This window comes from Salarias fasciatus, chromosome 17 (genome assembly GCF_902148845.1).
Source record: "Salarias fasciatus chromosome 17, fSalaFa1.1, whole genome shotgun sequence".
Lineage (NCBI taxonomy): Eukaryota > Metazoa > Chordata > Actinopteri > Blenniiformes > Blenniidae > Salarias > Salarias fasciatus.
This window is the reverse complement of record NC_043761.1, coordinates 4,243,442-4,365,337: the sequence shown is the minus strand read 5'-3', so window position 1 is coordinate 4,365,337 and position 121,896 is coordinate 4,243,442. Positions and strand designations below refer to the sequence as shown.

Sequence of the window (121,896 nt, the reverse complement as noted above, 5' to 3'; positions counted from 1 at the left end):
GAAAAGCTGCAAATCCTGCACAGTGGCACAAACGTGCGGTTTTCTGGTTATCTCTGGCTCTCGTGCAGCTCCACATTGCAATAAAAATGTCACATTTTTCCACTTGGCATGTGTTTTGCTTTTCATTCCACCTTTCAAGTCAGTAGCCGCGCTGGTGAGTAAGTGGAAAGGGGCTTCTGACGGTTTATTTTAGCCTTAATCAGATGAGACTGTTGAAACACGCGGTGCCAAATTACGCACGGCGACCTACAGTCTTTAAGTTCTCCTTCACAATAATTCAGCGCAACAAAAAAAAAAGAAAAAAAAAAAGCGTCCTGTGTGGGACTGCACAGCTTTTTCTATCTTCTATGAACCACTAACCAAGTCTTAGAGAGATCAAAATTCAATCCCGTTCTGAGAAAAAAAAAAAAGAAAAAAAAAGAGGAGAGAAATGACGTTATTTGAATGTGTGCCCAAAATCCTTAATGAATAACTTAGGACGAGTAGGAGGCAAATGCTGCCCCAGCTGTTTCCTGTTGAAAATGTCTGTGTAATGTAGATAAATGTGAGGGATTTTCTCTCTAAATCCGTCTCCTGTTCGCTAAATCTCACTTCTCCAAAACGAGCCTGCGCAATGGAACAAAGTCGGAATATTGAGATGTGACATTGCCCGCATCTCATCCTCTTTCTCCCCGTTTTTAATGACTTCAAACAAGTTGATTTTCGCCGGGCTTTGTCTTGCGGAGACCCGTGGGGATGTCTGGCGCTCTTTCCTTTCAGTGGCATTTATGTGATGTCTTCAAGGTAACTTACCTGATTTGCTTCGACACTTTACATTCTCACCTTGCTTCTTCACTTGCTCACCTCTCGCGCAGAGCATCCTCTGCCTACTTTAAACTGAAATGATAACGATATTAATTTAAAAAAATGTGGAATCTCAACCTTGCAATTTGACTTCGCAGCTCTTAAATGCATGAGAAATGTGCAATTATTTTCATTTTTGCTCATTTTCATCCGGTTTTGGGAGCAGCTGCGCTGCAATGTGTTGCTTGATTTCTTTCCATTTTACAGATATTGTGCATTTTTTTGAGCTGATTTCTTTTTTTTCTTTTTTCTTCTCGATATCTTTGAATCGTGCATGAGTTTGACTGCACGGATGAATGAAAGGGGTGGATTTCATCCTCTGTGCGCTCCGCGCTCCTTTTCTCCAGAAAACCCGATTGCAGCTCTGCAACTTTCCGAGTAATTCCTGCTGAGTCTGCATTATTACGTTTCTAAATATCTAACCTGATGCTGCCGGGCTTTGAGAGGCAGGAGTGCTTACCATGAAACACAGATGGTGCGTCGCAGCTGTGTTGCGGTCGGATGATGTTTTGCGTTTATTCTCTTTATTGTGCGTATTTGGCCCCCTCAGCTTCCTCTCCTGGCACTGACGGGGCAGCTTTTTCCCCCATCTCATTTTCTGGATCGGAGAGATGCCCCTGTTTTGCGTATGTGCGTGAGCGTATGTGTGCCTTTGCTTCTTTTATCCTACTTTTATAGATTTTGATGCGTAAAAGCGCGCGGACGGCTGGGATTTGGGCACAGATGGCACGTCTTACGGGTCGTTAATGACGGATGTGCTTGACGATTATTTATTTTAAGAGATTTGATCGGTGTGTATTCATGTGCAGGGATGACACGGAGAGGGCGTTCAAAGTGTGTTTCCAATCTTGGACGCGCACCGCGCGGGTGCGCACAGACGTGCCGGAGCATCCGGGCTGGTTTGCCTCCTCTTGTTGGCACCAAGTGTAAATTTGGATTAAAAAAAAATCTCTGTGAAATTTTCATCTATATATTTTCCATTTCTACAGCAAAACATGCGCAGGCTGAGATTCGGGTCTAAAATGAAAATGTTTTGCGCATTTCTTGACTTTAATTGCTTAAAAAGTGTTTGAACTAAACTCCCCCACTGATGACATTGTGTGAAATTGTGAAAAGTGTCTCTCTGTCTCCCTTCTGTGTGTGTATGTGTGTCTGCGTGCGTGTGCGTGTTTGTGTGTGTGTGTGTGTGTGTGTGTGCAGAGTGCGATGTGCTGTATCTCCTGTAGCCACACCCTCTCACTACTGCTGTGCGTCCTCACCCTGACTCCGACGGCAACAGGGGCGGGCCCTGAGACCCTGTGCGGGGCGGAGCTGGTCGACACGCTGCAGTTTGTCTGTGGAGAGAGAGGCTTTTATTTCAGTAAGTGCACCTTTTTATTTATTCATAAAGGTTGGCTGTGGAAGTCCCAGAGCTCTCCACCTCCAGCGAGCTCATAAATAAAAAAGCAGCCGGTTTGACATCTCGTCTTGACTTTCCCTGCATTAATTCACTCCCTCCTCCACTCTTACATCTCCTCTTCAGCTTCATTCTGAAGACGTTTCAGCCGAAATTTGGAATAATGAAAGTAACTAAGTGGCAGGTTGCAGGAGAGTTAAAGACTCTTTACGTGGAATTTGGCCACGAAGTTGCAGAAAAAAGGAGAGGTAGAAAGCAAATGTTGCAATGAAGTTTTTTCTCCTTTTTTTTCCACTAGAGAAAGGGAAAGCTACCCAAAAAAAAAAACCCTCAACCAAAGAATCCAGGATTTAAATCTCCAATTTTTCCATTAAGGGGTATAACCCAGCCCAGAACAGCACAGGATATATGGAGCGAGCGAGGTTAGGTGCAGTGTTTTCCAGGACATGTATCCTGATCTCTCTGTCAGACAGCAGCAGCGTGACTATACATTAGCAGCACATCTGGCAGAGATCCTGCACAGCTCCGCTTTTTTTTCCCATATTATTCACCTTCCACTGGCTCAGATCCATCAATTAGGACAATTTGCATTAAACCATCTGCTTTTTCAGAGTCCCACAATAATGAATTCTGCTCCCGTGCAGCTTTGACATAACAATCCGTTATTGATGGTTTGGTTGGGTCCCAAAGTTTGGGGAGATTTTTCCACATGTGGTCGACTTTGTCAGCTGCCAGTTAAAAAAAAAAAAAAAAAAAAAAAGATATAAGATTTCTGTGGGAGATCAGCATCTTTAATGCCTTTTCAGTCGTCCCTCTTTTCCAGTTGTTGATTGATTCTTGCCCTCACCTGAACCTGAAACTTGGCGGAAACGCACCTTCACGGGGTGCCGTTGACTGACTGGCTGAAGCCCCCGAGGCGGATCCGCGTTCGAATCCCGGCCTCACAAACAGAGCTCAGCCGTGCAAACTGAAGGCCTGTAGAGATGGTGCAGCTAGCGTTCTGTTGTCTCGACATGCAAATGATCCGACCACACGGGAAAAGATGACAGCCGAGTCCAGAGTGAGGGTGACGCCTGGGCAGAAACGACACGTTTTAATACCCAGAAGAGTAATGAAACTAAAACAGACAGAATTTCCAAAGTGGCTGAGGATCTCTGCATGCACAGGAAGAACACGCAAAAGAAACATTTTGAAGCCAAACTATTGCAGTATTGATCGTCACAAATCAACCTCAAATAATTATCTTTGCATTGAAGGAGAAAGCTACCAGGAGAAATATGCATATGCATATGAAGAACATGCAAACTCCTTCAAGTCTGAAATCAAGCGCTTGCAGTTCGGTGCTAACCGCTGTGTTCCCCTGCAGCCTAGCTTTCCAGTCAACCCTCCAGTTTGATGTTTGCTGTTGGGGTTCATCCTCTGCAGACAACAAGCGTCCAAAACCTCATGGCAATCGGCTCGCTGCCTGTTTTCATTTGGACCGAAGTGAAGAAGCAACACCAGCTTGCAGTTACCGTACGCCTCCCGTTTTTAATATCCACCAGCGGCTCTTCCAGCGCTCACCAGCTGGTCAAGCTACCGACAATGGGATCCTTTCACAAAAGAGCTCGGCGTGCGCTCCAGAGTCGTGCACGTGAGGCATTAACGGCCGGCCTCAGAGGAGGTCGGGCGGGCTGGGAAGTGAGCAGCGGCACCTCGCCGCTGCCAGAGAAGAACTCTCTCCAGTTTGGTTCTGGTTGGTAGGAGATGTGATAAAAAGAGGATTGACTGCAGGTCTGTGCTTCTTGTGTGTGTTGGACCATTCGTGCGTTGACCCTGAATGATGGATCTCCTCCAGAGCTGCAGCTGAGCTCTGAGGTGCTGAACTGGACCAGAAGCCCGTTGACGAGCAGCACACTGAGAGTCACATGATCTGGTTCTGGACCATCAATCCGGGATGGATCCAACATGGAGGACTGCAGCCTTCACCTGTATTTTTCTAAAAGCTGACTCACACTGCAGAACCGACTGTGTGTTACCAGAACTCGGGTGCAGTGATGCACTTGAACCACGCCAGGCCAAATTATTAAATGCATTACGTAACAAACCGCTTCGGCATGAGAGCTGCAGGAAATGTCTCTGAACGGGACTTCGCCGTGTCGCCGTGCACCTTGCTGCTGCAGCGTTCCGTCCCCCCCACCCCACCCTCTCCATCCCCTCCCACTTTTCCAGGAGCAGTCATCCTGAGCATCGGAGCCTCCGTGCACCGTATGCCAGAAAGTAGCTGGAGCTTCCCCAAAGCTACTGCGAAGCGGCGAGTCCTGTTGGTCCAGATGCTGCTGGCAGCGCCGGCGTGCTGTGAAGTGGTCGTGACAGGCGGCGCCGCTGCCAGCTTTCTGCCGGTTAGGACTCCTTTCTGCTCGGCGGATTCCCTCCGCCGCCGCCTTCCTCTTGCATAAATGAGCGCTTGAGCTGGGAAAGTGTGGAAAATCACGGCCTGCGTGATCAAACATTACATTACATTACGTTGTAGGAGATAAATGCCTGGAGCTCGTCTCTTTCTGGGGCCGTCGGCTCTTTTGGCTTCTGAGTAAACAGCTGCTTGGATTTTGACCTGAAGCCGAGCTCCCTGGTTAGCGTCTAACGGTAGCTTGAAGCTGTTGAAGCTCACTGACGTGCGAATGTGACAAAGGGGGATTTCACTACATTAGAATAAACGTCTCGGAGAACAGGACGTCGACGCCAACGCAGCTCATGAATCCTCCAGCAGGACGAACCTCTTAAACGGGAACAGACCTTTTTGCGGTGGGTGGGTGGGTGTATTTGTCTTCACCGCATTACCTTACACTGAGCTGTCACCCGACTACACAGCTCCCATCTATCACGGCTGAAAAAGAGGCGGATTTCACCAACACTCCTTCTTTTTTCCTTTTTTCTGAGAAGACGATGAGGTTGGAGCAGCAGGGTGCTGCGCATTGGAAAGTCTTTTTTTCGTGAAAAGTATCTGGAGAATCCATTTGGGTTTGAGCCGTCTGCAGGACCCGGTGGCCAAAGGAAGCACGCTCCTTTCCCTGAACTCTTCCCCTCCGGTCGGGCTGTGTTGAACTTGGCAGGCGTCTGATTGATAATGTGTCCGGAGACGATGTTGCAACGACAGTGTGCTCGCCAATCCACCTTAAGCATGCCACCGGTAACGCTGCACATTTCCCACCCTGACAGAAACACTAAACACCAGTTGGTGGAAATTCTCTCACTCTCTCCTTTTTTTTTTTTTTTTTTTTAATGAAACAGATTGCGGTCCATGAAACAGAAAGAGAGAGGAGAAAAAAAAATCCACAACCGTAGTCAGTTTTTCCAATTATTAGCCTGACCTAGAAATCCTCAGTTGTCTTTGTAATGCTTTAGCAGGCAGCACTGCGGGCTCATTTCACTGGGATGCTCGTTCCATGAATCAGATCTGTTATGGGAGTTTTTCTGGCTGAAGTGTGAGCACTAAGTAGCTCCATGTCCTCAGTCACTATTAGTTCAAGCTGAAACCTTGAGTTATTCTACAGCAGGAGCGTCACACTCGTTTTGGTTCAGGGGCCACAAACCCAACACGAAGACGGCACGGTAACCCTGCAATGACCGCACTTCCTCATCTTTTCCTTTGGTTTCAGTGCTGAGAAGTGCTGTCTGCCCTGTTTTTGTTAAACATATTGGGGAAGAAAACTTGTGACCAGAAGGTTCAAACCCCACTGCAGACTGGTCGTTGCTGTGAGCATGCAGGCTTCTTGACCTCCAATGTTTTGAGTGAAGACCTTAAACTTAGTTTAAAGCGGTGCTCCAAGTCTCTAAATGGTCGTTTTTGAGAAATGCTTCCAGTTTTCTACTGACTCCCATCTCAAATTCTCTGAAATGCGGAGAACTTGCAGGTGCGCGATCCTGTTAAAATCAGTAGTTCATCTGTACATAATTTGAAAAGATTAGCAAGAACAGAAGAGGATTCCAAAGTATTTATGCTGATCTTGAATTCAGTGCAGCTTTTCAAACAAACTATATTTGCTAACATGAACAACACCATCATCTGCATATATGGAGACATTTCTGACTTATGAAACACACTGACTGAGGCTACATGAAGGACAAGACATAACAACTGTATTTTTTTTACTCATGGAGCAGGTTGTTTTATGGCCCACAAGCCTGATGTTTCACATCCCTGCTTCATCCACTCTAGCTTTATTTCACAGCCAACACAAGTTTGAAGCTAAAAATAGAAAATTCCAAATCGTCCTTAAAGTCAAAGTGGGTGCTGTTACTCTGTTCACTGAAGGCTGTCAGCTGGGAAAGGCTGTCTGAACATTGGAACAGCTTCTGAATTGGTTTCTATTGGTTAGAAAACAAAAGTCACCGACCACATCAGACAGGCCAAAGTGCTTCATATCAACAATCATTAACAAATGCAGAATAAGAGAGTGAAGACTCAATAAAAACAATGATAGATTAGAATTTGAACTATTCAAACATGCAGTTGCAGAATTGTAAATAACGCCTACTTTTTTTAAAATCATATTTTAACATTTTAAATTACATTAAGAGGAAATCATAAGGGAGAAGAAGGACTCTTTGAAATACCTGACAGTCTCCTCAGTCCAGCATTTGAAGGGTCATTATGTTCCCGTTGTACCTCTGTTGCACACTAGGTGGCAGTGCTGAGTCATGTTGTTCTACCAGCTGGTTGGTGGAAGTTGTTTATCATGACACTGTGTGATAACAAGAGCTCCAGCTCAATACACCATCTTGTGGAGCAAACTGGTACTGCAACATTTTAACAGGCTAGGACCAGTTGATTTTGACTTGATGACTTTTGGAGATACACCAGGATCACATCACAAAATTCAGTTTCAGACAACTTCAGTTTTGACTGACTGTGCAGATTATTACAGATCATGAAAGTAATGATTATTTTCACAATACACTGAAACAATTCCTGTTGTTTTGAATGATATACTCAAGTGAATGTTTTAATGGGTCAGCATGAGGTTTGGAGTCTTGTGAGAATTTCTGCAAAAATCGGTGATGAATGGAGATAAGCCACAAGTTTGCTGTTAATTAAGGCTATTGTGGTAAAAATGAAAAGCAATGTTTTAGCTCATTGAGCTGAGCAGATGGGAAGGAACAGGGCTGAAAGTTTGAATTTGTGCTTTGCCTTCGGTTCTCGTCAGTTTGATTCAGAGCGGCTTGAGCCGTGTTGGGAGGGAGTACGTGTAAACAGCGCGTCACACACACATGCACAGCCGGGCGCTGTCCCTCAGCAGCAGGGGATTATGTGGATTACAGGATGATGATCAGGACGGCCGCCCCCCCCCCCCCCCCCCCCCCCCCTTTCCCTCCTCCTCCTCTCCGAGTCACACACCGGACCTCGACACGCAGCAGCAGGAGCTACCATCTGAAGAAAGACCTCCTGTGTCTCCACCAACAAGGTGTCATTTTCCCATTAACCCAGAAAAGCTCAGAGAATCACTCCCGAGCGGAACAAAGAGGCGTCTCATGGAGCAGGTTCCACCTGAACATTAGATGAAGTCCAGAGTCGAGGGATTTGAGGACATTCGAGGGGCTAAACAGTGCTTTACCTTTATCACTTTAATCCAGTCACATAATATAAGTCCTCCACCAAGAAAAACAAGGCTATACCTCGTAACATTAGCGCAGAGATCACTGAGATTTATAGCCGATATCCTTCCTGGCCTTTTTCCTTGTTCACCTTAGCGCTTCTCATAAATTGCTTTTCATTTTGCGCTCCAGTCGTGGCCAAAGAGTCCTACACGCCGTTGATCACTTGTACTCTCTCCACTGCCAGTGTCTCAACAGAGGTAGACACAGTGACGCAAAGGTAACCCAGCGTAACCTCAGTCAGTGTTACGATAATATTTGTCCCAGTGGAGAACGGGAGGAACAGTCTAATAAATGCGGCTCATGAGTATCACTTTCACCCACTTTATTAACCTCAGACTGTCCAGTTTACCTCCGTCAGGTGAATTTATGACCTGGAAGGCCATTCATGAAGTGAGTACGGGGGGATTGATGATGTGTGGGATTTGACGGTTCATTCACGGTCTGGAGCTCCAGATCCAACTGTGAGCAAGAATTTACGACACAAGTTCGCACAAGTTCCCTCTTGACAAAATATGGACGAGACCCACTTTCGGAGACTCTGATCACCTCTAGTTTGTGTGGGTGAAGCAATCCTCCACCCGCCCATCCATCGTTTTTACCTGTTCAAGTCCAACGTAGGGTCATTGGGAACACAGACTCTGGAAAATAAATTTGCACTGTTTATCACATTCACCCATTTATCCTCATAACAATGGTGACAGCTTCTATCTTTTTAGCACTATATTCAGAGTCTTTTTCAAGAACTCTTGGACATTTTGGACAGGAGGAGATAGGATATCAATCCCTCAACTCTTTGATTTGACAGCTCGCCCATGACTCGATCAACTTAAGCAGTGGGAGAAAGTCGGCGTTTCTACTGAGAACATACAGAAATGCCTTGACCCGGTCAGGACCTGAACCACTGCACCCCAGTGTCGTCTTCCAATACATTTATTGGTTTATATGTCGGTGTCCTTGATCAAATCACCGAACTCCAAAAGTCTTCCAGTAGAGACCATGAAACGGTGGAAGTGTTCATTCATGAGTTTCCGCCGTGAACTCCACATTCACTCTGTTCTCTCAATAATAGCATTTAAAGAACTCCCCACATCTGTTAAATTTAATCGGACACACTTGTATATAATAATTCCCAGAAGATGTCTAAACACCTGCGGGTCTGGCAGTAGAGTTTGGCTTCCTGGTAAGGTCACCAGTTCAATTCCCACCTCAGCTCAACCAGATCTGATGGCAGGAAACTGAAGTTGGGGTAGATTCTAAAGGCTGGCAGGAACATGGTGTGGTAGAGTTTCTGCCATCTGTGTGCAAATGGACTAATTTGACTGCAATTGCAGAGTAAAAAGGTGAAAATGAGCCATAGAAGTGCAATCTAATCTACCATTCGACACTCTCGCCAAAGAAACCTGTCCTCGGCCAATTCCATTTTGTCCTTCTGTATCCAAAATGATTTGAGCAACTCTCTTAATTCATGTGGTGGTGCGTTTGGATGAAGTTCCAGTGTCACAGCGCAGGAACACTTCACTCCTGCCATAAACTCTTTGTGGTACCAGTGATAAAGATGTAGTTTCCAGTACTTCAGGCAGCCCTCACAGTCCCTGCCCAGCTGTAAACTGTCTGACACTTCGCAGGAAGAGCGGCACGCCGGCTCCAAGAATCCACTGCTTTTTATTGACCATGACTAGGCTGTAAAACTCAGATGCTTTCTGTGCCACTCTGGAATGGGGGAATCCAGCCATCTCTCTCGGTACTGCTCCTTAGAGGAATGAACACTATGCGAGCTGAGCCTTTCAAATACCAAACCGGCGATGTTTCATTGAGCCGTGCGGTGACATCAGATGAGGAACACAGTGAGAGTGAAATTCCTCTGAAGACATAATTACGACAGCAGAGTTACTGTCAGGAAAGATGCAAACAGGCTCACATCCACTTCAAATCATCCCAAACAGCTTTCTTAAAGGTGTATTATGTAATATTTCTGTTCCTTGTAAATCCATCCAGACTTAAATGATTACGAAAAAACAAGTCCTGGTGTGATCTCAAAGATAATTTTTTTCATGTGCTGCTGGTGAATCTGTCAAAGTAAGCAAGTTTTTCCTATCTGCCTCCATCAGTTTAGGTTTTTAATACAAGCTTTGACCACGTGGTGGCACAATGAGTCACTTAAAGAAGTATTGGTAGGAATCCTTAACACATAATAGTTAACCCAGTCATAAAACAATCAACCAAAACAAGAAGCAAAGGATCCAAAACAGTCAAAGAACTGACAGTAAAGTAACCGACCAGGGTTAGGGTTCGTAATCAAAGTGGAAAGGAAAACTAGGGATGAAATGCGTAACCCTGATGAACTCCATGATTAAGATACTTTTCTAGTTCATAATTAACAATAATATTATTTTTTTTAATTCCAATAATACTGTATGTTATGTCAGCACACGGGAGCTCAATAGTATTACAATTTCTTTTAACCTTTACATACTTATTCAGATCTGAACTGATGTGTTTTGACTTTCGTAAGCAGAAAAAATACCCCATATTCTACATTGACATGTCATTACTTTTCCCAAAGTGACATTAAATCAGCGATGTAGTGCATGTTTACACCACAAGATGGTGCATTGAGTTACTCAGCGGAGCAACCACAGGATTAACCAAATAAAAACTTTTAACATCTGGGAGAGGGAAGGCGATTCAACACTGCCACCCAATGGACAACAGAGGCATGACGTTAAATGAACCTGGTGGCGCTTTGGGTTTTACAATGTCTGTGTGTGGGAAAGGAAGTAGGACTTTTCCCAGTTCCTCGAGAATACATCCTAAACTGTAAAGCTTGTCAAGCAAATTTACAGGCCTCCCTTAAGTGAGGACCCCAAGCTGATTGTTTACAGACAATGGGGACAAAAATGCAAAATTCTCCTTAAGTGAAGACATTTTTTGAAGTCAGGCTGAGGATTGAGTAAAGGGTTGACGTGCCTGAATTAGACTGGTCCAAGTCTGCAGGAAATTAATGTGCTTCGATGAAATGTCCTGAAAACGCATTGTTAGCATGTTTCAGCGTTAAATCAAAGCGTTGAATGAATTAACAGGTTTTGAAATAAGAGTATTATTCCTTTCTGCACCTGCTGCCACTGGAGTAAGGAGTACAGAAATCACAAATGACCAAAACCAACAAAGTTACCAAACTTTACTTTTGAACTGGTGTGGCTGGAAACTGCAGATGTACGTTTGATGTTTCCAATCATCCATCCATCCATCCATCTTCCACCGCTGATCCGGGACCGGGTCGCGGGGGCAGCAGTTGAAGCAGAGATGCCCAGACTTTCCTGCCCCCAGATTGATGTTTAAAAAAAAAAAAAGAAAAAAGGCTTTAAGCTTTTTCATGCCATGCAAGTACTCCACGGACTCAAACCGTGGACTTTGCCACTGTGAGCCAAGCGAACCCCTTCCCTCTCCATGGAGAACAGGTGCCCCAAACGACCCAAACAAAAGGTAGCTAGGAAGGATTTCGAACCTATAAACTTCAGCTTTCAGTTGAAAACACTTTCAACTTGCCTGCTTTTTCGTGGATAACTTTGACATGTCACAGACACTCGAAACACTGACGCACAGCCTTTAAATCTCCTCCTGCTCCATCGTGTGCGATCCCCGCGCCCCCCTCCCAGAGTCCTCTGCAAACGGCAGAGTTATTGACGCTCTCTTGTTTAACAACAAGTGGCATGAAACAAGTCTTTGTTTACGGGGGATTACGGCAGTTATCCTCGGCAGCGGAGCGTTTAAAAGCAAAGCTTTCAGAGCTGATTATTCCCTGCGTGTTCCTCTCCGACCTGCCGAGCTGATTATCCCACATGTTGCAGGCAGCGCCGGATGATTCCTCTCTCGGTTCCAGCTGTTTGAGCAGCGGGGTGGCAAACTATTTCCAGAATTATAGCGGATGTTAATTTGCAAGGCTTTATTGGGAGGGATTGGCAAAAACAGGCTGAGCTCCGAGCGGGTGCGGATCCTTTTTTTGGCTTCCAGCGGCCGTTATATAATCGGTGCGCAGCAGCTGGACGTCATGTTTCTCGGGTCTCGACATCTTTGACGTCAGGAATGAAGGTACCAGCTGAAAACACTCGGACAGAACAAGTTTGTTCAGACCAGAACACAGAAAAGATGTTGACAGGAACACACAGAAGTACAAAAGATAATTTTTTGATTAATAAAACCAGAGCTCCCCCTGGTAGGTCCATTCTTAATGAGGGCCACGAGAAATATTGCAAGAACAAATATGTGTAAAAGGCGACTAAGAAAAATAACATAGTTACCTCAACACACAAAGACATTAACATCATCGACATAGAAATATTTTGATAAGAATGCCCCAAATGGCATGTTTACTTATTAAAACATGTGGCACCAGCTAAGCTGGGTGACAATGCAAATTTATGATCAACATTCGCACTGTCACACTGGCGTCTGACTGAATTTATGTATATTTCCCATTAAGGATTGTAGCTTAGGATATAATTTTTCATAGCTCATACAGCTCAGCTGAAGTTATTACAGTTTTTGTTTGCGGCCGAGTAAACTTTTTTAGTTTTCACTGTACTAAGATTTGTAATTAATACAGATTTTACATTTGTAGCTGAAATTATGCTATGTTTTGTTTATCTAACTTTTGACACTATGCTAATGCTAATAGCCTAAACTTTGATTACTTGTAGTATGGTAAAGTGTTGTTGCTAAGTTTTATGGCACATAGTATTCTTAAGTTTTTAGCTAATGGCATAGCATCCTTTGTATTCTGTTCTTTAGAAAAAAATTCTGTAGTAAAGTGATTAACTTTTGTAGTTAGTACTCTCTTTGACAGTTTGCTGTAAGTTTTATAGTTAGGATCCAGCTTATGTATTTACCTTTTGGAGTGTGCTACTTAATTTCCTTTACTGTATACTAAATTAAACGGCTTTCAAAATGAACGCATTCAGTGTGAAAAGGTTAATAGCTTATGCTACACTTGCAGTGTTTGAAGGAATACTCCGAAGATTTTTGACCCACGCCCTATCCCTATCATTGACAAAGTTAGACAAGCTCATAAATACCTTTTTTGTGTCTCTGCATCCAGTGGCTGGTTTCCTGCTGTTAGCATCGTAGTTAGCTTAGCTCAATTGCTGGAAGTAAATAGGAAACAGAGCCGGGCTGACAAAAGTGGACAAAATACTTCTTACAGTGGTCCAGGGGATGGCATATTAGCACGTGAAGTAAATCCGAATGGTTATAAAACATTTTAAAAGACTTGTTTTCTTTTCAATCCGTTAAAATAATGTTTGATACACACAGACCTGCGCATGCGTAGTGCTCCGCAGAAGGATATAGCTACTGGAGCACAGCAGTAGAAGCCGTAGACTCAGCCATCGATGCTAACAGCTGGGAACCAGCCACTAGACACAGAGAAACAAAAAAGGTATTTATGAGCTTTTCTAACTTTGTCAATGATAGGGATAGGGCGTGGGTCAAAAATCTTCGGAGTATTCCTTTAAGTGCACCATAAGCAAGATTTTGCAGGTATTTTAAATTTTGCAATTTTTGTAGCTCAAAGTATTCTAAAAAATTGGCTAACAGGTTGTGTTTTGCACATCCTGCATATCATACATAATTATCACACAAAAAAACCCCCAAAAAAACCAATTTTTTTCTTAATCTGTCCTGATGTTTTATTTCACATTCCTATTTAGAAGGTTTCCAGATAAAACTGCTTCCCATGTTCGCTGAATTATGTATTGGATCCATGTATTTTTAGCGCCGGGGTTGTCGCCTCCTCCGGTCCACGCCTCGGTGTCCGGGGTCCGAGGAGAAGGCTCGGCGCTAATGCGACCTGTCAGCGGCTGCATGGCGGAGCCGTTAGCGGTGAGAGGAAAAGACATTTCCTCTGTGCAGATGCCACATTGCGTTATTATTATTTCACTTGGTGACAGCGAAAAGCCCATCAGGGCCGCTTTGTTCCTGGAGTGCAGCGAGACTGTAAATGCAGAGTCCGGTTTTGATAAAAAGCCACTTGCCGGGATTGCGATTTTGGGAAAGAGAAACCATGTTATGGTGTTTGGTGCAGTCAAACAAAACTGATCCGAAAATTCTCAGAGTTCGTAAACATTTTGACTGAAATGGTAGAATAACTGATTTATTGAAGTGTTTTCTCCACATTTCAAACTTCTTTAGCAATGTAGTTGAGCCTAAGTGGTTTTTTTTTACCACTCACACAATTGACATGACGGATTTAGCGTGTTTGCCTTCATAAATTTGGAATATTGTGCATTTGTTCCAGATGGTGTCAAATATTTAGCATGTCACTAGTTGTTATAGCTCACAGAATAATTAATAAACTTTTACATATTGTTTGCAAATTCACGATCGATCTTTTTTAACGTCCAGTGTTATGTACATCATACTAACTTTTGTAGTCTTTTGCGATTGTAGCTTAAAATGTGCAAATTTCAAAGCATGACTTCTTTAAGCGATATATTGCTAGGTTGCACAGCGTACATATTAACATCTAGAGCACACTGCTCAATATGTGGATTTGATTTTGTGCCTGTGTAGTACAATAGCATTTATTTGTAATTTCTTCAAGCAACATTTTGTAACTTACAGCATTCTGACTTTTTTTAAATTTATTGTATGCTAACTTTGGGGGCTTTACAGAGTGCTAACTTCTGTTGCCAACAAGACAGAAAATTGGATTTTACATCATGATAAAGTTCGTAGTTGACAATAAGCTACTAGAAGCACTATGCTACAAGTATGCATACATTTAGAGTTTACAGTGTGTACATTTTTGTCGATCGCCCATTGCTAACTTTGATTAGTTAAGACATGGTAACTTTTTCAGCACATGGGTAAATACCCACAGCACCTGTCACCTAGCTTACTCGTGCTCTGTGTTTCAGGTAAACCGGGCTATGGCGCCAATGCGCGGCGGTCCCGCGGCATTGTGGACGAGTGCTGCTTCCAAAGCTGCGAGCTGCGGCGCCTGGAGATGTACTGTGCACCTGCCAAGACTAGCAAGCCAGCTCGCTCTGTGCGCGCACAGCGCCACACAGACGTGCCAAGAGCACCAAAGGTTAGTACCGCAGGGCACAGAGTGGACAGAGGCTCAGAGCGTAGGACAGCACAGCAGCCAGACAAGACAAAAAACAAGAAGGTGAGCACGGCGCCCAACAGACGCACTCAAAGTATCCTCTAAAATCTGTTCCACAGCTCAGAAACACGTTAAGAAATGTTTTAAACTAGCAGGAACTGTAGCCTATCCTTTGGAAACGATGTTAGCCGACTGCTTCATGGCTCTGGGAACTTGGAAAGTTATCAATTGGGAAAATCCCCATTTCCGACTGATTCTAAAACAGTTCAATCCTGAAAATGACCAACACTGATTTGGTTTAAATTACCTTCAAAATTGCCCAAGTGGGAATAATCGGATCAGTGTGATAAGATCTGACATGTTTACATTTCAGAAATACAGTTATTGCACCTGTTGTCTATACATGTTCAAGTCCTTCATCAGATATCTATCAAATTTCAAACTTGTGTAGATTTTATTTAAAAAAAAACAAACAAAAAAAAAACTTATTGAACACAGTGATCCATATGGTCATTGTTAGCAGTCCTAATGTTAGCGACAGTGCGTGTTATGGTTTTAGCATCAGTTCTCCCCATGTGGCATCTTGTAACAAATATTGATCCTTGCATTAGCTGTCTTAATGTGGGAGGCAGTAAGAAACAAATTCTTAACGTTAGCTCTCCTAATGTGGAAGATAGTGGATAGTTCATAGCGAGTTGTTAAGCCATTATACTGTTTACAGGAATAACCTGATCAGATTTGTTGATGTCAGATGTGTGTGAACAGACTCAGATTCAGAGAATATTGTCCCACTTCTATCATCTAAAGTTCTGAAAATGTCAGGACTGCATTTTTCACTCACGTCTTCATCATGGAAATCCAAACTTTCCCAAATTCCCAGTAGCTTTTGAAAGCATCATCAGCCAAGAAACAGCTTTGGTTGCATTAATTTTCATTGTAGCATGCATTAGCATTTTCTGACGAAGCGAGGCTAGCAGTTTCCTCATGTTTTTTAGCATTATTCCAAACTGCGCGGATAATGTAGTGTTAACTTCCTGCATAATCCAAACTGTTCATGTATGCTATCATTTTGCCAAATAACGAGTTCAAAGTGTTTAAGTGGCCTCGTTTTTCTCCTACAGAGACCTTTACCTGGACATAGTCACTCATCCTTCAAGGTACGCATGCTAACTGCAGCTCGTTTCGTTCTGCTCTTACTCTGGTGCTATAAATTATTTTAAAAGTGAGGTGTCTAAAAAAAACACATTAGCTTTTTAACCTTTCCTGAAAAAGGAAACGCATCAGCGACAGAAGGAGCTGAGTGGTTTTTGTGGTAGCACCTTTCTCACATTTACTTCGAAAGTCAGGAGAGGAGCCGACTTCAACATTTAGGACAGAAATGTTGGGAGGAGATGATATTTTTAGAGCGACACACTCATGATTTAATACAAAAAGTGTCTTTACCTCAGCAGCAGTGACAAAAGCAGAAAAATAATAAAGTTAAATAGAAAACATTATTTTAGCAAAAGGTCAGTTAAAAGGTGTAAATATGTGGGTTTGGATAGTTTCTTTTAAAACTGACAGATCAAATTTCCTGTTGACAAAATATACAAAACTTTAATTCTATAATCATCTGAGATATTGGATGTCATCAGATTAAACTTTGAACTGAAATTTGAAATTTGACTCAAGACTGAAGAAACCAGGGAATAATTTATGGTTGCAGAATGAATGTTAAAGTACCGTTTTTTTAAACGTCTCTTCATGGTAATTACAGCATTGTACAGAGCATTGGGACAAACAGAAGGAAGGAAGCTTCTGTTTCTTACTTTGAGCAATTAAAAAAACGTTTTGTTGTTCTTCTTCTTGTGTTGCAGGAGGTGCATCAGAAAAACTCAAGTCGAGGCAGCACGGGGGGCAAAAACTACCGAATGTAGGAAAGCAGCCAATGGACAAATGCCTGTCGACTGGGGCAGGGAGAAGGGAGTGGCCTTACCTGGTGGCCCCATGGAATGGTTCACTGTAAAAACCGAGCAGGGCGGACACTAGCGGCGTCAGATAGAAGCTTCAGAGAGCTAGACGCCGTTCTTTTCTACACTGCACCATTCCATATGGGGAGGGATTCTTCGTTAACAGACTAGATTAGCTGCTGAGACACGAACAAGAGCTTATTATTACCTCCAAGCGTGAGCTGCAGCGTCCCCACTCCCACCCAAACTCACCCACCCCCACCCCCACCCCTGGGACCGACCCGTCCTTCCACTCTAAGACAGAGTGGACACTTTCACTCAGCTTCATTTATCAGTCAGCACCCCGGTTCAAAGCCCAGGTTTCACCCTCAGTCTCTTCTCTCACGCCATGCATTACTGTGGATATTCTCATCTCGTCAAGGACAGAGACAACATCATCCTTAGTAGGTTATTGTAGTGGTTATACCTTCGAACTCCTCCCGCGCCCAGTTTGCTAGAAGGTTTGAGGCTGACCGCAAATTCGAACCAGAAAACCCTGAGGATTTGACTGACAGGCTGAACACTTCTAAAATAGCAGATGGAGCCTCTTTAGAGGGATCTGGACGAGAATGGGCAAAGTAGAGCAGGTACAGCAAAACCAAAAGGGGCTTCTCATCATTTCCTTGATAAATTAAATACAGGTCAGATTGAACCTTTATAGGAACATACCTGAAATCTGGAACCCTGTGAGGTTGAGTTCAAGAGTCTTTAAAAACACTGCCAGACACCTTTTATATGCCTGTTAGGTATATACTTTAATTAGCACTACTACCCTGGAACAATTGTATTAGGCCATTCCTGAGACAAGTACACCAAGGTTATAAGATGTTCTGCAAAAGTGCAAACATAACCACATGTTCCGGAGGCACCAACACTCACACTCTAGTGTTCCAAACATACTCGATGAGGATGTCAGCTCAGGGTTGGCAGCTGACATCAACACCAAATTGTCCAATTGCGAAACAAAGTCCAACCTATCTGTCGGGGCAGGCCCGGCACAGAAGAACATGGAATAAAAGCTCTGTCCCATCAACGATCAGGATCAGGGGTGAAATACTGCGTATCTTTCCCTGTAAAGGTCCAGCGCTGAGCATTACATCTGGCTATACTTAATAAATGCAAATAATCTAAAGTCAGTCGTTTTGGCATTCTTTATACCAAGCATAGAATCAAAGAACCGGGTGGAGTCGGCCGGACTGAAGTCCTGGGCTCCAACATGCCATAAAATGACTGATTAGTATTAAAAAAAAAAAAAAAAAAAAAAAAAAAAAATCACAAAGATGTCTATAATTCAGTTTCAAGAACAGAACTGTTCAAGATCAAGGACTTTATACATCAGTCGGGTCCACCGCCAGGAAGTAAAAAAAAGCCTAATCATCAATTTTACAAATTCATGATATAATAGGAAAGATCATCTTTCTTAACCTGAATTTCATCAATATACGAATGTTTGTTTTGTAAAACTAAGAAGAACCAGGAACTGACCCTATAAAGGGTTAAGTCTCTGTTTGGCGATCCGAAATGGGTCACTGAGGGAATTCAAAGTGCATTTGGCAAGTGTTCTTCTGTAGCCCGTTCACATGTCGATACCTGGGTAAAGCCCGCTTCTTCCACTAACCAGCGATCAGCTCTTCATTTCCAGTAACTTCCTGTGATCAAGGTCACCAAAGTTCAGTCACTGAAAGTCACAGATGGCTCTGAAAAAACCTAAAAGTCAATGTTTGTTTGGTTTTCTTTTTTTCAGTCTGTCAGTCACAAAGCTTGGAGAACAGAAGCTTAATCATTGATTGGCCTTTGATTATTTGTTTGCTTCCGGAGAGCGTTGCGTCATCTGCAGGGAAGATTACCAGAAAGTCCAGCAGAGGCAAAAACACACAGATTCAATGATTTGGTAAATACCCCGCCCCACCCCCACCCCCCCCGTCCCCTCCCAAAAAAAATTGACACACATACACCAAATCACCTGCAAAGCACCCACAATGTAAATGAGAGTTGTGCAACTATGAGCAAGGGTTATACACACACACACACAGACACACAGACACACAGACACACACACACACACACGCACACACACAGAAGTTTCATTAAAAGCCGATTCGGAGAAGTCCTCACATGAGGACTGGCGACTGTTTGTCTCCGGGCCTTCGTCTCTGGCTCCGCCTCCTCCGCCTGTGTATAATCAACCAGTACTCCCATTATGTTAACCTATGCATTACTATCATCCAATGTACATGATGGTTTCATATAACAGAACTGTATTAAGAAATCCTATCCACTGTATAATGGTGCTATTTTGTAGTTTGTTACATGCAAGAGACGGCTCAGACAGACTGATGGCAGGGCTTACGTTGGAGGTCTTCCCTTTTGCACAGCCTTGTGGCCACCATTTGAATAGTGTTTTTATTTCTAAGCTGTCTCAATAAGATAGGGAGTAAATGTATCTGTGTGAAATCTGTGAATGCGAGAAAAAAGATTTAAAAAAAAAAACCAAGAACAAAAAAGAAAACGATGTGGTCCCAAGAAGGCAAAAAAAGGCTATTTTTTCTACTGTTTTTAAATTATTTTCTCAATATAACCCCTTATGCCAAATAACTTGACGAAAGTACTGTGAACTGTGATTCTACCGGTCGTGTTGTTGAAAGTCCAGAGGTGTGCGCCTGCACATCAATGCAAACCACGACGTATTGCAGTGACGTTAAAGCGAGATCACGCAACTTTTAACCGAAGAGCGCCACCTGTGGTCACATACAGTAACTACAGGTAAATTCTATTTCATCTGTGATGAGAAAAGAAGAAATTGGAAAAAATTCTTAAAATATTCTCATTATTAATTGAAATCCTCCTTTAAATTGGTTATCTGCTAACCTGACCGTCTGAACACGGTCCTGCTGCGAGAGATCACACATCTAACACTTGAAGTGACCTTCTGAAACCCGTCATTTCCCATCCAAAAACCACATGTGTGTTAATGTGTGAGCTTTACAGGAGCTTCTGTTTCTAAATTAACACAAAGACTTCACACTGCAGTAAACTAGCCACTTTAAAATCGTCAGAAGCTGAAACATCATCTTGACGTTTGACCAAAACATTCTTTTCTTTCAAAAGTTGCGTGGTTTCCCTTTAGGAAAAAGCCAGAAGTTTGATTTCACTTTGTCCGAACCATTAGTTAGCAGCCCTTAAAAAAAAAAAGTACTTTCGCAGAAAAATGTAAGTGTCCTCTTCCTGTGGTTCAGTGGTTATCAAAGTGAGGCTGGCGGCCTCCTGCGGGGGGCGCCACAGAGCTCCAGTGGGGTTAGGGTGAGGTTTTTTCCCCCAGCGTGAATATTTCATTTCAAGTTGTGAGAAGTAATAAAGATTTTTTTTTTTTAAATAACTAAGTAGATGTGAAACGGTTAATTTAATTTTTGCTTTTGAAAGTTTGGGGAATTTGATTTAGGTATCAATACAATCGTCCCAGATTCAATATAAAGACCTTCAATCCCAAGATCAGATTTTATACAACTTTCTCACTTTAAATACCATTTTCTTGACAAATTGGAATAAATGAATGTTTCTTGTAGTTCTTGTTTTTAACTGATGATTGGTTCTCGTCTATGCAGATGATACAATGCTGTTGACCAATCACAGCTTTTTCTGTCTGGCTCCCATTAAAGAGTCTAGAAAAGGTTTCCAAACTGTGGCTCGCTCGCAACTGCATGATAAAAACATAACCAAAGCGCTGTTTTCATGCAATCAGAGCCTATTTGCCCAAAAACCACAACTTGGAAAGTGAAGGACTCTGTTGATGCTTCCATACTTTGGAAACCACTGCTCCACAACATCCAAATGTTTTAAAATGGAAATTCTGTCTGTTCTCCACGAGTTCGTGTGTCGGTCAGCCTGGCAACTGGACCGGAGGAGAGAGGACGGATGAAGGAACGACGAGCAGACCTTCAGTTGTACAAACCAAAGACTTTGTGATGAGAATGAAGCCTCAGTTCATCGAACGCTGTCCGCCGCCATCCCTGTCTCGGCTGCTCTGCAGCTACAATCTGACTCTTGGTACCTGGAATCCGCCCGTCGACACAAACCACGCCGCGGTCCTTCAGTGATGCAGACGGCTGCAAACCCAGGATCCTCCGTTTGTCAGCCGTTTGAAAGAATCTCAAAATCTCAGAAAGTTGGGAGTGTGTGAGTCACTCTTTGAAGTGTTTCATAAGAAAATGTTCTGAAACTCACTGTCCAAGAAACTGTTTGATTACAGCGCTGTTGTTTATGGTGCTCAATTGCCTTCTGTATTACGAGGATAAAAAAAGAATAATACTGACAAACTGTTCACCATTCCTGCTGAATAAACCACTTGTCAACATCACAGAAGTGACTGGAGCTTTCTTTTCCTGTGAAAGCTTTACTCTGCCGCTTCCACAGCGTCGCTCGGCTAACCTCTGCACACACACCTCCTTTATGAGGAACCCTGTGGACTCACACACACACACAAACAGCTGATGACAACCACCAACGAGTTGGTTGCTCTTAAAGGCGTTTTTGGGCTGAAGTGCAAATCCTCAGAGGGTCTGTGCTGTTTCAAACCTGTGATCCGCGGGCCAAAACTGGACCAGGAAGGAGTTTTAATGGTTAAATAAATGCAATTCTTGAACACCCCACTTGAGGTTTCATTGTTTTTGGAAGATTAGCAGACGTAACAAGGTGCAGCAGAGAAAGAGCTCTCTTATGCTAGTGGTGGGTTTTCATGAAGCCTTTGAGAATGTGTGATAATCCCTTTTTAATTCTTGTTCTGTTGCTACCTGCTGTCCTGGGGCCTGACCCGGTAAGGTTACTGACACATAGGCTGATATTTCTGACAGAATTCTGTCACTTTTGTAGTTTAGTTTTATTAAAGTTGTGACAATGTTGCAAAGGTGGAAAATTCTTAAGGATATTTGTTTTTAAAACAGTAAGTCAGAAGAGAAAGACTTTAAGAAAGAGTGGACAGTGTCGAGATTAGAGCCCTATCTGAGGAAGACTTCCAGGGTCCGTTAACATGAAGTTTTCAGGTGAAAAGGCATTTTGGGAGTTGGTTGACACGATTCTCAGACCACACGAAAGTTTTTGAAAATGAAGTCAAGGTGAAACGTTTCCGTCTCTGTGCGAACGGGCAAAAACGCAGCTTTCTGGAAACACTCGGGCTCCGTTTCCTTGCGCATGGTAGAAACGCTGCTACTGGTCATGAGCACCACAGCCGTTGTAAAAAGTAGACGGACAAGAAGGGCAATGTTTTGCTCCAGAGTGTCATGACTCCCAGCCCAGATTCTCCTGGTCATGGTCCTGGTTCCAGTCCAGATTCTCCTGGACTTGGTAGCTTTAGAGTTGATAACCACCGTAGTAACAATCCAACCTGGTGTTCTGTACATATGAGTGTCTGTGTTCTCCTATAGTTAATGTTGAGAGTGTATGGTTCCCTGCAGAGAGAGAGAGAGAGAGTGTGTGTGTGTGTGTGTGTGTGTGTGTGTGTGTGTGTGTGTGTGTGTGTGTGTGTGTGTGTGTGTGTGTGTGTGTGTGTGTGTGTGTGTGTGTGTGTGTGTGTGTGTGTGTGTGTGTGTGTGTGTGTGTGTGTGTGTGTGTAGCCAGGTTTACACTTGCACGATTCTGTGGCACGCGTTGCCACGAATCGAGTCGCAAACCACCCGTAAAGTGGCGTGAAATGTGCGTAAACCCGTCGGGACTGCGTGCCATGTCGGCACCAGAATTTTGAAATGTTCAAAATTTCGGCCACGACAAAATATCACGACCGGGCCGTGAACTGTGCGCCAACTGTCCGTGAACGCCTCGTGAACTCGTCGGGACAATGCGGGAGGATGCGTGCCAGTCGTGGCATGGCATGCACTGCAACGAATAGTTCACGACGAGTTCACGAGTAGTTCATGACCTGTTTGCGAATTTGTGCGCGCCGCAGCAGGCCGTGCCTTCCCATGGCACGAGCAGTTCACGGCTCGTTCACGCACTTCACGAGCAGTTCACAACAACATCACGCACATCACGAGCACATTACGAATGCGTCGTGCCAGTTCACGACACTGACGGGCGCATTCGTGAACTGTGCGTGAACTACTCGTGAACAGTGCGGGAGCCTGCCGGTTCGTGACTCCAGATTGGCGCGCCTTGCCACGACAGCATCGTGGCACAAAGTCGTGCAAGTGTAAACCTGGCGTGTGTGTGTGTGTGTGTGTGTGTGTGTGTGTGTGTGTGTGTGTGTGTGTGGTTTCATGACAAAAACAGCAGCTCCCACTAGTGGCCCATCATGAAAAATACATCATTTTCAGCATTCCTGCTGTTTCTGTGTAAATGGACATCATTTTCAAAATGCTTCTTTTTTTATGTGAAACACGTTGACAGGATGTAAAACAAACTGTTTCTTTATGTTCATCCCAATCAGAAGAAAGTCCCTGAATCATCATCTTCTTCTTCTTCTTCTTCTTCTTCTTCTTCTGTCAAACACTCCAAATCATTGGAAGGTGGTGAAGTCTGGACCATTTCAAGCGCTCGTATCCGTTTCCATAACAGAACATCACTTTGTGACCATTTCCAGAGTGGGGCTGTCTTTTCTTATCCTGAGACAGCGGGAGCGTTTGGAGTTAGCAGCGTTTCGAGCTCGTCGGCCCAGTTGGACAGCCTTGTCGTCGGACAGCCTTGTCGTCGGACAGCCTTGTCGTCGGACGCAGGGTTTTGCTCCCTGAGCTGCGTGCTCAGCTCTTTGCGGCGATGCTGCAGTGACAGCACCGACTTCGGACCCCATCACTGTCAGCACTTTTTAAACAGATGTATATGGGGCAGCAATAAAAAAAAAAAAAGGAGTCTCTCTGGCTCAGCAGAGCCCAGCGATGAAAAGCATGAAAGTGTGGAGGTCCCGGTCACCCCGTCCATCCTGGATGTTATTTCATCCCGTCTCTGTGAACCAACACAGAATCACTGATCTCGCCCTAATAGGCCAATCGCAGCGTGCAAGCTTGCAAGATTTACAGTTCAAATAAATCAAGCGCGATCGTGTGCAAAGAGGTTTGCTCTGTGGCTCATCACCAAGCCATAACAAGCACTTTGAGCGAGAGCACGGACGCAGCATTTCATCCAGTTGTAATTATTCCGCAGCACAAACATCGGGACGTCTTCGGGACGCTCTGTTCAGTCTCTTACGCGCGCTAATTTTGGATTACGCTGTGCACAACACAGAAGGATGTTTGGATGACCTCGGGAACCCGGATGGTTCTGGAAGCAGCTCAACGCCTTCACATTGATCCGCGGGATGCAGTGCATCTGAGGACACCCGTTCTGGAGCGAGCGCTGAAACACAATCCCCCCACACTCTTCAACTCCTCATCTTAAACACACAATTGTCTTTTCAATGACCTTGTGGTCGTTTTTTTTTTTTTTACTACACTCACCAATTTCACTACTTTTTCTGCCTGGTTGTGAGGCCTCGTCGCTCTCCAACCGTTGGTTTCGTTTCCAGGATTTCGCTCCGTGCTGGTTGTTGTCGGCTCAGCGTTTTTGTTGTTTCCAATCCCAGAACGTTCGTTCACATCCAGCGTTGAGTTCACCGTGACAAATTTACAAGTAGCACTGTGAGAGAGGAAGCCAGATGTGAAACGGTCCAACAAGTGCACAGTATTAGCAGCTAGATTAAAGCCCGTGTAAGAAGGGGTGGGTGTGAAGACGGCGTCTAAGCCCTTGGATTTGGAGATTCTCCCTCTTTCTCGATTTCAGTCGACAGTGGAAATTCACTGAGGCTTGATTGTAGCGGGAGAGTGTGTTGGCTCAGCTGTGTGCTTTAAGAACCCATGATGTCAGAGCCTTATTTTCCTTGGAGAGACTCTCATCAGCTGCATTGTTCCAGGAAACCATGGTCTGCTCTCTGGGCAGCAAAAAAAAAAACCCTGCCCAGAGCGCGACCCCCCCCCCCCACTTCACCCGACACCCTCCGCGTCCCTGAACGCAGCACGCCGGCCTCTGCCGAAGCCTCCTGCACAGACCATCACATTTCCTTGGAATCAAAGCGATGGCGTTCGTCTTTCTCTCTCTCCCCCTCTTCGTTTTTCTTTTGTTTTTCATTGGAAGACGAGCGTCGGTGATGAAAGGCAGCGCGTTAATACAGGAGGAGGAAACGACGCGTCGGACCGTGGAGGGCTGTAAAAACGACTGACAGGTGATGCAAGCAGCTGATGAAAAAAACACGGCGGGTTGACGGGCCCAATCGAATCTCCACGCCGCTGTGAACCCTCGCAGACCCATCAAAAAGTGCAAGTCAGCAGCAGGCCGTCCAGTCGGAGGAACAAAGTGTACTGGCATCGCCTGAAGGCTCGACAAGCTCTGTTGTGGAAACATAAAGATTTGGTAAATAATGTTCATGGATACCCACCAAAACACATCTGTTCCTCATAAGATTATTTGGCTCGGTGGCTAATGTTCTTTGTTAGAAAATTATGGTAATGATTTCTTAGAAATTCACAGTTACCAGATAAATCGCTCCACCGCGGCGGAGGGCCTGTTGAATCCCGTCAGCCGGAGGAGGCCGAGGATCAGGTGGACTCGCCGTGACTCAGAGGCCATCCGCCGGCCCGGGAGGGGGGAGGGCGGGGGCTTTATCACCGAGCGGGAGAAAGGTTACAACAACAGCGCGCCGGGCTCGCCAGTTCGAGCCGCGCTCCTGCTGGAACGGCCGTGCCCCTGCGGACGACTTGGGTTCTTCGGTAGAAGCCATCGCCCTCCAACAATAATACTTCCAGAATAAAGGCTGACCGCTCCAAGTAAAATCACTTCAGCTGAGTTCAATAACTTTTTATTCATGCTCCGGCTCTCCGTCGCCTGCTCCCCGGCTCCTGTGATGCTAATAAGGTGAGGATCTGGAGCGTTTCGACCTCAGTGTGAGTGTCAATCATCCATCCTTCTGCAGTGCTTCAGCCTGCAGGGTCCACCTGGACTGGTGTGCGGTCCTTCACCGGACAAACACACACATTCAACACCGACGGGCAACGTCTGGGCAGAGATGCTGCTGCTGGAATAAACAGCTGTTCTACTCAGGCTCAGGAGATGGACAATAAGAACATTCTCCTCCACAGTGTCATGACTCCCAGTCCAGATTCTCCTGGACTTGATGGGTTTAAAGTTGACACTCACCATAATTACCAACTTGGTTCTCTGTCCGTAGGAACGTCTGTGTTCTCCATTGTTAATGTTTAGTGTCTTGTTCTCTGCAGCATGTGTTCGCAGTTTTATTTCAAAAAGCAAACAGCATGACCAACTAGTGGACCGACATGTTGGCTGAATAGTTTTCTGCGTTTCTTCTGTTTCCATGGAAACAAACATTGCTTTCAAAATGTTGCCATGTAAACGTGAAACTTTTCTGAAACTGAAATGATGCGTTTTCATGGTGTCGTGTAAAAGAGACCTAAATGTTGAGGAGTTCGGGTATTTATTAAAGTATTATGTTTTTCAGTTTTTTATGGTAATGTGCGACGGACAGACAATGAATGGATGGATGGGTATGTGTCGTAACAGAATAAAGAGTCAAGTGATGTGTGCATCAATTAAAACCACTTAAAGCACTCTGAAATCCACGAAAGGCACCAAGCAGACACCATTACTCATTCAGTCCCTGCATCACTGACTGATGTTGGATCTTTTTTTTCTTCAATTCATTCTAATGGAGTTAAAAAGATTAATGAATTATTTAACCAACAATAATGAAGTATTCAAGTAGCCTATCGGGAAATGTGACGCTGTTGATAAACCCTTTTGGTTTCTTAATCCCTCCTGTGAATCTGTTCGGGTATGAATGGGTCTTATTCAGCGGACGTCTTCCATTCAGCGTGTCCGTCTTTATCTGGTTCATTGTGAATTCAGAGAAAATGACCTCTGCGGGCGTCCGTCTAATCTGCTCTCAGCCTCACTGACCAAGTCCATTTAAGATGAAGAGGTCTTCATGACCCCACTGCCCTCTGAAGAACCTTCAGGAATCCAGGAAATACATCTCGCCACCTTCTCTCAATTCAATGATCTTTTCTTTCCTTTTCACTGGAACTGGTTCACTTTTTCTGTCACCTTTAAACTTCGGCTGACCTTCACGATAGAAACATCTCTGCAGGAGGTTTGAGTCTTTGTACCGCTGAGACGTGAGCGTTGTAAGCAGGACTCGCCGCGCTGCGTATATAAAGAGGCCGGGACGACGGGCGTGAGGTGACCGACCACCGTCATGATCTCCGTCTACGTCGTCCTCTTCGCCCTGCCGCTCCTCTTCGGTCTGAGCAGCCACTCGGCCGTCGCCGCTCAGATGGACGACGGCCTCTCCGAGGAAGACGGGCTGATCCCGAGGGACGAGCCCGTCATCGAGCCCCCGCTGGTCCCGCCGCCGCCGCCGTACCGACGGAGCCTCGTCAGGGGCGACGACGGGAACCCAAAGATCGTCATGGTCTCGGTAAGTTCCTTAATAACGACACATCGACTAAATGGTTTGGCTTCTTTTTCATGAGATCAGATAAAACGCCAAGTTTTTTTTACTTGTTTTCCCAGATTCTTGTTTCTGACTAAAGATGAAATACTGGCAGATATTTCAGAGGTGATCCCTCCCGGTGACACCTCAGTCACGATTTCTTTCTTCAAACAACTCGAGCTAATCGCAGTTCAGCAGAGCGCTTCATCTCCTCTCTGTGAAGGAACACTTGACCCTTTCGATTGGCCACCGTTCTCCCGTCTACTGTTAAGTCAATATTTCATACACGTCTATTAAATTATTTTACAGCAGCGCTGGAAAACCGGGAAATCCTATTAGCTGAAAAGGTCAAATGATCACAAGCCCATAAAGATTTATTGGAATCACAGTGGGAAGAATGATGATATAACGGAGCTCCCTCAAACGTTTATCTGGAGACGGCGTCCTCCTGTGTGCCGTGAACACGGCGGTTATCTCTGCGCTAATGAGGAACAGGCGGCCGCGGCGCACACAACAAAGAGTCCTGGGTGAACCGGCGTGGTGGAAGAAAAAGGGCCACTGTTAGAGAGTTAAAGAACGGAGGAAACGTTCCTTCCATTTGGGGTTCCTGCGGTTTGGAGCAGCTGCCGAAGGCAGATCCAGCACCTGCGCTGCGAGCGCACAGATAATCTGTTAAAGCTGCTGCTGCACCTCCACCAGCCAGGGTTCACAACCCGGACTGGGGGGGGCGGGCACGGCCCCATAAGACCACAATATGTCACTTTCCGATCAGTTCTCATGGCGACAGATCAATATCTTTCTATTTATTGATGTTTTTATTTCACAGAAGTTACATCAGTCAACCTTTTTATTCTACAGGTGATGCTCACTTGCATGTGTGAATATACATGCCTGATCTTTAAATAGAATATGAATCTTTTTCAATTTTCATATGTATTGGAACTTTAACAGGTGATTGTGTACATTTTTTAACAAACGTATTATTTTATTTTTGTTAATTATAACACTAGTTAATTTTAATTGTTTTTATTTTATGCACATTATGTTATTACTCTTAGTGTTTGTAATATTCAATCTAATAATTAGTATATTAGATTTATAAATGAGAAAAATATAAAAGGAAATATAAAAATAAATATTTATCTGTTTGAAATCATTTTAATATACTACTTCCACTATCTTTTAAAACTTTTTTTTTTTAATCAAAATGCAAAAATGTGAGAAAAAGTGTTGCAGCCTGTCTACTATCCCCACGAAGGCGGCCCACAGTGGGCCTCGCTCCTCACTTTGAGAACCACTGGACTGAGGAACTGTTTCTGCCCTGAAAGATGCTTCGCGTTTTGTTTCAGGACACGAGGCTGAAGGGCCACAGCCTCCGAGGACCCAACCCCGGCTTCAGCCGGACCCTCCCTCAGCGCCTGGACCAAAGCTTGAGCCACACGGCCCCCGAGTACAGTCTGAAGATCGATCAGAGAGACACAGACCTGGACAGTACGTATCTGGAGATCGACAGGCTTTTCAACTAAATAAAATCAGTACATTTTTAATTCAAGCCATTTTACCTGCTTTAGTCATAATTTAGTTTTTTGACAATATAACATTTGTCTGTTTTAGTGAATAAAGCCACTTCTAGCCATTTTAATAGTTTCTTGGCTTAAAATTGCTTCGAGAATTTCAATCGTTCCATCTTCTTTGTCAGCTTTACCTTCTTTCCAGCAGTAAACTCCTTTTTTTCCCACCTCTTTCAGTGCTGCGATGTATGATCGGAAGAGTGTATCGACCCTGCTGGGAGGCGTGAGGGAGGCTGCCCGTCGGTAAAGATTCAACCCCCAGTGTTTAACAGTCTAACTTGTAAAAGCCACGAGACAACCCTGTAAAAAAAAGTGAGTTTAATAAACATAAAAAGCTGCATCATGCTTACAGTGTTGACATTCATTTGTCGGGAAGAAGATCCAAAATAAAGTGCCATAAAGAAAAACGGATTTCCTCGTGATCTGTGCTGCCGGTTAAAAATACCACTAAAAGTGAAAGTGGCAAACAAAAAAAAGAAAAAAGTTGATTGAATGTTAGAAACAAAAATAAATCAACTGATGGTTTTTTAAATTTCCAAAGGGAAAGAAATCTAAAAAGCCAGATAAATCATAACCTGATGGGTCATATAAGAGAGAAATGGAAAAGTGATTCAAGATTTTAAACATTGCCAATAAATCCTAAATTCAAAAACCAACTGGAATCATGAACAACAAACATACAGACTTATTCCTTCATTCAGCAATTTTCCTTTTGTGCCCCCAGCAAACGATCTTCATACACAAATAGTATATTTCCTTGCTTATAAAAAATGTAGTTATTTTAAAGTTCACTTTATGATAAATGTCTCTTGTCAAAGGTGAGCTAACTCTGAAGCTAATGTTAGCAGCGAGCTGGCACCCACGCTGTAGTCCACTCATTGTTTTTAGGATGAAGTTAGCTCGCTCTTCCTATTTGGCAAACATAGAATATTTCAAAACAAAACTTTAGAATTTATGTTGATTATTGAACAGGAACTAACATGTAGCCTAAACTAAATTTCAGTGTTAATGTTCATAGCTGGTTAGCCAATTTGACTTCCAATAGACTTGGCCTTAGATAAAAATTTATTGGATTTTCACTAACCAGTTTACCTCAATTAATATTCAAATTCTTCTTAAAAGTGAAAAAAAAAAAACCTAAATATAAAGCTAATTTGAAGAAATATTTCATGAAATACTTCAGTATTGGCTTAAAAATGTTTGTATTGTCAAAGACATAGAAAATTAAGACACTTCACCAAAGTTCTGAAATTCTCTTGCCTCTACTACTGGCCTAACAGCTATGACTTAAAATCATGACTTGGTTGTTAGCTGGCAGTAAAGGAAGGCAAAAAGCCAAAAGTCTATACCTAAAACTATTTTCTAAATTAAGAAGAAGAAATTTTGTGCAGTACTTGTCTCTTTGGTCCTCTCCACTATCACGCTAGGTCTTTACCACAATTTATGTTGGGAAATTACTGGACATCAGGCGAATTCTGAGGGTTAGATGGGGTAAGTCTTCAGACCCTGAAGAAGCTGGTGAGTTTTCCTTGTCCAGCTATCAGCTTCTTCTTGCCGACAGTCTTTCCAGGCACCTTGAGGACCTGCTTCTTCGGCCGAGGCTCGCTCTCGGAGTCCAGCTGCTTCCTCTTGCTGCCCTGGGTCTTCTTGTTGCCCTGGCCGGCGCCTCTGCCCGGGTCATTTCCACTCCTCTGCTGGAGGGCGGCCCCTCGCTGCACCTCCTCGTCGGGACTCCCGGAGGAAGGCTCGGCTGTAAAGAGTCGGAAACAAAGCAGAAGCCGGCGTGACGAGTCGGAAAGCGGTGACGGGGTTTCTGACGTCCGCCGCCGTTCGAGTGTTTGTTCTGCCGAGCCGAAACTGGAGTCGTGTAAACCTGCTGGAGCCGAGCCCGCCGAACAGAACGCAGGAGGGAGGGGTGGGGGGGAATGGGCAAAAAGTCTGTGTGAGCGAGAGCTTTTTACGGCACATGTGGGGCCGAGCAGGTTTTATAGAACGGGGATCCGTTTAATGGCTGATGGTAAGCGGTGGTCCCAGGGCGGGTCTGACAGGAGTTCAGGGCTGGGCCGTGGAGGAGGCCTCCTACAGGACCAGGCCGTGGAGGCCCCCTCCAGGCCTGTTAGCTGTTCTCCACATGCTCGGGAACTACACCTCCAGGGACTGAACGTACCTGACATTGCTTCGTCCACGTCGGGGGTGCTGGGTCGGCGCGCCGGATGCACACAGGTGGGGGCCTGGCTGGTACTGGGGAAGTCCAGCACCCTGCTGAGAGGCGGATCCTGGTCCACGTACGTGCAGGCGAACTGGGATCGGATGACTCGTTCCTTGGTCTGGAACACACGGAAAGTCTCTGACGGCAGCCGATTGAACTGTGATGAATTTGGTTTCTTGTGTCATTTTAGAAATACGAAAATAGCAAATAATTCACAAAAAAACCTCTTTCGGCATGTATGGAGCGCTCCAGAAAAACTGAAAACCTAAGGGCAACACTGATATAAAAGAGAAAAACCTCTCCAATCTAAATGTTTGGGGATCTGTTGTCATTCATTAGGGGGCTAACGGGGGCTAAACTCGATGCTACTTTGAGATTTTCCGGTTTTAACTGCGAGACGCTCAAGTCCTCATTAAAAAGTCGAGTCGGTTTGAACCGAGCGATACTGAAGGCTGAAATCCCGACCCCGGGGCGCGCAGATCCTCAGCTTTTCATCTACGCCAGTTTAGGATTATCAAAATCCATGGATTTCAGCCTTTAGGCCGGCGAGGAGGAATGCAGGGAGGAGGGAGGGAGGAGGGGCGGGGGGGAAAAAGAAATGGAAAGGAAGAAGAACGGAGCAGAGCTGAAGGGTCTGTGAATCCCCTTTAGCTCTTCAAAAAGACCCCAAAACAACAGAAGTCCAGAACGAGGACGGAGGAGATGGACAGAGAACAGATGTTCTTTATTTGGACGCGTCCCAAAGATGTGAAACTGAACCTGTTGGCTTCCCCGCGTGCCAGCTGACATCAGCTGCGATGAAGCCACCGATGAGTCCGCCGTCAACTGGTTCAGCAGACAGCGCAAAGCCCCCCTCCCCCCCCCCCCCCGCGCCGACTTCAAAGCAGCTTCCGGGTTCAGGAGGCGGCGAGCTGCCCGGGGACCGTTACGACGCGCTCGGAACCACATCTGCTGGCGCCATCAGCGGCCCGCCCACCACGGCGCTCTCGGCGCACGACGCTTCAGGAGAGCAGCTCGCACAGCTGATCGCAAGATCCCGTCACGGCTGCCGAGCCGACGGTGACCCCGCCGCTTTTAAACGACGACTCGGTTTGATACGTCAAATTCTTTAACCACGAAATTAGGAAAACATTTCACATATTTTGTAGGTTGTTATGTATATTTTGAGATTTCAGTAAATTTTGCTGACTTAATCATTTTAACTAACTGACCCCTGAAGCCCTTTAAAAAGATCCATTGAATTTATTTCATTATTTTTTTAGATAGTTTAGAAAATGTAGATTTCACCATTTACCTGGTTTTGCCTTTTATTTTTTTAGCCTGTAAAATAAAATTTCATTTTTTTTAAATGCGATTTTGGTCATTTCTGCTGACTTGCCCATGTTATCCATTTATTAAATATATCTCTTTATTGAATTTATCTTTATTATTTTAGCTTGTTTAGACAAGTTAGTTGACTTAGCTACCATATTTTGTTTCTATAAGTAATTTTTTTTCAAATTTGTCAATTTTGAGCGAAGAATCATTTCGTCATCGGAGAAGGTTTGTCAGTTTTTTTCTAGGTGTGACGCACAATACTGAGCTCTGCTGCTCATCCCATAAATCCATGTTCCTTACAAATAAGGCTCCAATACAAAAAAAAAAAACAACTTCCTGTTTCATTTAACCATTATTACAGAGAATTAATTACATTTACAGACATAAAACTAAAGAAATATGAAATTCAAGTCGCACGCTGATGAACTGTGTGATGGAGATTCTCACGCCAAACAGCCCATTCCGTTTTTTACACTGTGTCAGCACATGGGCCAGGACAGTGGGAAAAGCTAGCAGCAAGAACTGGGTTAATGGTTTGAATCCCCCACAAGCCACCCTGTGTGTGTGCCCTGGACTCAAACGGCAGCTCCGAACGCAGCTGTGCAAACGGCGGCCGGTGGAAGTCGGTGAACACGTGAGCTTCAGCTAAGCAAATAAATAGCAGAATACCGGCGAGAAATTACAGGATGTAAAGACATTATTCTCAGTGTTTGCACATCTGATTCGATTCCGAGTCGGCGATGGTTTTGGGAGGGGCCCGTGTTACCTTGGGTCTGAGCAGGGCCGCTCGGCTTTGGACCCGGTTCCTCAGCGGCTCTGGAGAACTTCCAGTAGACACTTCGGGGGATCTGAGGGGAGAGCACCACCACGAGAAGCAGAGGTCACTTGAGATGAGATGCTTTTTGGAACGTCTAACATGATAAGTCGAAGACTGAGTGCATGAGGAGATTCTTGGACGTCTCATCAGCCGGACAAATGTGAATTCTGACTTTGAGGACAATTTGTCAAAGGAAAACTGCTCCTGTGAGGAGGTGGGGCTGTTGTCATGCAGCGACATCTGGTGGTTCCAGATCCTGCCACTCCTAAATATTTGATGTATAAATTATTTAACCAGGGTAACAACTGAAAAACGGACTTTTAACTTAAAATCACCGACTCATGACTTGAAGTCAACTTTTATCGCCTGTACCAACTCCATAAACATGTCAAGCGAGGTAGCAGTTGGGTTAGCTGCCCAAAAACATGTAAAAACTCCCATCAGCCTCAGCTGGACCTTCTTTCATTGGTATTAAGCCACGGGAAGAGGCTACAGAAAGACGGCTAGCTGTGGTTGCTCAGAAAAACCTGATGTGGCGTCTCGATCGATTCAAACACACCGATCTCTCCGATCTGTGGGATCAACTGAGGTCGCAGGTTTTCTCTGCTCCAGTCAGGACGGGCTTGTCCTCAAAGAGCACCGAGACGGAGTCCAGGCTGGGAACCACCGCCGTGGCGATTAAATTGGTGAGAAACCACCATCATAAAGCTCCTGGAGCTCGGCGTTCAGTCTTAATTATTCCAGGAGAAAGAAGTAAAGTTTTCCGAAGAAGGTGGAATTCCGTACATGATTTTTTTTCAGTTCTGGGGATCTGCCTGTGAGAATATTTCTCACTCAATTTGATGGATTATCGCCACTAAAAGCCAGTGTTGTCCTCATTAAATTAATTCTCCTAACTTTGGTGAGGGCAACACCAGAAAAACCTCCCCTCAGCCTCAGCTGCACCTTGCTTCACGGCTGTTCAGCCAAAGCAAGCATGAGACCATTAACGGCATTCAGTCTGGAGTTTGGCAGTGTCAGTTACGATAATCTGTGAGATTAACTCAAACCCGCTTTAAGAGCATGGGCGAGTTCCTTCAGTGAAATCCAGTCTTTCTCTGTTGAAACCGATATTAGCGGAAGGGAAGTTACAGTAGTTTAAAACCCAAAGTCGAGCAAAAGCCAACTTTTGCCTCAGATGTGCTCACTGACTGCTGGCAACAGCAGAAACGCTGAAGGTGATGTGATGTAGTGAGCATGTTGGGCCACTAGCAGGTGCCGCAATTTGTTTTTATCATGAAACCGCGTGCAGAGAACCATTCACTGTAAACATGAACCAAAAAAAGTTATGTTTTCCCACAACGCCATATAGACAGACGTGTAAACGAGGACTGCGGAATAAAATCTACAGCTCTGGGATTTTAATCAATAGGAGACCCTTTCGCCCTTGTAACATTAACTGCAATAATATTGTTGCCATTGATGCAGAAAACCCAGCTGGAACTGAAATCAAAGATCACTGAGCTCGAGGGACATTCACGCTGAAATAATATTTGGATTTATGGCATCAAGGAGGGAGCAGAGGGAACCTCAATGGCCCGCTTCGTGGAGGATTTCATGAAGACAGAACTGGGTGAGAGCATCGGAATCTGATTCTATACCCCGATGACTAAAATGCCTGTGTTCCTAGAGTCGGGGACCGTCGCCTACGAAAAGGCAGATCAAGCCGCCGAGGATCTCCGAGAGAGGGGCTTCCCGATAACACCGAGACGCACCGCTACTGGGCTGCCGCTGGGACATGGCGAGGAGCAGCCGGCATGGTGGTGAGTCCAGCGAGGATCGTTAAGCCATGAATTATTTAGCTTTCTTCATTTCAAAGACAACTATGCAAGAAAATGTGACTACCAGAATCCCCCTTTAATCATTTATTTTAAAAAAAAGTGTTTTCTTTGGATTAAATGTTAGAGTATCCACTGATAATCCTTTAGGAGTGTAGTATAATTGCAGTACCGCGAGGGCGCAGCATTTCCTTCTGTCTCTGTTCTGAGCTGAAAATGATTCTCGACCGCTCCCGGTATGTTTGACCAATCAGAAGAGCCCCTGAGGCTCTATCCTGATTGGTCGAGGGGCTGCGCTTCAAAGCTCTGCTTCTCCTGAACGCGCATGAGGAAGTCCAGGCCCGCATATTTACCTGCCTCGTCGGACATAACATCATCAAAACACCACGGAGGACACTGTTTCTGCTGTCATTCTTAAGAAAAAGGCTTTGACCCCAGTTCTATTAAAATCTGCGGGATTAACAAAGGGTTCAGGTTCAACTGAGGATGGATCGGACTGGAAACCAGTGCTTCAGATGAGCAGATGAAGGTGATAATGAAGATCCTAATCAAAGCAAAGCCGTTCTGTGAAATGAGGAGTCAGTTCAAACATTTCCAGCTGATCAATAGCAGACAGTCCCCAGTCCCCCCAAACCCCCCCGCCCCCAATCAGTTGGAATCAGAGTGGCCGTGGTGTGTCTTCCGTTGGATCTGAACTCACCTGAAGAGCGTGAGGACACAGGAGGCCTCCGCTCCGCCCAGAACGGGCTGGTCCTCACACAGCAGGTCCGCCTTGTTGGGCCACGGAGGCCTGACGGCTTCTTCATCCAGCAGCGCAATCAGCACCTTCACGGTGTCCCGGCCTCCGAACGCGGTGGCGTGATTGACCGCGTAAGCTTTTGGCTGCGGGTGAGAAAACACGACTACAGTCGGGGCTCTGTCGGCGCGGTAATTCTGATCGACGGTTTGAAGTTTGGGCGAGACCGAACAAACTCCAGAGATCATGCGTTACCCTGGCAGGACTGATCCCCGTCGCGCTCCCGTTAGCCGCCTGCTTCTGGATCTGGTGGAGCTGGCAGATCCTCTCCGTCAGCTCCGCCGCCGTCTCTCCGGCCGCGGCGTACACTTGGTCGGCGCCGCCGCGTCCCTTCACCAGCACCGCCCTGATGGCGGCAACCAGCCGGGCTCCGCAGACACTGACAATCAGACACAACACGCTGGAGACAAAGCTGCATTTGTGTTTCATTGAGACTTCTTCTTTCTGCAGAAGACATGCGGCGTCTCATCTGGACAGCCAATGTTTGCCAACATGAACAACTTTCCCCTCAAAGTGAAAAACCCAGAAAGGCAGAGGCCTTAGTCTGAATGTCTGCTGCAGGACCACTCCAGCTTCACTTTCAATTAATGGGACACTGACTTTCAGGGCTCGCAGTAATTGTTTTACTATTAACATCCAGTCGGTGCATTGCTGCTCTGCCAACGTTAACAGTCCCGAAGCTGAAAAATATGTTCCAAATCCATGTTAAAGTCACTCTGGGCACCGTCACGGCGCTCACCGACGGCCCGTCAGCTGAGAAACTCCAGAGTTTCACCACTTTACAGTTCGGGGGGATTTTCGCCTGTATTTGTCTGCGCTGCTTGTCCAAGAATCATAGCTGCGTTTCGCTTACATTGGTTTGTAGCAGTCAAAAAATAGCAAGGCAGCGCTATTAGGACGTCAGCAGCAAGGCACTCTAAAGTGCTTCAAGGTAACTACTGTGTGAACAGTGACAAATGCAGAATAAAAACAAAGATATATTTATATATCAGGGCTGTCAGCAAATCGCATTAATTACGATTAATTGTCAGGAGACTATTTCTCTCATCACGATTAATCAAAGAAATAGGGTTAAGACATTTTTTCCAGTTTGAAAACGGTATTTGATGTTGACATTGTATTAAATTGGCCTACATAGCACTTTACGTTGCAAAGAAACTCTAAAATGGTAAAAAAGTGGAAATTCTACAGAATTCACGGAGATTGGTTGAATTTAAATTGATTGCAGAATTGCAACTTCCTGTTTGGACTGATGACTGCTTTACATTATGGGCTTAAAACGTCCTCGAGCAAACAGCGCCTTGGTCCATATCTACAGCTGGGCTCTCCAGTGAAAGTCAGTTTAGCGGTCCTCTTCATCTGCGTGCAGCAAGGTGGAGGCAGCAGCGGCGGCGGTCTGACCATGACCCGGCTCTGATGTGAGCGATCGCGGCTCAGTAACAGAATCATTTGGGAAAACAGCTGTAAGCCGAACAAGGGGCCCTGAACTGGCCGCAGAAGGTGTTTGCATGAGGAAATACAGTCCTCTGCTGAGAGCGGAAAAGCACTGCCTGTTGAAAGACGCGTGTTGGCCCGGTCTGCCGCCGTCTCATCAGACGGGAGCTCTCTCATCGGCCCGCACGAACTGAGAACCCTCAGAACAGCAGCGCACTACTGCACAAACACCACAGTGTGTTGTTATGGCTAACGTCGCCACTGGGACCGCTACAAAGGCCTCACATGACTGAGCGGCTAAATCATTTCTGATAACCACTTCTGTAGTGCTGCCAAATGCGTCATCATTCAAACGGCTTCGGGGGAGTGATCTGGGGGTTTGATGAAAGTGAGCGCTGCTAAAAAAACTTCCCCAGCGAGGCTTTGATGTTGCAGCGGCCAACATGCTTTAGCAATCCAAATGTTATCATGAGAAAGCCGAGATGGGAGTCATTACTGGAATAACACCGAGCTGCAGATACGGCAGGTGGGTTTAAGGATGACAGGTGGGCTGAGGGACGGCAGGTGGGTTTGAGGACAACGGGTAGGCCGAAGGATGACAGGTAGGCCAGAGGACAAGCGTAGGATGGAGGACAACAGGTGGGTTTGACAAAGACTTTTAGGCCAGAGGACAACAGGTGAGTTTGAGGACGACAGGTAGGCGGAAGGACGAAAGGCGGGTGAGAAGATGACAGGTAGGTTTGAGGAGACAGGTAGGCCGGAGGACAACGGGTTTAATTTGAGGAAGACAGGTGGGTTTGAGGACAACAGGTGGGTTTGAGGACGGCAGTTGTTTCTTCAGATGTCCCATGCTGACATCCACACAGAGCTGCAGCTCCTTCAGCCCGCCGCGTCGACCTGAACTCACCGCTTGAGTTTGCTCAGCAGGAAGACAGGAAGCAGGATTGAACCTGAACTCCAGCAGCGCAGAAAAATAAATTTCCACTCCATCATAAATCATGAGATTCCCCGGATTTGACCGTGGCTGCTGCCAGACACTCGGCTTTTCCTGGAATCTGTGTGTTCCCCGTTCATCAGCTCGGTAGGACTTCTCCATAAACACCAATAAAACAACAAGACGCTGCAGTGGAGCTGCTCAGTGTAACTGAACAGGACTAGATTTAAAGCAAACACACAATGTCTCTGTTCTAAATACCAGTGCTCTTTCTCTTGTTTACATCAGCGGTGACTGGGATCTCAATTCTGTGCATCTGCAGCATTTCAGGATGACTTTCTTGCTTTTGGTCATACAAAACGCTCACTCCACCATCATCTGCATACAGGGAGAACATTCTTTCATGCAGCGGATTCTTAGTGGACCTTTGCTAAGAATGAAAACAGTTTAAAGGAAACTTTACATCAAACTGATGTCTGTGTGAACACAGCAACAACTCGTGCCCTGAAATTCAAACCGTAGCATTTTTAGTGCTTCTTATTTACGTGTTTAAGGTGAACACAAACCTGGAGGGTTTCCAGTCGATTAGTGTTGTACAAACCGGAAAAATGATTCATAATCACATTTGGACCAAGGATCGGACATCCACTGCTGCTCGCATGTGTAGTTCAGGTTGATTGTAGACAGATGGGAGGATTAATAAAAAAAAGAAGCTTTCTTTTCTTTTTTCATCTAAATATATCTGCATTCCCTCCAACAGTGTGAGAGGCCTATCTGGACCGCCAAAGGGTACCGACAACTGAATCGGTCATGGATTTCATGTTTTAAGCAAATATTTCAGGTAAGCTAAATGAGTTTGATGGCCTTGATGACCACTGATTTTATTGATTATATGTTAAATATGACATTTTTTAATAATTATGTTTATGCATATACACATTTACATAATTTATTTGTAATAATTTAATCTACTTGATTTTTGTTGAGAACCAGAGTCTCTAAAAGTTGTAATTTCTGCTCCGACACAGAACTGAACATGTCATTGACTCTCAGCAGGGTTTGTCAGTGAGCGCTTGTCGACGTACCTCGGGTCGGGGATCTCCCCCAGTATTTCCTCCAGGCTGTCTAGAAACTGGACGAACTCCGACAGGCCTTTCAGGTACTTCCTGAGCGGGTCGGACTCGGCCGGAGCGTAGCCCCGCCCCCCGAGCTGGACGGCTCGCACGAAGGATGTCACGGCCTGCAAGAGAGCGTCAGAGGCGACGCCAACTCCTGAGTCACGGCTTCGGGTTTCCGTCGACGCGAAGAGTGAAGCGCACGAGGAGGTTTTCTCACCAGGAACAGAGCCGTGCTGTCGTCCCGGGCGGCGTGCCTGATGTCAGCGAATGCCTGCCGGCCAAGAGAGCGATCGGGGACGTCCAGCGTCAGCGCCAAGGCCATGTCGTTCTTGGAGTTTACGAGCAAACTCAAATAGGAGCAGAAAACCCTCCGCACGGCCGTTTTCACCTGAAAATAAACGGATTAAATATGCTTTCAATTACCACTCTGAAAACAAGGCCATGAATCAATACGTCAGCGTTTTGACGCGTACGTTTACTGCCAGAATTAGCAAAAGTGCTCACATTCTTGACTGAAGTAGAAGTACAGACATAAACCGTGACAAAGTGGAAATAGACTTCGCTTTTTCTTCTTCTTTTTTTTTTTTTTTAAGTCAACAACTTCTCTCTATATGTACCATACATTTGATTGTGAAATAAACCAAATTTTACTTTGTGGGTTCCAGAGACAGATTCTGGGCCCAATTGAATTAAATTTTTGAATTTACGGTAAAAACTTTTTGAACAGAAATGTTGCCGAATAGATTTTTTCCTTTTTGTATTGGCCTTGTTCTTTATAATACTGTTAAAAATTGAAGGAGCCAAAGTGAAGCTGATGACTTGTTGCATTTCTTTCTTCCTTGCTGCACATTTTATGTGCATTTTTAGACGTATTTTAAAAAGACTGATGGAACTTTTTCGTGTACTACGTGAACTTTAACCACACGAGATGATTTGAAATCCATCTAAAGACATTTGACCAAAACAGCTTGAATTTACTGACATTTGAAATACTAAACTGAGATCAGTTTGTCTGTATTTGGATCATTACTAAACTTTGCACAAAAATGAATTAGAATTGCAGGATTTTTACCCCTGTCAAACATCAAATCCATTAATTTTCATCTATTTAAGTTTTGAATGGATTTGATTGTAAGTAGAATTTAACTGTCCGAAGCTGGCAGCTGCCATGCAAGGCGCTCTATCTCTTCAAAGCTCATTGGGGTTCAGCGTCTTGCTCAAGGATCCTCAGGATCGAACCTTGCATTCAGTCGGCTGAGCCGAATCCACTGTACTTCGTGGAAAAGAAAAAAAGTCAAAACCTTTTTCTGAAAAGCTGAAATTCCATGAACTTCGTTTGAAGGTGGATTTCGTAGCTTTGCATTTCGACGAAATTAATGTTTTGGGTTTTTTTCTACCAGGAACGAGTTTGGCATCAAATTTCCCGCCTCAGCCTCTAAATCCTGTTTCGGTAAACGTCCCACGTGTCTCACCGAAGCGAGACTTGGGTCCTGGGACGTGCGCAGGTCGAGTGCATCAGCTACGCGGAGCGGACAGTAGCTCGACTGTCTGAGCGAAAACCGCTAAAAACAGCAGCTGGCAGCCACCGCCAAACCCCACGGACGGTGACTTCATCGCCGTAACGCCGTAATGCGGTGGCAGGAATTCACTATAAACACATAAATCTGCATGTGACAGCGCACAAAGAGAGCAGGAGAGAGCGAGAGACGCAGGCTGCTTTACAGAAGCCCGGCGCTGTGCCGTGTTTTAAACATCTGCTTGGTAATTGAATTCACATTGCACTCTTAAATCTGAGTGATATGATATAGAGTTCCTGTCAATAAGAGCAGGATGGATTCCAGACAGAAATTAAGACCGGGAAAGTGAAAACACGGATTATTATTGCCTGCAGGAGAAAAGCACTTCATGTTACTAAAACAACTTTATACGGAGGCAAAGGGCAAAGTGGAAAATGGGGCTTTCTTGTGGGAGTTGATGGAGAAAGTTGCAGAGGAACGGCGGATGAGGCCTCACCTGAGAGCTGCAGGGTTTTCTGGACGGGGTGCACGGCGGCGCTGGGACGGCGGTGTTCCCCAACAGGAAGTCAAAGAGCTGGATCTGATAGAGGAATGGACCGGTGTTACCTGGAGCCCAGCCGCGGGGGGGGGGGGGGGGGGGGGGTTCGTCTCACCTGGCTCACCGGCTCCTCGGGGTCCAGGTCGGCCACCCTCAGCTGCCCGTACATGGACGCCACGTCCAGCAGGTCCACGGTGTTGGAGCGCTTCAGGAACGCTTCGTACGCCTCCCGCATGAGATCATAGCTCTCGGGGCGTGCGAAGCCGGGGGGCGGCAGGTGAAGTTTCTCTAACAATAAGTGTTTCCAGGCCATCAGCACGTCGCTCAGAGCCACTTTGAACTCTCGGCCGAGCTGTCACAGGAAGGAGAAGAAGAAGAAAACAGTCTATGATTACCAAAGGCCTGGAACCAATCAGTGGGAGAGCAGGAAGAAACCTCCACCGCCGTCCAAAACTGAGCCGTGAGCGGTCTCAGCCGGAAATCTGTGGTAATGTCATCAGTTCTAGACGTGATGACAGTCGGCCTGATGGTTCAATTGAACCGAAGCTGCCACGGTGGCGACGATGGGAAGTCTGGCTTTTGCACATGAGGATGATCTGCGGCAGCAACACGAACGCTGCAGCTCGCAGAACAAACGCACTGTTTTGATTCCATCGCTGACTCAATGTCATCTCAGTGTCAACGTGCACAACACTGATGAAGACTGGCTGAGCTGTGATGGATCGTGTTTCCACTGCCAATTGAATGGAGTCATATACTGCTGGAGATGTCCCACCCACAAGCATGCATGTGCAGTTTACACTTTTGTGACTTCAGTTGCAACAGCACAGTAACATTAATAATTTTGTATTTGTGGTGAATCATGTTATTGCGACACTCCACAATGTTCTCCTGATGTCGTGCACTTCTCGTTTTAATTCTGCTCACTGGATTTTCGTTGTTTTTTGGCGTCTCTCTCTTCACTTCAACAGATCTTCTGTCTCCATCTCGGCCTTCTCTGCTGTTAGCGTCCTCCTTTAATCCTGACTGTTTCCTGAAACCGATGTCTTCTCCTCCTGTCTGCAGCTCAGTTCCTTTTCAGTCCAGTGCTGACCTCCACATGCTATCAGTATGTTGCTGCAACTCCTCATCATTACAGATGATGGATCCACACTTCTCACAGGTAGCCCTGTGGTTTTGCATTTCAGCGACTCTCTTGATTAACGGTTTCAAAAATTTGCTTTATATTTATTATATATGAAATAATTTCTGCAGGTAGACTTCTTCCAATTAGTTTGTTGCTGTTTTAGGATTAAATTAAGTTCAAGTAAATGGTTTCACCTGCTTGTTGACCTCTGCCATGGCCAGCTGCAGCACCATCAGCATGCCGTCGGCTCCATGAACGGTGGTCCTCTCTGACGGTAAAACCCGGTGGCACTCCCTCCTGAAGGTCTTAACCATCTGTTTGAGACGATCTTCAAGAGTCTCCATTATTCTCTAAAACACAAATCACTTCTTTTAAAAACTCAGTAAGATTGCACCACTTTGATGAATCAGATCATTCAGCAACATAACTAATAAAACACTGAACATGTTGAAAATGAAAAACTCCCTTTCAAACATAGGGAACACATGTTGCAAGATGAAAACTATTTAGAAAGTGAATTAAATGTTGACAAATGAAAAATTTCAAATAAATCTTAAACTGGAGATTTTGACCATTTCTTTTGACTATTTAAACATCTGAGCAGCTGCAATAAAGTCAGAAGGACTATTTCCACTTTTGAGAGCTGCCACCACATGCATACACATATCAGAAATCAGGGCCGAAAAAAAAAACTCAGAATGTTGAATTAAATCGTGCAAACCTGTACAAACCGCTGCAGTCCTCTCAAAACTCCGACTAAAGTCTGTTTTCGAATTTTTAAATCCCAGTGACGACAGCACATGTTGGCCAATCAGATGTTCGCTCTTTGTAACGGGTAAGAACTGCCAAAATAAGCACTTTTCCGATGTGATACATTTGCAAAACTCACAATAGTTGACTATGTAGTGGAAATAAAAAACTGAAAACAGATTATTTTGATTTTAATTGCGTTTTCTCTGTCGTGCCATGGATATTTTATTAATCCATCACTTACAGTCACCCCTGTTATAGTTTGTGGTAATGGTACGATCCATGTCGTACCCGGAAGACAATTGAAACATCCCAGAGGCGCGCAGACTTCAATTCAACGATATTACTGACAATAAGGTAACAAATTTAGGCTTCAGTTGCTGTATTTTCAGACGGAATATACTATCTTCGGGACGGCATAGTTCCTACGGTGCCAGACTGAGCTTTAAGCGGTAAAACCGGCGAAGTGAGTGTTTGTTTGGATAATTGTTTGCTAGTAGCAGGGTGCTAGCAGGTTTTAGCTCTACATTTTGACACTTTACTTCAAATATTCATATTGCTGCATCTCTGCGTGTGGGCTTGTTGCAATAACGCCACACGCTGACATGCTGCTCCAGCTCCACGTGATGCTGTGGCTCCCTATGTTGACATGTTGCTGGAACTACACGTGTTGACATGTTGCAGAGTAGAAGTGATCAGGTAAGTTAAGGTAGATCTGATTGAAAAGCATGTTTTCTTGAAGAGTTGTAGTAGAGGTGTAATATGTTTCTCGAATACATGAGACTGTATCCTTAATACCTGCAGTGAATTTTACAAACAAACATCACTTGTCTGTTATCTGTATGCGAGTACTTGATCTCCCTGGTTGCTCACATACAGATTGTACAGCAGGTGTGTCCTAAGTCTGATACAAGGGCCAAACAGCCTTAGCCACCTTTAGCCGCCCTCACCAAAGATTTTAAATGGAGCAAAATAAATAAATCTAGCACATCATTTCTACTTATGACTCATGTTGGCAGCATGTTTGTGTCACATCGATGCCAGTTGTGTAATGTGCTTCTTCGTCACGGCTTTCTCTTGCAAACAGAGTAAGATGCAGAAGGACTCGAGCCGCAGCCCCTCGTACACGGTGCCATGTGACGACTATGTTCATGTGGTGGAGTTCAGCCCGTTCAGCTCCGGTGCTCCGGCCTCCCTCCTGGCTTATGGTGGGAATCAGTACGTGGTCGTGGCCACGTGTCTGTTTCAGGTGAGACACACACACACACACACACACACACACACACACACACACACACACACACACACACACACACACCTGAGCTCTGAGCACCAACCTGCTCTCACAGGAGGAGGACATGGAGGTGGAGGGAGTTGAATTCAATGTTCTTCGGCATTTCCATCACGAGCTGCGGGTGGATGCTCTCGCTTGGAGCCCTGAGTCTCGGCTGGACCGGATACCAACCATCAGGTACTGTAGACACCTGCGTTCAGTACCAGTAGATACACTACTAAATATCATATCCACTGCTGACGTCGACAGCTGCCCTGCCGGAGTCCAACATGCACCAGGAACAGGTCTGACTTACTGCCGGCAACGTGGACCAGACTCCTGCTGTGATCATAGAGAGACTGGACGGCCTTTAACAAGGGGTCCCAGACTCTGATTTTATCTGTTTCCTTTGTAAATATTAGAATATTGTGGAACTCCACAAATATTAGCTTCAGTCTGTTGTCTACTCAGTGCTGCTGAAGTTTCTCCACTGTTGATTTCTGATGGCAAAAACATATGAATAGCAGACTTGCTCAATGAAGATCAAGTAAAATCACATTTCCTGCACTCACTTGCTGTCCCACCTTTCTACTTCAGAAGCTAACACACAGCTGTCAGCTCTGATTATTCAGGAAGTTTCTGACAGTAGAGAATGTCATTTAGGTTTTGGATGATTCGTCGATAATCTAATTTATTTAAAATCGCTGTATGCAGATGACAGAATGATTGTGAGCTTTCAGTTTTTGAGTCACCACCTAACTTGCCTTTCTTCAGCTGAAGACGTGCAGCTGGTGTCGATCCAGAGGAACGAGAACAAATCCTTCCACCTTCTGCACCAGTTTATATCCACTCGCTATTGTATCGGTTACCTGAACCCAGCGAGCAGTGGTTAGAAGTCCATCTTCCCTACCTTCATTGAATAACAGGAGATTTCTAGGAGCAGCACATAATCTAGTTTCAGCTTCTTCTTGGACTGTGTGAACAAATGTCTTCATTTTCTGTAACATCTGCAGCTCAAGCTCTTCAGTTATGTAAGAAGTCATTGAGACCATTACCGTGGAGAAACCGACAGCTTTGTCTTTAAGCATAACAAGTGAAAAACGCTCTTCCTGTGACCAGAACAAGAGGCGGTTGGAGAGAGAAGTCAGCAGCCACCCTGTGAGAGCAGTGATCAGAGCCTCTCTCTGTCACACCGCGAGCCAAGTTGTTTCAGGTGGGAAGTAGCCTCGCTGCAGATTGTTAGAAAGCGAGCGTTTCCTCCTAATTGGAGAGGTGGATGGGAAGGTTTCCGTGGTCCCTCTGGAGGTGTTTAGCTTTTCTCTAATTGAAAAGGAAAGGCAGCGATAATTCCTGGCCTTCTGTGGTTTACTCCACAGGGCCCTCCAGCCAGCCCCGTGACGTGCGTACATGTTATTGCGCTGATGGCTGCCCGCTCGGGTTGCATCCCTCCCTCCGGTCCGCACGTAGCCGTGCCTTCCAGGAAAAAAGTACTGCGTTCTCACGGGCCCGCCGCTATCGGGGGGAGCCCAGAGAGATGAGGGGAGGGGAGGGGCGTCCACTGGAAAACCACCCAGAGACGATCGAAACCATCTACACAAAACATGCAGTCCTCAGCGGTTTGGATGCCTTGTTGCAGAACTGAGATTCAGGCTCAGGTGGCTTCGATGGTGCAGTCTCAGCCGAGAGGCCACAGCTCTGTGTTCTCACGATTCCCGCCCCGACCTCCACCTCTGGTCATGACCTTTACGTCCCGAGCTTGACGGAGTGGTGGAGTGCGCGCCGCTGTGGGTTCTCCTCTTGTGCTGCTGAGAAATTAAAGCTTCTGAAGCTGACTGATGTTTCAGGCATTGGTTTATTTCTGCAGTAAAAGGGAAAACAATCAAACTCTCAGGTTGAGTTGTAATAAAGTCTTCTAGGAACAGAAGGGAGCGGGAGCGTTTTGTGGGAGCTGACGGAGGATGTGTTATGTTATCAGGCTGTTTATGTGAATGTGTGCGAGTCTGACCCAGATGTCTCCAAACCGCCGCCCATGTGGACCGAGAAGGAAAGACGATCCGTGAAGGGATGGCCGGAGCATCAGAACGATCAGATAGCGTTTGAATAAACACGCTCGCGTCCTCATTCTTCAGCAGCTCGAACAATCGCCTTGGTTTTGGACATTTCCACAATATGAAATAAGATGAACCGCTTCAGAACAACAACAAAACAAAGGTGCTGAAACTCTGGAGTTTCTTTCCTGCTCTGAAAATGACTTTGACACTTAAAAAGAAAAGCTTGGAAGAGCATTTTACAGCAAACAGTAACGTGTCGGGTTGTTCTAATATAATCTAATCTACTGTCGTGGTGAAGCCCCGGAGCACATTAAGTCTGTTTATAGAGACGTCCTGCCAAATCTGTCTGCCTGCAGCCCACGGTGTGTGAGCCGCCGTCTGTTTATTCTGCTGATGCGTGTGTGTTTTTCCTGTCATAAGTGAGTTAGTGTAATTGTGTGAATAATTGCAGGCGCTGGTGTAAACGAGGCCTGATTAGAGGGGAAAGTCCTCTGCCTGGCGTGAATGGCGTGAGGGATCCTGTTTTTCTCCGTGTTTATATTAGCTTGCAATTAGAATCTCCCTGGCAGCGCTTCCACTGATCACCGTCCAAGTTTCTACCACACACACACGCGCACACACTCCCGAGGTGTCAGGCTGCACAAAGAGACGTCGCCTGTCGTTTGGGCTCGCTCGATCTTTGTTTTTCAGTCCTCTCTCTTCCTCTGTCTCTTGCAGACTGTGCACCGCCGCAGCCGACAGAAAGCTCCGCCTGCTGACCCCTGACCTGCAGGACAGGCATGAAGTCAAGGTAGCGCAACATCTGGAGCACATCGGCCGCGCTTGTCGTTTGCACTTTTTGATTGTTGTGCGTTTGTCTTGTCTCTCCGCACTCTGGCGCAGGTCATCGAAGGCCACACTAGCTACATCAACCACTTGGTGTTCGAACCCACGGAGGGGAAGCAAATTGCTTCCGTCAGCGATGACAACACTTGCAGGTCCAGGCCTTTTTATTTCCGTGTGTGTATGTTGTGTGTGTGTGTGTGTGTGTTCCCAGCTTCTGATTTTCAGTTCTGTTCTCTGTTAATGGTGCAGAAAGTCCTGACAGTGTTTCCACAGTGAAACCTGATGCTAAGCACAACATGCTCCAGTGTGACTGTGCGTAAGCACAGAGCTGCTTTGTAGCTTTTCTAGCTAATTGGTTAAATATGGAAATCCAATTAGCTGCAGAAAGATTTTCCTCTCTAAGGTTGAGGTTTTGGGGGGGGGGGGGGGGGGGGGGGGGGCAGGGGGTCGCTGCTACATGGTCCCCAACATTTTCTTTTCAATTAAGGGTGGAAGGGGGAAAAAGTGTGTCAGTGGCGAGGGTCAAAGCAGGGACAACCCAACCTCCACCCCCACCCCGCCGCTGCACCACCACATGGCCCAGCTCTCTGTTTGAATCCCCACAGCGGCACGGTGGTGCAGTGGTTTCACCTCACGGTGAGAATTGTGCCTCGTTCTCTGCGTCTTTGAGGGTTTTCTCCTGATTTCCTCTCATTTCGGCGTTAAAGTGTGTTTTTCTGCCCCTCTGTGTTCGTCCCGGTTTGAACTGGTGATTTGGTGTTTTATATTAAAGGGCAACTCCGGTTTTTTGACACCTGGACCTTATTTATAGGTGTGTGCATGCTCATATACTCACTCACGATGGATGAAGAAATATAGCCGAAATGAGCGATTTTGCAGAGATTATGTCCCCCGCTGAAGCTCCCTTGCCGTGGCCCCCGCTAAATCGGTTGGATCTAAATAACTTATGAAGGACTCTGAGCTGCACCATGTTTGTCTGAGTGAGTATATGAGCATGCACACACCTATAAATAAGGTCCAGGTGTCAAAAAAACCGGAGTTGCCCTTTAACTTACAGTTATCAGGGATCGAATCCACAGACTGGATGATCTCCTCTGGTTCATGTTGTTTCTGTGAAGGATCGCCAACCTGATGTTTGTTCAATTTATATACACTTCTTTCACATCCACTGTTGATTAAATCGACAATAATGGTCTCCAGCTTAGTGAATGTTGCTGAAACTCAGACTGCCTGAAAGAGATTCACCTCTTCTTCAAAATACTGATATGTCGATATTTTCACAGAATTTACTTCGGGAAGTGGTGAAAGTCTTGACTTAAAGCCAGTTTTAAAGAAACCTTCTGGTGTAAAATACAGTTAAATATCCGCCGATGGTTTGGTGGACCAGATTGGAGTCTCTTGTGGGCCAGTTTCAGCCTGTGGATCTTATGTTTGACACCATTGCTGGAAGCTGAACTGCTTTGAGTATGAAGCTGAAGTTACGATTACTAACACGGTAGTGTGATTACTGCTTGAGCATTAGTTTTTTTTTTACTTGTTTAAAGGACAGGAGAAAGATCTGAGGTCTGCCCAGCCTGCAAAACCAAAACAAAGAACCCGGATCGGTTTCAGGAAACCTCTGAACCCAAAGTATCGATCACCGGGTCACATCTGAGACCGGACAGAAGAAGCCTCCTCCGCTCCCCTCCGCCCCCTCCGCCCCTCCCTCCGCTGACCGGCCAGAGAAAACAGGAGTGCGCTCCATCTGCTGAAAGATTTAAATTCTGTCATGTTGAGAAAATATGGGACGCGGGAGGAAGACAGAGGCGGAACGAGGGATGGATCAAGTTAACAGGAGACGACCGTCCGGTCGGCCCACACAAACGGGGCCGGGATACTGGAGCGGGGGAGGTGGTCCCGCTGCTGACCCCTCCGTCACTCTGTTGGCTTTGGCGACTGTCGGTTCGCCTCGTTTTGTCACCACCGTCCCCTGCAGCTGGGGGGCCGACCCTCGTCCCCCTGGACGCGGGTTTCTTGTGGTGTGAAGAGGGAGGAAGTGTGCCGCCTGCAGATGGCGAGGGCGCACTGCAGGGTCTTGAGAGGATTTGGGGTTGACCGAGTTCGCTGCTGAACTCAGGATAAGGCACACCTGCCCCCGCTGCATTATGTATATGCTTTAAAGCATTTTGTCCCGTTCCCACCGATAATCCCTCTGCTTTCTTTCTTTCTTTTTTTTTTTTTTTTTCCTTCCAATCCCCTATGTTGTGTAAGGGAGACAAATCGCAGCAGCGTGACTTCTCTTCTCATCCCGCCTGTTTTCCGTCAGCGCGGTTTGACCTTTTTTCTTCTGGTGCACCCCGGTGAACCCCACCCGTCGTGTTCCTGATACGTTCTCCCGACCGGATTACACGCGGGACCTCGTTTAACACCGCCGGTTATATAAATGTGCGTTTCGCCACGGTATCGAACGCCTTGCTTCTGTCCGTTACGGCCTGGAGATTTCCACCGACGGTCTGTTGTGCTCACGCTTCAGACTCATACCCCGCATGAACAGAGTCAGCTTTTTGCAACCGTGAAACTCCCAGTGAGCTGTTCTTATTCTTCATCAGTTTAACTAGTAGGGCAGGAAACTGAAGGATTCAAATTCACGTTTTTTTAATCAAATCTCAAAGTTGCAACTTTCTTATAACTTTTAATTTTATTCATTGCAATTGTATATATGGTTTGGAAAAAAAAGCCTTTTTAGTGATATTTTAATTTTAAGACACTCATAGATACAGCAGCAACTGATTTTTATTATTTTTTTTAATTCTCCTTTTGACAGTGTTGTCAGTTTAGCAGAAGGCTCCTTTGGTTGTTCACCTTTTTTGAAGGACGTCAAGACTTCTTGGGTTTTCGTGAAACTTGTTGTTTCCAGACTTGCAGGCCGCTGCGCTTTAAAATACCAGATGCTGCGCTGCTCGTTTGGCACCTTCGGGAACTCACATGTGATTGGCTCAGGAACCAGGAAGTAGTGGCGGTCTAGCCCAGCCCACCGAAGTTGCTTTGCTCTGTACCTGTTTGAAAGGCGAAAAACCTGAAGACGGATTGTTTAAGGGAATGATGCATGGAAACGGCAGAAAACACAAGTTTTTGGAAAGTTTTTTACCAGTTTTTTTGCGTTGTGACAGGGAGCCGACAGTGACCCACCCAGGCTCAGGTAGAACATTGAATCTCCACTCACACTGACGTCCGCCCTTTGCAGTCGAGAGTCACAAAGCGTATTAACAGTGCTTTGTTGCTTCACTCAGAGCTCACATGGTTCCAGTAACCCAGCAGCCAGAGTGCAGCATGTGGTTTTTCAAAGATAATGTTAGTGTTTGGAGTCTAAATGAAATCTCGAGCAGGTTCTGTTAGAACCGTTAGATGCTGATGTTGACATTGCGCACCTCCACCAGGATGACCCGGCGAGGCTCCGGGATAGGATTATATTGTTCGAGTCTTCCAGCCCGCTCTGCCTCCAGAGAGTCACCTTCGATTATTTACTCTGCTCTCCACAATAAATCAGATCACACACCGCTAACAGCATTTCCCGTTTCCTCCACTTATGGGAAACGCCGACAAACCATAGCGCTCTGGCCTCGCTGTTTTCTCACTTAGATAACACAATACGGGCCTGGAGATGTCCTTTTCACCCCTGTTGTACATGGAAGCCCGGTGTTATTGCTTGCTGCGGAGTTATGCAATTACGCGGTGTTTTTATCAGAGGCGGTCACGCGTGTTTTCGTGTCTCATGTCTTTTCACCTCATTCAGCAAAGGTCATGTTGTTCTGGGGAGCCGGCGCGCTGCATTAGAAGGGCAGAGCGGTTGACCACAGCTTGGCCGCTGGTGGCGTAGCGTGCAATGGAGCCGCGCTTGGCCAGCGGTCTGAGAGAACCCGGGGTTCAGCCGTTGTTTTCCTGGTGCGGTTCTGGGTTTTCCGCCCTCCTCCGGCCCTCGCGCCGCACCGCGGAGGCTCCGGTCGCGTCGAAGGCGTCGCGGCAGCAGCGCCGCGTCCCGCTGCAGGGGGAGGCCGGGCAGGAAAACGGCCGAGTGTTTACCGAGGCCTTGATCTGGGACGGGGCATGTACTCCCCTCCGCCGCGCCGCTGAGGACATCAATCTCTCCAACAACACATCTGACATTTAGATGGTCTGTGGAGGTGCTTTATTACATGATGTCTTCTGCATGACCTCATCAGTCAGCGCCTTCCCATGCTTCACAAGCGTTTGTTTTATATTCCCAGAAACACTTGCAGCCCCCCCCCCCAACCAGTCCCCACCTTTCCTCCTGGTTCAGATGTGGTTCAGCGTAGATCCAGTTCTCAGGAACCGCAGCGCTCCTGGTCCAAGTGATTCATTACATCCGTGGTGTTTCTCTGCTGCTTTTGCTTTTTCATACACGGGTGCAGCTTTCAGGACGCCCGTGACTTTAATCCCCACTCTCATTCTCACTTTTTTTTTTTTTTTTTTTTTCCAGGAGAATTAGATTTCTCCGAAGCAGGATGCCGTTCAGCTGCTCTTCCTTCAGCTGACGTGCGTTTTCGCTGCCCTCCCTGCACTCTGCAGAAAATGAATGGCAGCGGGCCGCCCACAGCGAAACTTTCACTGTAATGCGAGTGGAGCGTGACGCCGACTCAGGCGAGAGCCCCCCCCACACCCCCGGTTCCCTTTGCCCCTGTTGTCGTAGCTCAGTGTAACGTGAGGCTGGCGTTTCTCCCCTGTCAGAGGAGTCCAGCGTGCGTCTGTCTGTCCTCACAGCCCGAGGCCTCCGTCCAAGGAAAAGGAGCATTTTTTTCCCCCTGGAAAGGCACGAAGAACCGCGCAGCACTTGTGCACAAACAGCAGGATTTAGATAAATTAGGAGCAAACATGAGGCTGGAGGAAAAACACGGCATCCATCATTGCCCCGTCGCATGCCACCAACATTTGTTATGTCTTGCACCGAGTTGCAGATTTTGAGGAAAGTTAAGCTTGAAAAAACAACCAAATGTCTTTTGAAGCAATATTTGGAGAAGTCCCGTGGCATTAATAACCAGTTTGAAGGCATCAGTTCTTCACTTCAGAGTTTCTGTTTCAGGCAGAACTCTGCTTTGTGCTTTTTTTGTATTTCACACGTTCATCTCAGTTTGGTTCATCAGCTTTATGTCTAGTTTGGTTTTGAACTCATTGCATGTCTTCAGGATTAGATTTAGCTTTACACATTTACAGTCACACACCTCGCACCACATTGAAGGAAACTTGGGTTTTAACACTCAAACACGCTTCCTTTAAGCACATGAATTGATTTGTAGATTTCAGATGCCATGTCTTATGTTTATTACTACTCAAGTAATAAACCTCAAAGAAAGACGCACGGCTCTGTTAGTATCCGTCTGCGTGACGGGACACGCTGAGGGGTGAAGCTACTGCAATCCGCGGACTTGGAAGACAAGTTGCTCGGCCGACCGAGCCTCAGTTGCATGCACCGCCGGTTGATTTATTCTAAGTTAGGATTATGCGAGGAACTATGACATCAGGAAGGAGCTCAGAGTGGAGCAGCTACTCCTCTGCTTCAATAAGTCGTAAATTAGTCTGGGGTGGTTGCTGGGTGCTTTCTTCTGGAGGTTATTCCAGGACCCGCTGGAGCAGGTCTTGTACAAACATCCACCCGTTCGACTGTCCCCGACCGGCCCGTGAGACACCATTGAGAAGAGCTTCTGCTTGTTAGACGTCAAGGGAACATTAAGTCCTCAAATTTGGCGTTTTAAAACCAATAAATGGTTAAATTCTTAGGATTTTAGCAAATTGTACGTTGTCCAGAGTTTGATGCCTGGACTACCACGTCAGAGAAACCCCAAACCTGTAGCTGTGGTGGACGTTCAGTCCAACACGGCTTGATCAGATTTAACAGGGTCCCATAGACCTGGGGGGTCCGGACTTGGAGCAGCAGATGGTGGATCTTAAACAAGTGAGGCGGTTTTGGTTTGTAATCGGTATATCTGAGAAATGATTCGACCTGTGAGCAGTCGTACTTTTCCATCTGATTGGAATAAAAGAGTGATAACAGTCGTATATCCCTCCCAACATTCTGGTCATTAGCATCACCAGTTACAATCAAATGCATGTTTTGGGTTCTGGGAGGAACCAGGGTACCACAGGGAGAACATGCAAGCTCCAACAAGAAATGCCTCAAACTGGAATTACAAATTTTGCTTCAAAATTTCCATCTGGTAATTTTCAGAATGGTAGTTTATAGAATAATAGTTTGTTTGTTCAGCCTCGGGAGATGAAAGCCTTTCAGAGGTGAACTTGTTTTCATGTAAGCGTCTCAAGAATCGATGCTATTTTTAGCAGCTTGCTCCAAAACCCTTCGGTGTTAATTAAGAGGCAGTGGGTTTTTGCTTTTGAGTTTCACGCCAGGTGGACTTCACATATCAAGCTGAATCAGCCCATAACAACACTAATCAGATGTGATTAATGTGCGTGTCCTTCACGTTAATGAGAGAAACGTACAGGCTTTCACGGTAAAAGCCCACAAACACGATTTACCTTCCATCGGCGTGAGTCAGGCCAGGTATGTTTTCATCCTTGTTGATGTGGTTATTGGGTGTCTGCAGGGTGTGGGACCTGGATGGGAACGAATGCGTCACGCTGAGACTGCGCTCCCCGGGCATCAGTGTGTGCTGGCACCCACAGGAAGTCATGAAGGTAGGACAGGTGGCTGATCTGCACACATTGTTCTCAGGTCAAACTGCTCCATTAAAGACAAACTCTGAATGCTGTACCACTCTATTCCACTCACAGAAGCAGGTGCCGGATCCGATGGAGTGTAAAATCTAAACAGACTCCGCTAAAGGTTAGAATAGGGTGATACAATAAAATTTTCCAGCCGGCGATCCTCCTCCCAGTGTTTCTTCGTTGCCAATGCATTTTACAGCGTGTGTGCGTCTTTGCAGACGGAAATGGGCCAATACTGAATCGCTCCTTGTTATTAGCAACCCTTTAGGTCAATTAAACAAAATAAATCAAACTGACAAGTCGGCTAAAGCTGTGCTTCGGCTTTCAGATGGATGAGGGTGGCAAGCAGGGGGCAAGGCGGGAGTTCGTCTGAGGAGACGTTACTGTAAAAGGAGAGAAGCGGGCTGCACTGACGGCCGACTGCTGAACTTCACAGCAGACTCTCCTCACACACATTTAGACTTTTCACAAAAATGAGAAACACTGACGACAGCAGTTTGTAGAAGGACAGAATAATATAAATATTAAAAAAAAAAAAAAAAAATTCATGTACAGTTTGCGTGAAATAAATAATATTGCACGGTCAGTTTCGGGATGGGGACAACCACTGTCGGCAACGTTTCTGTGTGCTTCAGAATTCATTTACACGGCGACGTCGAAGGGTTCGTTGCCATGACAACATTGCTCCGAGCCACGGAAAATAAAATGCTACTTTTTGGAAACAAGTCCCAGTTATTCTCCATGTAAACAGACGAAAACGCAACTTTTTGATGACGCTTGAACTCTGTCTCCGTGGAAAAGGGGAAAACGCAGCTTTTCTGAAACTCTGGTCCTGGTCCAGATTCTCCTGATCCTGGTCCTGGTCCAGATTCTCCTGGTCCTGGTCCTGGTCCAGGTCCAGATTCTCCTGGTCCTGGTTATTCCTTTTCACTTGAGCCATCGTCGTGTTAGCTGGCCCTATAAAGCTAGATCATCTAAAGCGTTGAGCCTCCTTTCCTTTTCTGTTCCAGTTTGTGGTTTAGTTCGGTTCAGGAATCTTCTTAAGTCTCGAGTCCGAGTCCGGTTCAGCCTCCTAACAGGCCAGGTGAATGTTTGCAAAGGCATAAAACGACAAGCACAATACTCGGCCAGATGTTTTCAGACTTCTTAAAAGTTTAACTCCAGCTCAAAAATGTTTCATCAGATCCATGAGGTCCAAACAGCCAATGTTCAGTAACAAAGAGCAGCGATGCAACATGTTTCTGTTTCTGCGGAGCTGAAATCACACTTAGCTACAGTTCCAGATTCACAGATGTTGGATTGCGGTCCAGTTGTTGCTGTATTTTGCTGCCTCACGCCTTCGAAACGATCTTTTTCCTGATTTGTGAGTTTGTTCTTTAGGCTCGGTTGAATTGATGAGTTGTGTCTGGACCTATAGGCGACATGCTGACAAGAGCTGCTCTTGTGAGAAAAAAAGCATTTTTCCGACTGCTTGAATGGAATTTTACTCGTGGTGGTTTGCCAGTGCGTCATTTAATCTCTCCTCGCTCACCGATTGAAGGCGATGGAGGAGAAAAGTACAAAGTCAGGAGTCTTGAATAAAATGGATCCACAAACGGATCAAGCCAGAGTACTAATCCGGGTACACAAGAGCCTGTTTTATCCTTCAGAACTGTTTGGTGTCAAGTCCGTGTTCCTGTCGTCTCCAGCTAATGGTGGCAGAGAAGAAAGGGACGATTCGCTTCTATAACCTGGTCAGGCAAGAGGCCATCCTGTCGCTGGACTGCGGGCCGCTCATGTTCGCCGACTGGTGCATTCCCAACACCATCAAAGTCGGCGGCGTGTCGGGAAACGACTGGCTCATCTGGGACATAACCCGGTCCAGGTGAGAGCGCCCGCCGCGTCCACGCCGGTCAAGGCGTCTTCTTGAAATGCGTCTCAAACGGGCTGTCTTGTATCTGCAGTTACCCACAAGAAAAGCGGCCGGCTCACATTGACAAAGCTCGACTGTTCAAGTAGGAAGCTGCCAGAATGAGTTTGTCCTGCATTTCAAACTAGAAAACGGTCGTCTGTGGACTTCAGTGTCAGTGATTTGGGCGCCGTCCTTCCTCACAGGTGGTCTCGAGCCAACGAAAACCTCTTCGCCACCACCGGATATCCGGGAAAGATCAACAGTCAGATAATCATCCACCACCTCGGCCACCCACAGGTCAGTGTGTGTGTTTGTAGCCCGGATTGCGATCTTCTCACAGTTCCTCGCCGCCTCACGTCTCGTGTCTTTGCAGCCGGTGACCATCGGATCGGCGATGGTGGGATCGGGCCTCAGCTGGCACCGCACGCTGCCGCTCTGCGTGGTTGGTAGCGACAGGAAACTTTGCTTTTGGATGACCGAGATGTAGGACACGTGAAGCACTTTCTCTGCTGGACGACTTCGATTGCTGTTTTTCATAAATGCTCAATAAAATATTTTTGCACGTGCGTGCCAGCTCTCGTGTGGAATTTGATGGGAACTGGCTGCACGCAGGAGCTTTGTTCTCCTGGTTTTAACTGCTCCTCCAGGTCGGCTGCAGATAGACTGCAGGCTGGTCTGGACCCTGTGAAGAACTTGTTTTTCTTTCCTCTGAAGAGTGAGTTACATCAGTTGTCTGTTATGTCGTGCCAAGAGAGCCATAATTCGCAGGAATGTGTTGAGGCGCCGGTGCCAGCTCTCCACTTCAGGGGTCAACGTGATCACTGCGTACAATACAGGTGTTTTCCTTCCATCCGTCCCTCCGCTTTTCACCGTTCTCTTATCATCCACGACGGGCCCTGAGTCATATGGGCTGCTCCATCTGCTGCGGTGTGCAGAAAATCCATGGCGAGGTTAGGATGAGGTGAATCTCGAAGGTCTGGCACAGCGCCAGCTGTCGGACAAATCCTGCTGGGGGGTGGGTGGCGCCGAGGAGTAATCAGAAGGGGCTTTGGGAAGCCTGGATGTCAGAGGTCATCTCGGGTCACGTTGTTGAGATGAGAGAGACGCACGTCGCCTTCATTCGAGGGATGATGGGAAGACCCTGCGAACATCAAGGTCTTGTGTTCTCCACAGTCACAAACACGAACCCGTATCTGGCACCGAGTTGATTTTATCAGTCTAAGCTCATTTGCTGGATTTCAGAAATTGGATTTCAGCAAATCTGACTGCATGATGTCGCTCTCCTGAATATAAAGGGTCAACTGCTATAACATACTTCATCGTCTACGTACGCCCCTGATGCCCTGAGGAAACGAATATATGCGCTGAACAAAGAATCAAACTGTTTTTACCCCTGCATTATCAACAACGGTATCACATGATCAAAGATAATGCCTTTCATTTGCACACATTTACACAACGTTTGGAATGAAGTCATTGCTTTTGTGTTTTTGTTTCAGAAAACTTTCACGTTCACGTTGCAACATTTTGAAAACTGTGTGGTCGGCACATGAAGCCCTGGTTAAGAGCTGCGTCACACACGACACTGACGACGCTTCTGATCGTGATATTAATCTCCGCCTTCTGCTGTCTGCATGCAAGTTTTTCTAATTCATTTCAGAGATGATCGTTTCCAGTTGCTTGTAGCTTCGTTTGTGTGTAAACGCATTGAGATATCCCTGCTTTCACTTGTTTTTGTTGTCGCGTAAATGGGTCCTGAGGGTTGCGGTAAACCAGACATTTAGAGTCACCAATGAACAACCAAGTGCTTTCTGTGACATTAAGAAGTAAGTGCAAAAAAAAAAAAACCCTCTCTCATTCAGGGAGAACATGCAAACTCAGATGCATGTTGGTTGTCTCTCTGAGGAGTGAAAGTGGATGGCATGCTTTTTCTTTTTCTTTTCTTTCCCCCCAGACTTACTCCATCTCCAAGGATGCAGCAGAAAGAGCCTGTTGTACTTCGTCAGCGTTAAAAGCCGGCGCAGGCGCTCGTACTGTACGTTGACGTGTGAAGAGTGCGAGCTGGGAAGGCCTGAGAGAGTCCCACTCTTTCACATCGGTTCATCAGCCTCGTATGTTTCTTGGACTGCGCTCGCCGACCGCCGTCCACAAAGCAAAACATGCTACTGCTCTCCTGGTCCAATGTGGTCTCCGCTCCCTACGTATGTGGAGCTTTAGGTGCAAGTGTTGCTGGAGCAGCTGCGTGGAACCCAGAGATGTCGGTTTGAGAGCTGGAGGCCGCCCGATTCATCTGCGCACAGTCTGAAAGTCTTCCAAAGTGCACAAAGGAGCAGCGCAGAGGACACGGGAGTCAGGAATCCTCCTGGAGCTCAGCGGGTTCACTAATCCAGTGACTCAAGGACACCATCTGATGGCTGCCCGCTGGAACAGCATCAGCATGTGCTCCATCTCGGTACAGTCTCACCTGGTTCCTGACCCGGGTCTCTCTGATACCTTTGATGTAACCTGAATGAAGCTATTGTGCCTCGCAAACAGTTTGATCTCCCGTGGCCTCGTGTGGACTAATAACAAACTGTGAAATGGATGAAAGCGGGATCAGGGCAGGTTAAAATCCTCTCCAACTTTCTCCTAATCTCCCCTGCATCTCAGATAATTCTTCTGTGCCTCCGTCAACCTTAAGCCCCGGCTCAGGGAAAAGAGAGCAAGGAAAAATAATGAGGAGCGTGATATGAGGGGAAACAAAGAAAGAGATTAAAGCTCTTCGAGGCCCGCGTTTGATTTAATCTCATGGCTCGTTTGTTTGCGATGCTTTCCCAGGATGAAGCAATTATGCTGATCTTTGATGAGGAGGAGAAAGTTACTGCTTTTGAGAGTAGCTGGAGGGTCATCTCGATGCAGCTGCGTGTCCGTTCTCTACCTGTTTGTGAAGAGCGTTAATGACTTGCACATAATGCCTGAAGAATTTCCTCAACTTTTATAGACAAGAGGTTTCCTTGTGTGCGGCGTGTTTCTCGTCTTCCTCTCACCTGCCACACACTGTGTGGAGTTGGCATGTTCTCCCTGCGTGTGCAGGCGCTTCACCAGTCACGTTTTAAGTTTCCTGTAATGAATTATGAATTATCAACCTAGTTCCTCGTGTCAGTCTGCTGTGACCCTGGACTGGATAAAATTTTGTCAAAGATGGATGAGCGGACGCCTTCACATTTTTCCTGATGGACACTCTTCTGTTCTTTCTGTTTTCAGTTAGGTTGAGTTTTTTTGACTTGGGGCGCTGTGATCCATTTGGTAGATCAGATTGTCCTCCAGTTCAAAGGTTGATGGTTCAACCTCCCACCTCGCCCTTTTGATTTGTTGACATTGGACCCAATGTTTCCCCTAACAGGGTGCGAGGACTCTGCATGGCCGCTCTGCCATCTCTCAGAATGTGACTGACACTGTGAAGTGCTTTTCGAAAGCCCAGACGATTTGTAATTCCCTTTTTGAAGAGATTTATTCAGGATGAGAGAAGCCATTATCAATCTTGATAATGTTACAAACTTCAGGGCTAAAAAGCTACATATTAGGACATTTCCAAACCATTCCCTCTTATAGGAGCAATCGTTCATTGTTTTTGGCAAACACGCTGACTTGTTTCCTTTCTGTGAGTCACAAGAGATGAGAAGTCTGTGGTTTAGTTTACCGATGTAAGGCCACACTGAGCGGCGTCCATCATCCCTCTTCTGTGGAGACATGCCGAGCTTTGCCCCGAGATAACATCACCTTGGCGGGGTCTGACGTCTTGCTCCGGTGCCAGGTCATCTTGGTCTTCCAGGTTTTCGTTTGCCTAAAGAGGTCCAAGCAGGGCCGCTGATTGATGATGATCTCTTTCTGTGTTGTGAAGACACCAGAAAATCCTCCGAGGCCTCCGGGGCAAAATGCCCCACGCTTTCATCCTCACCACGAACGTTCAGGAAGATCGGCATGATGGATCGTCATATAGCGGGAGCGAGGTTTCATGTGATGATGTTTGTTTTTTTAATACATTTCATCGTGTTTCTTTAAACCTGAGTTGGACGGGCAGAACTTTCACAGTGCTTCTTGCACAAACACCAGATTGGCACGACGTCTCTCATTTAATGCGTTTCCCAAACGGCTGAGGCATTTTTCTGCAGCTCGTGCAGCGGCTGTGTGAAGTGTGGAACAATGGCTTGTCCGGTATTAACATGGCCATTAGTTGATTATCGGGTCTGAAATCTTCACGTCCGCAGAGTGTCTCCTTCAGGCCCGAGGGCAGCGTGAACCCGGTGACCTCTGTTTCCAGCCCGGCGGCGGAGGAGGCGGAGGCAGCGCCTCTCGCATCAATAAAGGAAACACTTATGGTTGGACTCGGGATGATACAGCATTCTGGGATTTGTGGCGAGCACACGATGCGCAGGAATTTGACTTGGAGCTCTCTGCCGATCGCCCCGTTTCCATGGCAACCGGCTTTTGTTTAGTGCTCGGCAGATCGGGATCCTGGCGTTGCCTCCGTGAGGATTTATGGGTTTAGAAGTGCTGGACGGAGAATGAGATATGAGACTTCACGAAGCCAGAGGCTTCTTCGTGTGCATGTGTGTGTGTGTGTGTGTCCTTATTCTTCTGTCCTGGTGGTCACCAGAACTGCTCCATGTTGACTCATTGTCACCGAGACAAAAAAACAACCGTCACCATGTGGTAAACATCACATTTTTTTTCAGGGAAGAAACGTTCATGGTTTGGGCAACGTCAACGTTTTGCTCCCACAGGACACTGAGAGGAATAATTCTGGATTTCGTGCTGGTGGTTGGTTTAGTGTTTCCCTCTTTGTGGGAATGCTTCACTCGTGGGGTGCAGCCCAGTTTGGCCCAAACTGCCGGATCCCAGTCCGGTTTGAACCTGTTTGAGTGTTCAGATATGATTTTCGATCTGACGTTATCGTTCAGGTTAGCTAATAGGATGTGTGCAGTAAAAACCCAAATATTCTTCACGCTGAATGCTCAGTTGGCCCCATCTGTCTGTCCTTTTCATCATTTGTTATGGCTCCAGACAGTAACACCACTGATGACCCCTTGGGGGCAGTACTGAGCGGTGTAGCTCCTGTGCAGAAAGAGGCCAAGAAGACAGCAGGATTGGCAGAACAACAGAAAGAACAATCCCTTGTGTTTACATGTGTCTAGACGCCGTAATCGGGTTGTGATCCGTTTGAGTTGCGGTTTGTCTTTTGGTTGTCAGGACTAAAGTTGCAGTAACGTAACGGGATAGAAAATGCCAGTTTTCAAGCGTTGAGGTGAGAGATCAGGAGCAGGAGAATGCGTCTCGTCAATCTGAAGTTCTCTCAAAAACTGTGGTGGAAGTCTGTCATCATGTATTTTCATGTGTTTCCTCCAATATGGGGTCCTAAAACCGTGACTTACGTGTTCAAACTCACATTCCTGGGACTGGCGTACGCGTACTTGAGGCTCGACGTGTGTTTTTAGGTGAGGTGAAGTACGATGGCCACGGCGGGAGAGGCAAACCGCCGGACGTGCGTCAGAAAAGCCAAATCCCACCATCGCAGGCGGAGAGGGGAAAGTGGAGAGAAGAGCGTCTGTCAGCATCAAACCGTGTTGCGGTTGAGTGTGAGGTCCCGGTGACCTGGCCCCCGATGCGCTGGGCCTCCGTGCTGGCTTTGGCCTTGACCGGCGGAGGGGAACCCGATACTTCAATCGTTTGTAATTAGCCTCTTTCCCTTTTGCTTAATAACACATGAAGATAAATGGCTTCCAAGAATTTTCCAAATGGAAACAGTTGGTTTGGAATTAAAAGCTAGAAAAAGACTCGACAAACCCCGTATTGTAGTGGTTCAGTGTTTTCCCCCCTCTCTTCATCTCTCTCTCTCTCCAGAGTGCAGAACATGAACTTTTCCTCTCAGTTCTTCATGAAAATAAACATTTATTTCTTTACATGTTCTCCACAGTACATATTACAATATAAACACGGAAATGTGGGACCCGGTAAACTCGACGGTCAGATGCGTCCAGTGGAGTTCGTTTCCTCTCGTCTCTGCAGGAAGTCCGTCCTCAAGACGAGCCGAGCTTCTCCAGGGCGCTGTGGAGGGTCTTCAGGTCCTCTCTCATCTGGCTCAGGGCGTTCTGGATCTTGCTGGGCTGATCCAGGACCTCCACGCTGCAGGTAAAGGGGTCGTACCGCACCGTGAATGGCCGCTTGATGTTGGCCGAGTACTTCCTGTTGACACAAATGAAGGGAATGAGGTGAGAAAAGAACATCATGTCCTTATATAAACCCTGTAACACTGGATTTAAGACAGAATTACTCCATAAACAATGAATTTATAGAAACAAGCTTTGATTTTTAGCCTTCATATGACTTTCTAAATATATCATTTTAATGAAAATGCTTCTCTGACTTGACAAAAATAGCTTATTTAAGTAAAAAATGTGGCTATATTTTTCAGTATTACTCTTTCAAGGCCTAAAAAACCAGTATAAATTCAAATATCTGAGAAAGTTCATAAATAGAAGTCATGGCGAGCCAGTAGAAAAAGCAGTTTGCATTAAAAACAATGTTGAATGTCTTCAGAATGGCACAAACAGTGTGTTAAACTATGGCCAATATTTCATATTCATGAAGGAAAATGTGTCTAATACGTGCAGTTTTTGTCATTGTTATCATGCACAAAATATCAAGTCTGTGCTCGTTTTATATGACGACAACCTCCCGTGAATCAAAACCATCGATTTGAGCTGAAATCAGGCAAAAAGCAGAACTTTCCCCCCGATGGTTCTGACCAAAATGGGAATAAATAGAAGAAAAGCACATTAATTTACGGCAATGAAAATGGACTGAAGGTTTCTCAGCTCATTAAAAGTATCATGTGGAGCTGAAGACCACCAAACGTCCTTTTACAAGCCTCCCCGTCTCTTTACGGTCCTGCCAATGGTTTTACAATTTTATAGGCGTCATTGTTGTTTGAGTGGAGGAAGAGAAGAAGCGTGTGAGCGGCGGGTTTATCAGCTGTGGATCCAACACATCCTTCAAACAGGTCAAACCCGGAGGAAACAGGAACTTTAACTACGCTCAGCTACATTTTATAAATTGGTCTCTTTTTTGTTTTAATGATGGCGTTTTGCAGTTTGAAACACGAGGTTGCAGTTAGTGAGGAAACCAGACTCCATAAAGCCACCAATAAATCACAGTTCAGGCTTCTTCCTCTTCTGTAAATTTAACCTTTTTTGTCGAAGGACGAAAATGAATTTTGGGTTTTTAATTCTCACACGACCACGTTGCTCGGAGGAGCCACTGAAAATGTAACTTTATGACTGCGGCTTCCAAGGAGGAACTTTTTGAAAACGAAACGCGACTTTGACGTGAATCACGAGATCTTTACTGGCAGGCCTCCATATCAACACCTGTCTGATCATCCCGGTCCAGTAGATTTATAAATCAGACAATGGAGCGGCAGAAGCTCCTGAAACTATATGGTTTAAAGAGGAGATAATATTCCTGCTGAATATACAGACAGCCTCATGTCTTCTTCTCTGCTTTTGATGAATTTCTATGTCAGACTTACAGCTCCACCTAAAGGCCTGAAGCATGAACTACATCCTGTTGAGTCCTGAAGATGGAAAACTTTTTAAGAACCACGAGGAGAAAAATGATGGTTGACTCTGGTCTGAACAGGAAGGAGGAGTCTAGAAACAGGAAGTCTACTTTTCCTTTACGCAGTCTCTTCTGCTTCCTCGTGTGGAACTGTGGGGTTTTCTGTCTAGAAATGACTTGAGGCTCTATAAATAAAGCTCATTCGGTATAATTTCACCAGCAAAAAGAAAAAAAAAAGCATTAAAAAAATCAGGGAATCTGTATTTTATAGACTATATATCTGTTGTTCCAAAGCTTGTCTGGAATAAATCTGAAATTGTTGGATAGCCTGTTGACACTGCCCCACATTTGTGGGATGAGCATCACAAAGAAAGCCAAACAGTTTTTGTTTTTCTGAATTTTTCCATCTTTCCATCTTTTCTGCTTTTCATGTTTCCATTCAAAGAGGTTTTTCAGATTTATTTGGAACGAGCCACCAAATCCAGATTCCCTGTCTTTTTGCAGGCAGCTTTCGGGGCACCTCAGCTTCATCTTTGCGTCCTCGAAGCTCTCGGAGACGAAGTAGACGGGCTGGTAGGTCTGGTCCTGGTACGGCTGCAGCGCCGTCTCCTCGGGGTCGAAGGGCTTGTACTGGGGCTCGTTGGACAGGGCGTACTGAGAAGACACGTCACACACACCTGTCAGAGAGGGTTGAGTGAGTGTGTGTGTGTGTGAATGAAGGTGAACACATCCAACACACTCACCACCAGCTCTCCGTACGAGGACAGGAGTCCGGCGCCGTACGCCTTCACCGCTCCGCCCTGCTTGCAGAGGCCGAACTCCACCGTGAACCAGTACAGCTGCACAAGGACACTCTGGTGAGTTTCAGTGATCCCAACACCTGCTGAAAGTCTCTTTCCTCTAATGCTGCAGACATTCAGATGCCTGGTGATCATCTGCAGTTACTGATTTCACCCGCTAGATGGAAGTGAAGTCCTGTTAAATGAGCGTCTGCACTCATTCCCGTCCTTCAGTGTGATTCTGAGCAAGAAGACAGTTCAATCTCACCGTCGACAGTTTCTCGATGTCTTCATCTGAAGCTCCAAGTGAGGCCAGTCCGATCTCCTGCACACAGAGTCGTTATTAAACAGACGACGTGGAGAGGGTGTCCGGACTGAACCAAACCACAGGGCAGAGGAGTGCCGTGAGCTACCTGGGAAAACTGGGCGAACTCTTTGTCTGCCAGCATGGGGATGTGGCCGAGCAGCTCGTGACAGCAGTCTCTGTCAGAATACACAGTGGAAACAAGGTAAATACGCAGCGAAAACAGTGAGAATACAGTGGAAACACAAAAAAAATAGTGAAAATACAGTGATGCCATACACAATGACTAAAACACAGCAAATACACTGAGAATACAGTGAAAACACTGTAAATCCAGAGAATATAAAGTCCAAACAGGGTGAATATACAGTGAACTGATATGAAACATGGTAAAAACAGTGAGAATACAGCGGCAACACGGTAAATACACAGTGAAAACAATGTGGAAACTGAATATACAGTGGAAACACTGAAGACAGTAAAAACTGTGAAAACAAGGAGAAAACGGTGAAAACATGGTAAAAAAAAAAAATAGTGAGAATACAGTGGAAACACTGAAAACAGTAAAAATACAGTAAACACAAGGTGAAAATGCAGTGAATATACAGTGAAAGCAGTTAAAACGGTAAAAGTACAATGAAAACATTAAATGTATTGAATATATGAATGCACAGTGAAAATACAGAGATATAAGAGGAGAATAAAGAGGTGGAGGACAAGAAGGAAGGAGAGAAGGATGGAAAAGATGAGGAGCAAAAATAAGGCGATGAGGTGGAGAAGAAAAAGGAGGAAGAGGAGCAGAAGATGACAGAGTTGAATGCAGGAGGATGAAGAGCAGAACGAGGAGGTGAAACTGCAGGGAAACATTTACAATCTGGAACCCCGAGAGGAGCCGCTGTGTTCAGGGAGGCGATGATGAGGTGATGGGGGTGAAGAGAAGCGATGCAGGCGGACTCACGGCTCGGGGGAGTGCATGGGGGCGGAGCCGTGCCGGATGTACTGCGTGCACTGAAACACCCTGAAGGCCAGGCTGGCCAGGAAGTCCCGGGCCGACAGCAGACCGGCGACGGGGCGCAGCTGGAAGCCCGTCCTCTCTGAACACAGCGGGGCAGACGTCGGTGAGAACCAGGCCTCGGCGGACTCCGGGACGCAGGCGCCGCCGTTCGCTTTGCTCACCTTTGAGGAAGGCGGACACGTCCCTGAGCTGAGGGATGCGCTCCTCCCCGTACCCACACTCCGCCTCCAGCTGCTGCAGGCCGTCCAGGAACTGCCTGCAGGCCAGGGAGGGGTAGACGCCCCGCAGCTGCTGGTACACCTTCCTCCTTCAACACACAGCCACACCGCTGTCAGACACACACACACGGGAAGGGAGATCCGGACGGCAGGCAGGCTGCGCTCACCACGTGGACGCTTCCTCTGCTGTGTACTCCACGGTGGGCAGCGGGTCCCCCCTACAGCACACACACACACCCCCGTCAGACAGCACTGATCACACTGAAGGCCACACCGTCTCTCTGAAGACACTCACTGCTTGTATCTGAAGGCCAGCTCGGAGATGGCGGCGCGCCGCTTCCTGTATTCCAGGTCGTTGTATCCCTGAGAACGAAGTTTAAAAAAAAAAACGATGGTACAACAGTGGAGGGAGGGGGTTAAATTCCACGACTGGAGATGAAACACTCACCGGATGCTCCTGGTCCATGTCCGGGTCGAATTTAGTGATGAGCATGTTGCATCTGTCCAGATCCTTAATCTGTCGGGGGAACCAGGGAACTGTGGCGAGACGGAAGAAGAAGACAGGCTTCTATTTTCATCTGTGGACCGAAACACCTGCTGTTCCTGTTCTCTCCACTAGGCGGTGCTTTGTTTTTAATCAGATCAGCGAAAACACAAAACTTTAATTGAACATCGAGTGTCTGTTTCCACGACCGAGTTTTGGCCCACGGGCCTCATGTTTGACACCCCTGGGGTAAATGTTGAGGCGAAGGTTTAGTGAGAACCTTGTTCCTCCTGGACGCAGCGCACGTCGTCGGCCACCCTCTTCAGGGAGTTGATGAAGACGTCCAGGTCGGAGCAGTGGAGCTCGCACCTCATGAAGAACTCCAGGTCGCTGCTGGGGCAGTTCTTCGACTTCCGGCCAACTCGACTCTCCACGTGCAGGAGTTTGGCCTCGAACGTCTGAAACGTCGACAGAGTGGTGAGAGAGTCTGTTCATCCACATCCTGGATCTTCGAATTACATTTAAAGATTTATAAACTGAAATCAGAGAAGACACAAATCCAAAACCTGGAGAAGAAGTGAAGGGAAAGTACTTAAAAAAAATAAATTAATTAAAAAGAAATATATAGCAAAGAGCATTTATAATGAAATCTATAGATTCCAAATGTTGATAGAAATATTAACATTGAAAAGGTTGAATTTGTGTGCTGGACTGAAGTCCCAGATCCTTGGCTCATTTTTACGCACGGTTTTCTTTTTTAATTCTCACCTCGAATATTTTCCCCGTTTTGAAGAATCCTGCGTTCTTCTCGCTGCTGAGCGCGAACAGGATGTTCACCGTGACCCTTCCGTCCTTCTCCTCGAACACGGTGCCGTCTCCGGGCCTGGAGGGCCCCGGAGAGCCCGGTGCGCCTCCGCCGTTTCCCCCGCCGCCGCCGCCGCGCTCCCTGCGCGCGTCCTCGATCAGACTCTGCTTCCTGCCGCTGAACGTCTGCGCCACCACGTCCGTCTTCATGTCTGCCGCAGGCTGTGTGCGCCTCCGCAGCCGCTCTGCGCCTTTTAAACCCCGCGGGCGGCCGCAGGGGAGACGAGACGAGGTGCGCAACCGCGACGCGCGCGTTTGTTTGGGGCCGTTTGGCGTCACGGTGCGCTTTTTTCCCCCCCCTTTTTTTCTATTTATGAGCTTCAAATGCTGCAATGAAAAGGAGGAAATAAGCACCTTGGCTTTGAATCACAGGTGCATTCAGCCGCAGCTTCACCGGTTACATAAACGTTACTCTCCCGATCATCCAGGGATGAGTGCTTTCAGAATCAAACAGGCCTGGAACTCCCACCTCGGCTTTATTTACCCCTCAGGGGAGAATTCTGCCACCTTCCACTTTCTGCACACTGTAATCTTCAAATATTTAGGGGATAAAAATGTAAACATTGTTAAGGCCAACTATAATGACTAAATGTTTCAATTAAATGATTTATCTCCTTCTTAAGGAAGTTTAAATATCTTTTAATGTCAGATTTAAATAGTTCTGTTGCTTAAATTTAAATGTTATTTTTTAAATTTCAGTTACATCAACACAGCCATCCTGTTCAGGCAGAAAAAAAAAAATCAGAAAATGCACAATACAGGAGGAGAAATTTATTTGATTCAATTAAACATTTGATGCTTTTACAAAACATTTATTTTATCTGAGTGAAGTCGATGCAAAGAGCTGATTTGTCACCATATTTTTTAAAAAAAAGATGTTAATTCACAGTGGTTGTATTGTTGTATTGACACATTCTTCATCCTTCACAGGTACATTTCCTACAAGAAGCAACAGGCTTAAAATAATAATACAAAATAAGAAGAGGCTGCGGTTCATCCTGGATTATAGAAACACTGGCGCCGGTTAACTAGAGTTTTAATACAAGGGAAGCTAATCTGCAGGCATGCTAAAGCTAACAGCGAAAATCCAATAAATGAAGAGTGACGAGATCCTCGGCCTTTACTCCAGTTTCCGCAGGGCTTCGCACAGTTTCCCCAATTCACCTGAAACCCAGAACAGACACATGTAACGTCAGCCTGGAAATAGTCCCGCCGCGTCTTCTGCTCCACTTCCCCTGAAAACGAAAACACATCGATCCTCTTCCATAAGCGGACAGAAATAGTGGTGTTACGTGGTGCATGCTGGGAGCTCGTGGTGCGTGCTGGGAGCTGGCTGTGCCACGCCGCTGCTTTCACCAGTTCAGCGTTACGATAAAGTACAGTTGTGAAGGGGTTCGGGCTCACTGTTGATGCTGTCTGCCAGGTTCCGCAGCTGCTGGGTGTTGTCCAGAACCTCCACGCTCTGGGTGTACGGGTTGTAGCGGACGGAGAAGGGCTTGGGGATGGTGCCCGCAAACTTCCTGCAAATAAAGCACAAAGATGGGCCGCTGTCAAGCTGCGTCCTCGCAGAGCAAAGTGTGTTGTAGGGTATGTTGGTCTTTGAGTGTGTGTTGTAGTCTTTTTGTGTGTTATAGCATTTTTGTGTGTGTGTTAGTCTTTTCACTGTATTGTAGTCTTTTTTGTGTGTTATAGTGTTTTAGCTGTGTTGTAGTGTGTGGTGTAGTCTTTTTGTGTGTGTGTGTGTGTGTTATAGTCTATTGGCTATGTTGTAGTGTGTGCTGAGGGTTTTTTGTGTCTGTTGGTCTTTTAGCTGTGTTGTCGTGTGTCGTAATCTTTTTAGTGTGTGTTGCAGTCTTTTAGTTGTGTTGTGGTGTGCTGTAGTCTTTTTTGTGTGTTGTAGTTTCTCAGCTGTGTTGTAGTCTTTTTGTGTGTGTGTGTTATAGTCTATTGGCTATGTTGTAGTGTGTGCTGAGGGTTTTTTGTGTCTGTTGGTCTTTTAGCTGTGTTGTAGTGTGTGGTGTAGTCTTTTTGTGTGTGTGTGTGTGTGTGTGTTATAGTCTATTGGCTATGCTGTAGTGTGTGCTGAGGGTTTTTTGTGTCTGTTGGTCTTTTAGCTGTGTTGTAGTGTGTCATAATCTTTTTAGTGTGTGTTTCAGTCTTTTAGTTGTGTTGTGGTGTGCTGTAGTCTTTTTTGTGTGTTGTGGTTTCTTAGCTGTGCTGTAGTCTTTTTTGTGGCACGATCTTTTAGTTGTGTCATTGTCTATTATGTGTTGTAGTGTTTTTGTGTGTGTTAGTCTTTTAGCCGTGTTGTAATGTGTTCTACTGTCTTTCGTGTGTGTGTTATAGTCTTTTAGCTATGTTTTAATGTGTGTTGTAGTCTTTTTTGTGTGTGTGCTACAGTCTTTTAGCTGCGTTGTAGTGTGTTTTGTGTTTTTTTGTGTGTGTTACAGTCTTTTTGCGGTGTTTTTCCTCTACCTGACTTTCTCCTTGGCGTCCTCGAAGCTCTCGGCCACGAAGTAGACGGGCTGGTACTCGGTGATGGGGTACTTCTGCCCGCTGGTCTTATCGGGGTCAAAGGCCTCCAGCCGCGGTTTGTCTGTTAGGCAATACTAAAAGAAAACCCTCTTTATTTATTTATTTATTATTTTTTTCCTCAATGAGTGTCTGTGAGTAAACAGGAAGTGCAGCATGATTCAGGCCTGGATGCGGAGGACTCGTGGAAGTGAACATCCGTCGCTGATGTAAGATGTGACCTGGATTTTTCCCCATCTACTCCCCCTACCCTCTACCTCCACCCACCCCCCCACCCCCTCGACTCCACCCCCCCCTCGCTGGGCCCCAGTGACACATTGCGCCACTAACCCACTGGACCACTGACTCACCTGGAGCTCACCGAAGGACGACAGCAGGCCGGCGCCGTACGCCTTGATCTCCGAGCCCTGCTTGCACAGACCGAACTCCACCGTGAACCAGTACACCTACACACACACACACACACACACACACACACACACACACACGGAAATGCCATTTAGAATAATAAAGTGATTTTCTGATGGTTAAAACCACCACAGTTCCTTTAAGGAACATGCGCAGTAATTTCTGTGCGATCAGCTGTGCTGATTATTGATCATGGTACCATTGGTGATTCATGTTGATTTCGGTTCTGTACTCACTGTGGCAAGTTTCTCAATGTACTCATCAGGAGCGCCGAGAGACGCCAGGCCGATCTCCTGGATGAAGACGAAACCAAGCAAGAGAGAGAGAGATTAGAACATTTGACAAAACAAAAGCACGTTCTTGAAATCAGATTTCTGCAAACACCTGTGAGAACTGAGCGAAACTGGGATCGGCGAAGAGCGGGACGTGTCCCAGCAGCTCGTGGCAGATGTCCCTGCAGGAGACAGAGCTCTTTAATGGGGATCAGTTCACACACTGTGTGTGTGTGTGAGTGTGTGTAAGAGGAAAACACTCACGGCTCGGGCGTGTACGTGGGCTTGGAGCCGTGGCGGATGTACTGCGTGGAGTGGAAGACCCGGAAGGCCAGGCCGGCCAGGAAGTCTCTGGACGAGAGCAGGCCGGCCACCGGGCGCAGCCGGAACCCTGTGCAGGCTGTGAGGAGGAGGGAGGAACAGGGAGGAGGGAGGAGTTAGAGGTCAGATGTCAAAGATCCCTCACACTCACTCAAAAAGAAAACATATAGAAATTCGTGCACCACAATGAAGCAGCTATTTGTTCGAGGTGGAGGTTTAAAGTGTGGGGCGGACCTCCACTAGGGGGCAACAGAGAGCTGCAGGAGGCCTTTTCCTAACATTTCAGAAAAACATTAAAAAAAATAGCATAAAAGAGCTTTCATTTAACTGCATGAATGTGATTGAAATGCACATTTCCGCTACTTAAACGTAAGAATTTGCTTTAAAATGAGAACCAATACGAGTGACAGTTTGGATAGCTGTGAATTTTAAAGGTGCAGTCAGTAACATTACGTCACATGGCGCTCTACACCTCCCCCTCAGAGAGCTCACATAGGATTGGTTCTGCAACCAGGAAGTGGTGATGCCTAGCCCCGCCCACCCACCTCCCAGGTTAAAAGAAAAAAGCCTGACCAAGACGTTGGTGGAGAAGACAGATTGTTTCAAGGGAATATTTCTTCAATAACAGGTGTAAAACTGAAATGCTTGTATTTATCTCGATAGTAAATCAGACAGAAGATACGATCTTATTCTGCCCTCATGGCGACGTTCAGGAAATAAAGCTTCTGTTGCATGATGCGCCTGTTTACGTGAAAACTCAACACTTCTGGTGCTGGCGCCCCTTCAGGTCAGGACCTACACTGCAGGAAGCGGGACACGTCCTCCAGCTGTGGGATGTTGTCCTGCCGGTAGCCGCAGTACTTCTCCAGCAGCGGGAAGACGCGGTTGTGCTCGCGGCAGGCGTGGGTGGGGTAGAGCGTCTTCAGCTCCTTGAACACGATGCCCCACGTGGCGCGCTCCGCCTCCGTGTACTCCACCTTGGGGATGGCCTGGCCGCTGAGACCGAACACACACACGCACACACACACACACACGGGTTTAGATTTTTAACCAGACCAAGTCACGATGGGAGAACAGAAACAAACTCAGGATGTATACAAGAAAGTAAACACTGTTACATACATAAAATCTAACTTAACATTTACATTTAACGTCTTCTAACTGTCAATGGAAAGTTTTCAATTTTGTCACTCATTTCCCATGGTTATGATAGTGTGCTTGTGTGTATTTAGTGTTGTGGTTTTTCTTTATTAGGGCTTTTATATGTTTTGTGGTGTTTTAGTATAATTTTTTAGTGGTGCTAAAGTATGCGCTGTGGTCTTTTAATCAGTGTTTTAGTGTTTGTTTTTTGGAATTATAGTGGTGTTATAGTGTGTGTTGTGGTCTTTTTTGATTAGTATTTAGGTTAGGTGTTGTTTTTTGGTGTTTTAGTTGTGTTATCGTGTGTGTTGTAGTCTCTTAATGGGGATTTTTTAATGTAATTGTTGTGTTTTTTTGGTCTTTTAGTGGTGTTTTAGTGTGCATTGTATTCTTTTAGAGTGTGTTGTGGTTATTTTAGTGTGTGTTGTGGTCTTTTGGTGTGTGTTGAGGATCTTTTAGTGTGTGTTGGGGGTAAATCCACTAATATGCTCAAGAGAGAGCACTTACTGTCTGTAGTGGTAGGCAATGTCGGCAAACTCCTTCCTGCGAGCTCTGTACTCTGGATCTGTGAAGCCCTGGGAACACACACACACACACACGCGCACACACACAAAGGAAGGCCACGTTAGATCTCCTGATTGCAGCTGAATCAAAGAGTGGAAATCCTCTGCGGAGGCTAAGCCCCGTGGCCTTTGACAGCATTATGCACTCGGTGTGTAACAAGAGCACGCAGACACATATTCAAATGAAGCCTTTGTAGACTGTTGTTCAGCTGACGGTGAATAGGTTTCTCTTTAATGGCGGTGGCAAAAGGGGGCAATTATCTATAATTACAGGGGGGCTCAATTAAAGCAGTGACATCAGTTTGTGCGTCCAGGTAGTTTCCATTAGAATAGGCAGCAGGCCGGCCTTTCATGAGGCGAGCGTGGACGTGAGTGGATGCACACAAACACACACACACACACACACACACACGCATGGATGGTGGGTGAGTGACATCTTACCGGGTGATCCGCGTCCAGCTCGGACCCATAGCTCAGGATCTGGTTTGCGAAGCGGTCCAGGTCCTGGATGTCGTTGGGGAACCACGGCACTGGAACGATGATGATCATGATGAGTCAGAAAATGATCCCAATTCGTCTGTTTTAATCCACTTCTGTAGTAAATTAAGTCATTTCAGTGTAGAACAAACAAAGAAAAAGTGTTATTTCTCTCTTTTATTCACAATCAGCTGAATAATTTATATCATGTCATGGGTCAAGCAACATTTTCACACAAAATTTAATATATATATATATATATATATATATATATATATATATATATATATATATATATATATATATATATTTCTATAAGGAATGTACTAACCAGACAAAGTAAAAATCATTTATATGGCTAAATTTATGCATTGTCATATTTTTTTCTGCCATTATGAAGCAATGATAGAACAATAAATAAATCAAATATACATAGAAGATAATTGATATCTATCTTTGTTAAGTAATACTAAATATTTAATAACAAACTTTAACATAAAAAGCTGAGAAAAACCTGATAAGAGCTTATAGTCGCCACAGAGGTGTAAATAGATAATATGAAGACAGAGGATATTAATGTCAGTAATAGTTATAACTATTAATATAGGTCACTTTTTTAATTTGAAGACTAATACCAAATACTGATTCCCAAACTCAAAATTATTGAATTGAAAAAAAAAAACATCAAATCAAATTGAAATGTAAATTTAAGACTATATTCCCAAAGATATAAAACAACAGTAATATTATTATTTTCTTCTTCTTCTTCTTCTTCTTCTTTCCACTAAATTTTGTGTTTTATTTAGTTTTATGTCATATAATATTTTTTTTCCTTTTAATATTTTCTGTTTAGCATTATGTATTACTTGACACAGGATAGATTTTGTCTTTGTGTTGATTTACCCAAAATAAATTCAGAGTTTCGAGGAAAACTTCTGATTTGACCTTTAAAAAAAACATTTTATTCCAGAAGCGTTGCATGAATTGAGTTTTGACTGTAACCCAACCTGTAAATGAAAACTCTTCCTCCAGTCGGACAGATGGAGGTTTCTCTGACAGGAACCGGTGGTTTTAATCTTTTGGCTGATGTGAATGTATTTCTGTTGACACTGAGCAGAAGTGGACATGAGGGGGCATCTGCTCCTTCGTGCAGATTTACGGGGGGGGGGTCCGATCATTAATCTGCATTTGTGCGGTGTGGTCCAGCCCGAGGCTCCGCGGCAGACAGCCGGGTCCTTCCAGGCCCCAGACCAGAACATCCACTTGACCCTGAGCCGGGGGTCCTGGGGGGGGTCCGATGGGGGGGTGGGGGTGGGGGGGTCAGGCTCACACAGAGCCCCTCTGTTCCCGGCCGGCCTGTTGGTCCTCTGTGGCTAAACTAATGTCATTCTGGAAACAACTCATGAAGAGGGGTGGGTGTCTGCCGGGGGCCATCCGTCTCTTCGGCGACGGTGCCCGTCCACGACAGTCTGGCTGGGGAGGGGTCAGGAGGTCAAGGGGTTGGGGCGCCGCGCGCCGCTCCGATGGGACACTTTTCATCGTCCTTCAGGTTGATTCGAGCGGTTTTATAAAGTCAGAATAAGGACTCTCAGGACTGTTTTACTCCATTTGGCGTAAAATCTCAGCAACTTCATTTAATTGGACAGTTTAATGAAACATTTGTGATCTCAGAGGACACATTCTGACTGATGTTTCACGTGAGAACGCATCATCTGAGGAAAGTTTCGGGAGAAATGCTGAAGACTGTGGAGTTAACAAGCAAGGCCACCAAGGGGCGCTGTTGGTTGTTTTAACTTGAGGACGGTCCCAGGAGAACATGGACCACTGCCAGGAGAATATTAATTGTGTTTCTGAAACTTTTTATTCCTATTTAATTCTAAATAAAATTTTATTTCGCTTTAAAAAGGCCATGTAAATACAAAATTCCTCATGAAATCTTTAAGTGGTCGGTTTGTTATCCCCTAGGCAGAATTAATTAATTCCACGATCATGGAAACCTTTCAATGTTTTTTTCCGTGTTAACTTTATACCGGTCGTTCTGCGCATGCGCGTTCCCTCGCGATGACATCCCCAACATTCCAACATGGCGGCCCGTAAGCGAGCGTGTAGAGTGAGTCGAACGGGGAAGATTTATAAACGGAGCCGTAGAAAAATTGTACGAAATTAAAACGGTGGGTGGACTGAAGTATGAAAATGTGAACATTTTAAAGCGGTACGAGCAAACGTAATGGAAAAAGACTGTGAGAAAAAAAGCGAGGACGCTGGGCTTTGTTTGGTAGATGTAAATAAGTCACTTCCGGTTCCTGTGCTTTCCCAGCGAACCTTAATTCTGAATAGAAAACACAAAGGAGAGTTCTCTCATTCTGAAATATTCAATAATTCATATTTGAATCCGAATTAAAAATAATCATGTAACTGTGGCCAAACGGTGTCAAACTACTGAGCATGCGCAGAGCAAGTGCGCATGCTCATGAGCAGCATTTCAGAAAAGTTGCGTTTTCCACGGAGTGTGGAATTACAACAAGTGTTTAGAGTGGCAACAAAGGTTTCACCAGTTTCACTCGTTGCTGTGATATGAGTGATGAGATTAACACTTTTATTTGACATTTGTTAGAAGTTCTAACAATATTTATCCCATATTTGCATCACACCTTTATTATAGCTCGATTAACTCAGCATTCATGATCTCCAGGAAATTAACTCATTACTTCTAATGTGTTCACATGAAGACATTCATGCTCCAGTCTGGATGAATTGGAGCTGTCCACTTTAAAATTTAACTCCAGATTATCTAAACAGGTGTTTTGCCGTTTACTTCATATAAATTGTTTAATGTATGTAATGTATTTTGCTGATTTTAGGGATTTTAATGTGTGGACTTCTTCATTGTATAATGGTTACACACATGCACTCTTTGACTGACCTGTGTCCTTCTGTTTGTTGCGAGTCAGCTCGTGCACGTGGCCGCTGATCTGCGTGCGCAGGCCGTCGATGACCTCGTCCAGGGCCTGCGAGCACGTGGAGTCCACGCTGATGAAGAACTCGTACTGATCCCTGTTCATCCGAGACGGGCGAGACTCGATGTGGGTCAGGTTGATGCCTTTATCCTGCACCAGGACATTCAGGGGTAAGTATCTGATCCCTCATCCACAACTGTACAGCAGAATTCACCAAATACGGTTGAAAAGTAACAAATGCTTCCTACCAGAGAGTTCCTTGAAGATAAACCTCAATATATTTACTGTATCATAGATAAATAAAAAAGATAGATTTAGTATGTTTGCAGAATTTAAAAAGCTAAATACTAACATATATGCACACACATATATTCAAATATAATGATTTTGTTTTGTACAATTCAAGTAATTTCATTTCACTTCTTCTGAGATTCATGTGCAGCACTGCTTCAGCTTCGCCACCAGAGGGCGCCGTGCAACCACTTAAGCATCTTTGCAGCATTGACCCCTGGCTCTGCAGACTTTGCACACTGGCAGATTTCTGCACATTTTGTTGCACTTTTTGAAAGTTAATGCCAAAAATGAAAAAGAAAAAACAGTATATAAATTAATTTTGTCTGTTTTGCATGAATGGAAACCCTCATGGAAGCTTTCCAGACGTTCCTCCTGCAGGCCTCGACTCCTGCAGAGAGGCCCGGCTATCGGCGAGCGTTAACAACCATCCAAATGTGTTTGTGTTTATGTGAAAGTGAGGCTGAGGCGAGGTAGAGGGAGGATGCTGATCTCTGTCTACGATAGGCCGAGTGAAGGGAGGGTGGGAGCGGCTGCAGGGCCTCACGCTTCCCCCCATCTGGATCCCATTCTGCATTTTAAATGGCATTTCTCTGCGTGCATATGGTTTTTCTGCATTCATGAGTCCAGAAAACGTGAGGTGGAATTTTCGATTATCATAAGTTAGACAGAGCAAGATGCTTCATATTGGACTTCATGACGAGTGTTGCTTCTCACTTCTTGAATATCAGACGGTGTTCGTTCAGTTCAATCCATCTATATGAACTATATCCAAGACCCATTACTGAAACTGTTTCAATTAATGATACAAATGCTGATTTAAAACGATCATTTTCTCTAGACATGCAGAATTTCAGCATTTGGGTGTTGAAGTCTATTTCATGGCCTACTTTCTTACATTGTGGTTGTTCGACTTCTAAAACACAAAAAACCTCAAATAAACATTTATATGCAATAAAACTCCGTTAAAAAGTGCCAGTCTCGCCACAATCAAATCCAGTTTAAAAAAAGTGGACATAAATTATTGCCGAATGTCTTCAGAATTATTTCTCAATCCCTTAGTCTTCTCCTGATCACCACATGCTGCTTGTGTCCTGCAAACCATGTGTTTTCACCAAAAGAGAGATGTTTTTTTAAACACCAGAAGTTAGTTTTTAAGAAACAACAGAAATCTGGAGTCGCCACCTATGATGATTCGTCCTGTAAAGGAACCTAAACTCTCATGAGCTCTGTTTTCATTACCAAAAAACTATATTTGTGTCTCACAATGTCCTGCTTTATTCCAGATGTTGTGTAATTCAAAGCTACAAAGCATGCAATGCTGGTGCAAATACACTTTCTTCAACTGCTGCACTAACTTTTCACGCTGAGTCAGCATTCCTGTAGCATTGTGTTTCAGCTTCTCACTTGCGCAAGAAATGATTACTTTAATTTATGGGAGGGCAAATAAAACTGAGAGCCAAATTCATGAAACACATGATTTAAATATGAAAACATCATTTTTTGGAATTGAACCACATACAGACAGAACAACACACTCTAAACGTTCACAATTTCAGAATGCAGACATTCATATGGGCCGACCTCCAGGACCAGGACCAAGACAGTCTGGACTGGGACCAGGAAAAGGAGAATCTAGACAGGGACCAGGGCCAGGACAGTGAGAATATGGACCAGGAGTGATGACTCTCCGGAAGAAAACACTGTTCTTATTGTCGCATCTACTGAGCATGAGCAGAACAGCTGTTTACAACACAACCTGATTTATTCCTTTTGTACATGGCAGCGAAGTCGGACTATTTTCATAACGCTCCAACTTGGAAGCTATTTTCAAAAAGTTGTTTTCAGTGCCTTTTATCCCTGTTGTTGTGTAAACAGGCAACTCAAGACACACTGAAATGTCTAAACTAGTTGAAGTAGCCAAGATGTTTTGACCCCAAATTCATGGTCCTCTTTAAAAATATGGGCCAGGTTTTTGAGACTTCTGCTTTTAAGATGTTTCCATACAAGTAGTTACATGTCAGAGTCAACTAGCTCCGAGTTTTATGCTCACACATATCAGAAAATAAATTCTGATTTCCATTTAAAGGTGCATTAAGGAGTTTTTCAACTTTAAAAATACTTATTTTCCACCATAAATATGTCACAAATATTCAATGATGTGTACAATGTGCCCTGACATATTCATTGTAAGTACCACTAACAGCGCTAAATTGTCACTTGAAAGTTGCCATGCCAGTCCGGCACTGGGAGAATTTGAGAGGATTTGACGTAATGCACGCTCCCGCGGGCCTGATTTGTTCAGCTTTAGTTTTGTCCGCCATTACTCCATCAGATGCTTAGCGAGCAACAACTGAACAGTACTGAGGATGGATCTTCCAGAAAGTAAGAAAAGGCCGGCTTCTAGCACTGCCACAACTCCAGCACAGACCCCACCAGGCAAAAAAAGCTTAAATTTTACTCGAGCGCTACTGAAAGAGCAAGGAAGGACTTTCCCCCTTCCGTGCACGTACATGGACGCAAGCCACAGGCACGAGCGTTTCACTAAGCTGCAGTTACACCCAAGGCCTGCAGGGGCCATTGTTTGAAACGTACAAACTCCTAAATTCACCTTTAATGCTCAGTATAAACTTTTGTTGTGTTTTGGTGGTTGGTTTACATTTACCAGCATTTCCATCAACAATTACAAGATCATCATCTGCATACAGGGAGAACATTTCTGATATACAGCAGATACTGAGGGAACCTACAGCATGAAGACAGACTTGACTGTTTACGTGACACTGCTGCTGTGTGAAAGTGGTATATGACAAACACAGCATCACCTAGTGGCTTAACATGCACACTACAGAGTTTTCAGTATCTGCTGCTCATTTCCATAACTTTTATTTAAAAAAACAGAAATACGATGCAGTATCTAGCTGATCTTTGTGTTGATGCGACTTTAATCACAAATTACAAACTGAAATCTACTTCATCTTAAATCTAAACAATCACATGTATGTTTTTTGGAATGTGTCTTTTAAAACATGCATAGCACTGGTGAACAGCAGTAAATACTCTTCACACATAGAGAAGATTTAATACTGAGACTCGCCTTTGTAGAAATTGACTCAGCGAAATGACACCATTGTTTTTCTGCTTTCTGTCTTCGTTTATGTTGTTTTAATTTTTTTGTTTGAACTGCTGCTGCACAACATTTGCCTCTAGAGGCACATTCAATTCTAAAATTGTTTCAATTTTGATTTATTTCTAACAGATTTATTGTGGACATGACACAGGAATGAGAAAGACCATGTGAACGCTTATTGAATCCCCTTCTTTGATATTTTAATTGTCGCTCTACATCTAGCCATGATTAGAGCCCAAATATAGATGAAGACATTTCTTTAAAATGTGATAATATAGGAGGCAACCTACAGGAAGTGGCTGATTCACCATAATTCTGTAGTTTTTGTGGTCAAATGTGAGTAAAGTTTGTAGTAAAATGTGTCACGGTGCTCAGAAAAAGATGTGAAGATGTTGGAGTGGCCACTCATGTGCACATCAATGGAATATTTCAGTTTCACGTTATTGACGGGCTGGTTGGGATTAACGCGGCCCAGATTAATTCCTAAAACTCTGCACGACACGGGAGTCACTTCTGTACCGCCACGAGCCGTCGCCGGTTAGAACAACCCCGCTGTCACGGTGACCGAGGACAGAGGTCAAGGTCACGAGGAAATCCGTGCTGCCATGTCACATGTATACACACAGACACACACACACACACACACACACACACACACACACACACACACAGACACAGACACACACACACACACACACACACACACTTACTTTTTAACTTTGTGAATGAAGGTCAAGCATGCAAATCAAAGCTAAACGTTAGCACATGGCTGCAGGGAAATCACTTTTAAGCTGTGTGTGTGTGTGTGTGTGTGTGTGTGTGTGTGTGGTGTGAGTGGGAGGAGAGGGGGAGGATCTGCACGGTGGGTGCTCATAGGTTCAAAGCAGATCCTGATGTTTACTGCAGCTGGTGGATCGATGGCAGCCATCACGTCTCCTCCCCCTTCACACATGTGGCAGAATGTCATGACTCAGCAGAGCTCCCCACCCAAATATCCACCGGTCGGTGTCCTCACAGATGTTTTCCCTGCGAGCAGAACAAACTTGGACCTTGTCGGGTGCTGCCGATCGATGGATGTTGACTCACGTACACACACCAGGTGTCCGTCGATAAGCGGAGCTGCAGCCTTCCAATGTTTGGAATCACAGTTCAGCTGAAGTCGTGTCTCGGTCATACATGTGTCACTTTGTTTGAAAACAATCTGCTTTTGCCATGTTAGAGGATAGTGCAGGGCGACTCACTAACTAATCAACTAACCAATCAAAACTTAGTGTTTTCTGAACATTTTTAAACCAGTTATCAGTTCTAATCATTGCGAATGTTCACGCGACAGTGTTTTCAAGTGAAAACACAAAATTTTCTGTTTACATGACAACAGTGCTCAGAACCTGAAAGCACAACTTTCAGAGAACAGCTCCCAATGTGGAACTTTCTGAAAATGCTCCGGCTCGGTCACCATGGAAATGAGACAAAACACTTCTGCTTCTGGTCCTGCTTCTAGGCCGACTTCTGGTCCTGGTCTTGCTCCTGGTCCTGGACTCCACGGCCATAGTAAACAGTATTTTGGCTTATGATCATTAGGTAATATGAACAATGATTTTCTCCGTAGTGTCATGACTCCCAGTCGAGATTCTCCTGGACTTGGTAGTTTTAGGGTTGATAATCCAACTTGGTGTTCTGCCCATATGAATGTCTGTGTTCTCCATTGCTAATGTTTAAAGTGTATTGTTCTCTGCAGCATGTGTGTGTGGATCCGTTACTGAAACAACTAACAGTAGAAAAAATAATAATGGATCATATTTAAAAATCAGGTTTGAATAAAAATCACTCACTTCTACAGTAATATAGAATTGGTCACATTAATGCTGCAGAGAAGAAGCTAAACAAACTCTGTGTACCAACAGGTTGAGTAGAACACTATGTTCTGTGATTGTTTATGATGTGACGGTCAGTCAGACTGCCGACAGTCAGAGAAGCTTCCAGATGTTTGTTTTTGGTTTTTGATCCATGTTGAGGAGCTGGGTCAGTGGATCAGAGCCGCCGGCCTGTCCACACAAGTGATGCACAAACGTGGAGATAAGCTCGGTTTGTTTGGCTCCCGTCATGAAAAGGTCATGAAAACTGAACCCAAACAGAACAAAACTCGGGATCGCACGGTGATAAGACTGACCCATGAAATCTCCTGACACAAGGACGCTGCACAATGTGTCGCAAATAAATCCTTATTGAAATATCAGTGCTGAAGACTGACCCAACTACAATAAATCGTTTCTGCGCATTCACACTCTGACCAATCAGATCCTGCTGAGAGGTCCGCCCACTCAGGAGATGCATCCAAGGTCAGAAAGTGTGTGAAACAAATAAACAAAAGTTCAGGGGCAAGAGAAAGCACACTGAAAGTTTTTTGAGTATGAATCTCGAAGCACAGGGACACTTTTCACAGTTCCTTCTGGTTCTGACGTTTTACCTCGAAGAGCCGCAGGGCTTTGGCCAAAGCTCCGACCTCCTCCTTCAGGGAGAAGATGCAGGAGATCACCTCCGACTTCTTGTTGGTCTCCTCCTCCAGGTACATGGAGCCTCTTCTCTTCCTCTGAGAGCCAAAACGAACACTTTTTAGGAGGACAGATCTGCATTTTCAGCTCACAGAGTGGTCGAAAAAGGGTGAAATCAAGGCCGTTAAAGCGTGGAAAAATTTCTCTTTGAAGCTCCGGAGGGAAAAAAAACCCACTAAAATTAATACAGCTCACTTTGAGTAATCAGTTCAGCTACCTTCAAAATCAAACATGTTTAAAGGAAAATGCTTAGATTACTGTAATTAGATTAGTTGAAGAGCTAAAGTTCAGTTTACATCATGGAATTTGCACAAAATGCACATTTTACTCAAGTATGTAGTTCTGTACAAACTGTAATCATCTTTGTCAAAATAATTGAGTATTTCAACAATTTTCAAATTATTTCAATGACAACAACTAAATTACTTCTCTGACAAATAAATGCAACAGTATTTAATTGAATCATCAAATAGCTGCTCTTCAACATTCACTGTAATTCACTTGGATTCATTGTTAATAACTTTTTAAAACATTTTTGTATTTCAACATGAAAATGTGAATAAAAATGGAAGAAATTGTCTTTTGAATGAGTGAACCCAGGTCATGTTGGGAAAGTGATCCTGAATATTGACAAATTGATCAACGTGTAAAAGAAGTTGTATGTGTTTGCATTGTAATTTCACAGTCATCCAGCTGGTTTGCATCCTCTGTCTGCATTCCTCTGCTTTTGTCTGCGGGAATATTCCAGCTCAGGCTATTGTAAAGTGTTAAACACTCCTTTAACTGAGCAGACGAAGAATTATTCAGTGTGTGTTCTGCAGTCAAGTGACAAAACAACAGAAGAAGTGGAGAATCCCTGCAGAAAAATCAGATTTTGATAGAAGCGCTGAACGTTTTCGGTGCAGAGTTACCCCTGTGCCTGGCTCCTCTGTGTCCGGCTGGGGGTTGTAGTCTCCATTGACCCTCTTGTATGCGGCGTCCATCCTGCGGCGGCTTCGGGTGCGAGTTGCTGTGCGAGTGCTGATGCTGAGCCTGCGAGCCTCTGGGTGCAGCTTTGTGTGCAGCTCCTGTCTATAAAAGCGGCGGCCACGTGACTCCACACCCCCTCTGCCCCTGCCTGTCATGGGACGTTGTTGTGAAACAGATTACAATGGCACATCTGGTTTTTGTTGTAGCAGTTCAGTGGTCGTTCTGAAACAGGCTTTTCTGGCTGGTAAAGGAGACGGCTTGGGAGTATCGCCGATTAAAAACTGACTTTTCCCACTGTGTTTGTGTGTCAGTGATCAGATCAGATCCAAGGACCATAGAGGTCTGCAGAGTCTACCTTAGGAGATCAGATCCAAGGGCAACTTCAGGAAGAAAGAACAGAGAAAGGTTTAGAAGTACGAAGGGTTGCAGGAACAGCTGGAGCAGATGTGGAGGGTAAAAGCTGACATAGTTTCTGTTGCAGGAGTAGTGAGGGTCACTGGTCCCCAAACCAGGAGAGTGTCTGCAGCAGATCCCAGGATCAGCATTTGAGCCCTCAGTCCAGAAGAGTCCTATTAACAGCTAAGATACTACACAAAACCCTCAAACCCATCAGTCTCTGGTACAGGACTTCAAACACCCAGACCTCTGATAGAAGACTTCAAACTCTCAAGACCTCTGGGTATGGACTTCAAACTCTGTGAGCTCGTGTAGAGCATCTCAAACTCCTCTGGTACAGGGCCTCAAACTCCCAGACCTCTAATAGAGGAGGTTAAACTCCTCTAGTAGGTGACCTCATACTCCCAGGACTCTGATGCATGATGTCAAACTCCTCTGGTAGATGGCTTCAGACTCTCAGACCTCTAAATGAGGACCTCAAACTATCAGGACTCTGGTAGAGGACCTTAAACTTCAGGATTCTGGTGCATGACGTCAAACTCCCAGACCTCTAGTATATGACCTCAAACTCCCAGACTTCTGGCCAAGGACCTCAAACACTCAGGACTCTGGTAGATGACCGGAAACTCTGAGTACTCTGGTAGAGGACCTCAAACTCCTCTGGCAAAGGACCTCGGTTGAAGTCCTCAGACTCTCAGGGCTCTGTTAGAGCAGTGGTTCCCGACCCTGGTCCTCGGGGAACACTATCCTGAATGTTTTGGATGTTTCCTTCTTCCAACACACCTGATTCAAATGATCAGGATTGTTATCAGGCTTCTGCAGCGCTTGATGACGAGCTGGTCATGTGAATCAGGACCCCGAGGACCAGGGTTGGGAAACCCTGTGTTAGAGGACCTCAAACTCTTCTGGTACAGGAGTCCAAACTCTCAGTACTCTGGTAGAAGACCTGAAACTCTTAGATCGCTAGTGCAAGACTGCAAACTCTTCTGATAGAGGACCTCAAAATCTGAGGACTCTGGTGGAGGACCTCAGACTCTCAGGACCCTCTTAGGGACCTCAGACTGTCAGGATCCTGGTAGAGGACCTGAGCTAGAGAACCATACAGATTCTCCCCAGGTGTGAGTTCAGCGTTTCGGTGAGGTGCTGTCAGGAGAGACTCCTCCGATCAGCTTCATCAGTGGAGGAACCGTTCTCGGCAGACCAGCAGTGTCCGGGTGCAGCTTCTGTTCCCGGTGGTTTTTTAAAGACCTCTGTCTCTGGTTTCAGGCTCCCTCCTGGCTGCTGTTTCCTGCCCTGGTGTCTTTCACCAGGGGGCTTTGGTGAGTTCGTTAGGAACTTTGGTCCAGATGGATCATAAACTTCATATCTCAGTAAAGGTAAAACCACGATCATGTTTTCAACACAGACGTGGGTCACGTGGACCGAGTCCTGTTTAGTGTAGTTAGGTCTTCAGTGAGATAGGTCCTGAAACCTCTTGGTGCCAAAACACATGTGTTCCTGTTCTGGACTTTATTTTTTATTGATTTATTGCCAAGGCCACCAGACCAGAGTGCGAAGAAAGAAGAACAACAATAACAAAGACAACAGAAACAGCAGTAACATGGGTTTGTCGTCATGTGAAAATGGCTAATACAGAAAATTATTCAATAAACAGTCATTATGAAAACAAAAAGCAAGAAATGGAAAATGGCTACTGCAAATAACGGCTAGAATAGCCAAATGGCTAAAAGAAGAAAAATGGTAAAAGTCTTATATAATAGATGAAATGGGAGAAAATACATTTCATCTCTTTTAACTCCATCAATAATAAAATATCAGATACAGCTGCTCACCAGCTGAAACATTAAATGTCTCAAATTTTAAAATGCAAAATAATGAAAATTTGTAGAAAAAAAACAATAAATGGATATTGAGAAAGGTTTTAAATTTCTTTATTGTAAAAAAATAAAAGTTTACAGAACTGTGATTTGAACCATTTTCATGAACATTTGTAAATTCGTTATTTTTTTGCTTATGAAAGAAGTGAAGTTATTTTATCTTTCAATCAAACTTCATTTATTAAACTTAGACTAGAAATCTACATATGAAACATTATTAAAGCAGAGGAATTTAATCAGTGTTTTATTGCTCATAAAAATTAACTAATGTGATAAATTAATGTTTTATCAGCAAACTAAATTCACTGTCACTGCAGAAGACTTGAACCAGAGTGAGGTGATCCACAGAGACCACATGAGGGCAGTGTGGGTTTGTTAAACACATACCACACACACACACACACACACACACACACACACACACACACACACACACACACACACACACACACACACACACACACACTGGAGGACAATACTTTCAGATAAAACTATTAATGAAAACTTAAAATCCAAAGTTTTTATGTGTGTATGGTCATGTTTGCCTTTTAGAATCTAGGGTTAAGGTATGTTTTAGGCCACTTTTTTGTTCCTCTATCTTCAGTTTGCATCTCTTCTTACAGTTTTTCTTCCTTTTAAAGCATTTTGGTGTGTATTTGTTATGATTTCGTCTTTTAAGCGTTTTGCTTTTTTTTTCTCTTCTGTTCATTTCTCTAGCATGGTTTTCATGTGTGTCAACATATTCTATTTTATTCATTTGACAAATATGTTTCTCTTGTTTCGTCATTTGCCCTCACTTATAGATCATTTGTATAGGTTATTGTGTGATTTATTTGATTCTTCTTCTTTTTGAAGACTTCGATGCATCTTTGCAAGTTTTGCCCTTTTATGACAGAACATGTTGCGTGTGTTTTTCAGCTCCTAGTTGTTGTTTGTGGCCATTCTGAAGCTTTAAATTCTCCTCTCATTCCTCTGCAGTCATTATTTTTGACATGCTGTGACCCATAGGTGTGAGAACACACCGGGGACACACTCAGGCTGATTTCAGGGAGGGTTGCTGTGTCAGCGCCAGTGGAGGCTTCTGGAAAATCTCCAGTGTCAAAATGTACAAAGGGATTGTATTTGGTTTTGGGTTTTTTTTTTTTTTAAGAAAAGAAATAAAGTTGGTTTTCTCAACATTATAGAATAGTTTATCTCATTTTCTCAGGCTCGGGTCGGCGTGCCTTTCCACTGAACCTGGTACTGCAGGAAGGGTTACCAGCCGAGACCATTTCTCGCTGCCCTTCGGTGTGTGATACCTGGAGCCATGTCCCAGATATGATAGGCAGGGACTTCAATAGAGCTGTCTGCTGATTGGTCCGGGACACCACTGCTGTGTAGGAAGTCCACCATGTTTAAAGATGTTTGAGAAAACAAGCAGAAAACACTCCGTTAGCCACCTGACTTCTTCAGAAAAGTCTACCGAACAGTGGTCTTCACGGGAGGTGTAGATGCTACTCTCCACCACTGCAGAGGAGAGCCATGTTATTATCCACAACTGAAATCTGTGCTTTTCGTCTTAAATGTGTATCCACGCAAGGTGCTAGCTGGTTAGCATTAGCATGCAGCTAAGCTAGTTAGCTTTGCACTCAGCTGTATTTCATATTTCAGGCAGTGCTGTCTGAATGTGTGGTTTGTGTACCGTTTCTGCAGGAGGACGTGAGTGGCCCCTGGGCCGGGAGTCGTCCTCCTCTGGGCCCAGTGATGTTGAAGGGAGGTGCAGCACCGTCAGCATCCGCTCCACCTCCAGCAGGACGGGAGTCTCCTGCAGCAGCTCTGGGGTAAGCAGTAGCCTTGTCCATGTTGTAGATATTGCAGTGTAGCATTCAGCATCTCTACTGGTTATCAAGGAAAAGCACATAGATACATTCACCACTGCTAATCCAACTGGACGCTGACAGAAATATCTACCAATGCACAGTGCAATGGATGCAGAGTACTGAAATAAATACAGCGGGTAAGGAAAATATTCAGACCCCTTGAAGTTTCTCACTCTCTGTGTCGTTGCAGCCATTTGCCAAAATCAAAAAAGTTCATTTTATTTCTCATTATTGTACACTCAGCAATCCATCTTGACAGAAAAAAACAAATTTAGATTTTTTTTTTTGCAAATTTATTAAAAGAGAAAAACTGAAATATCACATGGTCATAAGTATTCAGATCCTCTGCAGCGACATTCATATTTAACTCACATGCTGTCCATTTCTCCTGATACTTCTTAACATGGTTCTGATTCTTTATTGGAGTCCAGCTGTGTTTAATTAAACTGATTGGACTTGATTAGGAAAGGCACACACCTGTCTATGTAAGACCTTACAGCTCACATGTCAGAGCAAATGAGAATCATGAGGTGGAAGGAACTGCCCAAGGAGCTCAGAGACAGAATTGTGTCAAGGCAAAGATCTGGTCAAGGTTACAAAAGAATTTCTGCAGCACTCATGGTTCCTAAGAGCACAGTGGCCTCCATAAACCTCAAATGGAAGAAGTTTGGGACGATCACAACTCCTCCTAGAACTGGCCGTCCAGCCAAACTGAGCCTTTGTGAGAGAGGTAAAGAAGAACCCAAAGATCACTGTGGCTGAGCTCCAGAGATGCAGTAAGGAGATGGGAGAAAGTTCCACAAAGTCAACTCTCACTGCAGCCCTCCTCCAGTCAGGGCTTTATGGCAGAGTGGCCTGACGGAAGTTTTTTCCTCAGTGCAAGACACATGAATGCCCACATAGTTTGCCAAAAAACACAAGGAGGACTCCCAGACTATGAGAAATAAGATTCTCTGGTCTGATGACACCAAGATGGAACTTTTTGGTGTTAATTGTTAGTGGTATGTGTGGAGAAAACCAGGCACTGCTCATCACCTGCCCAATACAATCCCTACAGTGAAACATGGGGGGGGGGGAGCATCATGTTGTGGGGGGGTTAAGCTGCAGGGACAGGATGACTGGTTGCAATTGAAGGAAAGATGAATGTGGACAAGTACAGAGAGATCCCGGAGGAAAACCTCTTCCAGAGTGCTCAGGACCTCAGACTGGGCCGAAGGTTCGCCTTTCAACAGGACAGTGACCCTCAGCATACAGCTAAAATAACCAAGGAGACACATCAGAACAACTCTGTGACCGTTCTTGACTGGCCCAGCCAGAGCCCTGACCTAAACCCAATTGAGCTTCTCTGGAGAGACCTCAGAATGTCTGTCCACCAACGTTCACCATCCAACCTGACAGAACTGGAGAGGATCTGCAAGGAAGAATGGCAGAGGATCCCCAAATCCAGGTGTGCAAAACTTGTTGCATCTTTCACAAGAAGACTCGTGGCTGTACGAGCTGAAAAGACGCACTCTGCAATTAAACCTGGGGAATGCCGTCCCACATGCCCTGTCGTGTTACTGTCAGTCGCTGAAGACACAGCTTTCTGAAATGACTCTAAAGGTGGAACTTTCGGAGAACTCTCACACTCTGTGGAAATGGGAAACACAACTTTCTGAAAACATTCGGACGTTGCTGTGTCAGCAGCAGAAAAGCTGCGAGAGGTCGTGCAAACCCGTAGACTGTACAGTAAAGGTGGACGTAGCACCTGTGGCATTGGTGGAGCAGTTGATCCTGCAATCAGCCGTTGTGACGGTAAACCGACAACTAATTAAAACGAGTCAACAAACTGGGTCACTGGAAAATAATAATTAGCGGAGAAGGTCTTCCAAATGTGGATAAGAGCCGAGCTTCATGTAATAAGTCACTGTAATAATGAAATAATGAGTAATGATATATTAAATGTACAATTTAGACTTTTACTGTTTGGCAGGTTTGGCCTGCAGCTGTTCTCACTTAAGAAAAATCATTTTTTGCCTCTGTCAGGATTACACAACAACTTTCCGAGCAGAAAGGAACCTCAGCCACGCTGAGCGTTGGCTGCTGGAGTTGAGAATGGGTTTTGGAGTCCTGAGGTTCCCTAATTGTGCTTTCATGAGACGGCGTTGATGAATGGCGGAGCTGACGGGCGTCCGCATGTGCGCCGTCCACGGGGGTGCCGAAGAATCCACTTCAGCCCTCCAGCAGCATTGTGGAGGCTCCTTTCTGAGAGCCGGAGAGCAAGAAAAGGAAAGGAGAAGGGGGCAGAGCGGGAGGGGGGCAGCGGAATAAAAAGTTGGAGGCTTGTTGTTGGAGGGGGAGTGAATGAGAGCGGGAGGGGGGGGGGCGTGCGGCCAGCCACATGGGCCGTTCTCACCCGGGATAATGGGCGGCTTTCTGCGCTCCTGAACCCCCTTGTCGCACGCTGGGAACGGGCAGCCGTGCGCCCGCCGCTCACAACAGACACGCTCAGACACGCTCGCCCGCTGGATAATTGAATTTTACACCCAGCAAAGTCACTTTTTTCACCACGTGGCCCTGACAGCAGCGCTCCCAGGACTCGGAGGAAACGCTCCGAGAGCGCCTTGACTCCATGGTCTGGTCCTGATCCGCTGAGGCGTCGGAACAAACACAACACTGCAGAGACACACACTGACCTGACTCGACTTTCAGCGTGCATTCAGAGGCCTCTTCAGATTACATCCACAACTCCACAAACTAACTTTCTGACTTTCTGCAGAACCAGACTCTGAGCTGGTGTGTTTTCCTTTTTGATTCTGGTCTTAATTAAAACATTGAGTCCAAGTTTTTTGAAACATGACGCTTCATGTTCGGCAGTGAAGTTTCATTTCACATTTCCACAAGTATTTACTTTTTACTCAATATTTCTAGAAGGCGGTTGATAGAATCGAGCTGTCCTGAGGCTCTCCAGCTGCAGACTCTGCAGCAGAGCCGTGTCGCTCCAGGCGGAGACGCCTCGTGGTTTTGAAGTGAAGATGGAGATTAGATGGAGTCAGATGTGAAGAGCCGTCCAGACTCTTCCTCCTTCAGCCTGGGGCTGAGGAGCTCGTCGGCTGGCGGGCGACGGGGGGGGGGGGGGGGGGGGGGTCGGACCCGGAGGACCCGGGTCACCGCCCTCCGACGGCTCTCTGACCAAACACAAAAGGTGTTTCCTTCATTCAGCTGTGGTCACTTTCACCTGTCACTCAGACTTTCTCTGTCGGCCAGGTGAGCGTTCAAGTGTGGAAAACGGCTCTTCTACCAGTTCGTCACACCTGGAAGCCAAAACCTCCATTTAGTCCAGAGCTCCATTTCTTTTATATTGACTCTTTAGAGATATATGCACCGACACTTGTTTTCCCACCTGTTGAACGTCTTGTTGGGATCATTTTGAATGGTTCAAGGATTCTACTGCAGCAACTCGGATCTCAGTTCAGCTTCTTGTCTCATGAAATTATGAGGAGATGCAGTAAAATATGGATCTTTACATGATCAGACTTGTTTTTATTTTAATGTAGTTTAAGTGTATGAAAAATCAGAGAATTGACATGAATTAAATTGTGTTGCGTTGAGCTCGTGTTACCGCTGTAGACTCTGGAAACATTTCACAGTGCCGCCGTCTGACGCGTCCTACGTGTTTGCCGTCCTCGCCGTCCTTTCAGGCCGTGTTTGCCCAGCCGTCAGCGGCTGAGCGTTGGCTGTAGCTGCAGTTGAATTAGAAAATGAAGAGCTGGTGACTGATCCTCATTCAGAATGCGGGTTTCACCGAACCTGCGCGAAGGGACAGTTACTCAGCAGCTGGTGATCACGCTCACATCTGACAAGTCATTTCCGCACGTCAGAGGCCTTCTGATAGGAAGACATGGGGGGTCAGGAAGAAAACTGTCGCCATGCTATGAAAACAAACCCAAGACTAAACACTCATGTCACATTTAATTACTAATGAAAAAAACATCCGGATTGTAGAGCATCTTCCTCTTCTAACATCCTCCTCCAGCAGAGGGAGACATTCCCCTGGTCTTTTTCATCCAACCCCTCCAAATCTCTCCTTCTCCTCTTCCTCCTCCTCCTCTCCCTCTGCGGTCCCTCCCATTAAAGCCATAACCTCTCCAAAACACCCCCGCCTCCCCTTGTTGCCGTGGCGACGGCTCAGACGAGCAGGTGATGCATTGACAGGGAGCAGATGGTTCCCTGTGGAGGTAAGCATGGCCGAACAATGCTTCCATATTCATCATAAAAGTCCTGCTAACTCTCGGTGTCTCCTCCTACTTCAACTGTGCACACACTTACACACTCACACACTCACACACAGAGTGTGTGTACAGAGGTGTGTTGCTGAAACGGGATGAATAGAAGTTCTTCCTTTGGCTGTGAGCTGGTTTACAGTCGTGGAGAGGAGTGGAGACAAACACTTGTGGTTCGTGGCCTGGCTGTCTGTCTGCAGGTGTTTTGTGTGTGTGTGTGGGGGGGGGGGGGGGGGCAGTAACTCACCCCTCCAAAAGAAGCTCCTTCTTTAGCCCCCGTCTCCCCTGGAGATAAAGTACAGACACCCCACTCTGCCTGCCTCTTTCTTTCAGCTAACTCCTGAATAATCCAGCAACAATGCGGCGCTCCCAAGGCGGTGTGCAGCGATTCGCCCGAGGCCTGACTTGTTTTGGGGTGCAGCCGTGGGGGTGTTGGTGGTGGTGGTGGTGGTGGGGGGAGCCGGCTAATGCATGGAAAACACTGCATCCTTTTTTTTTTTTTTTTTCATAATAAGTGGTGGAGAAAAGGGGGGAAAAAAAGTGTGCGGCACAATAGAAGCTTAACCCGCCACACCTGGAGCAAACAACAGGATGAAAGTGGCAGCCCACCTCCACCCTCCCCCTCCGCCTCCCCCCGCCTCACCCATCATCACCGGCCCTGCAGCACCTATCAATACAGGCTGTAAGGAGCTGGGTCGGGCTGCATTAGCGGTGGGGGGGGTCGTGCTGTATTCACGGCCTGACTATGATAAAGACGCACAGTGAGGAGCCATTCAAGAGCCCTGCGCCCATAATGGAGTCACTAATAGGTGCCTATTCAGCGAGAAAAGTGTTTTTTTGAGCCAGGGAGACCAAGGAAAAAAAAAGTTTCAGGGAAGCAACAATCACTTTGTCCGCAGCCTTGTGTATGTAAAATTTATGCAGCGTTCCAGCCCCCCCCCCCCCCCCACCACCCTCCTCCACCCTCCTCCAGCTCTCTCTGCGGCCTTTTTTCTCTTTCTCTAAAGCACGTCGCCACTGAATGGACGACACGCATAGTTTGGAGTCGTCCTTTCATCCTCGCTCAGAAAACACGCTGAATGGTCCTCCCGTCGGCTCGCTCCTCTTTTTCTTGTTCCTTCCGCAGTTTGATCAAACTGCTGCTTCACTCGCAGGTGAGCGGCTTTAAGGTCGAAGACAAGCTGCGCGCTTCTGTCTTCGACACGACGTCTCTGATGAAGAAAGAGAACGGCGTCTGCAAAAAACACCTACTCATCTAAATCCACTTCATGGAAACTTCTGTGAAAGTTTTAAAAAAAAAAAACGTTAGTTTTTCAATTGAAACACCTTTGCATGGTCACCGTTTCTGTAGAAGATGGTTTCATTGTCTGGACCTGTTGAACAGACATCCTCTTTGCAGCGAAGTCGTGTAAACGGACTCCTGAAACAACAGAAATTTTATGTGTTCACCTGAAAACATTTATTCTCATAGATCGGCCTGAAATTCACGCGAGTGGTTGTTTGCTTTTGCTCATTTTATCATTTCAGTTTGCTTTGGTTGTATTCACACTTCATCCTCGTGCACATTGTCAAGTCACCCTGAAAAAGTTTCCGGAATTTCACTTTAGCTTATGTCACTTCAGACGGACGACCTGCATCTTAACATGATTTTCAGTTACTTGCTGATTGCGGTCAAGTCCGAGTTTTCATCCAGTGTCTTCGCCTGAATCACGTCGGCATCGGGTGAAAATTCCCACTTTGCTGATCGTTTTATAATTTTGGAATTTGCTTTAAAAAATAAAATAAAAGCTTCTATGTTCCCCACACTGACTCGCCCACCCTCGTCCAGCCCGGGACCCCCGGAGGTGTGGAGGTGGGGGGCGGGGTGGAGAGCTCGTGGGTGAGCCGACTAATCTCAAAATGCTGGAACCATATTGAATGAGAGGCCATGAAGTGAGAAGTGCTGGCAGCATATTGTGCCTGGTGTCAAAGGGTCTGTGCTGACAGATTGATGAGATGAGGAAATAACGGAGCGGACCGGGGGGTGTGGGTGGGGGGGATCCCAGCACGGCGTGGTACCCGGGGGTCTGGAGTCGGCCTGCTGGCTGCAGGTCAGCGCTCCTGCGGCCCACAAAGGGCAGCACGCCGTGGGCACGCCGGCTCTCCTTACAGCAGCGTGAAAGCCCTTGTAATGGCATTTTTATGTGTGTGAGAGGCTTTGTCAGCTTTGTGTGCTGATGTGTGTGTTTGTTTGTGTGAGGTGAATCCCACACGGGTGTTTCTTCAACACTTTTCATTTAGTTTCAACATTTTCACTTCACAGAATGACAAATGGACAATTTAAACTGAGGAAAAAGAAACTCAGCAATAAACATTTGTATGAATTATCATCTTCTCAACCATCAAAACAACGGAGAGCTCGGGTTCCTCAGCCACAGCTCAGCTTCATCAAACAGACCTGGACTCTTTAAACTGACTGTTCTATCGATCAGAAATGGTTCTTCCATTTGTGTTTTTCATTTCTGGATAGAAACCTTCTCAAAATAATCGCTGTGGAACACTTTGAAAAGTAGTTTGTACGTCATGCCGCCAGTTTGTGGTGTGCTTTTGTATCAACTGGCTTACACATTTTATCTTTTTTTGTTTAATTTATTTCATTTATTTCGAGCAAAGAAGCGATACATATACAAGACAGTTGACCAGCATGTAACCAAATCCAGCAATATTCAAGTCAGATAGCAGTCTTTAAAATCTTTTTTAATTTGTGCTTGAAAAGTATTGAGAAGAAGAAAAGTTATTCAATCCCACCCTAAATTCCTCCTCAATGATTTAACAAAATGAAATCTTCCCTGTTGTTGTTAAGCTTCAAATCAGGACAGTAAAGAAATGAGCTCATACCAGTTTGTATGAACATATTCCAAGATATCTGTGAGAATAGATCATTCATGGTGGCATTGCCACTATTAGCTAACAGTTTAATTTACACTGTAATAATAATTCCATACCAATAATGGTAAAAACAATAAAACCTGAAAGGTAAAGGACCAAACGCAGCAACTTAGTGAGAACTAACACAAGACAGCATATTAAGTGTTTATTGAGACTCTTTCTTTCCTGGATTGTGAAGAAGTTTTTGTATTACTTGGTCGTAGTTTGTTAAATGCTTTAAATACGATCATTGGTGCTGAACTCAAGGAACTTTCTTCTTGATGATTTAGAATAAACCTGAATTCTTAGAACCAGAATGTTTAGACATAACTTTTGACGTTCGTTTTCTCGGGATTTAAATGTGCCGCAGAAATCCAGAAATGTCCATACTCGGTGGATTTTCTGTCAGTGTCATGGTAACCGGGCCTGTGGCATCTGGATTACCCAGAGTGCAGTGCAGTCAGCGTAGAGCCCCCTGCCGGGCCGAACAGAGACACATCTCAGGCGGAGCGGCTTTATGAGGGGGGGCCGAGGCAGAGGTCTTGATCTCGGATGGTGCCAAGAAGCTTTTCTACATGTCAGAGTGTTGTACACGCAGGGGACCGCTTACTCGGTGCCAACGCTTCTTCATATTATGAACACAGGGAATAGAAGGGGCGGCCGTTTGCGTCTCCTCCTGGAAGTGTTTGGACCGGTCGCCATGGAAAGCACTCACTCTTCCCCGTCTGTCCACACGACCTCGTTAATATTACACCAAGAGCATGTTTTCTGGGCTTTTCCTGCAGCGCAAATCTGAAGATGGAGCCTCCAGCCCAAGACACACTCTAGATAATGAGCTTTGATTGCAGATACAGATAGAGGGCTGTTGAGCACAGACACACAGACACACACACACACACACACACACGCACACTGGGGAGCTCTGATTTGTGGAATTGATAGGGCCCATTGTTTCCACAGAGCTCACCACGATTCTCCCTGTAATGTAATTAAGGGCAGGAGATTTATGCTGCAGTGGAGAAGCCCAGAACCTGATCCGTGTTGTGTCTGGAGTCTCCGTGTCTCCGTCCAGCTGGTCTCTGCTGGTCTCTGCTGGTCTCTGTCCGCTGTCTCTTGCCTCTGTGTGGACCCAGAGTCAAACACTCGCTTCATGATTGTTTATTCGCTGTTTTGTGCCCGATCTGTCCTTTTCTTTTTTCTTGCCCCGGAGAGGTACAGCGGTTAGTTTAGAGGGTAATCATTAACGGGCATCAGCTATTTGAACAGACTGCATTTTTCCAGCCTCCCACAGAGAAGAATCCCTTCACTCTGGTACTGCTGCTGTACTCCGGTTAAGGTTAGCAGACTTTTTTCAGTAGAGAATGAGTGAATTGAAAGTCTAGCGCCTTGGATATGTCTACTATTGAGAGGAGAGGAGCTGTGGAGCCTCGCTGGGAAAGCACGCCTTCCAGAAGTCAGAGTTTTAGGGGTCCAGGGAGGCCCCTGGCTCGGCCCCGGAGGAGCGTCTGTCCGCCGGCCGGCAGCTCCGACTCTGCGCCCGGGGTGAGTCCACCCGTGCCCACCCAGGTCTTCCTGTAGCCGCCGCCGCCGCCGCCCACAGCGCCTGTATCCCCCAATGAAAGACACGTCAAACGCTGCTGAATGAACTCCCCCCGCCGAGAACATGAGACAGAAGATCCGTAAGAAGTGGAGCATCTGTCCACCTCTCTGACACTAATGAATGTTAAGGAGGTTATCCGCTGGTGTGCCAGTGTCTCGCAGGTCATTGTGGCCAGCGGTGGCAGCGGGCCCAGCTTTTGTCGGGGTGCGTCAACCCCCCGCGATACGTCAAAAGTAGCCGCAGCGCTTTCTCCTGCACACAATCCAGGCACCAATAGTCGCCATATTGATCCCTCTTGCTGGCAGATTAGGGCATAAAAGGAGCTCTGTCCTGACGGTAGGGGTCCCCACTGACTCCCGGAGCTCATTTCAGGGTCACGGAGTCCCTGCAGCCGCCTGACCCGGCGTAAGACCGGACAGAAACCTTTCCAGGGATGAACCCCATCAAACAGGATTGCTCGGATGCTCACATTCATGGCTCATTATAGCTGACCCGGGGCTTTCTCTTCCATCTCGGAATCGAACCTGGACAGAGCCATGCTGAGGTGCCGGCCCGCGCCTTTTGTTTGTCATTGATGGCTCAGCTGTTAGCTTGATTGTTTTTCTGAACGGGATCTCCTCATCCGCTGCTCCGTGCCGCATTGTCGGCTTCCTGCGGTGTGCTTTTCAGGTTTTGTTTGCACTTTAGAAGCTGCGTGGCTTTTTGTTTTGTCTCAGTTTCGGCCGGCTTTATGCGTGGATCCGGTGCCCGATACGGGTTTTTGTCTCATGTGTTGCTACAAGGGAAGAGAATCACCAAGCGCATCCAATCAAAATCATCAGTCTATGAACCACTTCCGTACATCTTTGTGTCAGTCAAAAGATGTATACTTCTACAAAGAAAAGAGACAAAAATTAACAAAAGAATCACTTGCAGATATCTCCAAAGTCTGAATCATGAGTGTCAATCATCCAATCAAAGAGCCACAATCAGACCAAGAGAAGCTCTGATCATCTCCAAAGTGTAAAATTGGCAAATACAACATGAACTTTGATTATGAAACAAAAGAAACTTCTTTTTCTAATGAATTCAATTGGAATGGCACCTGATCAGATAAACAATCTGACGAAAAATGACATAGAGGAGACCTTGACAGGCTTTTCACCGACATCAGCCTGAAAAGGAAAAACAGGATTTCACATCGTTTGGTGGATTTGGAGATATGATGAAACAGGAAAGCCTCCTTTCAAATGGCATCGTGTCAGAAAAGCCCTTATAGTTTTTTAAAATACTGACTTTTTAATGTTTAGTCAAAGAATATGTGGCTAAATGTTCCTTATTGGATGTCACACTGTATTGAAAATGTAGATATAAAAAAAGACTTCATCAGAATTTGTGTTTATTTTAAATCAAATTGTTATCACAGGATTATTGCACGTTCACCTGATATTAAGCAGCCCATGTAAAAATTATAAAGACAAATGTCAACTTCGGATGAATTCAGTTAATTGGGAATAGAGGACGTTTGAGCGAAGCAGTAGAAAGACGTTTTGGTAAGATTAGTTCATAAAGAAACACAGTGGTAGACGGTAGCAGCAGCCGTCGTTCATTGCAGATTAATTTTCAAATACTTGAGTCGAATGTGGTTTCTTTTTCATTTTCCAGATGTTGGGAAACCAAGGCCTAGACTTGAACCAGGGTCATTCTCACTGTGAGGTGTTGGTAAATGGGACACTTCCAGCACGTGACGCTTTAAACTGCACCACAACTCGTCTACTTCCGCACATGACCTCGATGTATGGCGTGTCCTTGAGGCTGACCTCGCCAGCCGGCAGCCCTGTGCTCTTGCGCCCTGTTCGATGCCTGCGCCCCCTTAATTAAGCGCTGATTAAATGCCTATTATTGCTGGCTGACTCACAAACGGGGCGTAATCAGGTGAAGCAGAATTAATAAAACATCCAGCGCCGTGCTCGGGAGAAAAGGAAGGGGCTCCCCTGAGGAAGACGGCCAGATGGCGGCAGGAATCACCACCCAGAGGACAAAGCAGAGTGGGAGAGGGGATCAAGCAAAGACCAGCCACCACTTTGGTGATTAGGTCCAAATTGGTAATTTGATCTTTCCCCTTCCACCTACTCATTATTGATAAGGCTGACCTTATTTGAGCATATTTCCCCCTGCTGGCCCGGACCGAATACACAGAGCTTCCTGTCGGCCCACGCTGCACGGCGCTCGCCACTCGGAGGGTCTGACAGGAAGGACCTGGAGGTGGAGTCCGGCTGGAGGGGGATAACGTGATGTCGACACATGCACAGTGGAAATCCCATCTGCCTAATCTCATCATGTGAAGTGAACAAGGAAAATAGGAGCAGCAATCACTTTAGACAAACCCTCCGTGGGATTACGTGTTGTGGTTGTGATGATGGGTCGAATGATGACTTCAAAGTGGAGAGACTCTCACATGCAGTCTTCATTCAGCTCGCACTTCTTTTTTTAACTTTAAATCTCACAGATTTATCTGTTAAACATCCATCTTTCTTACTTGCTTGATCCAATTCAGGGTCACAAAGTCAACACCAGTCAACAGTGGGTTAAGCTTATGAAGCTGGCATCATTTTTATATCTCATATTTTTATGAGAACATTTTGACACTTTCAAAACTTTAAATGAATAAATATGTGATTTTTGTCTGTTTTTTATCAATTTTACTACATTGAAACGGCTCATAAGATTATTTTAAAGTATTGAAAGAAAACCATGTGGTGGTGTTTTTGTTTTCCAGTCAGTGAAGAGGTTAATTTCTCTCCAGTTCATTTCAGACTTTCCCAACCCCCAAACCGCTTTACGCTGCTCTGTCTGAAGATGTTGTAGATTTCACATCAGCATAATTAGTAACAACAAGGTCATGGGCCTGAAGGACCTGGCGTTCACTTGTTGTTCATTATTTGACTGCAATTAAGGCTTTTTAAAGCCAGCAGCGTATTTCTGTTATAATTTGTGTAATCATCCAGGATATGCTTGGCTGGACTCAACAGTGAAATCTCAATGACACAAGCAGACAACGAAAAGGTGGACGTTCAGACCTGATGCTGCCCTCTAGCTTTTTGTCAAGGGACTAAAAGGGTTTGAGAGTGTGGCACAAGCTGGCAAAGAGCTCCACAAAAGGACGGGGAAAACACGCATGTCTACACATCAAGATCCTTTTGTCTCGCCGTCATGCGAGCCCCCCTTTGGCCCTCCGGTCCGGGGTTACGGCCCATGAATGAGGGGTGAGCGCTGGGAGGATCCGCTCCCTCGCCTCCTGGAGTGGATCAACTCCCGAGCTGACTCGGTGCTTCTGGGAGCTGCCAGGAGCTGCAAAGAGAGATGGATGGGCTGGCCGGTGACGCGTCCCGGCTGATTGATGAGTTAACCACGGCGGGTCCTGACCGGAGGACCACCGCACTGTCCGGTGGAAGCGGCAGGTTAAAAGGGAGGCGTTTGGTAAACGGGGCAGATGTCGCAGGGAGTCCGTGTGGGAGAGCAGACTTTATCATTGAGTCCTCAGACTCCGAGGAGCTCAAGCTGCTCCATCAAGCACATCACCGAGACAGAGGGGTTATTAATGCACTGGTGGAGGTTTGAATGTCTTCACACTCAGGGGCTTTACCAGCCCCACTCATTGTTCTCGGACTCGAGCCCCACCGAGCAGAAGATTGAGCCACTGAAAGCACTTTTTAGTGGATCAATCTCATTCTGGTAGATCTGCTTTTAAATGGCGCCATCTTCCTCTGATCAATACATATTTGTCCTGCTCTCTTTCTCTTGCAGAGGCCCATCTATGTGTCTTTTGTCAGCAAGGCCATCCTGTGGGAGAGAGGAGTCTGCCACTACACCGTGAGTTACTGTCAATTCTTCTGCGGTGAAAACAAAGCGGGAGAAGAAGGCTTCGCGTGACAACACAATGCCTTCACCTCCCTGAGATTTGTTCATTAGTTCAGATTGAATTTAGCTGCTTCATTTTGCCATATGTTTGTATACGATTGGGGGTCTTCTTAAGTTGCAGTATTAAACCTTTGAAGATTTCATTCACAAAGAAAGTTATCTATGGTGCTAGGCAAAGAAAAATAAGGCAAATTGCATAAAATGTTATCATCATGGTAAAACATCACCATTTTCTTTAATTGAACAGGTTTTGTCACATATTCACATGTTGGGAAGATTGTCAGTGAACCAAAGACTCTTTTTATGGTGAATTTGGTCAAAACGAATGATGTAATTTGTGAAGTAATGTAGTGTTAAACTCAACCAAAGCTACTTGTTGCCTAACCTTTAACCTTAAAGGTGTCAAACTTCCCACAGACCAAACCCCAAGAGGGTTGTACGGTTTTTGGTCCTCACTGTACGGGAACATCCACCTCGACCATGTCTCCCTCGATTAAACCCATTATCCTCTAACATCCTTTGTCCAATACATCCACTGTCTCTCCTCGGCACATGTCCAAACCGTCTCAACCTGGAGCCTCTTCAGCTTCATCTCGAGTAAAGTTTGTGAAAGGATGCTGAAGGAGGCGGGAATCGTGCAGTCAATAAGCAGCGGGTGTTTCCCACAAGAAGTCCCACAACAAACACTTCACCAAATTGAATGTTGAAGATTCACCATTGTCCGAGCCAAACCCCAATCCGAGTGTACCCTTGGGTTCAAATTCAGAATGACTTGTAATGACTAGAATACAAAGTATTGGTGATGATGTGCGACACCCACAGAAGACCAAGATGAAAACTGGGTTCACTTTAAGGGTCTCTGCTGGTGTGGCTTCACCATAGAAGCAGCAAAACAGAACCAACACGAACCAGAACTGTCCAGCAAAGATGAGTGTCATACCTACATAAGCCACAATGAGCCCACCATGACCCATAAACAAGCACAGACCACCGCCAGACCACCACCAACCAGGAAAAACAAGCACTAACACCATCAGACGCATAAACAAGTGCTGACGGCTGTTAGTCCACCATCATCTAGCATAATCAAGCATAGCAGAAAACCACAAAGACTGCCACTGAACAAGCAAAAACTAGCATAGACTATTATCAGACCACCGACGACCAGCAAAATCACTTAAAGACCACTGTGAAACCACCGCAAAAACATGCGTAGACCACCATCAGACCACCGCAACAAGTACAAACCTGCATAGACTCCCTGCAGACTGCCATAAACCAGCACAAGTATTACCAACTACAACTAGGATGATAGCACATAGACCACCATGATATCACACTGATGGTGGTTTATGTTTATCCATGATGGTTTAACATCATGGACGAACATAAACCACCATCAGTCGTCATAAACAGGCTTAGACCACCACCAGACCGACGTACCCGAACACTGACCAGCATCAGATCAACACGAAAGTTATCCTCATCTGGACCAGTTTTATTTTCCAAATGAGGGATGGCAAATCCCCCCCACCGTCAGTGTGCAAATAGACTGTGGTACACACACACACACACACACACACACTCACACACACACACATACATACACACTCTTCGTCATTCTTTTGCCTCTCTGCTGAAAAGAACTCTGGGAGTGCATGTGCCACAATTATCAGTGCCGTTGCCGTGGGGACAGCGGAGTTGTGTGGGCCGGCTTCCTGTCTTGGCCTCTGGTTAAACAAACAAGTAAAGTCTTCAGACAAAGGAGCCCGCTGGTCCTTACAGCCTCATTTACATTCTCAACTGCCTTCGGCACTTCTGCATTGAGCGACTGCATCGGGCCGAGCGTCGCTCGCCGCCTCTCCACTGCTGCCTGACGCGGTAAATCACGGGGGCATTGTGACGCTGAAGCCGCCTCCGTCCTGCACTGATACAGTTTTTACAACACGGGCGCCGCTGCCTAAATAGATGGGCGGCTGACAAGAGGCTGTTGACCCAGTGGAAGCTCCCGAGTGTCGCCTGGGACACGAGCTGCACAGGTGCCCAGACAGCTCCGATTTCAGCCCGGCTGTATCACCGTGATGGCTTCAGGGTTTCCTCTGCCTCCCTTTAAAGTTGAATATGACAGGATTTCAGGTCTTTACGGGTACACGCATCACCTTTCAGAAATAGGATCGTTAAATCTAGATGGTTTTGTCATTTTAAACAAGTTCAAGTTGGTGGTGTTAACTGAGGCCAAAGTGTGGTCGAAGCTAAATACAGATAAGACAAAACAATCCATCTTCTGTATTCCAGGAAGCTTGCGGACGGAGTAATACTGCAGATGACCTGAGGGGGGGCAGTGTTGTGCAGTGAAGCTTATGTATGACCAGTGAAAGGAACAAAGAAGATAACTTACCTTGAAAGATAGCAGAAATGTGGGATCTTTGAGGGAAGACTGCAGGTGTATGCGTGGATACAAAGCTAGCTAAATCTACAGTTTTATCTCGCCTTGAAGAGTTGGTACCTCCCAATGTTCATCCTAAATAGTTTTGCCCTATACTGGATGTATTACTTAACAATCAAGCGAGGCGTACCTCAAAAGTGCTTGATTGAATAGTCTTTCTGTCCACACAGAAACTTTTACCAAGAGCCAAACTCCGAAGTTCTGCTTGTTGAAGAAGTGGTCTTGAAGAGTTTGAATTTGTTTTACACAAAAACAAAAAAGAGTCCGCGAAAATTTTTGCCGTTAGGGACGGAAACTGGAGGAAAACGTGGGATTGCTGAAGGTTTCCTCCATCTCTGTTGAGACGCTCTGCTCATTGTGTAGTTTTCTTTGTTTTTGGAAACCAAAGTTTGATTGACCTGACTCCTCATTGGTTTTTCAAAGTGTTGGACGCCACTTGTTCCATGTCAACTCCAACAACTTCAAAGAGAAATGCGAAAAGAACAACAATTCACACTTTGTGTTTTTTCGCTGGAGCTCTTGGTGTCAGTCGAACTTTTCCAGGAGAGTCGTCGTGTCCTCCTTGTTTCAGGCCTTGGAGGGGGGCAGAGCTGCCGGACCCTCGGACGCTGTAAAGTGGGGTCATTGTCTAACCGTCGAAAGTAGAAAGTTGCTCTGAATGCTAAGCTGCATCTGAGCCTGGCTTCTGACACGAGCTGATAATCAGATTTACTCCCCTCAATCCGCCGGACTCCACAATGCGCCCCACTGTCATTGCCCCCCCCCCCGCCTTTGGTTTGCCACCCGCCACCCACCCCAGCACCCCCGCCCCACCCCACCCCTCCCTCCTCCTCCTCCTCCTCCGCAAAGCTAATTACACCCTGCAGAAACACAAATCTCCATGATTTAGAAAGTGGCTCTTTTGCAGGGGTTTAACCTTGTTAGGGCCTAAGCCTGGCTTTTCTTCTGCATCAGCTCTCTGAAGAATTCTCTGTTCCTGCAGACAACCGGGACATAGACACACTTCTGTCTCCGCTCGCTGTCGTCCGCCTGTCACAGGGTTCACTGGGAGGCAGCGTAATTAAGTGTGTGTGTGCGTGTGTGTGTGTGTGTGTGTGTGTGTGTGTGTGTGTGTGTGTGTGTGTGTGTGTGTGTTTAGAGGTGAGGGTGGTGGGGGGGTTGAGGGAGCACACGCAAGCCTGTCCACTGCAGGCCATCTGGGACTCTGACTAACTAATAGACTTCCTACATTCATCCAGAAGCTTCTTGCTCGTCTCAATCAGGGAGCTGTTGACCACAAACAGGCCCGTAATGACATTAAGCAGCTCTGGCTGTGTGAGGACAGCGTGTGGGTTGCCTGACGCCAGGAGGTCAGCCTGCTTCCTGGGGGCCTGCGGGACCCCCGAAGGAGCCCACCCCGGCCGTCTGCAGCCCGTACAGTCCGATCGAAAGGCCTTCCTCTGGGACTTTAAACTTCAGTCCATTTCACAGTGATCTGCTCCGTTTTCACTGTTTACCAACTAAAGCATCTCTGTAAATTACAGTCTCATCTAACTAAGTTATTGTCATTAAAACTTCTATCTGTGTAAAGTTTTCATAGAGAAATACTAACACAGCAGCAGAAAAACAGAGTCTACAGAAGTGACCGAAATGTTGGATCTCGTCCACATTACCCGTCTACCTCCACAACAAACTTTTAACCCCCAAAAAAGTGGTTCAAACTGTTTCATTCTTTTAGCTTTATTTATATCATGAAACCAAAGTGGCCTCCGCAGAACATGTACAGGATAACGTTACTGATGCATCCTGAGCAGGTGTGTCATCGGCTGTGGATTCTCTTTCCGTTGTGTCTTTAGTACGATTTTTTACCCTGGATGTTCTCCTGATGTGTCTTATGTAAGGCCTACACCCTTGATGTCCTTGAGGTATCCTCACCAAGTTGTACACCAGGTTCATGGTGCATCTTTACAAAGTTTTCTGCCTCAGGTGTTGTTCTTCAACCATTTTATCAAATTTTATTCTCCACTTGACATTACAGTCACATCCTTCCCTTTCTGTCACGTCTTTAACACATTTTCTATCTTGGACGTTTCCTTGCTAACTTCTACATTCTTGATCCCCTTGACACGTCCTTAGCAGGTTTGATACACCGGAGGCCGATACACCGGATGCTTCTTTGGTAAGGTCTTTGACCTTGACGTCCTTCCAGTTTTATATCCGGCCTGTTCTTCCTTGCTAAGTTCTAGACTCTTGATGCATCCTTAGCGAGTTTTGCACCCTGGATTGGCTCCCTGGGCCATCCTCAGCAGGTTTTACTGTACGCCACGCATGTTCTTCTGAAGCAGTTGGGGGTCAGCAGTGTGGTTCAAACTCAGTAAACTGCTTTAGCCTCTAGGTATGAATAGAACCAAAGTTTTTACATGATTCAGTTGGTTAAAATCTATCCGCTAAAAAACGAGTGGCTCCATTTTGAGTAAGAATACACCGAAAACTCGAGTGTTTTTGCATGTACGATGCTTTAAAGCAGCTGTTTCACGGGCTGTAACTTTCGTGCCCGGACCTGTTCCTACAGAAGGTCACGAGTCTGATGCCACCAGCCGGCCACAAAGCCTCCGTCAGGCTTCTGAGGGGCCTGAGTGACAGGTAATGAGGAGGCCGTGGGGGGGGGGGAAGAGGAGCGCCGCCTCCTGTTTCTACCTCACTTCTCCCTCTTTACATCACAAGGAGGCAAATCTCTAAAGCCTCCACATCTGAGCGGGGCCTGAGTGGAGAAGGTGCAGGGATTTAGAAACTGATCCTCCCTGTGTGAGTCACAGACAGTCGCCCCTCCACCCTCCGTTCGCTTTGTGCTCGGACTCATGTTGTATCTATATCTTGTAAAAAAAAAACGAGGAGCTGAACTTTGTCTGAGATGAAATCCAAGACAAACAGAAGCTCTGCGACCATTTGTTATGACTGTTTGCTCTCTGGAGGCCACAGTTGGCACAGAGCCGGACGTCGTCTCTCTTCCCTCCACATCTTCAACATTGGACACACTTTTATCTGCTGGCAGTGTCAGAGGAGGAGTTTTATCACCTCCAAACACATTATTGTCTGCCTCAAAGCATCAGGCAGCTCTGTGGGTTTAGGTCAGAGGAGAGAGCTGCTCCTGCAGTTGATCAACACAAGGGGGCAGTAGTGGCACCGTGCATCATTTAAATCCTCAGTGCACACTTCTGGAAAAAGCCAGGAGACTGTTTTCTGTCAGATGTCTTCTTCTGCTTTGATTCAGTTGCTGGAAATATGACTGATTTTCTCCTAAAGGGGGATAATGTCAAGGAAATCAAAGGTAATTTTATTTATTGAGTAAACTCAGACTGTACATTTGTTTCCAGTCTTATATTTTTATATATTCTCTTTAACTTTACAGGATTTAGAATATTTGCTCCACTTTAATACATATTTTTTTGTTTTCGCTATTCAAACACAGCAAGAAAAAATATGTGGAGCATATTAAAAATGTTTTTCTGTCCCTGAAAATATTCATATTTTATCATATTTAAAATATTTTGACTTTGTCCATATAGCTTTCTTTACTTTTTCATGTCACAATTTGTTAATTTATCAACATATTTACGTTTGCCACTAGTTTTTCTTCATTCTGTAAGCTCAAACTATTCATTCAATGAGTCACTCATAGAATTTGCCAATTTTCACGAACACGTTTTTAGAAATAGTGTTTTTAAATACTTTTCACATTAACTATATTATGATTTACTTATGTTTTTTAAATATTGATTTAATATTCATTTTGACCAACTTTAAATATATAACATAACATAGTTTTTGATTAAATATGTAATTACGTATTTATTTATTATCTTTATATATATTATAGTTTTTCACTAAAAAAAATAAATATACTTGTTTAATTGAGAATGATACTGTGTTGTGTGAAGAAAATCATGTTGTAGAGCAGGGCTACTCAACTTACCATTGCTCGAGGGCCACATAGAAAAACATTTCTGTTTGCGTGGGCCGCAACCTAGGTTTGCTAATTTATATGACTGAATTATGTAAAATACATTTAAATAATGTAATTAATATTCAATAATGAAATTTTAAATGCATTACAATAGAAAGACAACTACATTAGTCTTTTGTAAAACTAAAATAAGACTTTGTTGAAAATATATTACATTAAGGCTTATAGATCTATTTGTGGCTGTTTTCTGCATTTCCAATAAAAAGCAAAAAGGTGAAATGGCATGACATTTAAAAAAAGTCAGATATCAAATTATAAAATGGGGCTTTATTCACAAAATATGAATATACTTACTACACATATGAGCACTTTTTGTAACAAAACATAAGTATTTTAAATATTTTTCAAGCAATGCGTTTGAGAAATTCACTAAATTACAACAAAAAAGCAGGTCTTTTTCCACAAAAAAGTAAATAAATTAAGGGATTCTTTACAAAAATAATTGGCCTACTCCTGCAAAAAATAAATTAAGTAAAAATTAAATCTTGTGCATCACAAAAAAAGATCACCGGTGGCAAAAAAAAAAAAAAAAATCATTGTAAAGCATACAAACATAGCTCTGCAGGTGACTTACTTTTTGGAGAACAATGACAGAAGAAAAACACAGGTGTGCATTACTCACAGAAATTGTGCACAACAGCAGCCCTACAGAAGGTCACAGCTAAAACAATTACCCTCACCTGAAATCAGGACGATGTATCACATTTCTTAGCAAAGTCAAATTCACGTAGGATTTATAATAAGAAAAACAAAACTTTCGGGAGTGTCTCAGTGACAGAACAGTGGCAGTGTTGTCACAGGTTGAGCAGCGCAGTCCTACTGTAATAAATTCCTGACAGCTGTCGTGGTGACGCTGAAGATTCGCTCGTTTAGGAATGGACGGTTTTTGGCAAAGAAGACACACTGGCTTGCTATTTACCTCCAGAAAAGCAAATTCTTCCTCCCATGACGGTTTTACTTTCCTGTGTTCATCACATAACTTTAGTTTAACTTTACCGGCGGCAGCCATGAACTCCACTGCGATCGGTCTTCTTTGAGTCTTTTGTTTTCGGCAGTGAGCAAACAGCCTATTGGCGCATTACCGCCACCAGCTGGTACAGCCCCACAATTGCAACACTTATCTGCCTGTTGTCAGCAGGTCAAACACACTGCCCTCTGGTGTCCGCATATCAGAAACGTTTTTTTCCTCATTAAAAGTCGATTTTTTTTTCACTGCTTACAATCAGCCGTGGGCCGCACCGTTACAGCTTGCGGGCCGCATGCGGCCCGCGGGCCGCGGGTTGAGAAGCCCAGTTGTAGAGTGTGATCTTTCACTTTTTTAACATCATTTCTGTCCTTCAGCTCCCTGACCGTCCGGTTCTTCGCCCTCCGGTCTGTCCGAGGTTCCTCTCTCACATGAAGGCTCGTCCTGAAGACTTCAACCCTCCCCGGTTCGCGAGCCGCTCGTCCAGACTGTGGCCTCCATGTCCGGAGACGATGCCGAGGACTCACCGGCCGGAGGGTGAGGCTTTTCAGTCAATCAGAGAGAAACCCCTGGTGGCGGGGGCCTCCTCTGCCTGCCTGAGCGGCGAGAAGTGTCCACAGCGCCGCCCTGCTGGTGGAGCTCTGCTCAGACTGAGCGTCCTGATGCCATGAGGCGGTGGGTGGGGGTCGTCCTCCCATGTGAAGGCATTCCCTCCACCCTGCAAACACCTCGGCTACACCGCGGGGCGTAGCTTTCAGTGGGCCGGGCTGTCAGGGTGTGTGTGAAGCAGAAGGGGTCGGGGGGGGGGGGGGCATTTCTCAACATCGGGGTCTAATACTAATTATTCCACCATATGGTGGTCAACTCCCTCACAATCAAGCTTCAGCCTCCTCCCTGAAGAAACGTGCTGCGCCGAGCACTCTGACACATGTCATTCATATGCACATCAGCACGCACACACACACAAGTACACGTGCGCGCGTGTGTGTAACAGATGGGAATGGCAGGCCATTGTAAGAGGAGGCAGTGCAGAAATGTGCTCTCCCCTGCCTTCTCTTTATCCCCCTGTGCTGACTCCTCTCGGTCAGACCCCCAGGAAACAAGAGCAGATTGTCCAGCGCCACTGCAACGCCGCTCACTGACAGCGGGACACAAACTAAAGAGAAGCAGGAGGGGACGGAGAGGAAGTGGGCGTTGCAGGGTGGATTAGAAGTGAGCAGAAGCCGAAGAAGAAAGTGGAGGTGACAGTGGAGGAGCTGCAAAACATGTTCAGCCTTCAGAGTCGAAGGTCAAATAAACTGATTGAACCCACATGTTGAGTAGATCAGTTTTTGTTGTCATGATATTTTTTGGCAATAAATCTGATACTATTACAATACCTGTTTGGTTGGTTGGTTGGGTGGTTGGATTATTGGTTGGTTGTTTAGTCATTTGATTGATTTTTTGATTGATTGGTTGGTTGGTTGGTTAGTTGTTTTGTCATTTGGTTGGTTGGTCCACTGTTGACTCTTGTATCTGCTGGATCCCAAATCTGTTCAGGTTGCGTCTGCAGCATTAACCCTTTCATTGTGCAGATGACCGTATATGGTCGTTTCAGCTGATGAGCGTATAGAAATATTCAATGAAATCAGCAAAATGACTCTAATGGGATTCAGTGCACAGAGCAGCTCAGGCACCGTTTCATTCTTCTAACAGACTCAGTATTTATTGAAGGACTTCATGTTGGGTTCCACCTTCAGTTTTCTACTTTCACCAGTGAAGGAGTTGAGTCTTCTCCTTCCTTTGCAGTGAAGCCTGTGAGTCTTTTCTCGCTCATGTTGAATGCTGCAGCCACTTGTTGCCGCGCAGCGTCGCCTCTCGGAGTGCGTCCTTCCCCTCTGCACCCTGGGAGAAGGTGTTTCTGCTCCCGGCTCTGATTACCATTGTGAATATTGAGTTGGGAAACAGGCAGCTGCTCCAGCGGGGAGATTTCTGGCTGCCTTTGTTCGCAGTCCGGCCCACTCAGCGGGGGAACAAGTGTTTTCTCCCGCACCAAAGAAAGTGGGAAGGGAAATGTCAGCAGCAGATTTTCAGACTCGACCTTCACAGAAATGTAAAGATCTGAGATGTAAAAAGATTTTTTTTTTTTAACTTCACTCAATGTAAATTCACTCTGAATAAAATAAATGTGAATTTCAAAGTAAGACAGTGTGACTGAGTCAATATTCTGACTCATTATGATCTCTGTCAAAAAACATCAGACTTTGTGGGAAAAATGTTATGAGATATTATATTTTTAATTTTCAGGGAATTCCCAAAAAGTTAAAGAAATGGTTTAAAGTCTTTACTTTATGTGAATTGGATAAATATAAATTTCACAGTTTTGTATGAATAAGAAAAAATTACGTTTCATTTGTTGTTGTATAAACCAATATAAACCTTTCATTTGTATTTAATTTTGTTTGTTTTCCTTGATGTAAAAGAAAAATTTAACAGGGAAACAAAATAATACCAAAAAACATGTTTATACTCTGTGCAATAAATGTAAAATATAGAGAAAATTCATTATTTTACTGAAATTATGGCAAAAAAGTTTACTTTTCTTTTTTACCTGTATTTTAACACTTCAAGTCTTTAAAGTTTCATTAAACAAAAAAGTGTAAGAAAGGTAAATGTTATGATTGGCAAATGTGACAGACATCAAAAACTGACTGTTTGTGTTTAATTGTGGGAAAATGTTTTTCCTTTGCATTTAGGAATTTAAAAACACAAAATAGTTTTGTTTCCTTTTCTGTTCTCTGTTTTATTGAAGGAAACTTCCATCTGAACGCACACAGAGGAAGCGGCAGCCTGGGTGTCGGTTCGATTCCCGCTGCTGCTGTTGACCTCCGTCTCTGCCCTCCACCCGGCCCAACTCCTCCAGCTCCTCCAGCTCCTCTGACACCGCCAACACCGCCACGCCACCGCGGTCTTCAGGAGGATTCAGATGGAGCCATCCCCTCCTCTCCTCCACCTCCTTCTCCTCCTCCTCCTCCTCCTCCTCCTGATGAAGAGGCCCTGCCTGAAGCTGCAGTGTGGGACCCAGTGGGGCCGACCCCCCCAGCCTCCCCCTCCTCCCCCTCCCTCTCTTCAGCCTCCTTCTCAGACTTCGGTCGTCCTCCGTCCAGTTTGTTCAGTCGGTGCACCGGCCTGTCCAGCTGCCGGAGCAGCGTCCCGTGTGACGGATCGGCTGGTAAACACCCGCCATGAGCCAATCTCCTGTAGGTCGTCAAAGCTGCTCAACTTCAACACAGAGTCTGATAAATCCTGAACATATTCACTTCACAAGCAGTTGATGATTCTTTCTTGAAACACGCCCAGTTCCATCTGGTGTTTCTGTGTTTCAGTTAATGAGGAGCTTCTTCTAGAAATAATCATTTATCACGCTGAAGTTCATGAAACTCAGAGAAGAGCTGCAACCTGTGACTGATGTGACCCCAGAAAGGGTCGCGAGACTGAGGTTTTTCAACATTTTCCTCTGTTTTTGCAGCAGATGTCTCAGATGTGGGTTCCTCTCCATCCCAGCCTTCCCAGCTGTCTCGGACTCCTCAGCCTGAACCTGAACCGAGCCTTCAGAACTGCTTGAGGAACACCATCAACACCTCCACCAGCAGCAGCGGCTCCCCTCCACCCCGTGAGCTCAAACTCAAAACAAACACAAATCGGTCTTTCAGTTTTGAATTTGGTGTGACTGTACTCCATGTAAACAGCTTCAGGTTGGTAATCAGCTCATCACGTCTGTGACGTCAGTTCACCAAACACCGTGATGCTACTGGGTACAGCGTCTCTGCCTGAATTTACCAAGAGAAGGGTTTTTCAGTCAATGTTGCCGTGTCAATGTGAAACGTTTCTGAACTGAGCTCTTTCCGCCGGGTTTCTGCAGATGAACGTCTGAGCAGCAGAAGCCTGAGAACATCCAGAGCCCTCCTAGAACCGTCCGTGCGTCCCGTCTCCAGCCTCCTCCTGGAGTCCCGTCCACTTCCTGCTGCGCTGCCGCCGCGCTCCACCACTTGGTCCTCCCGTTCGAGTCCGCGGCGGACGGCTCGCCGCTCGGTTTCCGGGTCGGCGCCGTCCCCGTCTCCTCCGCCGTCCCGGCTGGGGTCCCCCGGCTGGCCCGTCCTGCCGCCCATCTCTCCGGTCAGAGGTGAGGAAGGAGCGGCCTCCAGCCCGAACGTGGCAGAGACAAAGAGATCAGCCCGGACAGAGGAATCAAAGCCGGCCTGTGAAAGCCTCGCCGTCGGCCTGTTTTCTCACCTCCTCCCACCACACAATAAGTAATGCAGAAAGCTTTTCTCTCTCCTCTAAATCAGCAGTAGAAAGGAGGGCTTTTGATGAAAAGCTGGTACCGTTTGATTCCCTGTTCAAAGGCGCGAGGCCCCAACAATAGAAGTCGGGGTCCCTGCCTCGTGTGCCGAGCCTCTGGGCCCCGGCTCCCCCGAGCCGCCGCTATTCTCTGCGCCCCGAGAGGGAGACGTGCAGCCGATGGCCATAAATCCACAGCGGCCGCCGCTGGCTGACGGCGCAACACTGAGCCGGACCGTCACAATAGAATACCTCCGTGGCTTTCCTGCAAGCCGCTAATTTACCGTCCCCAATGGGAATAAAGGCCGGGGCCAGCGACATCTGACTTCTCCAGGAACTTCATGAAAGAGAGCAAACAATGTGGAAATTGTGTAGGGATTTTCTTCCTTTCTATCAGAGACGTCTACTGTTCTCTGTGCGGCGCTGTGCTGCGGGGGGGGCGCCGCTGTACCGCCGCACGCTGTTCCCTTCACCGCACACACAGAGCGAGTGTCACTGCTTCATTTATTTCGCCGCAGATGGAGGCGACTCAAGTTCAATGTGGCCCCAGTGTGGCAGCGTGTAGAGCTCAAAAGATAAAGTCCAGTTTATTACAACTTTGGCCTTTTGTGGGCTTCAGACTGGATTCCCATCGCCTGTGATGTTATGGACAGAAACATGAAGCACGGCGTTGGAGACAGGCGACCGGCACCAAAATCTGGTTTTTGGGAATCATTTAAGCTTCTTCACGTCAGTCCTCTGTGTCTGATGTTGTTCAAGTTAGATCAATTAAAATGAATGGTGCCACTATTATCATGTTTTTGATGAGTTGAATTACCTATGGGGAATCGGTGTTCATTGATGAAAAGAGCTTCGTGTTTGTGGCTTTGCGGGTCTGCAGGTTGATGAGAAATGTCTCTTTTTCGGCTCTGTGCACATGTCAGCGGAGACCCCCGTCCCCTCTCTCAGGCCTCCGTGACCCCCCGCACGGTTTTCTCAGCTCCAGCGGCGCACACGGCGACCCCGAGCCACATCGTCCGCGGTTTTACAGTCCTGCACAATGAAGCGGGGGGCCGCTGTGTCCCGGGGGCCTTTCAGCCTGCTGCTGCTGGGACCAGCAAGACCAGGAAAGCGAAAGGCCGGGTCCGCATAGAGGAGGCGTTGTCTCCACCGCCCCCCCCCCCCCCCCCCCCCCCCCCCTCCCCCCTTCCACGCCACCCTTAACCTCCCCGAGAAAACTGGCCCTGACTCGCCGCGGCCCTCGCCGGCTGAGAGTGACAGCAGCTCCGTGCTTTGAAGTGCGGAGTCAAGTCCCGCCTTTGTCTTCCCCGAGGAGAGCGGCCCGCTCGCACAAGTGCAACAATGGCGTGGCGGTGTGTGTGTGTGTGCGTGCGCGTGCGTACTTGACTGCGCGAGCGAGGCCCGGTGTGTACATTTCTCCTCGTCCGCGTGGGCGGAACGCGAAGGAGCTGAGTTTGCCTTTTTCCTTTTGGAGCCTCTGTATATATTATCCTTTTGTGGGGGGGGGGTGTGTGTGTTGGGGGGGGGGGTCGAGCCGCTCTGCATTTCTAATGTGAGAAAAGCCTCTTTCAGAGCAGGGACACAAACACGCCGCCCAGTGAAACGGCTTCACCGGCTAATCCTCCGACTCCTCCAGCCAGGTCTGTTTTGATGGCTTGAGAGAAGATAAGTAATTAGCTCGACAGTTTCCACCTCTGCTCTGCTGTGGAGGGGGCTTAGGGGCAGATTTTCCTGCCCCGTGTTGATTGAGGGTGAGATGAGACCACTTCGGCCCCCGGGGCTCCGACTGTAACGTGTCTTCAGACCGTCAGAGAGGCTTCGCGGCTGGATTTGTGTTGGAAGGTGTCCACTTGTCAGAGTGTAACACCTGGACGGGACCGGCTTATCCGGGATTAAACCCAGCTTAAGCTGCATCATAATTAGTCCATTAAATGTCAAAAACACACAGCGTTGCACTGTCTTCTGAGTGTCACCATTGTGGGACTTTGAAGGGTTTTTGAAAACATCTGGGAGAAATTAGTCGAACCACACAGATCTTACACAGCTATTTACCTTATCTTAATAAAAAAAACACCAGATCAACACAAAGCCACACACTTTTCATTTAGAGGAATAATACAAACTTTTTAAGAGAAACCCTTTTTAAAGTTTTTGGAACATTTATATCTAAATCCATCCATTTATTCATCTTATTGAGTCATTGGACATCAAGATTTAGTTAACATGGAAACTTGTTAAATGCTGTAAAGCATTTTTTGTTTTGTTTTAATATGAAAAGCGCTCAATAAATAAAGTTTCACTGATTGATTAACCGTTCAAGTGAAAAGGCAAAACTTTCATTGCGCTTTGTGTTTACATGGCAAAGGTGCTGGGAGCCACTCGGAGTTCAAACCTTGGCTCCGTGTTTGTGGAAACGAAGGAAAACGCAACTTTTTGGAAACGCTCCGTCTCGGTGGGAACGTGAAACTTCCCTGAAAGTCATCTGGAATCAAACTAGAGACTTTCTCAGGAAGGCATCCTCACCACTACTCCACCTCATGACTCTATTTTTTTTTGCATATTTTGACTTCTGTTTCGCCTAATAAAAAATACGATATTCAGACGGATAAATATACACATAGGTTCCAATTTAAAAAAAAACAAAAAAACAAAGTAATTGATTTCAAATCTCATTGTAATAATGAAGTGAAAGGTTCCCTCTGTGCTGCTGTTGCAGGAGGCTCGGCGGCGACGCGCTGCTCCGAACTCATCTGCTCTCACTCCGACGTCTTCGATGAGCTGGAGGACATCGTCCCTCCGTCCGTCTCCGGTCTGTCTCTGAGGGAGGCGTCAGACTCATCAGGCCGACCCTCACCCGACTCGGGTAACTCTCTCACAAATTCCAGATTTCACAAATATCAAAATGTGAGGTTTTCTGCCTGAAATCTCATCAAATCCTTTCAGGACTTCTTTTAACTTTGGACCCTGTTTACACAACATTTTCAAGTGAAAACGGAGACGTTTTGTCGGTTTCGACTTGTTTGAACGATTCTTCTGTCAGCAGTTCGAGGTGATGCGGAATTAAAATTCCTGGAAAGTTGTGTTTGTTTGTTTGTTTGCTGTTTTCTTCTCAGTGAGGCTTTTAGTGACGTCTCAATTATCCAGCCTTGTCCCAGACTTATCTGTGTCCGGCCTTTGTATGAGGCCAACAAAGAGCAGAGTCAATGTGACGTGTGTGTGTGTGTGTGTGTGTGTGTGTGTGTGTGTGTGTGTGTGTGTGTCCTGGAGGTGCCTCACCGAGCTGCAGATAGCCGGTGAAGACTCCCTCCACCTCCCTCATCGCTGCTTTAATCCCCGACAAGGTGTTTAACCTGCCTGCTTGACCCGGACCTCCGTCTGACCCGGCGACCTTTGACCCGAGGATGTGGCTGGATCAGTACGGCCAAAACAGCCAGACAGATAAAATCAGCAGCAGGCTGAATGTGAGCTGATGCAGTTCATGTGTTGGACATTATTGATACGAGGAAATTCCTTTTCCTCGCTTTTACTTGAGAATTGATAATAATAGAATTTCCGCTCATCCATTCACCAGCGCCTTTACAAGCCGATCAGCATCTGGTGTGTAACAGTGTTCATCAGTTAGTGGAGTGTTAAAAGGAAATGCGTGTAATGTGAAGAGCAGTGGCTCTAAGACAGAACCCTGCGGAACTCCATGGTTCACCTCAGTCTGACGGACATTTCCTGATGCTGCTTAGTGGACATAACGACACTGTGTGTGTGTGTGTGTGTGTGTGTGTGTGTGTGTGTGTGTGTGTGTGTGTGTGTGTGTGTGTGAGACCCTCAGTGGGTGGCAGCTCCTGCGTCCCTCACCTTAATGAGCGGATTAGCGGTTTGTTGTGTTTCTCGGAGTGTCTTTCAGTCCCGCTTTAATGACGGACGGCCGCTCGGACTGGCTGGACGTGAGTCCCGCCACACTCTGCCAGCGCCGCGGTTATCCCAGGGATTTCCTCTCAACGACTCCCCTCATCCATCAGCGCAGGCAACACTTCCCTTTTCTCACCTGAAGGATTGCTCTCCCAGTTCCACTTCCCAACTGAAAACACTCCTCCGAGGAATGTGCGTGTGTGTGTGTGTGTGGATACACTGGAAACTTTCCATGATGTTCGGCAGCTCTGTGATGTTCCTGTCAAACTGTGTGTGTGTGTGTGTGCTTGCAGCAGAGCGTGTTGTGTGAAATCCCCTCCGATAGGAAGGGCTGCTGGTGGCTCCACACCCAGCCAGCGTGGGCCGGGGATTTGCATGGGCAACGAGCCACACTGTCACTGATCCGCTTTTAATTGGGTGTGACGATGAGAACTTTGGAGCCTGAGGGGGGAGGGGTGTGTGAGCGTATGAGTGTGTGTGTGTGTGTGTGTGTGTATATTTACTGTTTTAGAGTTTTGTTTACAAAGAAGTTCAATCTGACAGTTAGACCGGGCAGATCGTGAAAACCAAGTTTTTAGTAAATGCAGTAGAATACATGATTAGAGGATATATTTCAGAGGAAGTTTAATAGAATTGACTGTAAGTCAACAGAACAGGTCCGTGTTGGTCCACCTGCACCGGTCGGGACCTAAAACCCGGTTGCGGTGTAATCCAGGAGGACTGGTGTTGCCATGGCGACCAAACGGACTTCCTCATGGAGAGACGTTCATCCTGATCTTTTTCAGTTACTTGTTTTGTTTCCATGTCAGATATTTGACGTCATGCTGGAACGCGTCATCTCTCCACATCGTTTTACTCCTTTTCCAGAAAGGTCAACAGCGGTTTGTGTGAAAACGTTGGCGTGACAATCTGTGAACTTCCTCCCGTGTTAAAGAGATGCCAAATAATCTGAATTTGTATAGTAATCCAGGCTTTTGTGAGCCTTCTTTGCACTTAGATTATATATAGTTATGCCCCCTATTAAATTAATTCCCATTGAGCTGAGTTTGTTACTTGAAACTAGTTAGATATTATATAATCTCTAATTCTACATTATATATAGCAATATACATAGCTTTCCCACTTTTAGTGAGATTTTTTTTTTTTTTTTTTAGATGTTTGTTAAAATAGAAACTGTGAACTACTTGTAAATTTTGGTCATTTTCAGTTTTAAACAGATTATATTGTATATTGTATAGTGATTTTATAAATTGACATGTTTTGGTGTTTTTTTTTATATAATTTTAAACCAGACAAGTCTTGAAATGGTGTTGAACAACACCCAGAAGAGAAAACACTCAGTTGAGGTGTTTTCCATTGAGTCGCCTGTCAAAGGTTAATTGAAATTTAAATTAAAAAAAAAAAGTCAAATTACATTGACTTTGATATGATGAAAAAACACTTTTTTAATCTGTAAATGAGGAGGCTACGCAGGTGACGTCTATATATTTTTTTTATATAGGTTTTATGCATATTTAAATCTGAATTTCTTAATTAAACACATTCCTTAATCTTTTATATTGCATTTCTATCATTTTCTTGGAAAACTGCTTTTAGAAATGATGAAGATTTTTACTGATCTCACTAAAATTCAGCTCAGTTAAATAGAATATTTTTATTTGAGTTCATCCATCAGACAAGTTGGGACACCTTGTGTAATTTATGGCAGAGCAACAAATGGTACCGTTCCTGAGAGGATCGTTTTGGATCCACAAATCAAAGTGGAAAGTGTCCTGCATGTCCCTCATGGACGGATCTTCGTGGTTCTCCCGGAGGTAACGCAGCGTGCCGCCTCCTGCAGATCTGTCCCCTGGCCTCGCTGCGCTGACCGCCGGCTGCGAGTCCGGGACTCTGGGCGCTCTGTCCCGGGTCCAGCTGCTCCTGCTGGACCGGCCGGAACCCGAAAGTCTGCTGAGCTCATCCGGTCTGGACGAAGAGGACGAGGAGTTGATGGAGGACTGGCCGGATCTGCCCCTGCATAGCCGTTCAGGACTGACCTCAGAAGGTAACCCTATCCAGGAGAAGGGGACACACACACACACACACACACAGAGTTCTCCCAGTAATAATAATGATAATAATAATTCATGTCATGTAATAATTTTGTACTTCTTTGATAACTTTCTGTAGAGATTTGCAGAGATGCTGTATTTGATCCAGTTTTTATGTGATGGGATAATTGGGATGTTTTCAAAAAGTTCCCCGTTTAAACATTTAAACAGATTTGGGGTGTTTACGAAAAACTGCGTTTTCCCCATTTACACAGAGTCGGACCATTTTCCAGAAGTTGCATTTTCCCTGTTGACGCAGAGTTGGGGCATTTTCAGAAAGTTTAATTTTCATGATTTCCATGAAGAAGGAGCATCTTCTGTGACTCTGGCCAGGGTAAACAAATCCCTAAAAACAAAAAACGTCTGTTTTCAAGTGAAAACGTTGTGGTGTGAAAAAAAAAATCAGATCGCTTTGTCTGAGTGAAGTGATTTTCATGCCTCGTTGCCGCTGCAGGATTAGAGTCGAGCCGCTGGAAGCGCCGTGCGCTCAGAGCCAGCAGTTAGGTAATCCCAGGTGAGAGGCCGCCCAAAAGAGGAAGTCTGAACTCCACAAACGCCGTGACGTTCGGTCCAAACCGTCTGTGATTTGTTTGCGTCGATGCCGGCGCTGCGGCGGACTGCGGTCGACTGCGAGTGTGTCTGAAGCGTGTGTGTCGTGACTGACCCGCGCACTCCCTGACGGTTTGAAGCAGATCGTTTGATAAGCCAAAACCGTCGCTGTAATAACAGGGAGCAGTCAGACAGGTGTGTGCGTCTGTGCAGGAGACAGGTATGACCCGTGGAGGGGGGGCGGGGGGGTAAAACATGACACTGGGGGTGTGTTTCGGCCTTGAGAGTAAAGCGATGCCTTTATGGCGTCGAGCGGCTTCTCTTTTTAACGAGATACGGGGGGCAGGCATGCCGCTGCAGCTCTTAACAGCTTTATTTTCCCCCCCACCCCCCCCCCGAAGGTGTGGCGGCTCAGACCAAACAGTTCGTGGGGATATCAGGATGTGTCGTATTAATAAAGATCAAACCGCTGAGAGTCGATCATTAACTGGGAAAGTCCGAGCGAGATAGGCGGCGACGCTCGGAGCCCAGAGCAGCGTGTGCAGAGAACTCCGTTAGCCTGACGCGCCGCGCTTTATCGTCTGATAAGGAGTCCCAGAGAAGCATAAACTCCTTTAAAAGTCCCCTTCCAGATAGTCACACAAACGTCTGCGGGCAGTTTTCTGCTTTTTCGGAGTTTGGACTGAAGAGAAGAAGCATGAAATAAAGCTCGGCTGCTCCCTTTGTTTTCCTGTTTGTTTTACTTTGACAGCAAATCATTAAAACCTGCTCAACGAAGTCGGCGACTTTATGGTTATTGTCTTTCTTGCTGCTGCAGGGATTCAAACCTGGATCCCAGCAGCTATACGCCTGGTTGACAAAGACGCTGCACGTTAGGATGTTCTTATCATCCATGTACTGAGCATGTGCAGAACAGCTGTTCGTCGCCGCCGTGGTGTGTGTGTGTGTGTGTGTGTGTGTGTGTGTTACCTCAGATCAGCCTCATGACAGTGTGCAGATGCGCTGAGCTTTGTTTGCACTGTGGGTGTGTCCGCTTCGCCAGCTGCATGGATGCTTTGGAGTTGTCAATTGTTTTGTGGGATGAGATAACAGTAACAGATGCAAATCATTTAATTATTTAATTGACTTTTCGAGGATTGAAAAACTTTGCGCCGAGGAAGCGGAGTCAGTCAGCGGAGAAACTTTCAGTTCGGATGGAAATGATTTCCTGATTTCTATTAGAAATCTTTACAGTGATGAAAAGATTTAAGACCAAAGTCTTTCTGAAATAACGGTTTACGTGGATGACATGAAACTATTCAGAGCAAACAGACACTCAAGTCAAGTTGGGACACATGATGAGTTTGAAATACAGACAGTCTCCTCTGAGTCTGGTTCTGCAGGATTCTTTCTCCTTTCCTCCGCTGCCTGTGTTTGCTGATCCGGAAAACCTCTACTGTTGTTGCAGTGTGAATCAAATTGAACTTGATGATTGATTGCTTTTTATTCTGTTCAACCAAACAAACCGGAGCGACCGTGCACAGAGAATCAGTGTTAGTCATAATGTTATGGCTGAAACAGAAGCTGAGGACTGAAGGTACAGCTGTACACTGCATAAAAACTACAATGAAATAAAATACACAAACTCACTGAAACCCTACAGGACATTATCTAATCTCAGGTAACAGCGATTATGTAAATAAACTCTGATCTGGAGTCTGTTTAGAGCAGCATAAGGTGAACTGGGCGGCGACTTTGTGGTTTTGGTGCGTGTCTGCCTTCAGTGTTTGCAGAAGAAGACCCAGTGTGTGTGTGTGTGTGTGTGCAGAACAGTGTTTGCACCTGGCACGCTCCTGCAGACAGGTGCTGCTCCGGGTTGGTTGCTCCATTATTTTCCGCCACTATTTGCACAGAGATTAGGAGCCATAATTGGACATACTAGACAATATTACTCATATCTGAGCGCACACACTCGACAACAAAAGACAACTGCGTGCAAGTGTGTGCCAGAGGCCAACACTTAAATGCACACACACACACACTCAGAGACAAGTCCTTCCTCTGCATTAAGCTGGACGTTTTGTGTGTGTGTGTGTGTGTGTTTTTTGTCAGGTGCTTCGAGGCCCCTCACAGCTGGCAGCTCCTCTGAAAGGTGCGACTCGGCAGGGAAAGTCCAGGAAAACGAGCGGGTGAGTGCGGCTGCCCGTTGTGAAGTGGCTCTCTACTCTCTACCCCCCTCCTCCGACCGTCGATCAGATTTCCTCCGAGGGCAGGACGCCCTTCAGGACTCAGCTCCCGTCGCGCAGACGGCCACAAACCGCGCACGTGTCGCCCGTCCCCGTCTCAACAAAGACCCCCTTTCACCGACTTGAACCGCCGTGCGTTTGTAACTGTCACTCCGGGCGGACGAGCCAAATTGCTGTTGATAATTGAGACACAATATAAGAGGGCACGCGGCGTGCAGCAGGTGTGTGGTTAATCAGTCACGGGGAGGCCCGACAGCACGGCCGCCTTTTACTGCAGCCCGGCCCGCCGGGATTCTTCTGGGGGATGCACCAGCGCCGGGATCAGACGGAGGGGGGTAAACGGGGCTCGTGCATGCTGGGCTGCAATGGAATGGATGCAGGTGCTCCACGTGACCTGCCGTTAATCTCCCCTTTATGACGGACGAGAGAGAGCGCCGCTGAAAAGCATGAATGAGACCCATAAGCCCCCCTGCAATTACGTCCAGCCACACTGAGGCGGTGGAGTGCTCCGGGCAGCATTTAGACCTCTGTTTGCATAATTCAAGCTCCGGTCCGGCAAAACAAATCTCATGAAGCGCTGATTTCAGAGGAGTAGGAACCATGAGTATTTTTCCAAACTCCTCCTGACAGCATAGCTTTGAGGCTATTGCTAGTTAGCTAGCTTTCATAGCAGCATTATGAGATCTCAGTTTGACTCTGTGTTGTGTCGCTATGCTGAGACATTTGTTATAAACCTCAATGTTTTCTCTGAAATTTGGCGGGTTTGGAGCCTCTTGCCCGGCAGAAACTTTTACCTCATTTTGATTCAGCATCAGTGCCGCTTTGTCAAAGATGTCCATGTTGGTCAAAGCTGCTCCGAGTGCAGCCGCTGAAGCACGTCGAGTTCAGACAGTGACATTCAGAGTAACTGATTCTTTGGCGCTGGGAGGTTTTCAGTCCTCTTCTTCCTTCCAGGATCCGTCTGACGACGGTTCGGGGTCTCCGTCCTCTTGGATCATCGACCAGACTCCATCGTTGGACATGTTCAGATCCTCTCCCTGCCAGTCTCAGCACAGTGAGTCACCTGTTGAATCTACCTGTTCAATGTCTCTCTGACATAGCACGTCTCTGCTAAAACTGTGGCTCTTTTGAGAGCCTATAACAACAATACTTAATCAATACAAGAGCCCATCTTCACCATTAGCGTGTGATCCGGTAAAAGCCCACTCAGCTGGGCTTTATTAGGAGCCATTGTCTCCTCACTGTCAGCGCTGTGTTTGGCGTTCTCTTGCCTCCGGTACACTTAAGCCCGCTAATCCTCGCCCGGGCCAGCTGCTTCGCAGTATCACCTTCACCTGTAGGGCCGCCTTGTGTACATTCATGAGTGTGCGAGGCCGCACTCCACTGTACGGACCACAAACACTGGAAAACTGACAGCACCGGCCCGGGAAAGAAGTGAAAGAGTGAAAAAGGAGAGGCGCCCTTGAGCTAATAGCGGCTTGTTTTTCCTCCCACCTTCATTCGACCACATCTGTCACACTGTGATCATGCTGTGTTTTCTCCGCTCTCTGGTAACTGGCTGGTCCAGTATCAGTCATTGTGCTACAACGCT

The 121,896-nt window shown here is 45.9% G+C and overlaps 6 protein-coding genes across 8 annotated transcripts; 3 read left to right on the top strand and 3 right to left on the bottom strand.

The window, feature by feature from the left end:
• The first annotated feature begins 337 nt into the window (after nt 1–337).
• igf1 (insulin-like growth factor 1) lies at nt 338–17,202 on the top strand. The gene is made up of 5 exons (XM_030113887.1): nt 338–783; nt 2,044–2,203; nt 14,791–15,044; nt 16,103–16,138; nt 16,838–17,202. The coding sequence occupies exons 1-5, from the start codon at nt 736–738 to the stop codon at nt 16,895–16,897; spliced, it is 558 nt and encodes a 185-aa protein (XP_029969747.1). The 5' UTR covers nt 338–735; the 3' UTR covers nt 16,898–17,202.
• A 9,992-nt stretch (nt 17,203–27,194) lies between these two features.
• Nucleotides 27,195–29,229, top strand: pmch (pro-melanin-concentrating hormone). Its single transcript, XM_030114031.1, has 3 exons — nt 27,195–27,416; nt 28,781–28,922; nt 29,180–29,229. Exons 1-3 carry the CDS (start codon nt 27,195–27,197, stop codon nt 29,227–29,229), a joined length of 414 nt encoding a protein of 137 aa, XP_029969891.1.
• Nucleotides 29,230–30,415: 1,186 nt separating this feature from the next.
• On the bottom strand, nt 30,416–43,369 carry parpbp (PARP1 binding protein). Its single transcript, XM_030113857.1, has 11 exons — nt 43,347–43,369; nt 42,820–42,975; nt 41,615–41,851; nt 41,458–41,541; nt 39,662–39,832; nt 39,412–39,566; nt 36,154–36,337; nt 35,863–36,044; nt 33,295–33,376; nt 31,170–31,329; nt 30,416–30,752 (listed from the first exon to the last, which is right to left on the bottom strand). Exons 2-11 carry the CDS (start codon nt 42,967–42,969, stop codon nt 30,502–30,504), a joined length of 1,656 nt encoding a protein of 551 aa, XP_029969717.1. The 5' UTR covers nt 42,970–42,975; nt 43,347–43,369; the 3' UTR covers nt 30,416–30,501.
• A 297-nt stretch (nt 43,370–43,666) lies between these two features.
• Nucleotides 43,667–56,698, top strand: nup37 (nucleoporin 37). Of its 3 annotated transcripts, none has more exons than XM_030113880.1 (10): nt 43,667–43,732; nt 44,463–44,624; nt 44,725–44,846; nt 47,417–47,489; nt 47,582–47,676; nt 54,121–54,211; nt 55,930–56,105; nt 56,185–56,235; nt 56,336–56,429; nt 56,506–56,698. In XM_030113880.1, exons 2-10 carry the CDS (start codon nt 44,469–44,471, stop codon nt 56,617–56,619), a joined length of 972 nt encoding a protein of 323 aa, XP_029969740.1. In that variant the 5' UTR covers nt 43,667–43,732; nt 44,463–44,468; the 3' UTR covers nt 56,620–56,698. The 3 variants fall into 3 exon arrangements, with proteins under 3 accessions (XP_029969740.1, XP_029969739.1, XP_029969738.1); XM_030113879.1 differs by having other exon boundaries at nt 43,703–43,841; XM_030113878.1 differs by lacking the exon at nt 43,667–43,732 and adding an exon at nt 44,052–44,074.
• Nucleotides 56,699–62,184: 5,486 nt separating this feature from the next.
• th2 (tyrosine hydroxylase 2) lies at nt 62,185–67,542 on the bottom strand. The gene is made up of 12 exons (XM_030113866.1): nt 67,297–67,542; nt 66,809–66,986; nt 66,493–66,581; nt 66,340–66,407; nt 66,212–66,262; nt 65,988–66,133; nt 65,770–65,905; nt 64,921–64,990; nt 64,776–64,832; nt 64,472–64,567; nt 64,249–64,382; nt 62,185–62,354 (listed from the first exon to the last, which is right to left on the bottom strand). Exons 1-12 carry the CDS (start codon nt 67,540–67,542, stop codon nt 62,189–62,191), a joined length of 1,437 nt encoding a protein of 478 aa, XP_029969726.1. The 3' UTR covers nt 62,185–62,188.
• Nucleotides 67,543–68,154: 612 nt separating this feature from the next.
• On the bottom strand, nt 68,155–83,071 carry pah (phenylalanine hydroxylase). Its single transcript, XM_030113865.1, has 13 exons — nt 82,947–83,071; nt 81,951–82,073; nt 76,029–76,212; nt 73,070–73,158; nt 72,573–72,640; nt 71,725–71,921; nt 70,869–71,004; nt 70,717–70,786; nt 70,569–70,625; nt 70,275–70,370; nt 69,868–70,001; nt 68,797–68,912; nt 68,155–68,556 (listed from the first exon to the last, which is right to left on the bottom strand). Exons 1-13 carry the CDS (start codon nt 83,016–83,018, stop codon nt 68,513–68,515), a joined length of 1,386 nt encoding a protein of 461 aa, XP_029969725.1. The 5' UTR covers nt 83,019–83,071; the 3' UTR covers nt 68,155–68,512.
• Nucleotides 83,072–121,896: the final 38,825 nt, after the last annotated feature.

Coding starts and splice junctions, on each gene's coding strand:
- igf1 (XM_030113887.1), top strand. CDS start 736: ATGTCTGGCGCTCTTTCCTTTCAGTGGCATTTATGTGATGTCTTCAAG. Junction 2,204..14,790: donor AGAGAGAGGCTTTTATTTCA/GTAAGTGCACCT, acceptor TCTGTGTTTCAG/GTAAACCGGGCTATGGCGCC. Junction 16,139..16,837: donor ATAGTCACTCATCCTTCAAG/GTACGCATGCTA, acceptor CTTGTGTTGCAG/GAGGTGCATCAGAAAAACTC.
- pmch (XM_030114031.1), top strand. CDS start 27,195: ATGATCTCCGTCTACGTCGTCCTCTTCGCCCTGCCGCTCCTCTTCGGT. Junction 27,417..28,780: donor CAAAGATCGTCATGGTCTCG/GTAAGTTCCTTA, acceptor GTTTTGTTTCAG/GACACGAGGCTGAAGGGCCA. Junction 28,923..29,179: donor GAGAGACACAGACCTGGACA/GTACGTATCTGG, acceptor CACCTCTTTCAG/TGCTGCGATGTATGATCGGA.
- parpbp (XM_030113857.1), bottom strand. CDS start 42,969: ATGGAGACTCTTGAAGATCGTCTCAAACAGATGGTTAAGACCTTCAGG. Junction 39,567..39,661: donor ACAGCACGGCTCTGTTCCTG/GTGAGAAAACCT, acceptor GCTCTCTTGCAG/GCCGTGACATCCTTCGTGCG. Junction 31,330..33,294: donor CGGCCCTGCTCAGACCCAAG/GTAACACGGGCC, acceptor CGTGTGTTCCAG/ACCAAGGAACGAGTCATCCG.
- nup37 (XM_030113880.1), top strand. CDS start 44,469: ATGCAGAAGGACTCGAGCCGCAGCCCCTCGTACACGGTGCCATGTGAC. Junction 56,106..56,184: donor TGGGACATAACCCGGTCCAG/GTGAGAGCGCCC, acceptor TTGTATCTGCAG/TTACCCACAAGAAAAGCGGC. Junction 56,430..56,505: donor ACCACCTCGGCCACCCACAG/GTCAGTGTGTGT, acceptor GTGTCTTTGCAG/CCGGTGACCATCGGATCGGC.
- th2 (XM_030113866.1), bottom strand. CDS start 67,542: ATGAAGACGGACGTGGTGGCGCAGACGTTCAGCGGCAGGAAGCAGAGT. Junction 66,263..66,339: donor CTGGCCTTCAGATACAAGCA/GTGAGTGTCTTC, acceptor TGTGTGCTGTAG/GGGGGACCCGCTGCCCACCG. Junction 65,906..65,987: donor CGTGTCCGCCTTCCTCAAAG/GTGAGCAAAGCG, acceptor CGCTGTGTTCAG/AGAGGACGGGCTTCCAGCTG.
- pah (XM_030113865.1), bottom strand. CDS start 83,018: ATGGACGCCGCATACAAGAGGGTCAATGGAGACTACAACCCCCAGCCG. Junction 71,005..71,724: donor CGTGTCCCGCTTCCTGCAGT/GTAGGTCCTGAC, acceptor TCCTCCTCACAG/CCTGCACAGGGTTCCGGCTG. Junction 70,787..70,868: donor CCCACGTACACGCCCGAGCC/GTGAGTGTTTTC, acceptor TGTCTCCTGCAG/GGACATCTGCCACGAGCTGC.